Source organism: Erithacus rubecula (assembly GCF_903797595.1).
Source record: "Erithacus rubecula genome assembly, chromosome: 15".
Lineage (NCBI taxonomy): Eukaryota > Metazoa > Chordata > Aves > Passeriformes > Muscicapidae > Erithacus > Erithacus rubecula.
The window spans coordinates 6223885-6350948 of NC_136667.1; the positions used below are offsets into that span (position 1 = coordinate 6223885).

The 127064-nt window shown below is 45.8% G+C and overlaps 4 protein-coding genes across 24 annotated transcripts; 2 read left to right on the forward strand and 2 right to left on the reverse strand.

Annotated features, from left to right (window-relative positions):
- The first annotated feature begins 4000 nt into the window (after nt 1–4000).
- On the forward strand, nt 4001–48475 carry MAP7D3 (MAP7 domain containing 3). Of its 20 annotated transcripts, none has more exons than XM_079318874.1 (21): nt 4001–4156; nt 16705–16800; nt 17599–17679; nt 19050–19213; nt 21570–21684; nt 22574–22606; nt 26976–27077; nt 28769–28867; nt 29241–29339; nt 30370–30495; nt 32358–32479; nt 32877–33007; nt 33809–34053; nt 38340–38475; nt 39554–39734; nt 40835–40939; nt 41170–41223; nt 41994–42087; nt 42482–42680; nt 43780–44075; nt 45383–48475. In XM_079318874.1, the coding sequence occupies exons 1-21, from the start codon at nt 4078–4080 to the stop codon at nt 45388–45390; spliced, it is 2565 nt and encodes an 854-aa protein (XP_079175000.1). In that variant the 5' UTR covers nt 4001–4077; the 3' UTR covers nt 45391–48475. The 20 variants fall into 20 exon arrangements, with proteins under 20 accessions (XP_079175000.1, XP_079174995.1, XP_079174997.1 ...); XM_079318869.1 differs by having other exon boundaries at nt 32334–32479; nt 45383–46785; XM_079318871.1 differs by having other exon boundaries at nt 32334–32479; nt 46306–46785.
- FHL1 (four and a half LIM domains 1) lies at nt 47538–58439 on the reverse strand. Of its 2 annotated transcripts, none has more exons than XM_079318928.1 (6): nt 58289–58439; nt 51686–51867; nt 50641–50818; nt 49975–50144; nt 49237–49423; nt 47538–48517 (listed from the first exon to the last, which is right to left on the reverse strand). In XM_079318928.1, the coding sequence occupies exons 1-6, from the start codon at nt 58308–58310 to the stop codon at nt 48360–48362; spliced, it is 897 nt and encodes a 298-aa protein (XP_079175054.1). In that variant the 5' UTR covers nt 58311–58439; the 3' UTR covers nt 47538–48359. The 2 variants fall into 2 exon arrangements, with proteins under 2 accessions (XP_079175054.1, XP_079175055.1); XM_079318929.1 differs by having other exon boundaries at nt 47538–48514; nt 58289–58438.
- Nucleotides 58440–90674: 32235 nt separating this feature from the next.
- On the reverse strand, nt 90675–114424 carry SLC9A6 (solute carrier family 9 member A6). Its single transcript, XM_079318834.1, has 16 exons — nt 114096–114424; nt 108663–108862; nt 108222–108299; nt 107503–107579; nt 106472–106584; nt 104823–104928; nt 101929–102070; nt 101587–101692; nt 101286–101374; nt 100948–101061; nt 99289–99400; nt 97855–98008; nt 97699–97729; nt 96436–96515; nt 95744–95849; nt 90675–94906 (listed from the first exon to the last, which is right to left on the reverse strand). Exons 1-16 carry the CDS (start codon nt 114355–114357, stop codon nt 94634–94636), a joined length of 2043 nt encoding a protein of 680 aa, XP_079174960.1. The 5' UTR covers nt 114358–114424; the 3' UTR covers nt 90675–94633.
- An 878-nt stretch (nt 114425–115302) lies between these two features.
- On the forward strand, nt 115303–120014 carry MMGT1 (membrane magnesium transporter 1). The gene is made up of 4 exons (XM_079318840.1): nt 115303–115442; nt 115869–115921; nt 116711–116814; nt 117833–120014. The coding sequence occupies exons 1-4, from the start codon at nt 115361–115363 to the stop codon at nt 117993–117995; spliced, it is 402 nt and encodes a 133-aa protein (XP_079174966.1). The 5' UTR covers nt 115303–115360; the 3' UTR covers nt 117996–120014.
- The last annotated feature ends 7050 nt before the right edge of the window (nt 120015–127064 follow it).

Genomic DNA, 127064 nt, shown 5'->3' on the forward strand with positions numbered 1-127064 from the left:
AGCAGAGGGGGCCTGTGTGTCCCAGAGCCCACACTCAGTCCCTGCTCTCGGGCGCTTCCCTTTTCACAGCACCAGGCCACTGTTGACTCATGCTCAGCTTGTGACATCCCAGATTATTTTCTGCTCTATCTGCTATTTAGCAGACTGTCCTCTGTCATGCTTTTCCACAATGAATTGTTCTTGTCTAAATGTTTTCTCTTGCATCAGTCCCTATTTACCCTCATCTTCTCCTGGACTGTATCTCTAACTTTCAGGATCATTCTAATTCTACAATTGTACTCTACCATATCAGCAGTGCATACAAATGATAAAGGAATGCTTCCCATTCTATCATCCAGGTAACTAATAAACATACTGGGCCAAGGACAAAGTAACAGCTGGATTCTGTATCTATTCTGTTAGGCAATATTGTCTGATAACTTCACATCTAAAGAGTTATTCACCCAGATAAATACAAGTGAACTTGAGTTAGAGCTGAGAAATGAGGTCCTAAGTGTACAGATGTATTAGTAACACCAAGGTTTGGAGGTATTTGTCCCAGTAGGAGAGGAATAAACAAGAATGTGCAGTTAAAGCCCATTTGGAAAGAATATTGGGCAGCTGCAGCAATTTTCATGCCATCAATTTTCTTTCCATCAGCCATGACAATTACATTCACCACAGGAAACCCACTATAATCTGTCACAATACAGGCCTTACACTTTTGGACTTAAAACACTTTTAAATACTTGTTCATAATTTTTCAAAATCCTACACATGGATAGAAATATAAAAATACATTGAATTTCCCTGGTTTCTTTGTCTTACTCAGCAAGACTCTGACACTAATAAAGTTGAATACACACAAACATTTTACTGTTAGATGACATTTACTGTTTCAATGACCGAAGGAATTAGGTTCCGTAGTCTCACAGAAAAATCTGGGGGCTGTTTTCTTTAAGTAGAATATAAAAACCATTATACCAGATTTCAGACTGCATCCAGACAAGCACAACATTTAATACTGTGTAACAATGGATACTTTGGAAAACAGGCTAAGGAATAAATTAATAGGTGGGTGCTTCTTCCTCTGACATCCTCCCCAGACAGATTAGTGGCTTTTCTGAGCATTTCTTTTTGCATCTGGGTCATCACATGTGCAAGCTTCTACCTGACTAATTTCAGCCACTATTATTCCAACTACTTGCAGCATTCCTTAAACTGAAATGGATAGTGTGACCCCCTGGAATCTCACATTGCATGCAGTGCCAGAGCTCTATTGATTCTGAACTCACAATGACAATATGAAACCATCAGTGTTTGGGCCTGAAACAGCTTTGAAAGATTTGTCAGAATCCATCACATGGGAACTAAAAGGACAGAAGAAATGACTGTAAAATTAAATTATTCATTTTTCCACAGGGACGTGGAAAAAAGGACAGTCTTTCAAGGATTAGGATAAATCAGCTACTACAATCAAATCTGCAAATGCTGGAAAATTGAAAGGCAACTCCAAGTGCTGTCAAAGGACAAAATTTTAATGAAGTTCCACCAAAAATGCAAAAGCAGTAATTGCATGACTGAACTAAAAATCTGAGAAAGAAGATCTAAAAAGAAGTAAGATGGATGTTACATTTGCACTTGCTGCACAATTAGCTCAAACATTCCTAAACTGCTCATCAGAGAAAAAGATAACACATTTTCCACATCGGGGCAGATTTTCTCAGCTCAGTTCCTGTGTGCCTAAAGATAAAAGATATGCTTATCAAGCAGTATGTAGATACATGGAGAGCAGGGAGGGACAATGCCCCACTTCCACCTCAAGAGTCCTTTTATCTCTCATGAATTTCTGTGTGCTTGGCCTTTTTATTTTAACTTTACAGCCTCCACTGCACCACCACAAACATCCTGAGAGTGCAACACTCGGTTTATTTCCCTTCCTGTAATTCATGCCTTCTATTCTGCAGCTTTGCACGTGCAGAACATCAGGCATGTCAAATTGCAAGGAGTGAGGCCACTCATATATGTATCAGTTGAAATGGAAAGAAAAGAAAATGCCATCTCATTTGAAAGTGAATTTTAGTTGCCCATTCTGTTTGCAAGCATCCCCTTCAGTGTGATTGCTCCCACACCAGTTGTCTCATCTTTCTCAGAGGAAGAAAAATGTATAAATAGACTCTGACCCCTTTTATTGTAGAGTGTAGTAAAGAAATGGGAAAGTAAAGGAAAATAACTGTAACCTAATAAAAATTCAGAGGCACCTCAAAACATCAATGAACACTTCATTATTATAGACGCAGAAAGTACAGCCCCATAACTACACATTTCTTTTGGGGCTTGCAAAACAAAAAAATTACATTATATCAGTTGTTTGACCATTTCTTCATACTACACCTATTGTAATTTATGTTGTTGAGAATGAACACAAACCATTTTGGTGATATTTTCTGATAGTTGCTGGTTAAAGGAAGATGGAAAAATACATGGGTACAGAACAAGGAATCAAGAAACCTGGGCCAGGCTTTTTTGCTGTGCTGCTTTTTTCATAACCAGACTTTGATTTCAATGACTCAGTCTTCTCATCTGTAAAATGAGGATAACATCTGAATGTCTCTCAGCAAAATGGTGAAATTTGATTTCAGTTTGTGTATAAATGACATGGAGATTGCTAAGTGGCAAGGTGTTATTACCATATATTATAAGAACAAATCTAGGAAATTTGGCATTGAATGTGTAGGGGGTTTTTCCCCTTTAGCTGCCCTTTTGTTTTAAATATTACTACTAATAATTGACATTCTATTAACACTGAGAGGAAACAACAGACAAAGGATTTTCTGCACACACATGGAGCAAACATAACTAAAAAAAAGAAACAAAGAGCAGGGTAGGTCCGTGGTCTGAATATTCAAGCTCAAATGGAGCCCTGCTTGGAATATTTAAAACGTTCTTATTTTGTTCTCTTGAAATACTACCTGATCTTACTGCTACTTTTCCTGCATTCATCACATTTATGGGGTAATTTTTTGGCCCATTGGCAGGCAAGCTTTCTGTTCATGGTTGCAAATGGACTTTCCTGCACAAGGCCCAAAGAGCCTGTCCTTTAGTACGGCCATGGATGCTTCTTTACCATCACTCTTCTCAGAGTGTAAACTCAGAGGCAAAATGAGATTATTCTCAAATGTATTGATAACGAGCTAGAGCAGCATCTCTCCTTGAGAGCTCTCCAACAGAAGGCAATTCATCATGGTTAACAACACTTCAGTTTAGGCTGGAACAGACCTTAAAGCCCATCCAGTTCCAAGTCTCTCGCAGTGATGGGATGACATTTGCATTGTCAAATGTGTTGTGGGGACACAAACGAGCCCTGGCCCGTGAGGTACCAGGAGCAGTCCCGCGCCCTCCCAGCCCGGAGCGCCAGGCTCCCCTCAGCACCGTGGGGTGGCCAATTCTATCGGCCCCCTGTGCCAGATGCTCACACAATATTCAAAGTATTCAACTCCTAAACCACTAAACCGAAGGAGTATTTAAGAGGTTTCTGGATCTGGCACTGGGTGATGTGGTTTTGGGTTGCATGGCAGCGCTCAGTGGATGCTGGACTCGATGATCTTTACGGTCTCTTCCAGCCCTGACGGTTCTGTGATCCTAAACCACATCACCCAGACACCCCTTAAACACCTCCAGGGATGGCGATCCCACCTTCTCCCTGGGCAGCCTATTCCAATACCTGCCCACCCCAACAATGACTTTTTTTTTTTTCTTAATATCAAATCTGAATCTGTTGTGGCAGTTTACAGCCGTTTCCTCAGGTCCTCTCCCTGCAGACGAGACCGGCCCCACCGCACTGCGCCCTCCTGTGAGGGGGTGATGAGTCCCCCCGAGCTCCCCCATGGGGCTCGTTCCCCATCCCTGCAGGATCCTGCAGGATCCCGCCGCCTCTCCGCTGCTCCCGCAGCGCCGCCCGCGCGGCAGCGCAGCCGCGGCCGCCCCGGATGGACGCGGGAGCGCCGGCGGTGCCGGCAGGGCGGGAGCGGGCGGAGCCTGCGCACTGCGCCCCGCGCTCCGCGGCCCGCCCGCCACTCCCGCGGCCCGGCGCTGAAGATGGCGGAGGGCGGTGCGGCGCCCCCGTCCTGCGCTTCCTCCTCCTCCTCCTCCTTGAAGGGGCTGCGGGAGCAGATGGGTGAGAGCGGGCAGGGAGGGGGAGCACGGGGGGTGTGCGTGTGTGGGTGGGGGGGTCCGGCGGGCCAAGGGCGCGGCTGGCCCTGGCTGCTCCCCCCCGTCCCGCTGGACGTCCGGCCCCGTCCCGGGGCGGGGAAGGGGCGCCGCGAGCGGAGGCCGCCGGCGCTGCCCGGCCCGGCCCCGCTCCCGGCCGGTCCCTGCTTTTCCCGCAGCTCCGGGCGGGGGTTGCTGGCTCGGGACCTCCCGCAGCTCGTGGGCGGCGGCGGAGCGGCTGCGGGAGGATGCGTTACACCAACCGCCCGTTTTCCACCGGCTCGACAACTTGTCGGTGTCTGGGTTTGCTCCGGCGCTGTGTTGGGTGCCGAGTACAGAAGGCAGAGACAGTCCTTGGTACTGATTTCTAGTCCAAGGTTTAATAATGCCCTATTTTATTTTTTACTTTTTTAACTGGTGTTGTAAGAGGGCTAAAGAAGCTCTGCTTTGGTTTGGTCTTTGGCTGTGTTTATGAGCCTATTTATATTTAAGGTCCTTAGTAATATACTCTGCAGCGAGTATTGTGCATGCACGATAAGTGTTTGCAGCAGAATTTCATGGTACATCTCCACACGAAAGCTTTGTGGGTGAGCCGTTAGAAAAAATAAACATTTTCTTATCCAAGTCACAAAAAAAAAAAAAAAAGTCAAGAAACTTGTGGTTTGATCTAAGCTAGCTGACTAGGACTAGGTGCAGCAACTACTCTTGAGAGCCTCTTTCATGATTGTTTTCAGTGTATCTGTGTAATTACATAAAGAAGAATGCTGGCAAAGGGTCCTGAATGCACAACTCTCACCTGGCATTCTTCTTCAGTGTCTTGAGTGTTGGAAACACTATTTACCTCTTGTTTCTGTTTCAAAATTAAGACAGTTTAGTGCTTCAGAAGGATAAAGATCTGCCAAAAGATAGCACTTCTCACCTGCACAGGCTAAGTCTGTTTGAACCTTATTCTTCCTGCTAGAACTGCTGGATTTTATTTTGCATATTGGATGCACTTTCATGGTGGCTACTAAGTTTTTCTAAGGATGGGTGCCCATATTTGCTGACAGTTGTCATGACCTAGATTTAGTCCCAAAACCAGAGAGGAAATGCTCCTTGGGCCAGGCAGCTCCATCTCCCTTCAGATATGCACACGCTCTAATATGCACATCTGTGGCAAAAACAACCCCCTTCACTAGATCCTGGAAAGGCTAGACCTTGAATTTTTTTTTTTTTTTCCTGAGGGGGTAGAAGTCACTGAACCAGAATCTGAACTTCAGTGTACATAGAATGCATTTGTAGCAGTTATGTGCTCAAAGATAAACTCAGTGCTAATGTGCAGTGAATCAATGCTGTCTGTGAGCTCACAGGCCACTCTGCAGCTCTGCTCCTGACCCCTAGTCACTAGCACTCCCTGGAGAGAGCAAATGATGTTTAGAAATCATCCTTGCAATCCAGTGGTTGGCAGTGGAATTCGCAGGATAATTTGCCACATTGTTTGCTGCTCTTTGGAGAAGTTGTGAGCAGCAACCAAGTCTGATATCGCAGCTGTTTGGAGAAGATACAATAAAAAAAAACCAACTCGAAGGAACCTTGACGTTCAGTCCCACGCTGCCCTTCAGCATGTTTGGGGAGGGATATGACTTCCTGCTTCTCTGAGCTCGCTTGGCTGTGTGGGGGACTCCTCAGTTCCAAAATACCTGCTCATGACAAAGCTTGCACCCAGTCTCTGCTCCTCTCTGGGCAGTTGTGTGCTCTGCTGTCTTAATCAATCTGGAGAATGAACAGCTATGCAAGATAAATACAGTGTTGTGTGCCTTCTGTCGTTTGTCAGGGAACTTCTGTCTGGGAATCTCACATTTAAAGACAATAAATAAAGAGCATCTTGCTGAGAAAGCACAGGTTTTTCTGGCAGCCTGGCTAAGAGGTGTACATATATAACATTTGTATAGTCACCTTCTGCATAGGTACCTTTGTGGGTCCTTATTAAAAGACACCTCTGGGTTCTTGTTCTGTTCACTTTTCTCTGTGACCAGCCTCTTGATACTGCTTTTCTCTGTGATGTTTCTCTGTAATTGGTACTTGTTAATTTTTAGGCATTGCACATATGATTTCCATGGTGCTACTTGTAACTAACTTCCAATTTCATGTGTTTGACAAGAAAAATATTCTCTTAAATTCAGTCTAGGGTTGAGGTAAGGAAAAGGTGTTTCTCCTCCTTTGAGTATCAACTGTAATTAAGATTCTGCTGGCCAGCTCATGCCTGCAGTGCCAGTTCTACAGTTCCTTTGTAATAATTTTCTGCCCTGACACACTTGTCCAGCCTTATTTCCTTTATGTGGATGACAAAAAGCAGAATTTGTACTATAGCTAGAAGGCAGTTAAAGTACAACTAGAAGGCAGTTAAGGTTTCTGAATATCACTTAACATTAGAAATAAATTTCAGTTTTACACTAAACCAGCAGTGCATAGATGGCAGTTGCTTACCCCATTTTTGTTATCCATGCTTGCTGCTGTCATCCCTCAGGGATGAAGAGGAATTTTTGATCCTATTCTAATACCATAAGTACTGCTGAGCTTGTTAAGATGTGAGAAGAGGGGAATAGTCGGGTACTTGTGGTTTATCCAGTAAGTGAGGTTTTCCTTGAGTGGTGTGGGTAATCAGAGGAAAAATACCTGTAATTTAAACTGCTGTAGCCTACATTTAATGTCCTCATTTTCACTGGAATACTGAAAACTCCTATCTTTTGTAGTGTGGGTGGTAGAGAATGTTGTTTTTTTTTTTTTTTAACCAGAGCTTGGTAAACCTGTGCTGTTGCCAGTATTTCCACTTCTGTACTGAATTGCTGTTGCAAAGGTTGTTCAAAACAGTAGATTTTAGTGCTATACATAAATATTTTCCTTTCCAAGATTTGCATCATCTTTTGGGAAACCTCAGGTTTGGGGGAAAAAAATAAAGTGCCTTTTCTACAAATCTAGCTGCAGGCATAAATCCCATGACCTGCAGGCCCTGGTTTGGTTGGAAGTTTTCTGATAAAACACCAGCTTCATTCCATGGAATCAGTTTTTTCTCCTTATGTAAGTGACACTGCCTGACTGTCCATCTTTCCCAGACCACAGTTCTTAGCAACAGCTTTACCAAGTGCATGTACACAGAGCTGGCATGAAAAGAAAACTGCATGGATAACTAACAGTTCAACTTCAGTGCTCAAGCAGGTAGTCAGGGACATGCACAGATTTACCTGGTCTCTAGGTAACAGTTATAAAACATAACTTAAGGGTATAAGGTTGTACCAACACCTGTAGGAGTACTAGAGAACTCCTGATCCCACAGCAGCAGATAGTCAGAGCTGTCTAGAGGGAATTACTTGGGATCCAGGAGTATCTGCCAGTCAGACAGTTGTTAAATCGACCTGTGCATCAGAGCTGCTTGCTGCAAGAGAGAATTTACTTAAAAATGTGGATGCTTGAAAGCCTTTAGGATTTGCAATGTCAGTAGAGGTGGGCTCCAGATCTTGCCTGGGAAGCAGCAAGACAAGGAAACCATTTCTTTGCCAGATTTCTCACAGTGTGGGAGTGCTACATGAAAAGCATCTTGAGCATTCAGTTGTTATCCTGCATTGTGGTGATGTTTGAATGAGTGACTGGTACAGGTTCCATCTGCACAGCAAAGGCAGCCCATGACTGGGATATTCAGCTGATGCTCACTGGGGCTGGCCTCAATTTCTTGTTTTGTCAAACTCCTCAGAACTTTGGAGAAAGTTTTAAGGTTTGTTTTTTTTTTTTTTTGTGCTTCATCTTTTTTTCCCTGCATAAAATTAGTAAGACTGCTCTGCAGAGTGCCAAGGTGATAAATGCAAAGAACTGCACAGAAATTGGATTTCACATAGATCTCAGTGGTGAGAGAACATTCCCAAATCAGGCTGAGAACTTAATGTAATTGTGATGGCTGTGAGCCCTAATTTCATTTTCTTTTTATTCAGAGAAATACAATCACACGGGGTAGGGATAATTTCATGCTGATTCATAAAGATGAATGCTGTGTATTTAGATGCTTAGCATTCTGAAGATTACTTCCAGTTATAAGTGGTTTATAAAAGTTTTTATTCAAATTTAAAACTTTAAATTCTTGAGATTTCTCCCAATGCATTCAGGAGAAATATCCTCCTTGCTGTAATGGGAAAAAACAAACAAAAATCCCACCCAAACCATGTGCATTAACAGCATATTTTTTTCAGTTTCTTACGGAGAGTGAGTGTTCCATTCTCTGCATATTTCTTTATGTGTTGAAATTGCAAAATATAAATTTGGCTTCCATGTTTCAATTCAGATGAAACTATTTAGCAAATAATGACTTGCAAGGGTCATAACTCCAATGGTGAGAGCCCAGAGATGCTGTGGCTTCCACTGTCCCTAACTTTATAGTCTTAAAATGTGGCTGGAATGAAGGACTGCTGCTTCTTCATACACTTGTGTTTTTCAAAAAGGAAATGGGAATATTTAGACTATTAATATGCTATTATTAATTTTCAGTTCTTTAGAGTGATAAGAGAGTAAAGAAGGGTTACTGTGGGTTATTATAAGATAAATGGAAGAAATAATCTAGGTTAGTCATAATAATAGAGGTATCAAAAGCTGCTGGTGGTATTGAAATTTGATTAAATAATTGGAGATGCTTGCAGTCCTCTTTTGAAAGGACACCCTGACAAATAAAATTCTGAGCATGCAATTTTAATGAGTTCTGTGAATATGACTTATCAGATTACTTATGGTACTTTAAAATCCAACTGGGACTGCAAATTTCTTGTCTGCCACAAATAAATTAGTGCCATTTAGCTTCCAATTATGCAGCTTACAACCAGATTAATCTTAATTGATTATATGCTTTCAGTGTGTTTGCATATGCCTGTCTTATAATCAAAACCTTTCTAGATGCTGGTGTTTAAGTTTTTTGGAGTGTGGAATTCATGGAAAAAAAGAAGTTGCTCAGAATTGTTTTTGTTAGAAAGAGATAGAAGCTGTGTTGGGGGACACAAGCCCTTTTAAGAAAGGGTGACCTAGTTGCTTGACATTTGTTTTCATCTAAATTATTTTTTATATTCCAGTTTATTTGGAACTTCAGTTTTCTAGGTGAAGGATCTCCAGCTGATGTTGCTTTTGAAGAGAACAGTTACCAGTAGCCATGCTTAGAATACCTTTCTCTGTTCTCATAGTGGTTTTTGCCATCATAATTCACAGGGAACTTCTAAAATACTCTTTTATGAGTACTTAACTGACTCTTAATTTACAGACACTCTCTGTTGTTTAAATGCACTGACCTGAATCTTGGGAGGGAGCAGAGATATTGTAGTGGCTTGTTCTCTGGGCAAGTGTTTCAAAGCTTCCAAGTGTTAAAATTCTTCTCCGAAGCACAAGAAGGGTTGGCTGCAAGAATCTAGAAATGCTGCAGGGATCTTTTATACTTAAAGAATATAATTTAATATAATTCATTAATTTCAAACCTTATCTTCTGTTTAGTTTTGCCAAGAGAGCTTCTTAGAGGAACATTTTTGCAGACAGAGTTGATCAATAATATGTATGTTTTGTTCTGGACATTAAAACCAAGGACATTCATTTCCAGACCAGATCAGTGAGTGTCACCTTACTCACTTTCAAATTTCTTTAAAAGACTTTCTGCCACTGAGTAATGAATTTAGAAAAAAATATAGTCTTTTTATTTGTCTCTTTAGCTCTTTTTTCCTACTTGGTTTTTTTACACCATTTGCCACTTTTCACTTATCCTTCAAGCTCTTTGGGGCAGGATTGATTCATGGTTACTTCACTGGGGTCTTATATTGCATGTAGTGGAGTGTAATTTTTTAATCAGCTGGATGAACTCTACAGCTTTAAGAAATTTTGCAGTTTATTGCCTTTTACATTCTGCACCCCCCTGTTCTTCTTTAGATGGAGGTTTTGCTGGATTAAACACACTGTGGACCTGTCAGTGTCCTGCAGCACTTTTCTGTATTGAGTGATTTGATTTGAGACTGGCCTGTTGGGGGTAAATGCCAACACCAGTCTCTTCTTCTGAAACACACAGACAGTGTTTGAATGAGCTCTAAATTTTCCATGAGAAATTCACCGTGTGCAAAAAGCAAAAGCAGTAGTTTTCACTGCTGTCTTGTAAAGGACCTGCTATCCTTCCACCAAAAGAAAGCTCAAAATGCTGTTTTCTCAGGGTTTGTCTCGAGTTGTGACTCCAGTGCTAGGCTGTGGTCTGGGCTGGCATTGTTTGGGCTGGGTGAATTAAACAATAGCCCCAGCCTGCAAACAAGAAGACAAAAGCATTTTCAAGGCCATGCTTCTAGCAAGCAGAAAAGCTCAGACTGTTGAGGAAAGAGGGAAGTCGTGGAGAGAAGTGAGCTAAAGCCAGTGTTAGGGATAGTGCACTGTAAGAGAAAGAAACAACACAATGACAAAAACAGATGTGAAATAAGAGAAGAGAGCAAGAATTTGTCTTGAAGTTACTTTTTGCCATGGCTGTGCAGGAGTGTGAAGAGGAGTCAGCATTAGGCAGCCTCTGGAACTGCAGGAGTAAAGCAGAGATTTGTCTGTAGCTTTTGCCAGTGCTTGAGCTGGAATTCCACTGGGAGCAGAGCTGTGCAGAGGAGGTTAAAGTGAGGCTGCACTGGCATCTGTGAAACCAGTCCAGCATTGAGGGACAGCATCTGTACTCCTGAGACACTGGACAGTGCTATTGAATAGAGAAAATTATTTGTACAGCAGACTGGTTACTGATAATCTTCCATTCTGTTTAAAACTCCACCATTTTACCTTTTGAGTTTTTCTGCAGCTGTTAAACCTGTGTCTAATTCTGTTTGATTGGGAGTGTTAAATCTGTATACATCTATATATAAGCATTTATGTCACATAACTAGTAAAGTTCACAATGAACCCATTTGAAATTATGTAAGGGCATATTCATTGCATAGACTGCTTTCATTTTAGTCCTGTGTATTAGGATACTTTGGAATTTCCAGTTTGCAGAAACAGGTAAATATTTCTGCTAAACTTGAGAAGATTCACAAGGGTCTTTGTGAGAGTAGAGTTTCTGCTGTCATTCCACGCAATTTCTTTCAAGAGATTAATAATAATAATACACCTCACTAATAAAGAACCCCAAATTGTGGAAGCCTTTTCTAGATATGGGGATAGATTTAGCTTGTCAGTCCTGTGTGCACAGTACAGACAGTGCTTACTTACAATGGCTTCTGCAAGAGTTGGTGACATGTCTTTGTCTTTCTAAGCACTGTGCTGGCAGTTGCTTTTTCCATTAAGTAGCAAGAAGCATAACTCATGGCTGAGCAGTGTAAGTGAGGTTAAAATAACAGAATACAGTGACAGTGAAAGTCAGTGAGACTCCACAGGTGTGTTTTCAGTAGTGTTCAGACAGGTGAAGGTGGTAAGGATGGTACTTGTCTGATGTGGCTGTCAGGCAATGGTGTAGCATATCTACTAAAAGTTTCTGAAGATGGATGCCAGTTCTGTTAAGGATAAATTTCAGTGCCTTGGTCTGTGCTTGTATTACACTCAAGTTTGGTTTAGATTATGTGCTTCCCCTAGGGCACAGTGTACAGAGATCAGTCAATGCAAAAATTAACTAGCAACCTTCTTGGTGCCTTTCTGGTCATGCCTTAGGTGACCATAATATGTCTTTGAGGTTGCTTCAGCTGTATCTTCACAGATTTCCTTATAAGTAATATTGCTTATTATGTGAGTTTAAAAAAAAAAAAATTATATGTCTTAATCTGAATGTGGATCTTTAAAGATAAGTAAAAACTTAAGTTCTTGTAAATATGTCTCAAATACTTACTCGTGGAGCTGCTAATTCATGTACTGTAAAGGAATGCCTGTGTTGGATTTTCCAGTGAGATCAAAACATTGTGATGGACTGAAGAAATCACCCTGAACTGCCTTGAACTGTGGGAGCAAAACCAGATTGTTGTACAGAAATGGCTTTAAGTGGGGGAAAACACATACAGGTAGTAAAAGAGGTATCCCGTGTAGGGAATAAATACAGGACAAAGTTTGCAAATTCAGTCTGGGGTGGGGATAAGACAAGGGGAAGCTCTTGCAGCCTGCTGGAGCATGCTCTGCTTTCTGGAGATGTGTGTGTTTTCCATCTGGTGGCTGCCCAGACAAAACAGGAGAACCATCTGCCTTCCAGCTGGTCTGTCAGAAGGTGCCTACCAGGAGCTCACGTGTTTTTATGGAGCCTGTCAGTCCTTGCAGCCCAAAGATGGGATGTGAGCATCAACTGGGAGAGACAGAAAAGAGGAATGCACCCAGAGAGGGCTTTCTCTTCATCATTAGAAACTTTGTGTTGTCCATTTGTTTGTGTGAAGGTGCATCTGAACAAGGAGTAGTGGTGTTAAAACCAATACCTAATTTTCCTTAAAGCTTCAAACATATGATCTTGCATCCATTTGTCTTAAACTATGTTAATTAATTGAGTGGAAATCAGCTTAAAAGACAAGACGTGGAAATCTCAAACTTGAATACTGACTTTGTTCATCTTTCCTGAAAATATGTACAAAACTTATTAAAGGGATCTGTACACCTACTGGCAAACAGTAACTCCCTGTAGTGGAGCAAGACAAAAATGGTGTCTTGCAGAATTAGCACAGTTTGCTATAAAATCAGAGGTATTTTGCTGGAAAGTTCCTTTTTTATTCATGAATTGCTTATTGGCTTCTTGTTACCTGTTTTAAACTTTTATGGAAACACTTAAAATCATAACAATGGATAACATTCAGGAACTCTTCTAACACCCCTTATTTCAGAGGCTTAGTCTGGGATTTCTTTGTTTGTTTGCTTTGCATAACTAGTCATTAAATCATAAGAAGCAGAAGGATTGCTGGGAAAGTCAGCACATTCTGCTGGAAGGGAAGGGAAGGGGAAGGGGAAGGGGAAGGGAAGGGGAAGGGAAGGGGAAGGGAAGGGAAGGGAAGGGAAGGGAAGGGAAGGGAAGGGAAGGGAAGGGAAGGGAAGGGAAGGGAAGGGAAGGGAAGGGAAGGGAAGGGAAGGGAAGGGAAGGGAAGGGAGGGTGAATGGAGCTGGATCATGGGGAGATGATGGGGTGGGAGCCCTGAACCTCACTGGGGAAAGGGGCAGAGCCACTTCAGTCCCTAATGAGGTTTACTAAGAACAGCAGCAGGTTCTCTGCCAGTCCTGGCAGGGGCCAGGGGTATTAGCTGTGTGCTGGGGTTGAAATAGAAATCAGGGGTTATTTTTAGCAGCGGTCTCTTCAGGGCATATTGGAAACCTGATCAGGGAAGTGCTGTGGTGCTCAGAGTGAGGAGGCACCTCAGCACCTGCACTGCCAGTGGATCGTGAGCTGGAAGTGAATTTGGAGAGTTGGATTTATCTAGAATGTCACTTCCTGGTGCTTCTGTGGGTTTGGTTTATCTCCAGTTTGCTTGGCCAGACCTGGGGTGCTAAATGGTGATGAGGGCACAGGAGGAAAAACTGCTTCCCAAATTACCTAAGCATTTCATGCTTCAAACAGCTCTATTTTATTATGCACGAATGCAGACATTATTATTGGCCTCATGCATGGCTTACACTTTTATTAATTTTACCTGGAGCGTTTCAAGGTAGGATTCTGTAAAATAAACACACACATTATGCTGATCACAAAGTATTGTTGTGAAAGGCCACTGTGGGAGGGCAGGCTCAGAATAGAAATGAGATTTAATTTGACTCTAAGTGAATTTTTCTTCTCCAGGGAGTTTGCTGAGTATGTCCATGCAGGCACCCCCCCACCCAGTAATGCAGCATGTGACACAGATTCTAGTAAAATGGTTTTTAACTGGTTTCCTGTTCTGGGGTATTCTGGTTTATTACAGAAGTATTAGGCTTATTTTACAGAGATCTATTTTGTGGAAAATTCTTTTCCATGAAGCTTCACTCCATAGAAGACTGCTACATTCATTATGGAAAACTGGGCAAAGAAGTTATAGCTATCTGTGCCAAAATACCATTTCAATATATTAATTATTAAGGTTTCTTTCATCATAACAAAACAAAATAAGATAGGTATTTTTTGAGGATTTTGTAATACAATATGCAGTTCATTTTCTTTTACTATGGTAAAATGTGGACTTTGAAAATCACAGTTTGTATTGTAAATTTACCATGAAATTTTCAAGAGCCATAAAACCTGTCTATTGATCATGGACTTGGTGAAATTGAGCTCACATATCTCAGGGTTGTATCTAATGTGATGTATGTTCCCTTTTTATTAATCTTTTTTTCAAATCACCAGTTCACATTTGATTCTGGCTTTCTGTTGGTTAAATGGATCACATCCATGTGGCAAGAAGGTGCACACCTTGTACCTTAAATCTGATACTTTCAAGTGTTTCTATGCAAATAATGAAGCACTGAAGGAGTGAATGTGTAATATTTTATCTGACATTAAAAACCCCTTGATGTGCAAAGTCCTCTGGCTGGGTATTTCTAGCCTTTTTTCACCTCTGTGTCCTCTGCAAGCTGAACTGTTTCTATAACCCATTTTCCTGCCTTATAGAACCTCAAGTAATCTTTTGCAACCTTAATTAATTAAAATAAACTGACTAATTGCTTTGCAGATGTGACACATTTTTAAATCAGTGCCTTCTAATCACAAACATTATTCCAACTGTATGTTTATTTTTGATTGAGTAAATAAATACATAATCCCCCATATCCGTCATGACTGGTTTGTTCAGGAAGATTTCTAATAGTAAAATACTTCTGCAAGTAAAATACAATTAATATTGTACCTGTTTAATTTCTTCTTGCTATAACTTCATTATGGAAATTTGGATATTTAGACTTGGAGCTGAGGCAGAATTCCAGTGTTGGTCTTAACTGAAGCTGGTTTAGGTGCAGAGTGAATTTGTTCTTTGGGTATAATGTTCTACCTGGGTTGAGTTGGCTCAGGCTGCCTGAGCTTCTCTGTCTCTTCCCTTGAGGAAAGATGTACCTGGATTTCTGTATTTGCCTGAAAATCTAAGTGGTGTTTGAAGAATCTTCTGTTCCTTCAACCCTTGTGATGTGTGAAGGTGGAATTGTCTGTGAATGTCCTGGTTGTGCATTTCTGCTCTCAGAACACCTGCAGTGGGGCTGCTTTTCCTCTGGCTCTTTTCACTTTTATTTGTGTTAGAATAGATAATTCTGTTGTTCTCCATTTGGTGGTTTTTTGGGCTGGATTCCCATCCATGTGACATGCAACAGTGTACAAAAATCGGATTTTTGTCTGTCTTGTCTGATCTAGATAGTTGAAATGCAGTGAGCCCTTTTTAAACTGGTTTTTTGCCAATTGGTAATCTCATCCTGTTGTAGTATATCTGGTCTCTGACTTGTTTGAAAAAAGCCTCAGATGTATAGGATGGGGTTGAGGAAGACTTTTGTTTGCTGCTGCAGTGAAAAATTAATTCAAGGCATGGCAACAGCTGCGGGTGACAATTTAGAGTTGCTGAATGAGTATTGTAATCAGCATTTATCACTGGAATCACATGGGATTAAACACTTTGAGGTGATTGTTCTTGGGCACAGCCTTAGGGAGGGTTATTACCATGACACAACTAGTTGTCATGGCAATGCATGGAGAAGAGGGAGACTCTTCCTTCCTCTTTTGCATTCTGCACTACTCCTATTAAAGGGAACTCAGATCATTGGCAAAGTTGTAGTCTTCTTTTTTTAAAATATAACAGCAATTTGTACTATTGGTCCTTCATATTCTGGTACCAAAACAGAGAAAATCTGGGTAAATTGAGGCAGTGAATTAGTCTCCCTGACTTGTTAATGGGTTTTGTTATTTAGTGAAATTAATATTAGTAGCATTTCCTTTCTGTGTGATTATCTGTGAGTTGTGGCCCTGCATTTTGCTGAAGTTACCTTGGTGAAACTCAGATAAGGTGAATGGGTCTCTGCACAAATGCTCAAATTACTGTTTTGGAATCTAATTTATAATTAAAATTTATTTTTGAGGATCCAGTTTCAGAAGTATGTTGTAAGCATCCCTTAATGGTATATTTTATGCAGCTAATCCCCTTTCTCTTTTATGTCATGAAGTAATGACAGGTCTTCATAGACCTCTCCCTGCTTGGGTCTCATCAGAATATGATTGTAGCAGTGCTAATGGACTATTACATACCTGTGTCCAGCCCACAAATGTTCATGTGGTAGCAAAGAATTTTTATTATTAAGTGTAAGTCAGACATAACTGCAAAATAATGGGCTTTGTCATAGAAGAGTTATTAAATAAGTTTCATCTTTGAAACTCTATAGTCTTAAAACATAAGGTTTGGTAAATGTTTTTACAATGAAAAGCAATGCCAGGTCTCAAGTCTGATTTTACAAGTTTTTCCTTACAAGTTGAGCAGCCCTCACTAAGTTATTTAACAAAAGCATCAGCAACCTCAAATAGAATTTTATGTATTTATTTTAGATATTTATTTAATGATTTTCAGTTGTAGAGCTTTTCTTACTGTGGATTCATTCTTTTCACAGTTGCTGCAGCCCAAGCCATAGCAGAAGAAAGAAGAAGCCAAAGTGGCATTAGCCCTCTTACAGTCCAGACCTCAATAAAAACAGCAACTAAACCAGGTATAATTAAAGGTCCTTGCTCTTAATGAAGTGCTGGGCTCACAAGGGAGAGTTAGTAGGCATTTAAAAAGAACATATTTAGAGAGAAGTTTGCTGCTTTTTTTTTTTCAGGAGGCATCAGAGCACTTGGTAGATGGTTTGTAGGTCTGGTTTTGATGACAGATTTTTGCTTTTGACTGGCTTGGAGTTCTGTTGAAGTTGCCTGTCTTGTAAACAGGGCATGACAGCAGAGATAAATTATGGTAGTTGGGCAAGTTACCAGCTTACTTCCTGCTGAAATTCAAGTTTTCATACCTGCAAAGACTGCTTAAGTCTTAGCTCTGCTTAGTCTGCAAATGAGCTGTCCTACAGTGCTCTGAATTTGTCATGAGAGGTGAATTATCTGTTCCCAGATGACATTTTCTTAAATTCCTGTCATTCTTGTTCATGGGAGTTAATATGTACAAGAATGAGGATCAGAGCTGAGTTTGGAATAGGATATGTTCTCACACATCTGACTTCTTAGGCTTTCTTTTGATTATACCTGTTGAGCCTTTAATATGATGTCTGCTTTCTCTTGCATCTATTAAAAATAGTGTTGTGAGGGAATGGAATGGGGAAAAAGGAGGTTGTTCAGCTTTCTTTCAATTTTTCAGATGGTATCTTTAATCTCTGTGTAGAATGTGCAGTGGTTGGGTGGTGTGTGCATCTCTCAGGAAGTTTCATTCTCCTTTTGGCAGTAAAGACTTTCAACTTTTTATTTGATTCTGCATGCTCAAAGTCATTGATAATTACATGCCTTCAATTTTGTTTTGACAGTGATAGATGGTTCCATGCTAAGAACAGAAGAAAGGCAAAGACTGGCCAGGGAACGTAGAGAAGAGCGGGAAAAGCAACATGGTATTTTCATGTTTCACTTACAATATCATTTTCTAAAATATTTCTGTTAATGGAATTACCTTCTCCCTAACTCCATGTTCTGTCACTTTTTGTCAGCTTACTGGGGGCAAGAGACAAGTTCTGCTCTTGGTCTTGCATCAGTGAACCTGAATTAATTTTTGATTTGAGAGGAAAATACTGTGGAGTGTTTAGCTTGTTGAAGCTCTATGTCATTTCTGATCTTCCATTTCTTAGAGACCACCCAGCAAATTTAGTTAATTCCTTATTGAAAGCCTTAACAAAAACACTTTGGAAAATAAAACTTTAACTGAGAACTCCTTCCTATAGCCCTGAAGACTGACGTTTGGAGAATGCTGATTCAGAGAAAACCAAAAAAGATTTAGCTACTTGAATGGCCTGTTTGCCTTGAACACTGCTTCCCTTGTTTCCCAGCACACAGAAGTGACTCCTGTATTGAAGTGTCAGCAGTATACACTTTATCTTAGCAGGGAATCTGAGAGTAGACAACAGCAGAAAACTCTTGCCCAGCTTTGTGCTGTTTGTGATGTGAATCAGTGCATGTGTGTAGCAGGAGATGAAAGGGTCACAGTGTGCCCTGCAGTCCTGGGTCTTGGGCTCCCAGCTTGTGAGGAGAGATGTCTCTCTGAGCTGTAAGTTTGTTTCTCAACATAAAAGCAAAACCCACAAGTATAGGAATTACTGTGTTATCTTAATATGGGAATAGTGTGCATATAAAATTCAGAAATATTTTGGGGGCCCATGTGTAGGAGCTGCCTGTACATTGTTGGTGTGATTATCTGGTCTCTGGGTTCATTTCACCTGTCTGGCCATGGAAAATACCCTGTGCATTCTAGCTTTGTGTCCCAGGACATGAGGCTTCCTGTTGAACTGCACACAGCTGTTCCTTGGTGGAGGCTGCAGAGAATAGTGATACAACTATTTTGAATTCTGATGCAGGAACTGTAGGGTCTTCCCATCTTGTCAACTCAGTGCCTTAAAGAAAAAAAAAAAAAGAAAAATACAACAGAAAAATTCTACTTTTTGATTTTTAATATACTGCTTCCTTACAGAGACATCACTATTATGTTGATAAGAAAAGTGTATGCTTAATATAGGGAATATACATATCCTGATATTCCTGTCTAGACAGTAAAGCCTAGTGGCAGGCAGAGTTCTAATTCCACTTCCAGCCTGGGGACAGAATTAAAGATGAATCTGTTGTCATGTGTGATGCCATCCACCTCTGCAAGTTCATCTTCCTGTACATGTTCACTTCAAGAATTAAAAATTTTGCTTGGATAGTCTCTTGCTTGTAAGTTGCCTTGCAATGTCAATAAATGGCTAAGTTTGATTTTATTTTTTTCTTACAGCTGCCAAAGAGACACAAATCCTTGAAAAGGAGAGAAAAGCAAAACTCCAGTATGAAAAACAGTTGGAAGAAAGGCAAAGAAAGCTGAAAGAAATGAAGCAAAAAGAGGAGCAACGGAGGGCAGCAGTAGAAGAAAAGAGGAAACAAAAAATAGAGGAGGAAAAGGTAGCACACTTCCAAGTTCTATAGCTTAAAAAGAACTACATAGTTTTCCTACATTACCATGCTCTGAAGTGGTGTGAATAAGAAACTCAGGGAAATGATGAATGTGTTAGAACATAAAAGTGTTTTCCTCATCTTCAATAATCTATGTAGGCACATGTCCACCTTCCCCATAGAGTTTAGCCACAGCTGAGGCACTCAGCATTTCAGCAGTGTGGCTGCTTGAGCACTGGCTGTTTTTCACATGAGCAAGACCCCCACCCCATGTTCCTGGATTTCCAGATGCCTTCAGAGCACTTTAAAGGATCTGTTTGTAAATCAGCATGGGCGTCGAGTCTTGGATTACTTCTCTTATTTCTATCTTGCTTCCTTGGAGCCCTGCTGTAGCCTGACTCACATTCTCTTAATTCTCTAAATCAGAATTCATTTCTGTATGATGAAAGGTGGTGATGTTATCTGCATATTTGTCACTTGCTGCTTTGAGCTGTGTAGTGACTGTTCTCACTGGCTTTTGATCTGACTGCACATGGACAGGCAGAGCAGTGTTTGAGTTTGGGACTCACTGCAAATGGATAGAAATTGACAACAGAAACAAATACATGAAGTTTTGAACTTCATGGAATAGTTTAAATTGCTGGAGAGCAGAAATGTTTTGGTGGGCTGTGACTGCAGTCTGATGCAGTGTCATTTCTTTAGGCAACTGCTTTATGCAAGAAACATCCCTTATGCTTCAAAAAAGATGTTACATTTACATTTATTACATTTATTCCTGTAGCTTTGAGGGTGGTAGGTATGTTTAAGTGTATAATCAAGGATGACAAGGACTAGCAATGAGATGTTAACCTTGTCTTTTGCTCAGTCCCTGGACATAACCTACATGGAGAGTTACACATGCAAAAGAATCTGGAAGGTGGGAGGACAATAAGGATTTGACCTGTGAAATTTTGCCTTCAATCAGAAAGTGAAAACTTGAGTGAAATCTTGAGTTTGGTACTCTGACATGAGGAAAAGATAGCAAAATACCATATACAGTTGTAAATTTGATAGGTAGAAGTACAACAAAATACATAATCCCCAACATTATTGCTAAGTTATTCAGCCAAGACTTGTTTAGTTAGTTATCTAATCAGGTAGAGGCAGCAGCACAGTAGCAAATACTGTGGGAAAGGAAGTGGTTCTAAGAATCTTGAAGACTAGTAGCCATGGTGAGGATTCAGATACTTGTCTCCCCACAGCTCCTCAGTTATTCTGCACATCTCTTCAACTCACTGTATTGAGACCTTGAGCTCATTTCTGTCATTTGTAAAGTGAAGCCTGTGTCTTTAACACTGACTGAGGAATTACTGCACTGCAGATACTTCCATGGAAATACAATCTACAGATTACATAATGTCTGGGTACTTTGGCACCTTAGGTAAACTCTAGTTCAGGTTTCTCTAACAGAGGGTAAACTAAGCTTTATATTTCAAACAAAAACTTTTATTTTTATCTTTTGTGAATGAGCAGAATCCTCCCTTCCTTCCAAGTTTACATAGTGTGTTTTTCACAGCAACTTCTTTAGTTTGTGTTGTGAAATGGTGTTGAAAGAAGGTGAAAGTCTTGTGTCCCTAAGCAGGAGAAATGGCTGTATAATGAGTTCCCTTGACATCTTACTGCAGTGTATCTGCAGCAAATACTGCTTCAAAAGATCACTTGGGATATAACTATTCCAGAAGAGAAATGTGTTGTTGACACGTGTGGAAACCTGGCTGGCAGGAAAGAGTCTAGCATGGTTACTGTTCATCTTTATGCACAAGAGCTAAAGCTCCCCTGCTGACAGTTACTAGTTCTGGAGACAGCAGCAAAAGCTTCTTTCAGCCCCCTTTGTCCTGTCAGCTGTGGTTGCTGAGGCCTAAAGTTGATTGGTCTTATGTCTTCTTGTTCCTGGTTTCATCACATCTCTCTTAATGTCAGTGTCTGTTAAGACCTGAGTCATTGTTTTTATAGTTCTTTGAAAATACAAATAATTTTATATTTAGTGTATTATGATGGAGAAATTTGATCACCTTTTAAAAAAACTTCATCATATAAATAGTTTCAAGAGTAACTGATTTCATTTGCTTAGTTTGGGGTTCATCCCTATTTAGAAAATAAGCAGTACTGTTTACTGAATAGGAAATCTGTTTGGTGGCTATTTTAAGTAAAGAGTAGAATAGATTATCTGTGCTTTAGCTCTTCTTAATCATGTTTGCAGTGTTTTGAAGCCATTAATTGCCTTCAGCATTCTTTGCATGATAATTTTTAGAAGAAAAGCCTGGTGAAGCAGATGATGAATGACACAGGGGGTGTGTATTTGTTTCCTGGTGTGCTGTTGTTTTAGGAGCGCTACGAGGCAGTTCTGCACCGCACCTTGGAGCGGAGTCAGCGGCTGGAAACACGACAGAAGAGATGGTCATGGGGGGGCTCTGGAACTCCAGACTCAGAAGGCAAAACAGGTAAGCAGCACTGTTCTTAGTAGGACCAAAAATCACACAATGTTCTGTGTGAGCATTGGTAGATGCAGCAGGGACCTGGGCATCCTTTCCTATCTTGGATCCTAAAGCAGGATCTGTGGGTAGCTGATGGGAAAGTGTCATATCTGTACTTGGCCTGAAATGCTGCTCAGAGCTATTTTTGACCTTGGGAAGAGCTGGAGAGAAGCTCCATGGGGAATACAACACATGACAGCACTGCCACCCCTCAGATCAGATAAGGGGAATTACAATTTGTAATACTAATAATTCAGCATCCTTCAAATGCAGTTCATGCAATGGGGTGCTAAGACTGTGATGAAACAAAAAATACCCAGTTGTACTCTAATATCACATCTGAAATGTTTTAAACACACCCTTGGAGCTACAGAATGCTGACTATGTGAATGCCCAGTAATGGGTGAGGAGATGTAGTGGACAGTCTTGGAACATGGATTCCATTGTGGGTTAGGTGATGCATTTTAAGGGTATTGAATTTGAGCTCAGATAATTTCATGTTTCACAATTAACTATTTTCTGCTTGTTAACATTCTGACATCAGACCAGCCAATAAAGATTGCAGTGGAAGGCATCTTTTCATGTACTTCCTAACCACCAGTAAATAACATAAGTTAATGGCCAGGAGTAAAACAAAACAAAAAATGCTTCCATCCAGCCTGTCTTCTGTATTGGTGGAATTATACAGAGTGTGGTACTGTCATTTTCTGTCAGCTTGAGTGTGTGTTTGCAACATGTTTGAAAGTGCTCTGATATTAGTTCTCATTATGATGTACAGCATCCCCATTTTTTGGTTAACTTGAATTTTTTGCTCTTTGACCTCATGACTTAGCTTACAAACCTTCTTCTTCTACAGAGCAACAGAGCACGGATGAAAGTGGTACTGGTGGTATTGATATCTAAAATTTTCTTTTTCTGTTATTTTACATTCACTACTAATGTTTTAAACTTGAGTTCTTCTCACACTAAGGAAAACCATCTTCTAGATCTTTTCCTGGATCTTGGCCAGCTGTGCAACAAATGTGATCCCTAAGTAGAAAGCAGCCCCCCTCATTTTGGCTTTCCCTCCCAGCTAATTCAACTACAGCTTAAGTCATGGCATCCTGAGGGAATTTTCAGGCAAAGGCTTATGTGCATTTGGGTTTTTAAAGAGATCTGGATACAGCACAGGGAGACAAGGAATTCCTGCTGGCAAGCATTTGAATAGAAATTAGTTCAGTGTCTAAGATTTGGAGGGCTTAAGGGCAATTTCAGACTGTTTCATTGCTTCCTAATTTGCAAAAAGTACATGATATGGCTTGGTTTGTTTCCTTCTTGCTTTAGTTTACCAGCAGTTGAAGTAACATTTGCAAAATCAAATTATATTTTGGTGAAACTTTGTGAAAGGCAATGAGTTTCTTGCACACTTTGATACTTTTTCCATGATCAGAGCTGTTTCCAATTATCTAAAGATAATTCTCGACATTAAATGTGTTTTTATTTGATTTCTGGGATTCTCCAATGCCACAGACTGAGCCATTCATAGAAATGCTTTGGATCACTGATAGATAAGTTTAATAAACAGAATTATTTCTTGTAGCTAGATGGAGATGAAAACTCTCAGCTGAGACCCAGCTGATTCTGAATGCTGACAGTCTGTGCATGCCCCCAGCGTTACTAATGCAGTGCAGCTGTCTGTGACACAGACAAGTGAGACTTGAAAATGCAGTGAAGGTCTCACCAAGTATGATTTAACCACTCTGGCAACACAGCAGAAGCATGTGTATTTTAGTTGTCTTTTCCCTTGCCCTGTACATCTTGAGCCCCTAATTTTCTCCAAAATCAGCCAATTTGGATGGGTTGGTTTATCTACTTTACATATGTTCCTTGGATACATATATAAATCCATTTATTGTATCTCACACTACCAAATACCACTTAACCTTGAAATTGGGAAATCACATTTGCCCTATATGTTTAAAAAGCACTGAGTTTTATTCTACTAACAAACACAAAATAATGCTTTTTGTTCTCTCCTGATTTATGTGAGGAAATGAGCCTTGTCTGTCCTTTCTTTTGTGGAGGAAGATCTCCAGTGCTGCTGAAGCACATTTAACATAAAATATCTTCCAACACAAATGCTCCTGCTATAATAATATATTCTTAAACTGTGATTTATGCACCATAAAGTAACTGTGCAGATAGTTCAGCAGTAGTAGATCAATTTGGATAACTTGGCACCAATCTGGAAAAAAAATTGCTGTGGAGATAAACAGGTAATGCAATGTCCTGGTCAAACCCTTGTGCACCCACATTATTTAAAAATTGTGTTTGATTTTGTGTTCATATTTCAAACATGAAGCTATGATGTGTGGGGTGGATAATGTGTAACCATGATTGGTTTTACATTTCTCGTATTTATTCCTGTTTCAGGGTAGTTCTTTTTAACTTTGAGAGCTCATGACTTAATTATTATTAAAAATCTGTCTAAGCCATGTGGGATACTTAAATCCAGCTGGCTTTCTAAAAAATTCTTATATGGTCCATTTTGCTTTATATTTGCATATTTTCTGGAAAGGCAGCAATTACCTTTTTTTTTTTTCCACTCTGAAAAGTGACACCATATGAACTCTACTCCATTACATCATTGTGGCTGAATAGTGCACCTTCTCTAACTGCATGTCTGGAGCAAATTTCAATGCAATATTATATTTCCACTATCAAATTCTGTGACAGATTTGGGATTAATGCCCCATTTCTTAAAATGAGAACCATTTGGGGAGCTGATTTCAAATATTCTCTAATTATTTTAGGACAAAAGGCATTTGTGTCTATTGTAGTGCTGTGAAAAAAAAAAAAAAAAAGCAAAAAAAAAAGCAGAATCAAATATGTCTTCCAAGAACTGGGTGTGTCCACAGTAATATTTAGGAACATGGAGTGGCAGAGCAGAGGTTTGGGTGATGGTGTGCTCTGGAAAGTGAAGCCTGTGTAATGGAACATTTCCCCAGCCATCAGTGGTTCTGTGGGATGTTGAGTGTGATTCATGAGACCACAGCAGGGATCCTGCTGATGGTGAAATGTGAAAATGGATGAAAGCCCCAGAGTCAAGTGTTACATTAATGGCATTGCTGTCAGGGCTGGGATGAAGCAGGCAGGGTGTGGGTCTGCCAGGAGAAATGGCCAGGCTGTGCAATAAAGCATCCTTGATGACAGTCCTGCTGAAGGGGGTGTTTCAGTTTCTGCTGAGCACAACTAGGGATTCAGGTGCATCAGGACTGGAGACATGCTATTAGAATAGAAATGGGGCTGCCAGAGCCTCTCCTTGCTAAATGAAGAGTTTCCTTGTCCTAGTAGAAATTTGGAAGGAAGTGAGAGAGAGCTAATCTTATTTCCTGTAGCCTCAGGCAAAGCTGCAGCACCCTCTCTCAGTGAAATCCTGTGAGGATTGAAAGCTCCTCACTCTGAGTGATTTTCTTAAGATCCCATGTTTCCAGCTCCTTGCCCAGTTCCAAGTCCTGCTGCATGGCAGAGATGCTTTCTTCAGCTCTGCTTCCATTCCATTAGAAAAATAGAGAAGATGGTGTCACATGGACTGTGTGCTTCTTGCACTTCAAATCATTTGATGGAGGTTTTCTAACTTTCCCTCAAAGAAGATATTACTTTTTCAAATGATGTTTCATAAATAGATGCATAACCAAATTGACTGGTTATACAGGAATATCCTGCCTTTCCTCTAAAGCTTTTTTTTCTAGAGAAAGGAGCTTTAAAGTTTGCAGAGGCTGTTCTGTGATGAGGTAGGGAATAAGTTGAGGCCATCTGATCAGGCAATTGTATTGATCAAAAAATCACTGACCTCTGCACCTGGATCCAGTAGGTGATAGACCAAATCTCAGATTTCATGCAGGTGCTGAAGTGCAAAATTGAACCAAAAAGAAATTTGTGTGAAGTGTCTCTGATGTTTGGAGGCATTGGACTCAGTTGAGTTCAGGCAGGAGCCAGGATTTCCTTTCAAGAGCAGACACTAGAGGGTAGCCTTCCCCTTCAAAAGCACCCAAATACATGAATTATGAACTTCCTGATTTTCGTATATAAAACCTCTTAAGGCTGTTTAGTTATCCCAGTTCTCAGATTCCATTCATAAAATGCCTCCTTTTTGCTATGCTGGGAAAGCATCCACTAAGCTCAGATCTTCATTTCTAAACTAGATTCAATAGCTCTCCCTCTTATCCCATGGAGACTTTGCTCTTGTTCACTGTCACAAGAGCTTCCCCTAGGGCTGTCCATAGGAATCCTCATGTCCTGGCTGTGCCCTGGAAGGGGCTGTTGTAACATGCTGGCAAAGGGAAAAGATGTTGCCTGTGGTGAGTAGTGCTGCTGTGTCCTTTGGTCCTTATGCACTAATGAGTTCAGATTAATCATCTTTGCTGTCCAGCATGTCAGTAAAATCAATTACTTGTGTTAGATGTAGAGAATTTTGTGTGTTTGTTGTGCTGGTCTGCACCACTCTGTGTACATTAATGTTTTCTGCTTATTGAGTTTCTATAGCAACAGGTACATGCTTTTCCAAGGCTTCCACACTCTGGAGTAGTGTTCATCCTGAAAGTACATTATTTGAGATTAAAAAGCAGGTCCTTGTAAGAAACTTGGAGTTCTGCCACGTGAGATGTGATTTTTGTGTATATGTGTGTATACATACAAAAAAAATTAATGCCTCTTGTGGCAGTTGGTTTCTGAAAAATTGCAGATTTGATAGGAAACATTAACTTAAGGGTAGCTTTTAGAGAAAAAATGGCAACCTTTGTGCTTTCTTGCCTTTCCTTAGGACTTGGTTTTATTCTTCAAAATTTTTTTTTTTTTTTTGTGTTTGGATTTCATTAACTGGTGGTTAAAAAACTTTTTTGACATACATATATGGCAGGAATGAAGAAAGAAATTTTCCAGATTCTGTTATCATTTTTTGTGTCTTGCCAGTCTGGTAACAACAGGCAACCTCAGTGGCTTTTTTGTGTTTGCATGTTTAGGGGCATGGGGTTTAAAAATCTCTTGTTTGCACACATATGCATAAATCCTGACATGACTCCACTAAACTCTGCCTTTTCTCTGCCTGTCCCAACTGATGCTTATGGTATCAAACCTGTTCGAAAGAAAACAAAATAATTTGTGTTTGTCATCAAACAAAAGTGGAAACAGCTTTCAGGATGTAACACTTGGAGAGTGAGCTCTCAGCAAGGCGTGCAAGGCTCAAATAAGAGTTCTAAAGTTCTCACTTCTCTCCACAGCCAGCAAACGCTCGCCCTCCACAGCCAGCCTCAAACAGGCTGAGGCTGCTGGGGGCAAATGCCTCTCATCCTCTGGAGCTCTTGAAAATGCCTCAGACCGAAGTAAGTGTGGGTGTGTGGCTGCTGGAGCAGGGCACTGCTCAGCTGTGGCTGGGGAGGAGACAGGAGGTGGGATGAAACTCCTTCCTCCTCCCCTGTTCTGTGACTCACTTCGTATTTTGATCTCAGATGTATTTCATGCAATTTGTTAATCCAGCTTGACTGCTCAGGGTTTTGACCCAGTTGATGTGATCTCTGTTAGAGGAGAAGAGCAATGGTAAAAACTGCTGGTTTTTTATTTTTTGTTTCTGTAATTCTGTTACTAAATTCAAATCTCGGTCAATGATTCACGGATAATTTGCCATCATCTCTGTGGATTTGCATGCTTTAATTCACACCCTAAAATTTTAGCAAAATAGAAATAGTTTGAAAATAAAGTTTACCTTGTTCTTTTAGACAGCTTCAGTCATTTGATTGTCAATGGGAAGGAAAAAATCAAATTTGACAAGGAATTGTCCTAATATACTTGCTAAGATAAATTAAAACTATTTGTAGGAGCACATATTTTGGCTTTGAGGTTTTGTTATTTGGAATCTTCCTAGAATTTCATAGGAGCCTGCCTGAGTCACAAAAATGGTGGTTTTTGCTTTTGGTTTTTGTTTGCCTAAAATGATGAATAAGCTAAAAGCTGTTTAATACAAAAGCAGATTCAGCTAGGTCTGTGCCTGCAGTGTTCTGCCAGTGTGCAGCCTCTGATCAAGCAAACTGTGCTGAAAGAATCCCTGACATAGACACAGCTAAAGGTGGTTTTGCTGGTTTGTGTTGGAAGGTGATGCAGCAGAAAAATTTGTGCTCACACACTGTGTGCCTGGTGGGTAAATCAGTGACTATATTTATACTGGCAGGGTCTCTGAGTCACTGAAGGCTGCTTGTGATTTTAAATTATATTTATATATTATGTGTCTGCAGGGTTCAGCTCTGGATATGAGTCAGAAGCAGGGCTGTAAAGTACAAATTAAACCTCTTACAAATTAAGTCACTAATTATCAACTAATTGGGATTGCTTTCAAACTTATTGTCATACCCTGAAATCCTTTGTGAATCCTTAATCACTTTGGAGGAAATATTCTCAGGTGATCTGAAATACAAGAAATTTGAGCAGAACTCCAAGTGATCTACATGGTCAGGATGTAGAGGTTGACTTAGAATGATCCTGTGCTCTCAATCTGACATTCAGGGAGAACTATCTGTTTGGTAAAATGATAGATGAATTCACAGGACATTAAATACAGTCACAGAATGAACCAGATTGCTTCTGTTGTGCATGTGTGCCTGGGAGGGTGAAGGAGCAGAATGTGGAAATGAGAAAATGATGCTTGCCCTGGATCAGTGAAGTATCCCCACTTAACCCTGTGTTTTGTGTGAATTCTAGGCTCACTGATACTCATAGAGAATGTGAGCAATTGTCTTTTTAAATTCTCATGTATTTTAAAAGGTGTACAAGGATGGCCTCAGTAGGTCTAGCAAAAATCAGTTCTGGCTGACATCCTGCTGCTGTGATCAGAAACATGTAGAAATAAAAGAAATAATGCTTTATCTAAAGCTGTTCTTCCCTGATCCAGTTTTTCTGCTTCTGAGCATTCCATATTATAAAGCAACTTAATCATTTCTCTCTCTCTTAGGGAAGTGGGGCAGGTGTTGGAGGGGACCTCTGAGCTTTTCAGCATAATTAATCCATGCACTTTCACTTCCAGGTACCACAAAGAGAAGTGCCTCATTAAACAGACTGAATAACAAAGTCCCTCCACATTCCCAGCAGTCAGCACCCAAAGGTTCGCAGGTGGAACAGAAAGGTGCTAGAAACCAGTTTGTTTTGAGAGCTGGGAGGCAGTAAATGGGATATTTGAAAATGACTCTAAACCATGTCCCAATTCCATTATGAATGTTTTCACTCAGGCATTCATGCAGTCTGTGCACTAAATATCATTATGCACGTTGCAGTGCCAAGTATTGGGTGACTGTCTCTAAACCAGCTTTATTCCTCTGAAAAGGGGAAGGGTGGGGGGAAGTGGACAAATGGTAGCCAAACCATTTAACTCATGAGAAAATAGTGCTTCATAATGATACATTGATAATTTTAGCTGATTAGTAAAAGCAAAGCATGGGATGGCAGTTCAGAAAATCATGTCTTGTTAAAAAATAATCTTCCTTGCGCTTGGTCTCTAGGAGGAACAGAAAAGAAGAGGAGCACATCTTTGAGTAGAATGAGTAGTAAACCCCAATCCTCTCCAGAGCTAGAAAAAGTGAAAAAGGAAGAAAAACCAGGTGGTTGTTTCATAAAACTGAATATTTTTTTAATGCCTTTAAAGTTTGGATGGGCTTGATTTCACTACTTTCCTAGGTTCTTAAATTTCTAGGACTTTTTAATGGCTTGTTAGTTACCCAGTGTTAAAGATAAAATAGGCAAAAAAAGAAATCCTCTAAGAGGGCCTTTGTTAAATGGCACTGCATGCAGATAGCAACATGTCTCTGCTTAAGAAAGCAATCTATATGAGAGCTGGTAGGTTTAAGGGTCAGAAAAGGTAAAAATGTCACTGATCTGTTCACTTCTTAGTTAAATCATACCTTTGCCTTTTAAGTTCCCTTTCATTATTCAGTTTAAAAGCAACTTCTCTGTTCCTGCTGCTGGTGTAAACCACATGCATGCAGAAAGAAGAAACCTGTTCTCACTTCAGTCTCTTTTGGTCTGTGTATTTACCACTAGGTTACAAATGACCTCTTTCCTAGGAACTCCTAAACCTGAAGAATAGGACCTTGTCTAACATGTTTTTCCCTCTGAGTTAACAATTCTGAAACTTTCCTTTTTAGCAGCTGTTGCCAACAGTTGAAATTATTTCTGCTTCAGAATCTTGTGTGAGAGAATGATGGGTGCTGTCCATGTCAACCTGTGTGCAGGCAATGCTTGACCATAACTGCTCGCTTTGACTTGCAAGTTTTCTGTTTATTATGTCAAAACAGCCTTTCCTGCAATCTAGAGAATCTAGAGTCAAAAACATCTCATACTTTGACTGGATTCAGCATTCACCTCTGTTGTACACGTGCCAGTCTCTGCACGTTAAAATTACTTGTTCTAAGCAATTCAAGAACAAGAAATGCAACATAAGAGATTGCAGTGTTTAACCCTTCTGTGCTTTACATTTGGAATTCCCCCTCCATGACTTCAAGTATTGTTCTTTTGTTCTTCCAAAACTGTTATAATTTGCAACAATTCTCAGTCTCCCTTTGCTTTGTACTGCTTGTCTTTTCCATGATATGATTTGATGTTGGATCCTTTTTGGTTTGTCCTGTCATCCAGCTCGTCGCTCCCAGCTCAGTCCCCTGGACAGTAGCGTAATCAGCCGCCTCCTGGCCCCCACACAGGCCTCCCTAGCTAGGAGTAAAAGTGCTGCCACCTTGTCTGCTGATGGACAGGACCCCTCAGGTAACAGGAGGGCAGAAAAGCCTCAAAGTCTTACACAGTTGCTCTTCAACAAGAGCTTAGATGGTAGCTGCTAACTGTGCTACACTTTTGTCTGAATCAGACAGTTAATACATGGTTATGTGTAATATTACTTACCCAGTATTTTCTGTGGTCATTAATACTCAATTCATGTGCTGTGTTGCATGTTTACTTTACAAAACCATAGGATAATACTGGCTTTTAAACTCCAGTGCTGGTTTACTTGCTCTGCAGAGAACCAGATGCTGGTGTTCATTCTGGGGCTTCTGTGTGTTGTTTTTTTAACTGACAGAGATCTGCATTTGTCAATTTGAGACATTTTGGTTAGAGCAGTACTAGATGATGAAAGGAAAAAAAAACAAACAGACCTATAATTTCAAAGTGCAAAAAAACCTATATTTCTTTAGGGGAAGAAATTCTTGCAGGAACATGACAATAGAGTTACCTTAAGATAAGTACAGGAAACCCTGAGCTGACTTTGTTCAGCTGATAGGAGAAGTCAAGGTACAATAGAAGAGAGAAACTCTGGCTGGCTCAAGCAGTTTTGTGTTGGTCCAGACTGACCTGATATGTCCACACCAAGGCTCAGTTTACTAGAGCAGGAATTTGCATCATGGGTAAGCCCCCCTAGCTGCCTCCCACATGTCCTGGAATTGTTCCTGGTTAATTAATAATGCCCCAGTAAATGCATCTCTGGAACCAATGTGGAATCCTTTCTCTTCATTTACCTTACAACTTGTGTTCCCAGTTTTGCTTGTTTCTTCTTAAGATGAAATCCCATCTTTATTTTTTCTTACACCATTTTACTTGGTCCTTGTCAGTACTGGGGAAATTTCCACACTGTTCCCCTTGTCTAACTTTTTATATTTTGGTTTGTATTCAGTAGTCATATTTTTACACACCTGTGTATGTGCTGCTCTTATTTTACCATGAATACTTCAGTTCATGTCATGTGGGGAAATGCCTTTTTTTTTTTCTTTACTGTTAGCATGTGACACTCACTATTGCTGAATTAGTTATGTTTTTATAAGTTTACTTAGAGGTACTTTTTTCATTTCTGTAGAAAAGTACTTGTGCACAAACAGAATGCAGGTCTTCTTGCACAAATGCTGCAAATACAAAAATAAAATGTATTTTTCCATAACATTGCAAAACTAAGTTCTGCATTTGTCACAATTTATTTGAATTATAGAATCCAATATCTAGTTTAGAATATTTTTGCATCTATATATGCTTATCTGTCTGTGATCGTGTTAGTAAAAAAGTAATAAGATAAAATTTCTTTCAATATCTTCTATGTGAAGAGACTGACACTTCATATAGTAAAGGTATCATAGTTAAATAGTTAACTTTTTTCCTTGATAGATTTCTTTTACACCACCTTTGAAAAGAAAGGAGGTTTCCTCCTTGTTGAGTGTGGAGGAAACAGGCTTAAAATCTGAACCTGTCATGAAAAAGTTGTCAAGAAAGATTCTAAGCCATTAAAACTGAAGCAGTTGTGATCAAATGCAACTTGACTAAAATCAAAGTAACACTGGTGTACTGCAAATTTGGTCCATTTTTGGAAAAGCATTTTATTTTTATCTGCTCCAGACTGCTGCTTTTGGAGTGTTTATTCTTGGTGCTGTTGCTTCCCAAGTACTAATTGTGTGGTGGTGTCTGTTCCTGCCCCTTGCACTGTGCACTGCCTGCGGTGTTTCCCTGTATGGTTTCTAACACACACAATCTCTCTTTCTCTTTTTCTCCCTTTTCCTTCTCTCCTGTTTTTATGCTGTGCACTTGGTTCTCGTTTTGTCTTGTCAAATTCCTAACTTTTATAGAATCTCACCTCTGTCCTCGTTCAGCTTCAGCCAATTCCATCAGTTCCCCAGTCCCAGCTCCCAAAGTGCCGGTGCGCAGCCGCAGCATCGACAGGTTGAAGTCCTCTGTGTCTTCATCTGATGCAAGTTCACCTGATTCAACCCAGGTTTGTTGAAAACCCACAGGAATTAAGTTTTTATTCATCTGGGGGGTTGGAACAGCTCAGGATGGGATCCTGTTTCACCTTTTGCTGTTGCTTTCAATAAGCATTAATGAAATTTACATTAAGCCTAAAAAATGCAGAGTATTAAAATCAAATTGGAATTTTATGGTACTTGATCTCTCTTGTATCTTGAAGGCATATTGTTTGCTGCTTATGGTTCCCAAAGTTTAATTTATGTAACAATTAAACACGGGCCAGGTCTGTGTTTTGAGACATAAAAGAAATTCAAAGTGCATTTTATTGAGTGCTTGCTTATTTGTTGGAATAACAGCTCCTCTGTCTGCAATGTATTCTAGAGAGTCAGCAATATTTTTTTTTTTTTTTTTTGTGTATCTTCTAGAAATCAGAGACAGAAAAACCATCCCCAGGTTCTGGTTTGAGGCGCCCTCCCTCACCAACTGTGTCTGCCCGTAGAAGATCCCCCTCTCCTGCTAATCTGGGGAAGCGTCCTCCATCCCCTTCTGCAGTCAGGTATGTGTCCAGATTAAACACCTGCAGTCAGGTATGTGTCCAGGTTAAACATCTGCAGTCAGGTATGTGTCCAGGTTAAACATCTGCAGTCAGGTATGTGTCCAGGTTAAACACCTGCAGTCAGGTATGTGTCCAGGTTAAACATCTGCAGTCAGGTATGTGTCCAGGTTAAACACCTGCAGTCAGGTATGTGTCCAGGTTAAACATCTGCAGTCATGTACATGTCCAGGTTAAACCCCTTCTGCAGTCAGGTGTATGTAAACCCTTTTATTCAGCACAAAATGTCTTAATACAGATGAGCTGTTAGAGGTTGGATGACCTATGCTATGCCTTGTTTGTACAGAAAAGACTTAATTTTGGGTCCAATTTCCCTTTCCCAAAGTAGGGATGCAGCTTTTACTTGTCTTTGTTGTGCAGGCAAAATACACCCTAATTTTCTGTGCAGTCTGTGCACTGAAACCAGCAAAAGCCTGCAAGCTTTTGAATAAACTGATCCATGTGTATTAGCATAGGAAGTTTCTTGGATTGGAATCATGAGGTTCATGCTAGATGTGGAGTAAATGGAGATCTGGATTAGCAGTTCTGTTTTGATGTTTGGCCCCAAGTAGCAAGGCTGGGTGCCCAAGGTGTCTTGGAATCCTGGTTTGAGTTTTGTGGGGAAGGCACCAGTAAACTGTGGGTGGATTTATTTTTAGAAGTAAGGTATGTGATATAAACTAAATAAAGGAGACTAAGGATCTCCTCAGGTGGGTGCTTGAGGTTTTCATTGTTAGCTCTGAAAAATTTTCTTTATTTCAACAGACAGAAGACTCGCCCACCTTCACCTGGTGTGTCAAAACAAAGGCCACCATCTCCTACTCCAGTCTCTAAATCAGCACCCATCCAGCGTCCATCTCTCACACCAGGTGTTATAAACATTACCAAAAAGAAAACTGAAGCAGAGAACAAACCAAAGGATAAGAGCACAGAAGGAATAGGACAAGAGCAAGGTGCTTCCCCAGCCTTGGAGAGGGATGCAGGAGCAGCTAGCACAAAGACCAAAGAAGGTGGGTGTTCCTCAGTGCCTGACTCACTCCTGCTCGAGGCCTCTCCAAAGGTGGGACTGGGGAAACAACTGGCTCATGAAGCAGAGCACTGGAGGGTAGGATGCTTTAAGGCAGAAGCTGTTCATTGCTGATTATATAATAATTTTACATGGTATGACTTTGAGATGTGAATTTTAATGCAGTAGTTGGTTTATTTGACTTGGAGATTTAGTCAGGAGCTTTTAATAATACTATTTGTACTGCAATTTTAAGAAAAGCAGAAATCGTCTTTGCCTTTTGGACTTCAGCTGCTCTAGCTGAGGGATCTACTGGCTTAGGTTTATAAAGTCTGTAGTTGAACTACACAAAGGTCTTTCAGTTCAGTTGGTAGTTCTGTAGAACTTCTTGCTTCTGTAGTGACCTTCTTGGAGGACAAAATCAGCTCCTGTTCATCACAGACTGAGAGAGTTTTCACAGTGCTTGAAAGCTGCCTTGGCCTAAGTTCCAGTGAATGTGTCATCATTGCTGCCTTGAGAAGAGTCATCAGTTCACAAGTCACACTGAAAAATTACCCTGGTAGGTTAAGGAGAGCCATATACCAGATAAGCAATTAGTGTTCTAGTCCTCTTCATTGTGCCATGTGAGCCCATCCTCTGGCCTTTGCTGGGAAAAATGACAGCTGCCATCTCCAGCAGAATCTGGGGGAGCCTTCTCATGAGGTCTGGCAGGCAATTCACTGTGCAGAAGGACTTAGGGGACCCTTGACAGGAGAAGGAGGGATGTTTAGGATGTAGGATACAGCCAGTGGGCTGATCTGGGGGTGAATCCCTCAGACACCAGGTAAGTGGGACCGTGTGCTTGCTGCACGTGACTGCATGTGCAGTTCCTGTGTGCTTTCCTGGGCTGCTCCTGTTCTCTGCCACTGCTGAGGCTCCTCCTGGTACTGCTTCTGTTGGATGTGAAGAAGTGTCATTCAGCTGAAGAACTCATGGTACAGCTCTCTGGGCATGTGTTGCTCTGGAAGGAAGCCTGGCTGGCAGAGGTGGATGTTTGTACAGTCTCACATCTGTCTTTGGTGTCACATCCTTTGTCTTTGCAGTCAGAATGTCCATCCCTTGATGTGCTGCCATGCTGTTGATAGATGTCTTGTGTGCCTCAGAGCATCATCACTTCTGATCAATGTCATCAGTTGGTTGAAGCCTCCATAACAATGTGTCCTAGTCCTGTATCTTCTAGTTGTTCTGGAACAAAAACATCTGGATGCCTGATCTGTCTCCTCTCTACACTGACTTCTGAAACTGTATTAACTCAATTTATCTGTTTCCCTTTTAGTTTATTTTTAATCTCAAAATAGTCATCTTTGTAGTGATTCCTACTGGAACTAAGCAAAGCTCATTTTCCTTGACACATAGAACAGAAAGAAATAGTGGGCATCTTCTTCGAAATAAGAGATTATTTAATTTCTCTCTGAATGTTTTGGTACACTGCAATATTGCTACATGAGGCAAAATCTTTTATTCTTAAGAAGTTGCTTTCAGTTTTCAAGGCAATTTTCATTTTACACATCTGTGTCTGCAGTTCACCCCAGGGGTAGGTGCAGTTCCCTGTTCCAGACAGCTTCTGAAGTCAGAGCACACCATGAATGGCATGTGGCAAACCAGTCTCTAGATCTTGTAGGTTTAGCCTAATTTCAGCTTTGTGCACTTGTATCTTCATCCCATCTCTTCTTCAAACTGAACTTGTTTGCCTGTTGCTGACAGCAATCAAGTTTTTGTCTTGTTTTTTGTGTCTTCCTACTGCAATATACTGTTCCGCAGTAAAACACTTTTTATTTTTCAGTGACTGGAGCAGTTGTCATTTCTGGCAGCAGCCTCTGCAGCTTCTCTGAGAATTAAAAGGCTTGTTCAACTTAAAGCATAAGAAGTGCTCCTTCATGAGCTCTCACCTTATGCATGATGATAGGTAATAAACTATCATGGAGCCTCACATTTTCTACCTGGGTATTGAAGGCTTTGAAATATGATTCCTAGATTAATTGTGAATTAATTGTTTACCTTGAAATCTGTTGGAATCTTCCCTCCATCCAGTTAGTATTACATTTTGCACGTGTTCAGAGATGGTTTCTCTTGCCTCTTTCTCTCTTTTCCCTTCCCTTACAAAAAGATCCTTTGATAAAAAGACTGTTCTTGCCAGTAATGACTAGGAGTACAAGGAAAAGGAAACTGAGTGCAAAAAGACTGTCAGAATTTTCTTAATGTGTGTTAGCAGTCATGTTGGGAAGTCTCATGTCCTGCCCTATGGAAACAGGCTTTACAGGGCTACATGGAGATGAAAACAGTATTGAAGTATCATATGGAAATCATCAATAAAACTACAGAAGTGTAAATGCAGTGGGAAGATCCCAAACCCTTTCTTTTCATTTTTTTCCCTATTCTTTCTGTATCTGCAGTGTTCTGAACTGTTGTGACTAATTTTCTTCTGTCAATACCACATACCATATTTGAGCTGTCATTATCATGTTGTAACCCTAGGACTTATGCCTAAAACCTTTAGGCTTCTTGCTGAGCATTAGGTTGTATTATTTAGGTTCAGTTTTGAGGAGGGGAAATAGGTTAAAACAGACATTAAATGTCAACCAGATTTGATACAACTGGGAGAGATTGGAAACAATCATAAAAAAAATTACCTCTGCTGTAAAAAGTTAGCAGTCTGAACAGAAAGTACACTCACATGGCAGAGGAAGAGAGAGACATTTTGATTTCTTCATGGCTGTACACTGGCAACAGTAAATGAAACCTAGGAAGTTACAGAACATAGGAAGAAAAGCATCTGCCTGTCTTGAATAGGCAGATCTGCTAATGGTTTATATAAATGCAAAATGATCTTTTTTGCATAGGAGGAGGAGGAGGACCCTTTTGGCTGAGTTCAAATTTGGAACAGTCATGGCTGATTTTTGTTAGTACCAACATGACTGCAACTTTTTCCTGCATCAGAAGCAATGTGTTGTCTGGGGAGCTGGTGTTTTCTCAGCTTTGGATAAATCTAAATGTTAGAACACTCTCTGCACTACATCAGTGCTGAAATGTTTTTCCTAGGACTGCAAGAACAGTTTTTATGCACAAGAGACAGCCATGATTCAGCTGCTGAGAGTTTGCTGTGTGTAATTGTACCCTGCAGCTGCAGGTTGTGATTACGTGTCCATAGGGCCTAAGCAGCTTTTCAGGTATTAAATGATGCCATTGTGTTTTGAATTATTTGTCTTCAGGTCAGAAGTAAAACAAGTGGTCAAACCCTGGTGTTATAGTTCATTAAAATGACCTTGACTTCAAGGTTTTATATATGTTAAGCAAACATGAATGTGCTGATTTGTGAAATGTTCAGGAGAAAAGTAGATCCTCAACACATTCAATGCTGCTGCTCTACTGACATCAAGAGCTGATTCTCTGAATATTCAGATGAGTTCTTAAATTGCATTCAAACAGAAATATTTCTAGAGATTGGGAATAACTGATAGAAATCAGAGTTCTTTCTATATATATATATATATTGAGAGCAGCTCGGTGGCAGGACAGTTCTGAGTTTTTTCCTGATCTTAATTTGTAATAGTGCCTCTGATGTTCAGACACAGAACACCAGGCAGGGCCTGAAGAAACATAAACAGCAAGACCTGCAAAGATCTACTCACCTGGTAGTTGAAGCTGTTTTGATCTCCATGTAAATTGGAAATTGATTTCTTGCTAATATACAGAAATATGGTATTAATGAAGTCATTAGTATGTGCCTTCAGGGCCAGATAAAATGATGATTATTTTCACTCCAGCATACTCTATCAATATAAAGGCTTGAATGTTAATGTTATGAAACAAGAAAAATAAAAGAATGATAATTTCTTCTTTAGAGCCCTGTATGTTCAGTTTTATTAGAAGGAAGTGAAAGATATTTCCTAAAGCCATTTTCCCAGTTTTCTTCTCAGTGTTCAAGCATTACAGAAATAGGGTGTCTTGTCAGAGACATGTTTTTAAATGCTGTAGTAATTGGAGAGTATCTTTAAGTGTATCACCTGGAATATGGCTGGATCAATATTGAAATAAGCTGTTACTATTTCAGTGTCAGATATTGTGGCTCTGCATCTTCAGGGCTCCCCTTTGGCTCTTGCAGGGCTTCAGATAAGGGTGCAATCAGTGATGAGCACTGATTGAAAAGATAGTGAATCACTTGGCCATGAGATCTCATCTCACAGAGATAACATCTTTCCTAATTTGAAGTTCCTGGAGCTCTCTAACAGCAGATTCTTTTACCCTTTGCAGAATCAGGTAGCAAAGCAGTAGCAGGGACCACCACAGCTGAAGAAGCTGCTAAAATCTTGACTGAGAAACGACGTCTGGCACGGGAGCAAAGGGAGCGTGAAGACCAAGAAAGGATTCAGAGACAAGAAGAAGAAAGGTAACAGCTGAGGGGAAGGAAGGAATGCTTTCAGTGGTGGGGTGTGGTTGGAAGGGACACTCCAGCTCTATATGTTTTCTAAGTTTTAATTTAAGTTCCTGCAAATGTTAATACAGTTCCTGAAGCTGAGAGGCACTGGCACTAACCTAGGACAGGTTGCTGTGCCTATATCTCATTGTATATGTATAGCACACTCCCTGTGAAATCACTGCCTCTTTTCCCCACACCAGTGGGACTTCTGTTTCAAAACTAGAATGTGCTTTTTGCATCATGTGTATTTGGTTTGTTTGTATTTGGTTTGAAAGAGTCAACCTCTCTGTATTAAACTTTCCTTTGATCAGCTTAGGCAGTGGTTTGATGGTGCATTAAATCCCACTTTAGTGATATGAAATATGGATCAGGAATGTTCCAGGCAAGTAATTCAAAGTGTTAAATCAGTGTGCATTTGGTTCACTTCATAGAAGTTGTTAAAAATAAATGGCTATGTTAGTGCTGACTAACTTTATTCCAGAGCAGAGGTCACCTATCTGCTTCTGTGAACACAGTGGAGTGTCAGATTTTGTCTGTTTCCCAATTGTGGATATGAAACTGTCAGAAATTTGCATATAATCTGCTCTAGATATTTTATCAGAAATATGTAATCAGATCTGCTCTGTATGTCTGCAAGAGCTGGCAATGTGCACCGCAGTGTATCTCTGAATTCAGGCTATATAGGAAACAGTCTTTTAGGAAATCACACTGCATTTACATTTGACAGTGATTATAAGCTTCATTCATGTCATGGTTGCAAATGGTTTTTACTAAATGGTCATTGTTTAATCCAGTTCTCAATCAAACATTCCATTATTGGAACAACCTTGACTTAATCAGCAAAGAGCATTTTCTCACAGACAATTTGTTCCAAGTTATTCTGATTTTCCCTTTGACAAGTCTGGATGGTGACATTTGTAAACAGTCTCCATGCAGTTATTTTTTGACTGGACTGCCTAGAACTTTCTTACTTTCATACTCTGTCTCTTGTGATGCACACTTTTAAAGAAATAAAATACCCAGTAATCTGTACCTTTGGAAACTCTAGAATCAGAGAAGAAGAAATGGCCAGGAGAGCAAGTGAGGAAAAAGCACGACGGGAGGAGGAGCTCCGGAAGCAGGAGGAGGAGAAGAGACTGACTTACGAAGAGCAGCAGAGACAAGCTGAGGAGGAGAGGATCCGCCGGGAGCAGGAGGAGCAGGAAAAGCTGGCAGAGCTTCAACAGCAGGTCTGTGGCTCCAGCTGGCTTCCTGCAAGAAGCTGCTGCTGTGCTTTCAAGAGGGTTGTCTTTGATTTTTCTTTCCCAGAATGGTTTTGACAAATCTCTGTCAGGCAGGCTGTAAAGCAGAATTCATCCTGTTTGAGATGGAGTTGAGACTGTCTGTAGGTCCTTTCCTTGCCCTGGTCTCTGTGATTTATTTTTTGTTTCCTAGCATTTAATACATTAAAGTGTGGGCAGAAGCAGCTATTTTAGCCATCAGGGATGCTCTTTTGCATATGTAAAATGTTTGTATTTAGCCTACTTTACCAATGGACTGCTGTGAGTTACAAGGAGATGGTCTGTCTGGTTTACTCTGATTCCTCTCAAAGAAAGATTGGTCATGTTTCCAAGTCTGCTTTTCCTGTTCCTGAATAGTCTTCCACAGCAAGTATCCATGTACCTTTACAAAGGCATCCTTTGAACTGAAGGGAGCAGTTCTGCAAAAAGCAGGCTTTGTTTAAATTAGATTAATTCTGGAAACTAAAGCAGTTTTACATTGGAATATTTGTGTTCAGGGGGCTGGAACTTATGAGTGGCTTTGCCATGTGTCTGGATATTTCTTTAAGTGTTTGTTAACAGCAGTTGCTCAGAGTGTTAACTGTGCTTCTATCTGCTTTCCAGTTATACTGGAAAAGATTTCCCAATGTAGAAGGAGTAGAAGATATTCAACACTAAGTTTCTTGGTAGCAGTACCTGACTGCCAAGATTTTTAAGTTAACCTTGACACATTTAGAATGTAGTTGCTGTCTTGTTACTTTATAGATTGTCCTCGTTAGCCAAATGTTCATCCCAAAGGACAGTCTGAACAACAACATTCAGTAGCTCAGCAACATTCAGAACATTTGCATTACCTCAGTATAGTTGGTTTCACTTTCTGAATGTCATAGTAATCTACATTTCATACCAGTAACTGAGTAATTGACATTTAACATGACCACACATTTTAACTAAATAGTGATTATCTGATGTTCCTTTCTGTGTTGAACCAAATTCTGTAACTGCTTTGCTTTTTACTATTGGGAATGAGTTATGCATTGGGTGCTCTCTTCTTTTGGTTTTATTTTCAGAGAGAAGAAGCTGAAGCCAAAGCTCAAGAGGAGGCTGAAAGACAGCGACTGGAAAGAGAGAGGATTATGCAGCAAAATATGCAGGAAAGGCTTGAAAGAAAAAAGGTAACCCTGTTTTGAATTCTCAGCCTAAAATGAGCAGGGCAATGGTCTAAGATGCAATTAGAAGTGTATTTTTTTAAAGACTGCCAACTCTGGTTTGTGAAATTTAAAAACAGTGATAAAAATAGTACACTCATGAAATATGAAAATACATTGTGATTGATGAATTTTAACCAGAATGCTGAAATACAAAGCTCTGTATGTCATTGTAAATGTTCTCCATGTTTTAACAGAGAATTGAAGAAATAATGAAAAGAACACGAAAATCGGATCAGAACGAATCCAAGGTACTTTTTTGTTTGGATCTCTATAATGACAGAACTGGACTTTTTGCCTTTTGTCCTGTCTTCCTCTGTTACCCTTACACAAAATGTCTTCCACTGGAAGTGCAAAGTTCTCATGCACCAGAGTAATTTCCAGTCATTTTCCATTGCACACATTATTCTGCTTTTCTTGCTGTGTGAAGAGGTTTTGTTACATTTTTGTTCAAGGCCCATAGACACAAAGTTATCTGGTGTTACCACTTCCAGATTGGTTTTTAAACTACTGTTTTAACCAAACACCAATTAGTAATGGATCTTTTTTTTAGCTGAATGCACTCTGTCAGGACTGTTTTTTCCCAGAAAACTTAGATTTCTGGCATCATGTGTTTGCTTAAAGCAAGTCTTGGATTCTCTTTGGATTGCTATTACTGCAGTAAATTGGATGTATTTTTGTTAATGCAGTGACCTAAGTTTTGTGAAAAATTCTGTACATTGAGGAATAGTTGTTCTTTGAGCATTCAAACATTCAAGTCTTCCAATAGCTGAAAATCAATAAAAATTTAGCACACACCTTAGAGAAATGAGGGGGAAAGGAGCTCAGGACTAATAGGTAGGAGGTGGAATTGGGTCCCACAGAATCTGGCTCAGCAGATGCTGGGTGACCTGGTTGTCTGTGAGTCTGAACTCATGTGGCCTCACTTCTGGGCACAGAATGGGCTTGTGTGGGAGCTGTGACTGAATTTGTGGAACTGGAGAGGACAGGGAGTTGTTCAAGTAACTCTGTGGCAATTCAGTTGCAGAATGAAGGGAAGTCTGCCTCGGAGGTGATGGAGGGAGAGGATATTGAAGAGGAGGAAGAGCTGGGTCTTGAGAAGACTCATCAGCCAGGTAAGGAGGCTGAGTGAGTCAGCCCTGGGTGGCAGTGAGTCTCAGTGATGTTTAAGCTCTGTTGAAAAGGTCTGTTCTAACAGCACTGGTTTGAGACACCAATCCCAGAGATGCCAAGGGAACTCCTTTCTTGAGCAGAGAATCAGTCAGAATTATTTGAGAGTGAAATTCAGGCAGCATGATTTTATTTTACAAGTGGATTTTTTTAAAATGAAAAATAAATTTCATGTTGGTATAGGCAGCTTGTCTATAGATAAATCTATTGAAGCTAAGTGCCTCAGGTTTTGGCTAGGAAAAGTTATTTTGGCACTTTTATTCATTTACAGCAGCAGTTCTGCTATTCAAGTTGTTTTTTTCCCTTGTATTTCATTTTTTCTCCCCCCACAACGTTCAGGAAAGCTAAATGGTGTTGACTTGCTCCAGGAAGTCAAGGGGGAAGCAGAGGATTGTTTAGAGACTGCACAAAGCATGATCTCTGCAGAACCTGAAGCACAGGATGAGCCAGAGTTGAAGGCCAGTGAAGTGTTTATGAATGGAAGTGACTTGAAAAGTGATGAAGGATCTCTGTCTGTGACTGAACTGAAGGATTCCAGGTGAGTCTGCTGCACTGTGGGAGCACCTAGCTGTCACACAAGAAAGCTCTTGTGTGTTAAAATTCATTTCAGTGCTGTCTGCAGCACCTTGCTGGCTTTGTGGTGTCTGTATGCCTTTCTCCAGCCCTGTGCTGTGTGCTGTCAGCTCACAGCCTCACACAGAGCAGGCAGCTCAGGATAATTGTGTGGATGGCACCATGTTAACAGTGCTGCCTTTGCTGAGAAGTGAGCCAGCAACATGGCAGTGTTGATTATAAAAATTGACATGGGCTTGAAACCTTTTCCATTGAAATGCCTTGCAGTTCTTCTCATTAACAAAACATTAAGCAAGAGGGAGGAGGATAACACTGGAAAGGAAAAACAACCTACAGAAAGCTCTAGAATGCTTTTGGTTGTGCTGAATCATTAGATACAATGCAGAAGCCTCTCTTACTGAGGAATTCGGTTCTTCTACTATTTTAATTTTTTTTTTTTTTTACTGTAAAGCATTTTCATCTACTACTGGAAAATTTGTCCTCTGATCCTTGTTTCATTTGCTCATCTAAATGCTAATGATTTAGAAATGGCATTGTGAACACTTTTTTAAAGTGATGATAAATTAATGTCATTCCTCCAGTGATAGAGTATAAAGACATTTCCATGATTGTCCTAAAAATGAATGAAATTGATCTTAATTTGGGTTTAGCTTTTGAATCTGTTTTAAATATTGCCTGTCTTCTGAGACTTAGTTTTGGGTTCAAAAAATCTTAGCTGGAGAAAGAAAAAGGGGGAAAAATGCATCCTACAAAAATCAAGACTTAATGATCAAGGCTTTGAACTTGTGACTTTCTTATATCAAATTTCTAGAGCCAGAAACCTTACCTGAGAGCTGTTAGTGTAGTAAAAAGTGGGTATATATTGCTGAGTTGTTCTTGGCTCTTGGAGGAGAGATCCTGTGTGGCAGCTGGAGCTTGTCTGGGAATGCCTGTGGGCTATTCAGTGCTTTGCAGAGTATGCAGACTGTTAATTGTCTGTCCTGGAATCAATGTAAAGGTTAAACATGTGGAAACTGCAATACAAGTATCCATTCTCCTTTTTTTTTATTATTTTTTTTTTTTAGCCATCCTGCAAAAGAAATGGTTATGGATGACTTGGGGAAGTTGGGTGTTCATGAAGCTGATCATACAATTGGACTCATTCAGAACCTCAATGGAAAATCTGGTTCATGGACTTTTGAGGAGTTCATTGATGTTGGAGTACATTCCAAGTCAACCAAACTGAGCTCAGACAGCATCTCTGCTGGTAACTGTAATCAAAACTTGAATGATGCTGCTACAATACCTTCTAGTCCCAAATTGGCTTTTGAGGAAGATGGTGCAGTGAATTCATTGACCAAACCTATAGATGCTTCATCAGGTAATCCAAGCTGACTTCCCTGTCTCTCTTCCCCTGGCTAGGCAATTCACTTCCTTGCATTTTGCTCTCCTTGCCTTAACTACAGCTTCTTATTTTCAAGGCACTTTTTCCAATGTGTAGACTGGAGGGAAGGCTCTTTAGTGCTTTTAACTTGAATCCTGTCAAAAGGAGTCACCAACTGATGCCTCTTTAGGGACTTGATAAGGCCCAACATTAAGGCTCTTCCAAAGACACAGCTGAGCCCTTGTGAAGTTCCAAAAAGCATTGAAACTCCTGTGTTGTACTTTAAGGTTTTTCTAAGATATGTTAAATGGCACATGTTACTTTTGAAGATACAAAATAGTTTGAAAGGTGTCTGATGTAACTCTACCCCAAGGCATGTTCTGTTTTTGATGCTGACCTGCATGGTCTTACAAGGTCTCTTCAGACTCTTAGCAGTGTGTTAGCTGTCCTCTCTATTTACTGTACAACAGTCTTTCACTTCACTGAGGCAAATAACACCAAGCTGAAATTCCACAGATGGTTGTGTTGCATTTTGGGAGGAGTAATAAAGCTGTACACATACAAAATATTCTGAATTTTCTGAAAGAGGCAGGGCTGCATCTCAAGGCACAGGTCCTTGAGCAGCCAAGCCCTGCTGCAGTGCAGTGCACAGTGTGTCAGAGCAGCTTCAGGGAGCCAGTTCATGTCAGACTGGACTTCTCTGGTGCTGGAGCCAAACCTCAAAGGGCTGTTTTCACAGGAGATCTCTTTCCATGGGATAAATGACTGTGTGATCAGTTGAAGTGAATGCTAGTGGAAGAACAAGCCTTGCTATCCACATTTCCTTCCAGTGATGTGTAGCACTTTCTTTGATTAAAGTGTAGCACTTTTCTAGAGTGAACTGTTTCCCGAGTCTCCTCTGTCACTCTGCGTCTTGTGAATTTTAATTCCATGGGCACACCCTGATGGAGGCTTCCCTTGAGGCCACAACAGGCTGGGCCATGGGAATAGACAAATTTCTTGTGGTTCTGCTGATCACTTTTTGTTGTGATCAGACTCATTAACTTTTTAGTGAAGGAAGTGTGGCCTTTTAATTTTGAACTTGAAAATTTTTAGACGTAATACAATTTAAGAATTCTGTACATAACTTGGAAAATGAATATTCCTGTACAATTAAAGAAAATCTACTGTGCAGGTTTTGGACTGTGAGTGACCAAGTGGTTCTGTGCTCACTCCTGGATGTAGACTGACAGTGATGATGGATGCATGTGGCATACACACAGTTATGATGGTTAAATGTTTTCTTCTCTTTGCTCTTTGGACAGAACTGTGAACACTAGAGACCTGGAAATAATCTGATTGCACTTCAGTAATCCAGTGTTTTCTCAAGTACCGAAGGCCTTGTTTTGAAAAGCTGCTTGTTTACTTTTATCCATCTTCAAGTTTGCAAAAAACACCAGGGGAGGGATGACAAACTTAATTTGCACCTTGAAACATTTCAGGGAAACTGTTGTGCTAATGTTCTTTTTTTTTGTTCGTTTTGCTAATTGTTAGATGAGGTTTCCTAGTTCAAATATTCCTTGTTTCCCCTTTGCAGTAACCTGATTGAGTCTTTTTTTTCTTTTTTCATATCAGTATCATGTAGAACATGCCACTGGAGGCTCCTCAGTTAGCTGCAGACTTTGCATATTTCTAAAATGATCTTGATGAAATAAAAGACTCAGTTCATGTTAAAGCTGAACTCCCTTTTTAATGTCTAGAAAAATGTTTCTGCTTGTTGGTTCATGTGCTATTTAAAAATGCAAAATTGAGTATTTCAGTTTTGAATGGAGAAGAAAAACTCATTATTATCTAATGTGAAAATATTGGCAGTTTCAAAATGCAAGTGTTGTACCATCACTAATATGTTTTGAACTATTGGCAAACATCAAAACATTTTTTCAGCATGTGCTCTAATATATTACAAAAATGTTAAGTCCCTAGATTTGTCTGTTGGTGTAGTTTAAGGTGTCAGGTTTTTAAAAATGTTTTCCTTTTGAATTACTTATTTATCTACACTTATGGAAGTATTATTTTATTGTGTACATAACAGTATTAGACCATTGAAGTCATGTTTTGTTCTTGTTAATTATTCTAAGTGTTCCAGTTCCACCTCTATAACAGTGGCTGCAAGCTGCATATATATTTCCCTTCCCCTGAAGCCTGCATTAAATAATCTATTTAACCTGAACTTGCCTGCTTTTTTCAGCATGAAGAGATTAACGAAGCATCTTCTGAAAATTGCTACTAAAAGTAATAATGCAGCCTTTTCTGATGTCTCCTGTACCAGACAGACTGGATAGGTGATGACTTTAAAGAGCAGCTGTCTCCAAACCTGCTGCAGCCCACTGGCTGCCCCCCAGTTGCAGGGATGCATGGAGCAGCAGCTGTTTGCAGTGGGTTTGCTGGAACCACCCCTGTTCTCTCCTCGACACCTCAGCTGCAACAGGAGCCCTCAGCCTTCTCCCTCTTGCTGTTCAGAAATACTCTAGAACTGTTTTAGACTTTAGAGCAGTGCCTTAGGTAAAAGGAAGACTGTATTTTTGTATGATAGCTGTTTGTTCTGGCAGAGACAATCATTCTAACAAAGATGCTGATATTTTTTCTGTGCTGAGATTTGTTGGATGATCTGATCCAGCCCTGTGTAAATACGTGCTCACAGTTAAATAAACTTTGCAGTTGAACAATGCTTTATTTCTGGAATGTTGAATGTGACCTTACTAGGCCTCTCCAGCCCTTGCCATGCTGACCTGCCTTGGGATGCACTCTGGTGCTGCTCTAACTGCTCCAGCTGCAGATTCCCTAACCAGCAGCCTCTGGCAGTTGCATCTGTGTGGTTGAGAGGGTTTGCACTAACATCTCCAGCTCTTGCTGTGTTTGTCCATGTTGATGGCATGATCTGAGCTGAGGAATTCTTTAACCTGCTTTTCCCTGCCAGCCTTTGCCTTTCCCCTGCAGCAGCAGCATCTCTGTGTTGTGAGGGTGAGTCCAACAGTGGAACAGTGACCAGCAAGATGCTGCCTTTTCATTTTTGGTAAGGGTTCTCTGTCAGTAGTTGAAAGGGAATGGCTGGAGAAGATCCAGTTGATAAAGTTTTACTGTTGTGGAAAAAACCCTTTCCTTAAACCAGCTTTCAGGTTGCTGAAGCATGGTAGATCTGTGCATGAGCAGTGGCTGTACATATGCTCTCCAAAGGGCTTTTTCACACAGGCTGTTTCTGGCAGATGGTCCAGTGTCAGTTATATATTAAAAAAATTAATTAGTTTATGGAAATAGTTCCTTTAGTCCTCAGATATTTAAGGGTGCAATGACAGCACAGCTGACTCTTATTTTGCCAGTATCAATGTAGTAGACTTGGTTTCAGTAATTCACCCCTAAGGCACATCAATCATGTAAGATGGCAAAATGATAAAAAAAAAAAAAAAATGTCCAGACTATTGATTCCAAGCAGGCACTATTCTCACTTTTATTCAGTCACTAAACATACACTGACATGATAGGAGAGCTAGCCTTGTCTGAGCTATTTTTAAGGCACTGTAAATGCATGTGCATGTTGTAGGTGAAAGATTTACTACTTGTTAATGGATTAATAATTGTACATAGACAGCCTTGTTTAAACAATGATATAAAAAAAGCTGATGAGGAAAACTTGCAGGCAAACCATGCGGAAATCAAGACTAAAACAAGTTTATGGAAACTTAACTAAGCTAAATGTCACTGCCAAAACATTGTTATCTGTAAGATGAAGCCATTCCGTACATGTGCTGCAATGTGGTGTTGTAGAATAAGCTAAGGTATTTATTACTTATTAATGATGTGGTGTTTGTTGTGTATCTGTACTTGTAGAAGCATAACAATGGATCCCTCTGATCCCAGGTGCAATCTTTGCATCTCTGTGTTGGAGTTGCATGCCTTGTCAAACCCACTTCAGTTAAGTGCCAAGCTTAATCATATACCAGATAAGTTTAAAACTAGATTTGTTTTAGTTTAAGCCACACACAGATGATGCAGTGTGTGGATCTCTCAATCTAACAGCATTTCAAGCCTTCATAATAGGAGTTACTTGGAACCAAGGTTAGATTTTTGCAAGGCTACATGCTTTTGTACTGCAGGAGCTTCAAAAGTCAAACCCAGTATATTGAGGCTAATTTAGTGCTTACACTAAAAAGGAAAAAGTTAAAATTGTCAACATGCAAAAACCTGCTCTTTTACCAGGACTGTTTGGGAAAGCAGGGCTTTAAACTCCATCTTACATCTGCTCATTTACAGTCGTTTGGGACACTCAGCACAATAAATTTTTCCATTATGGCAAACAAAGCGCTTGTTGGCCAGACCACGGGCACACTTTGTGCATTTGAAACAGTAATCGTGCCAGGATTCATCTTCGTAGTTAACCACACTGGTTCCTCTTCCAAATCCTGCTAGGAGAGAACACAATTATAGGACGGCGATAGTAGCTTTGCCTTGGCTGGGTTATCCCACAAGCAGCACAGCCTGCTCCTGCTGCCCCAGAGCTGCCCCAGGCATGGCTTTGCTGCGTTGTGTTTCTTGGAGAAACAAGTATCTTAGTTAGCATAAGGCTTGTCTCTGCACTGAACTTTTCTCCTTGGCTCCTTTCTCCAGTAAACAGTCAAGGAGAGATGTGGAGCAATAAGAGGTTGGGATATAAACACTTGTGGGCTCAGATCCATGCTCTGAAATGCAGGATGGAAGGTGAGCCTCATGGGACTGGCAGGACAGTGCTCACATTTCAGGGCTGAGCTCTGTAATCCAGTGAGTTTTAAGTGTAAAGTACATCTTTTATTGAGGGGTACAAATGTCCCTTTGGGGCCACAAAACACCACTCGTTCTAGACTTAAGGGTCCCAAACTAAGATATGGGTGGGAGCAGTTCTGGCAGGGGGAGTTTTGAAGCAGGTAAATTTGAGACATGCAGAGGCTGAAGGGCTCAGTTACTAGCTCAGCCTCCATCCAGCACAAGCACGTGGCTCAGAGTCAGATCACATGTAAAATGCTGGGATTGGGCTTGGGTTACCAGACCTGCTTCTGATGTTACCCATCCCTGGGCTCCCTGTCTTTGGGGCATCACTGTCCTGACCTTCAGCACCCACTGCCCCCAAGCTGCAATTAACCCAACATACCTGTAATAGGATTCTTGCATCCAGCACACTTCTTGGCAACACACTCCTTGTAGCATTCGACGCAGTAAAACTGATCCTCCACAGCTGTGAAACGCTTCCCACCCAGCTGCTTCTTGCAGTTGGAGCAAATGAAACACTCGGAATGCCAAGGCTGTTCCTGGTAAGTGAGGCCTCCAGAAGTGATGGGCTGGGAGGGGAAGGGCAGAGGTGTGGTTGAGAATCAGCAGGGGAGAAGAGAGCTGACACAGGCACAGGGTGCAGGGTAGGAAAGCTTTGTCATGGAGATCTTTCCAAAGTTTGCATCAAAATTTAACTGCACAGTGCACTTGAGTCCCTCTAACCTGAAATCCCACATACCTGGCACTTTGATAATACTTTCTTTTACCTGCAGTAACTGAAATTCCACACTAATCAGTTGCAGGAGTTGTAAAACAGCTACTGTTTCACTTCTTGACTATTCAGTACCACTATAGAGCTTAAACAATCCCCAAGGCAAGTGCAAGACTGGTATCACTTGGTTTCTGCAGTGTTGCCATCAGCTAACCCAACCACCCCTGCCCAGATCTTGTAATGCACAGGAACCATCAGCTCTCCCATCATTCTGGCACCAATTTCTCGGGAAGAACATCAGCATTGGTACAGCTTCAGCATGGTCTGCCTGCAGGTTCACCCTCCCAGCTCCCAAAAGCAAAGGAGGGCTGGTTCTGGCAGCTGCCTCTGCAGATGGGAAGGACTTACATTCTTGCACTTAGCACAGGTCTTGGCAAACTTGTGCTCATGGCAGGAGACACAGTAGAATTCATCACCCTTGGGGAAGAAGCTCCCAGATCCAATCACTTGCTTGCACTGGCTGCAGGTGAAGCAGTCCTTGTGCCAGACCATCTTCTTGTACTCAACATTTTGGTCTCCTGCAACAGGTAAAAAATCAGTTGTCCTGTGAGATTTGAGGCCCGTGGCAAACCCTTCCCCCTGTGCAGTGTAAAGTCTCCAGGCAAGACCTGTCCATAGCTATGCCCAGGATTCCTCTGGAATGCAGGCAAGGGATGAGCTGGTAGTTTCTGTATCTGGTTTTAGCCAGGGCCTGCTAGATTTTCTTAAAATAGTTATCAGATCACCTGCCTGAGCCTTTTAGGAGCTTGATTAACAAGCAAAGCTTTTGGTAGAAGTGGTTTAAGAGTAACATAAGGGCAAGTTACCCACATGAGGGTTAACTGTAAAGCAGCCTTTCAACACCTGAATAAAATAGACAGGTGAGAGCAACAGTCCAAATTTACTACTCTGAGGTGCCCCAGCTTCCCACTGTGATGCCCAAACCCCTAACTACACCCTCCACAGCCTGATAAACCACCCTGGTTCTGCCCTAGAGCACAACATGACCCTCAGCCCCCTGCCACTGCACAGTACCTGCAATAATGGGCTTGAAGCAGCCCTTACACCTGGGTGCATCCTCAGCAGCAGTGCAGTTGCTGCACCAAACCTTGTTGTTCTCCCTCAGCATGAAGGGCTCGTTGACCAGGGACGTGTAGCACTTGAAGCAGCGGAAGCAATTGTCGTGCCAGTAGCGGTTCTTGAAATGCAGCTCCTGGAGTGAACACGAAAAAAGGGACAAAGGGATGAGAAGCTTTTCTCTCCCCCTGAGCAGCTCTAAATCTAAGCTCATGTCTCAGCAGGCTGGGCAGTAAAGGATGGAATTGTTGTTCCTAGGTTTGTCTAATTCAGTGGGTAGGGCTACAGCTGCTCTTCCAGCACTTAAGGGAAGGACATTTAACCAAACTGACACAATCACATTCACTTTGGACTTTCAGGGGGGCAGAAGATGCTTCAAACCAACAGCTTGGAGATTTGAAGTTCTGCCAGTGTGTGCTTCTCAGGTTCTTACTTTCCCTCTTGTTCAGGTGTAATTATTATTGCCATAAATGTTTATCTGGCCCTGAAGGTACACACTAATGACTTCCATCATATCATATTTCTATACATAAGCAACAGACCAATTTCCAGTTTTCATGGAGGTCAAAACAGTTTCAACCACTATGCTTGCAGATATTTGCAGGTCCTGCATTTGTGTTTCTTCATGTGCTGCCTGCTGTTCTGGTGTCTGAACATCAGAGATACTATTATAAATTAACATAAGGGAAAAAACCCAGCAGAACCATCCATCTTGCCATCCAGCTGCTCTCTCTATGTATAAAGAACTCTTGATTTCTATCAGGAAGCAATAAGCATCTGACAAACTGACAAAAATCAGATGAGTTTTGCAGGCCCTATGCAGGCTGTGCAATTCAGCATTTGCAGCAGAATCCAGACCCTGAAAGGAGCTCCTGTGCCAAAGCAGCCACCATGAGCACCCCTGTGCACGCCCCAGCCCGCTGAACCCACAGCTGGATTCCCAAAGAGCAGGCAGGAGGGGATCAGCACTTCCCTCTCCCCACCCTGAGGTGCTCTCACTGACCTTGGAGTCGGCCCCGATGGGTTTCTTGCACTCGGTGCAGGTGTTGGCGCAGAACTTCTCGAAGCACTTGACGCAGCAGTGCCTCCCCTCCTTCTGCACGTACCGCTTGCCCTGCAGCGGGTCCCGGCAGTAGTGGCAGTCGAAGCGCTCCGACATGGTGCCCACGGTGTAGCTGCCAGGACCTGCGGGAGCACAGCAGCTGAGGGGACAGCACTGAGCCCCGACAGCTCAGCAGGCTCAGGGGTGAGCTAGAGGTGCTGGTGCCACACTCCTCAAGGGCTCCTTGATAGAGCAAGCAGCTCCAGCTGAGCACAGCAATCTCAAAGCAGACTTTTCCCCATCCCCTTGTAAGTGCAAGGATGCTAGATTGGTTTATTTACCAAGGGTAATGGCACCTAAGCTCTCCCTGGGAGCCTCTTAGTTCATTACCACAGGCCTCAGTGAGGTCCTGGCTGAGGCACCACATCCCTTGTGTGCAGAAATCACCAACAAACATGAGCAGAGTGGAATTGTTTCCATGTTTCCAGCCTGAACCCACAGCCAGCTGCAGCCCTCCAAGGCCTTTTGTGCTGGATAGCTGTGCAGCTTCCAGCTGCCTCTTTTCACCAGGCTTTCACATATCAAATCATAAGGAAAAAAAATCTGCCTCCATGGAGAGATATTTTTCAGTTCACACCATTAAGGCTCTGCCAAGGTCTGATGTTCCACCATGGCCAGGGAGCTGTCAGTGGGTGTGGGGAATCTTTGCTGGAGGATTTTCCACTTTGGCTCACACTTTCTCCCCAGACACCCATCCCTTCCTGCACTCCCATTCTCCTCCATTCCATCCCTTCCTCAGCAGAAGCCACCCACACTCTTGTGAGAGGGCTACAAGGGCTCAGGGAATCCTGGACTGGTTTGGGTTTGAAGGAACCTTAAAGATCATCTTGTTCCAACCCCCTGCTATGGACAGGGGTGCCAGCCACTACATCAGGTTGCTTAAAGCCCCATCCAGCCTGGCCTGGAGCACTTCCAGGGAGAGAACATATAAGTTACAGAAGTACACAGAGACATCTCTCCATTTCTGCCTCTGCTACTCATGTCCCCAGCACTGCAGAGCCCATTTCCCAACACAGGGGACACAGCCTTGAGCTTTCTGCATCATCACCAGCTGTGTGGGAAATGTGGCTGTGGTCTGGAACAGAGACTGCCAAGAGGAAATGTCCTCTCTTCCTGATAGAGCAGCAGCATCAGCACAGAGCAAGGAAGGGAGAGAACAGAGTCAGGCCATACAAATTGCTGCTGCCTCCATCACCTTGGACCACCCACCAGCCCTGGGGCTACCTTGGAGCCTGTTCCTCACAGAGCTCAGGGGTACAACAGTGCTTATTCCAGCCGTGCTGCTCCAAGCCAGCACAATGTGCCTTTATAAAGCAAACCAGTCTGGGTTTTGGGGTGCAGGCAGGGTGTGCCACTCCTGGCTGTGCCCTCACAACAAGGCAGGGTCAGTGTGGGCTCACCCTTGGCTGCAGGATGCTCTTGGTCTGCCCTGTTATGGCCTAAGGGCTGTTCACAGGATTGGCATGGACACTTCCCCACCCCAGCAATTCCAGATGTACCATCAGCTACAGGGCCCAGCCTCAACAGACCACACCAGGAAGAGCCCCACACTGCTGGGTACACACCAGAGGGCTTTGCCATCATAGCAGAGCCTCTGCCTCCTCTGGGCCAGGAGGAGTGGGACTCACACTGTCACCTGGCAGGCTTTGAAATCCAGGAGTCACACACTGCCTCCTCTCAACAGCATAGGGCCAGAACAAGTTGAAGGATTTAGATTTCAGAAAGTAGGACAAAGAGCCCTAAAGAAAAGTTTCACATAGGGAGGCTGCAGCAGGGGTGGAGGCTCTGCTCACACCCTATTCCTTCCCCTAAAACTGACAGAGGCAGGCTGGAGGCTGAGCTGGTAGGAATTGTACTGTGGGGGGGACAAGATCTGGAAATATTCCCTTGGCAAGGCCAGGGAATGCCATGTCCTGCTGACAACCACACCAAGGGCTTTGAGGTACCTGCTCAAGCAAATGAAACAGATAAACAGCTGAGAAACATGGAAACTATGTGAGCCACCACCAGCTCTGCAGAGCTCTAGCAAGCAGGTGGGTTTTATTTGGAAGAAATGCAATTGCAGAGTCCAGGGCAAAGGGTATTGAAATGTCCCTGATCTCAGCTTTAGGGTTGCTCTCAACCTGAGCACATAATCTTGAAAGTATGGCTCAGGGAGCAACACAAGCCTGTGTTCCCATGTAACTCATCTTGTGCTAATGTGAGACACATTTATCACAGCAGCTCTGGAGCTCCACAGGCAAATTAACACTGGGGTGGCAGCCCCCAGTCTGGCTGTGCACACAGCTCCTGCCTGCCTCCTGCATCTCACACACCAGAAACTCCCCCATACTCAGGCAGGGGCATGAATTTGCTCCCAGCTTTTCCAAAGACTTTCTATCATTCCTGAATTCCTGATCTAGAGCCAGGAAAGGCACCTCTGCCCCCTTGCCTGCAGTGAAGATGCAGTGGTGGCACTGCCCCTGTAAATGTGCTGGCTGCTCGTGGCTCTGTTCACCTGTGCCAGGTCTGGAGCTCACATCAGCCAGACCCACAGCACCCAGGCTATGGTGCACAAGAGCCCTGACAGCCACCAGAGTGGAGCCCCAGGCCAGCAGCAGCTGTGCTGGGGCCACCAGATTATTTTCCCCAAATGGAGTAAACATCTGTGGACACTTCAGAGCTCAGCTTCATTTAGTATCCTTTAGCTGGTTCCCTCAGCAGTCCTGTCCCCTCTCATGGAAGGTAAACAGCAGATATTTCTTGTGCTCTGTATAAAAATAAATGTATTTCTAAAGGCTGCTTGGCAGCAGGTCATGGGTTTGGAGTTGTTTATCTCTTTAATAACCTGTTCACCCTCCAGCTGCACCAGGTCCCCACAGCATAACTTTCCAGAGCTTCCAGGTATATTAACCCTGGCCTGTCTTCACTGTCTGAAAAGTAGACAAGTTATAAAACTAAGGGTACACTGGGTATATGGGGAAATCATTACATCCTCAGGGTCTTTATTTAGTGCCCTCATCATCCCTTCCTGTATGAGCAGTGCAGCAGCTGCTGTGCACAGAGTAGGGATTCACACCAGGGTACAACAGTGCTACAGCAACCCAAAACCAGGGAAAACATTCACCAACTACCACTAAAACCCAGTGCACTGAACCTCTGTGCTTCTTTTCACACTGCTGTGCTTAAAATGACAGTGATACAGATGTTTTAGCTTGGAAGTCACTTGAACAGGAGTTTCTGTGGCTGCATCCTTACACCAGACTGTGGCATCTCTGGAGAGCCTGGTCAAGACTCTCTTGTTTAGCCCCAGGAGAATCACATCTCCTGAGGACATGCATTGATCCAAACCCCATGTTAGCTTGGCACTGAGGCCACAGAATGGGATTTATAAACCAGAGGAGAAGTATGGACAGGCTGGAACTATTCCCCTGCCAGGCATGTGCAGAGGATTGTTCTGCTGGAGAGAAGCAGGTGGAAACAGATAGCAGAGGCAGCTGGGGAGAGGGGTAAATGCAGAATGTGCCATCCTTAAATAGCCTAGAAGACCTCAATAGGAGATGAAGAAAAATACAACCATAATTCCAGAAACTAATCTCTCTCTAAGCAAGGGATCCCTGTCCCACCAGCCCTGGCAGGCTGCTCTCTAAATGTAGCTCTCTGATGGATTTGGCTACAGCTGGAGGGCAGAAGGCCAGGCCAGTGGCCTTCTCAGATATCAGGGTGTTTGGCACAAAGATCCACTGGAATACAACCCTAACATTTACCTGACCACAGGGGTGCCAGTTTGCCACTTGTCCCCTGAAAGCATCTTCTACTTGACAAAGCCAGCCCTTGGACAGCCACACCTCCCATCCTGCAGACATCTCCAACACTCAGCCCCAGGGGCTTCCCTGCACCTCAAGGGGTACCAGCACCAAGCAGTCACAGAGGTCACTGGGGCCACATCTGCACCCTGCAGCATGGCCAGCTTTGGGATGGAAAGGGTGCACACCTGAGAAGTGCCACCCCACACAACCCCTGCCTCCCCCTGGGCTCCTGCCATCACCCTGGCTCATCCCACTTCAGCCAAAAACCCAAAGCACCATCACAGTGGTTTGCACAATAAATAGAACCAAAGCTTTCAGGGAAGGGAGCTGGAGCACAGCTGATAAGCAAAACACTTAGCACAGGCTCTGTGTTAATGTCTCTGGGGAATATGTTTAAATGTGATAAACCTCTAAGGAAGAACTTGAAGTGTAGTCTCTAAACACAACCAGAGAAACTGTACTTACACTTTACAGATTATTCTGCCACTTAAAAAAGAAGATGAGCTTGGAGTTGCTAACCCTCTGCCCTACACAGAGTTGCATATGGAAGAAAAAGTGCTTTTTGACTCTCCATTAGTTTTCTTTTTCCTCAGCAGACTGAGTGCACAGCCCCACACTGCCAGGCCCTGGCTGCACCTGCCTGTTTCAGATGAGTTCTGGCAGCCCTGCTCTGTCACCTGAGTTACTATTCTCAGCATTCCTCTATGCAATGTCTCATGGTTTGCTATAAATACCTGGGAAACCCTTAAAAGAAGAGTCCTGTTAATCCCAAATGCAAAGTGACACTCAGGACTGAATTGGCACAAACATTTGCAAAGCCCAAGGAAAGACAGAAATCTCCTGTAGGTCATTTTTGCTGGGAGGGCTGAAAATACCAGAGCTGTTCTCTCCCATTGCCAGGCTGGGGCACGTGCAGTCTCATACTCTATAATTCAAAAATTAATCTGTTGATAAAAGGAAAGCTTCTTTATTTAGAGCAAGAACAGCTCCAAGTTCCTCAGGCAGTTGCCAAAAACATTCCCTATGGTCCTATTGCCACCATGTCTGAGCTCATCCCAGTCATTACTAAATCTTCACAGTTCCCTAGGGAAGTAGGGACATGCTGTTTATTAAAAATCACTGGCCCAGCCCCACAAACACTTCCCCAGGGATTGCTTTGGCACTCAGTGCAGAGCCCTGGGAAGGCTAACAAGGCACCACTGCCTTAAGTAAGGCTGAGCACTTTAGGCAGAGTTTAAGCAACAAAGTCCAAACCTTTCAAAACTGAACAAATCCTGTTCAGTAACTAACTCTGTGGCTGCATTAATTTTGTTCTTTGAGATTCCCCAATTATATTCCCAGCCAATGCCCCACCTCAGCAGCTGGATGCCCTCCTCACACCCAGGTGCTCCCAGGTGCCAAAATGAGATTTCCTCCTGCTCTGGAGGGTTCAGCCCCACCCTGAGCAGGCACTGTGATACCCCCACAGCTGCCCTGGGGTTCCTGTGGTCTGCAGGATCAGGCACCATGCTCTGACTGTTTGGCTGCAGCTCTCCAACCTCAGCATCTGCTCTGAACACCCTGCAGCATTTTCTATTACAGCACAGCATCAAGTCTGGGAGTTCTTGTCCCAGGGGACATCCCCTGTGGAAGATGAGAAAGAAAAAATTATATAGCTGGGAGTATAATGGAAGGATGCTACAGCATTGGTGAGTCTTTTGGGCTGAAGTTAAACACCTTACATCAAATGACACCTCAGAAGTCAGATTTTACTCACAGGGGTGCCCTGCATAACATGTATGTGCATCCACACAAATCCTGAGCAGTTTTGTGCTCTGCAAGCAGCCTCAGTTGTGTGCCCTGTCCTGGGAAGCTGAGAGCAAACTGTGCCTTTTCTCCCCAGTTTTGAGGAGGCTCTCTGTCCCCAGGTCTCATGAGCAGCCCTGGCTCCTGGTGTGCAGCAGCTCAGCTGGAGGAGCTGTGCCCCAGATTGACACCTTCTCCCCAGGGACACCCACCTCAGTGTCCCACCAAGGGATGAGTGGCACTGCCACTGTACTGTGAATACACCCTGGATGTGCACAAAAACACCTTCTAAGGGTGAGACAGGCTTTCAAAAATCCCAAAGAGCTTCTGATTGCCTTCAGCTGCAGGGCTGGAGGGACAAGTCAGGATGGGACAGCACAGCTGCATGCCATGGAGACAATGTAAAATATGATCTCAAGATTCCTGTCAGTGTTAATGGAAAAATTAACATTTTCTTATCACTGGTAAGGGTCAGACCATCTGAACTAAAAGACACACAGAGAAGAGGGAATAACCACAAATTTCCCACCAGAGCAAAGCAAACCTTCAAGATTTACACACTGGCCTCCCCTCTGCTCAGGGTTTTTCTGCTCACTGCAGTAAACTTGAAGCAAGGAGGAGCATTATCCCCCCTTTTAACCAAGTCTTGTTCAAATAACAGCTGAGCCCAGCCTTCCCACAGCAGCACATACAAAAACATTTACCATCCAATGCATTTTACAAAATAACCAAAGCCACCACCACCACTCTGCTCCAGTACCAGTCTCTCCCACTGGCTATCAGCCCATTTGCCATCAGGAGTTACAGCTGCAGATTTCTAGGTTTGAGTCTGCATTCAAAGTTTTTTTCTGACATAGAAGCCTCTTAGCAAAACCCTCCTCCCCATTTACCAGGAGTACTCCCTCAACACCTGGCAGCACATCCCCTCTACCTGTGTGCCTGTGGAAAGCCATGGTCAGCAGCCCAAAGTCACCAGCAGCCCCTCAGGTAATGGAGTTCAGAGTCTCCAGGCTGATAAGGAGCTGCCCCATTTGATAACATACATTTAAAGGGAGGCTATTAATATGGACAGGACTCCTACCAGATGTCCACTCCCCTCCCCAGAGATCACAACCTTAATCCCCCTTGGAAATTCTTACCATTTTAGGTGATCTGAGGGAGAAGAATAGGATCCTGAGACCTCTAGGTCTCTGCAGGCAACAGTCAAATACCTGCCCAGCTACTCAGCACCCAAATTAGTCCCAAAGGCAGAATGAACTCATGAACTTGACCCCATGCTGGTAGTATTTGGCCTTGGCTTTAGAGTGAGATTGTGTCTTGTAACAGTCCTGAGCTAAATTACAGACCCAGCATTGCTGCTGCTCTGTCATGCTGAAGGGAAGAGGAGGATCACAGCCCTGTGGGGGCCTGCAGCCCCAGGAGCCAGCAAAGGGATGTCTTCTGGCCCAGAAAGGTTGTGGCTGTACCCCAGGGGCCTCAGCTGGCAGCCCACAGAAGTACCAGCACCTCCCTTCATGGTGGGTTGGATTTGCTCTCTACATGGAGGCTGTGCTGACCTTTCACTGCCATTCTTGCTCCTTCACCAGCTTCTTCCTTAAGGAAGATCACAGTATTAACTGCTCAAAGGGAACAAATCCACGAGAGCAGCACTTAGAAAGATGGGTGTCATGATATGGAGCACTCCAGCATCTGGCTGTGCCTCTGTCCCCTTGACTCAGGGAGCTCTCAGGAAGATCCAGCTCCATGGCTCCAGCTGAGCTGTTTCCACCCAAGCCACAGCAGGCAGGGAGGGAGCTCTGGCTCGGGGTCACTGCTGTGGGGACCCCCAGGCTGAGCAGCTCTGCTGTCCCTCTGCATGATGCAAGTGCTGCTGGCAGTGCTCAGGGCTGGGCCAGGGACGCCCAGCTGCTGATCCTGCCTCCCCACTGACGCACTGCACGGCCGTGGGAAAGTCACTGACCCTCCCTGACAGCCACTGGGAAGAGCCAATGTTTATCATTCCTTCCAGGGAGCCCATCCTGGGGGTGTCTGGCCTCTGAAGAGCAGCCCTGCTACAGGCAGGAACATCTCTGCAGCCACACACGTGCACAGTGCCCATCCTGAGCTGGGCTTGGTGACCCTGAGCCTTCACACCCATCTTAGCACCCCAGCTCAGCATCCCACCAGCATCCTCACACCTCCAAGTTCCCAACACAGCCTGGAAAAGGCCACTCTTGACAGGATGCCATTCCAAAAGAGCACAGCATGGATCCACTGCTGCAGCAGATTGAGGCTGGGAAGCATGCTGAAATACTAATGCACTGAAACACTCTGGCAAGGAAAAACCCAATGTTATTCTGCCCCAGCTCATCTATAAACTCCAGCAAATTGTTTGCATAATTCAGATGGCAACAGGAACCCTAACAACTGGTATTTTCCTGTTCTAATCTTGCTGTGCACAGTGTAATATTTACAGACATGAGTTCATTTTTGGCAATGCACATAGAGTTTGCACCATTAGCCATCCTCATTCCTTTCTAGCTCCCTGCACAAAGCCCTGGCACCCTCCCACCCAGCTGCCATTTCCTTCTTTCCCCAGAATGCCCAGGTATTTCCATCAGAAGCCTCTGCTCCCATCCTGGTGATGGAGCAGTGCCAGCAGTGCCATGCCCTGGCTGGAGGTGGCTGCAACCAGCAGAGCTTTGGCAGCTGCAGAGGGGTGTGCAGAGCAGGGATGGACACTTGGGCATCACAACATTTCATGTGCACAAACACACGTGTGTCCACAGCCCCACAATGGGATTGGGCTGGAGGAGAGAGCAGAGGGAGGAAGTTTGGCCAAAAAACCAGGAGGAACATCCAGACCTGTGGAAGCCTGTGGAGCTCCCTGGCACAGCTCACTCTGCAAAGCCCCTGCTGATCCCCCAGAGCAAACCTGAATTCAAAGGCCATTTTGGTTACATCTTTGACCTCCTGGTCCAGCAGCAGGAATGGAACAACTCTACTGCTGCTCTTGGTTTTTTGCCTGGTTTTAAGCAGATAACTTTGGGCAATTTCCCTTTCCTTCCCAAGTCCCTCCTCACCCACACAAGCCCAGGTGATCAAACACAGCAGTGGTGCAGGTGTAGCCAAGTGCCAAGGAGAGACATCAATGCCCCATGAAATGTGTCAAGGAGCAGACACCTCCTGGAAGGAGAGAGTGCCCCAGACTGGAGCTGTGCCAGCCCTGCCTCAGCCCTTCTCTGAGTCCCAGAGGGAAGAGTGCTACAAATACACCAGTGAGTGCACAGCAGGGCATAGCAGGCTTGGGATGACATGTTTTTAACATTAAACCTGTCCTGTAGGTTTTCCAGGGAGCTGTCCTGGACACACTGATCCCACCCAGCTGCAGAGCAGCATGGCTGGGGCATAGTGTCATCCACTCTGATAAACAAATGATTCATGTTGTGATTTCCAGAGTATTTTCTTGCCCTAAGAATTCTGCCAGAAAAGGTCTGGGTCTCTCAGCTTGCTCACACATCCTGCTGTCATTCAACAGGCAGAAACTCCTAAAGAGAGCTGTTCTAAGCCAGGCATTGATGAACTATTAGTCACCAATATCAAAGAAAGCAGCAGTAAATACCAGCAGCAGAGCACCTGTGCTCCTCCTAAAGTAATGCTGTGCCTCCTGCTCCCATACATGCTGCTGGCAGTGCACAGTGCACCTGCACAGAAGAGCACACTGCCATTCACCAGGCTTCCCATAAAATGAGTTCCACACTGCTCCCTACCCTTCCTGTCCTGAGGCCAGATCAATTTTTAGTTTAATTTTATATATCTCAGGTTGCATGCATGTGTCTTCCCACAACAGAGCACTCCTGCCCATCAGATCTCAGCTATAAACTTCCTTGCCTCTTCTGAGGCAGAAATAAAACCATTTTTAAAAAGCATTTCTTTGTTTGTTTTAGTATAGAGACAAAATTTACAGGAAAATCACTGTTTAGAGAGCTGTGTTTGAGAGGAGATAGGAAACAGATACAGCTTTCTTTTCTGCAAGGAAAAGATCTTTGCAGTTGTAGCTGATCCATCAGAGAGGCATAAGAGGCAGCAGTCCCCAGTGGCACAGAAATTCTGGGCAGGTTTGGCACAAGGACTGACCCTGGGGGCTGATCCAGCTCTCCCAGAGCTCAGCATCCAACATGCTCCCTGCTCCCAGCACTGGCAGCAGGCACTGCAGAGCCGTGTTTGTGGCTCAAATCCAGTGTCTGTGGCTCAAATCTAGTGTTTGTGGATCAAATTCAGTGTCTGTGGATCAAATCCAGTGTTTGTGGATCATCTGGAGAGGACTCCCAGGGGATGATGGCCCCTGGTCCTTCCAGCCAGAGACCCTGCATGACACAATCACATCTGAACCAGAACGGGAATTTTCCACCTCATCCTTTCAAAACTGGACATTTTCTCTTTGAAATATCCCCAAAATGCTCCAGAAATCTCAAATCCAGCTCTGTGTACAAGGATGTGCCTCGGCAGCCCTGAATCCCTGAACTCACAGGAACACAAGGCAGAGAACAGCCAGGATGTGCCACATCCAGAGCAAACCAGCAAGGACATCACTGCAGTGACAGGGCAATGAGCACCCCAGGCACCTGGGGAGCCCCTGGTGCTCTCAGGGAACCACCTCACAGGGATAAGTAGAGAAGGAAAATGGCAAGACATGGCAAAGGCAGGATTCTTCCATGCTGAGCTCCAGCTCACAGCAATGAGCTGAGCCTTTCAGTGCCAAGGGAAGATTTTTGGATCAGCTGTGAAGGTTGGGGTAGAGGAGCTGGGAATAGATTTATAAGGAAGCAGACACAGGGTGGGCAACACTCAGGAGCTCAGATACAGTGTGAGTAGAAACAAAAGGTGGAAAAGAACACAGGATAAGAAGAGTGGGGGGGGAAATGGGATAAGGGTGTAGTAATAGGAAGGAATGGTCAAGAGATAACAGAGCTGGAAATAAAGGCACCTGAAAAAAAGCAAAACCAGGAAGAGATATAAACCAAATCTTTCCCATCTGCCTCCATCCACAGGCTGGACTGTTTCCAGGACTATTCCCATGGCAGCTCCAAATTTATTTCCCTGCTGCCATCTGCTCTGTGGCTCCCCTCCACACACGCTCCCCACTGGCACTTCTTCCATCACCTGTTGCTGACATGGCAGACCTCTCCCTGCTGCTGGGAGCCGAGTGACACTGAGCCCTGGGGGAGTGGCTGTGCATAAATCAGGAGCTGCTTTGTAGTCCCAAAGCTTTGTTCAGCCCTGTTCCCACCCTGGCTGTGGCAGGGTGGTGGGATGAGGCACCAAACAGCCCCATGGCAGCCCCAGGCTCCAGAGAAGCCTGGGGAGAGGAGAGGCTGCAGCAGGTGCTGGGCAGAGCTGGTTTTGAATCAACTTCAGAATAAAGGTAATTTCCTCCTATCCCTGCTCCTCTTTCTTGCATTACAGGTAAGATGCCAAGGCTGTATCTCCCAGCACCAAGGATGCTCAGTGCTTGCTGCAGTCCCACAGTTAGAATTAGACCTTCAGTGCAAACTCAAAAAGGAACAGCCCCAAAAGGATGAAGATTTTTAAAGACAGATGTCTCAGTCTTCAAATGCTCTTGCTGAAATGTAAACTGTGCTTCTCTTCCCCGCTCTGTCTCCCATGTTCTGCTGCTGTGAGCGTGCAGGCACTGCTGCCCACAGCCCCCTCCATGGACTGCAGATGAGCACCACAGGTGTGACCATGGCCATGAGGGTCATACAACCCTGAAAGGAAACAAAAACTTCCTCTACTCCTCTTGGGACACAGGCCCACATGTAGTGCGAAGACTGGTCTGATGATTCAGAAGCCTCATTAGAGCACCAGGCCCATAACTGGGCTAAAAATCTTCAAATACTGCATTGACCTCTTCCTCCCCAGCAGCCCTACAAGAGGGTCATGCACAGACCCACCCAGCAGGGCTGTGGTGACTCTCAGTCCTTTCTGCCAGGTGATGTGTCCTGGCAGGGGCCATGGGGCCAACCAGCTGCATCATAATTCAGTTATTTCCCAGTTTATTACCCCAAAGCTTCACCCTTAGGGCAGTGGAGCTCCTTAGGGCCATCTTGGCCAACTTTAGGTCTTTCTTTGTTCGAGTTTAGTTGCACTCATGTGAGAGCCAAACATGAGGCAAATATTTGCCAGTCACAGCTTTGCCCTCATGGCTTAGCCCTGGCTTCAGAGCTGAGAAAAATAACTCAAGTCCCTGTCAAATAAATACCACAGTGATCCAGCAGGCAGCACAGCAGTCTTTCCCAGGACAGATGAGGTGTGAGGAGCAGGCACAGCAATATAATCCTGCCATACCCACACAATAAATGCTCATGTCAGGGCTTCACCAAGCAATGAGTGAGCCATCACTGAAATAGTATTTCACAGGCTCTCTGCACTTGTAACAGCTCCCAGTTCCTTCTCTGGGCACAGCAGCTGGGTGGGCAATGCTCTGCCTCAGTGAGGTTAAACAGCTCACTGTGGAACTCATGGAAGGAAGCTCAGCTACCAGTTTGTTTCACTGCTTGAAAGATGGGCCATTCCTTGGAAACCTACCTACTAGGAGTCCAAAATTAGCAGCTACCAGACATCAGCTGCAACACACACACTCTCCAGCATCCCCTGACACCCTCCTGTTCTCATTCAACAGGGCCTGGCACAAGGAAAACTCACAAGGTGGGTGCTGCAGGCTGTGCCCAAGCTCTTCCTCCAAAGTCTGGGAATGCTTTCCTTGGGATGTTTTCTAGCAAAATTCCAACTTCCCAGGAAGCTGCTGGGCAGGTGTCTCTGCAGACCTCCATCCTCTGCCCACACAGGACAGTGGCCAAGCCAAATCCCCCCCCCAGCAGAGCTCTGTGGCACCAAAGAGCTTTGGTATTTCCCCTTTGAGATCTTGATGTTCAGGGGAGGAGAAGAAAGGACTGTTTGTGGATGGATTGTGACTGTGGCAAAACATCCTCCAGAAATTCAGCATGTGAGAAACACTGAGGATAGAAAACTTCAGCTCAGCTGGTCAGAGAAGGGCAAAGCAAAGCCCCCAGAAAAGGGCTGGCTGGTCAAGGGTGAAGACAGGCCACCTCTTTGATGAGGACATGCCCTTCCAAGCATTGGCATGCCAGCTGGGAAGACTCCCTGGCATCCAGCACACCATCAAAGCACTGCCTGAACTTGGCACAGGCCCTCAGCACTGATTTAGAGCTGGCAGAGCCAGCATTGGCACATGCTTTTAGCAGGAGAAGCAGCCCAATACCCTGGGCAGGACAGTTGCCTCGAGCAAGATTAACATTTGGCTGTGTGCACCCTCAGCTGATAGCCAGAGCTGGTGGCTGAAAGGACCAAATCACCCTTGTTATGTGGGCATTTTAAAAATAACCTTTCCCAAAGCCCCCCAGTGCATAGCCCTGTGTCTGTCTCAGCTCCAGGAGCTGGAGGGGATCAGCTTGCAGGGCTGAGGGGTATTTTTGGGCACTCTGACTAATTGTCAGGACATATGCTGAGCATTCTTTACAAGGAAAAACAAAGCTGCAAAGTCTCCTCCAGCAAGGCCTAAGGGATTGGGTTAGTCTCAAGAGTTATTTTCATAAACCTCTGCTTTAGGAAGGTTTGATTTAACCTCCAGCTTCAGATAAGTGCAGTTTAAAATGGAAGAAGAGGTCAACTCCCTTGCACCCCAACACTCACCACAGAGGCTGGGCCACATGGCAGCAACAAGGGCAGGAGAGGTGGAAACTCTTCACCTTGGAGAGGTTTCAAATTCAGGAGTGCTTCTTTGGCAGCACACTGAGCATCCTGCCACTTGTGTCCCTCTGCCTCCTCCACTGTCAGGAGGAGAGTGCCAGCCCTGCCAGCTCAGAGGCTCCTGACTTGTCCTGCAGCCCAGGGTGAAGGTGATGCTCAAAGGCCACATCCCTGAGAGGAGCAGAGATCAGCCAGTTCTTGCAAGCTTTTTCACCATTAAGGAGCCTTTGTTCTAAAAGCAACCTGTTTTGAGTGGGTTTCTTGGTGCTTCTTTCACCTGGTCACCTCTCATGCCAGCTTAGGGAACTCATCCAGTTCACTTTCTCTACACTTACTAACACAGAAAATAAAGCACACAAATAAAGCCTGGGACACCCAAACCAGAGCAGCCCATGTTTCCCCACCACTTTGCTCTCTTTTTCTAGCCCAGAGGAGCTTTGGGGTGTTTTAAACCCCACTCTGTCTCAGCCCATGGATTTGTGCTTTCCCCTTTCTCTGGCTTACATCAAATCCTGCTCTTCTCATTCAGCAGACACACTGCACCAGAAGCACACACATCTCAACATGACAAGAGCTCTCTGAAGTCTCCACCAGTGCTCTCTGCACATTTTCCCCTGAGCTGCAGGGCAATTTCCACTGAGGATAAGTGTTGTCAATTCAATTTCTAATAACAGCATTAAAATGTATGAGCCATTTCTCTGGAGTCAGGGATAATATTTTTAAAGTGCCTGTGTGATACAGGAATGTAAATCTCATTTTTCATAAAGTGATAAGGATCCTGAGTCTCTCTGGAAATATGTCAGATCAGAGCTGGGCAAGGACTACACAGGAAAGCTTTACCTGTGGGGTCAGTTAGAAAATACAGATCCAAATGTTTTGAAAAAGGAACAAATATCTTTAAATCTTTCATCAGGGTTAATTTTCAATTTCAGCCAAAACCACAGAGCCCTGCCCTGGTTTGTGGTATCCCAGCTGAGTGTCATTATCTGCAGGATAGAGGCTGTTTTGGAGAGCAAAGCAGGGAATTCTCCCCAGTATACTCCCACTCTAGTTTTTTGGTAACCTAGCAAAATTTGAGTTCCTTTCGTGTCTTGGAAATGTTTAGATCAGTTCACTAACCCTTGGTAAGAGACAGCTCAGGGCAGAGGAGGGTGGGGAGGGGAGGTTACTGAAACTGCTAAATTTAATTGCTTTATCCTCCCCCCTCCACCAGGCCAGGGCATTCAGAGCCAAGGGAAGATCTCTCCTCTGCTGTGTCCCTCCAAGAAGCATTTCTACCAGTGCTTGGAGCAAAGTCTGTGTGGGTACATTCATTAAACACAAACTTTGGAATAAGAAAAGTGAGATACTTAGATGAGTGTTTGATTTTAAACAGAAATAAACCAGCTGGAGCTGGTAAAAGAGCTTGTGTGTTTGATTAAGCCATCCCCAACTCTGGGACTGGATTCAGGCCCAAAAAATTATTTTGTTTTCTTTTTCAAGTAGCAGGGCCATAATAAATAATAAATAAATTCAGGGACAATGAGCAACACAGTCTGCAAAGAGAAACAGCTCTTCCCAATGCAATCAGTGCAAGCTACTGCCCACATCCAGCTATCAGAGGAGGGGCTCCATGGGACAGAAAATCGGTGCCAATTGCACACAAATGCCAGAGAAAACTGTCAAAAAGCTAAACCACATGTGAAACAGTGGTTGGCTTTCTTTTAAAACCAGCTTGTGCAACCACAATTCATGAGATCCCACAAACACCACGTCCTTCTGGGAATGCTGCAGGACAATGGGGAGAGGATGAGGTTTCCAAACCATCAGCAGTGGGTTTAGTCACCCAGAGACAGCCAAAAGCCAAACACACCTTGATACCAAGAGGGTGGAACACTGGGGGAGTTCACAGGTGAGAGAAATGTCACATTTGTCTTTACAAACCAGCTGTGGATTTGCTGGTAGATCAGGCTAGCACTGAGAGAGAAAAGAAACAATGGGATGGATTCCACTGATTGATGAATGGAAAATGATATTTGCCTTTACAAACAAACTGTAGGTTCGCTGATAAATGAAATTGGTTATTGGAAGATGAAAGAAGCAACAGGGAAAAAATAAGAATTCTATAAGAATATAAGGGAGGGTTATACATTAGAGGGGAATCTCAAGGTATTCCAGGTAGTCTGTGCCTCTCAAGTGCCTCAGACAATGGGGAAAGAAAAAGGGAAAAGGGCCAAGTAAGTGGGATAAAGGGAGGCTGCAGTCTTCCAAAAAATTGAGAGATCCCAGGGGAATCTCCACAGAGATGCTGATAACAGATAAAATGCTCCACGTGGGATTTGTTAAGTTTTTCAGCATGCTGCCCAGCTCAGCTGTGGCAGTTTGGGGTCCCAGTGGCTGGGCAGGGCTGTGCTGGGCTGCAGGGTCACAGGACTCAGCCAGGGGGGCAGCCCAGGCACACAGAGCACTGCCCACCCTGCAGCTGGAAAAGGTGAACTCATACCTGTCTCACCCACATCTCAGCTGTAAGCCTTCCAAATGCCAGGCTGCTCCAAGAACCAGGCTTTCCTGGAGCCTCCTGAAGCTGATGGCTGAATGCGCTGGTGGCACTGAGAGCTGCCTGTGATGCTGAGGGGCTTGGTCATGCCACCAAAGCATTTCCCACATGGGTCCAGAAAGGAGCTGGAAAAAATCCATCCACAGCCCTGGAAGGGACTTGCAAGAATACATAATTTACAGATCTCTCATGATTGAAAAATTATAATAAAATACTTCCAAAATGCAAAATACCCCTGTTGAAACCAATCTTTTTATAGATGCAAGCTCCATCCCTTGTTTCAGAAAGCTGAGAAGTTAATCCAAAGAAAGGAGAATGTTTTTTCATCATGTGAGGAGATGCACAGATCACTTTTCAGGGGCTCAGCTTTTGTTGCATTTGTGCTGTTCATAATTGTTTTCATTCATTAGTAATTATGTCTTTAAAGATTTGTTGAAATCCGTCAGTGGGCCTCTGGTAAGGGGCTCATGCATTACTTCATCAAGACAGCTTCCAGGTGATGTTCTCGAGTATTTCTACACAACTTCATGTATTAGATAATTCAGCAAAGGGGAGCAAAACCCAAGCAGAGTCCACTGCCACAGCTTTGTCAGCCTCCCCTGCAGCAGCAGAGGGACAGGCAGTACTCCCTGCTACAGACAGAGCTTTAGAGTTAAAAATTGTACTTCTTCAGAAAATGCAACTCCATTGGATGAAGTGCACGTGGAAACAGATGGAAACAGCAGGGAAAGGTGCAGGAGGATACAAGAGCCCTTCCTGGGCTGCCAGGAGACTGAGTGCAGCTCAGCTGGCACTCCACGAGAGCCCCAGCCTGCACCCCTCAGAAATGACACCTCTGCTCCACAGAGCCCTGGCAGCAGGGGACTCCAAAACTCCAGTCCTGACCTGCTTCAACTGGGGACACTTCAGGGCAAAATAATGCCAGAGTCCAAATTTTCAGCCTCCTGCCCCAGGTATATTTCAGAAGAAGGTGAGGTTTTTCCAAGCCTTTTCTCCAGCCCCTGAGCAGCAGCAGGGAGAGGCTTGGCTTGTCAGTTCTCCTGTCTAACCAGCTCCTCAGAACCAAGCCTTACATACAAGTCAAGCATCTCAGTGTCCCCACAATCCTGTCACAGGGAGAAGTTTCCAGGATGGAGGGATGGCCACCCTTGCAACACCTGAACAACCCCCAAGGCTCCCCAGCCCACGGTCCCAGGAGGAATATCACTGCCATTCTTCCAGGAACTGTAAACCCCTGTCTCAGCAGGCAGCTTCACACACCATCCCCTGCAGGATCTCATTTACAAGGCAAAAGCAGTTTGGCAGAGCAGCTGCCAGGGCATGCAGGGCTGGTGGAGCATTCACATTCCTGCCTCTGGCTCCCTTTCCATCCGGCTGCTCCGCTGCTCCAGGCATGAGCTCATCCCTACTGCAGGTTGAATCTGCACTTGGCAACCTCCCTGGTAACCAAAACAAGTTTATAAGAGAGGTATTGGTTGTTTGGTTCAGTGTCTAGTGGAGCACACGGAGACTTCCCTGCACTAGAGCAGCGGGACAGGCTGGGAGGGCAGGAGGTGCTCACAGCAGAGCTCTGGAGATGCAGAGGGAAAGGGGAAAGCTGCTTGGACATGGAACTGAGCAGAGGAGGTGTGAGGCACTGCTTTCACTCACACACACCACAGATGAGCCTTTATGGCAGCCCCCTGCCACCCCAAACAAGTGTTACAGCCTCTCCAGCACAGCAGTGACCACAGGGATGCTGTTTGCAATCCTTTCCAGACAAAAATCAGCCAATCTTTCCCCAAACAGGAATGGTGTGTCCCTCACCCACTGTAAGAAACCCACACTACCCCAGGGACAGATCCAGAGTGGAAGTTTCCACCTTTGGCTATAAATCATTAAGGTGATAATGGCATAAGAGAGAAGGTAATATTATGGCAAGGGGTGGATGACATGTTTTAACATCCACCAAAGCAAATCCAGACAGAATTTGACAGATTTGCCTCCCCACTGGGTGTCCTTGTGCTGCTGTGAGGTGAACATGGGCTGCTCTCCAATCCTGATCCCACTCTGGCACCCAGGCCATTTCCAGAGGCAGCACTGAAATAAATTAGACATCAAGTGGCATTCACCTGGCAGGCTGCTTCCTGGGGAAGCATGACTGGCTTTCAGTGGGCAGAGCAAGAGTAGACAGGAAAATGTATTTGCATCTGTGGAGTGAAATATATAGCTCTGTGTATTTTTAAAATTAGATGAGACCAGACAGAGAGATGGAAATCCTTGCACATTGGGCTGCTCATTAGTGCCTCTCCAGTACTGTCAGAAGCAAGATCACATCAGGACAATGTTTAGAGATCACCAGGGAATTTCTAAATGGAAGCAAAGCCACTCAAGCTCCAGATTACCATCTCAAATTACTCAATCAGGACCACACACCTGTGTTCTGGAGGTCTGTGTTTGCATTCCCTCAGACCACTGACTGCCCTGTGGTTAATGCTGTACCAAAGAGCAGGACACGGTGCCAGGCCCCTGGAATGCTCTCAGGATCCTGACACTGCATCTGTGGGATCTTCAACTGAACAGGCACCAGTCAGAAACTCATCAAAGTCATCCACTGGATGGGGTGAGTCAAGCTAGAAAAATGTCTGTAGCACACAGCAAGAGCCTTGTGAGTGCACACAGCTGTCCCAGGGCAGCAGTTTCCTGGGATGTGCAGCCCTGGGATGACACACCTACCAGGAATTTTAAAGAGCTCTTTGCTATCAGTGCAAGGAGAAGAGGGGAAAACCAAGAGGCACAGAATGAAGTGGAAAAGGCTCAAAGGTCCAAAAATGAGACAATAAGACAGAAGCTGGGAAGGGAGGCAGGCAGTGCCTCAGAAGTGACTAATTCCAAACCTTTGCTCCAGTGTTTATTATAGAAAAGAACAGATAAGAAAGGCTGATGGCAACAACTGCCAGGGGCAGCCAGTCCCAAGGTAAACAAACAGAAATGCCTTGGGAGCAGCCTGCCAAGTCCAGATGGTTCCCACATCTTGGGGCATTTCTTTAAAAGAAAGGACATCATCTTCTCCCACCCCAGCATCCTCCAGCAGTGTGGGGGCTGTATTTAGGGTAGTGGCATGGTTAAAGGGATCTTTGGTCAGAAACCACTGGAAGCACATGGAAACTGAATATTCCCATATGAAGGCTTTGAGGGAGAGCTGGGAGCCAACTCCCTGCAGGAAAGTCAACTAGCAACCACTGTGGGCTGGACCAGTCATAGCTTAGTGTGATGAACCATTTCTATTTTTCTTAGCACAAGAAGAAAGGCATGTCCAGCACTCTGGTTCATATGAGAGAGCTTTGGAGGATTGAGTGGATTTTTTGCTCAGTCCAAGCAAAACAGCAAGAGCAATTCTTGCTCTGCCAGAAGCTCTGAACTCCTCTGCAGCTGAGAGCTGGTGTAACACAAGAATCCTCACACTCTGGGACAGCTGCTGCCATGCTCAAGGGACCTTGAAGCAAAATGGTTGGATTATAAATCCCTGTACCAACTGTGCCTACCTGAAGGAGTCCCTTGTACAATTTCTTGTGAACAGGGGTCTTTTAAAACCCATCATTTCAGCAGACAGACACCACTGGAGCCAGCCAGTATTTGATTTGAAGTTCCTCCATGTGTCAAAGCATCATAAAGTATGAAGGTCTTGAAGACCCTCTTGATGTCTTGAAGACAACTGGGAGGATTTCTAGCAGACAGTTTTCTATTCCATTCAGCCATTTTAGCTATTTTTCCTGTTATTTACCTCCCCACCCACATCACTATAGAAGCAGAACAGATTCATTTCACCATAGCTCTGCAGTTCTCCAAGTAAATTGGCTCTGAAACATTTTGATTAATACCATTAAATCTCAAGCTATACCTGTTAGACAGCTTCTTGTGAGGCAGATTTTATCCTCCTCTTTTCCATTCTACTCATTCTCCCTTTCAAGGGGTGGAAAAGGATTAGAAACAAGGAAGCCAAAAAGCTGCCCTGCAGTGCTTCTTCCCAGCAGAAATAGTTTTCCCCTGCTCTTCCCTAGATGTGACAAGTGGCATTTTGTATTTGACCCCAACAGGTCACAGATGCAGCCCTGTCCCACCACTTTCAGTCCCTCAGTTCATGGCCTTTGGCTGCCAGCTCACACCCCAGACAGCTCTGCATCCCAAACAGCCCCAATCACTGGGGTCAGCTCAAGGAACAGAAAAGTGATGAGGCACATCTGTGGAACGAGTGGGTCTTCTAAAAACATCCATCCAAAGTCAAGAGGGTTTGAACTTCTTATTTACAAAAATAATGCAACTCTGTAACAGCATCCAAACCAAAATTGTAACTCAGCCTGAAAGTTTCCAGGCACGCAGCAGAATAGCTGCCCTTCCACCCTGGATTGCAGCTCCAGGAGCTGCCAGGAACCCTGCCCTAGCACTCCAGCTTCTTCAGGGAACTCTGGCTCAGCCTTTTTTGAAAAAGTGCTTCCAATCCAGTCTGTACTGTTTCAGCATGGCTATAAAGCAATCCTTGCCCTACTTTGATTTTCTCCAAAGCCTTGAATGCAGTTTTAGCCCTGGCTTGCCATAGGACACAAAACCCCATTTCCCATCTATTCTGATGGAGATGGAAAAGCTGGAGAAGCAGAAGAGAAGCATCCATTCATCCATCCATCCATCCATCCATCCATCCATCCATCCATCCATCCATCCATCCATCCATCCATCCATCCATCCATCCATCCCTTTGCCCCACAGAAAATGCCACAATCTCCTGCTCTGAGAGGAAGTATTTCCTTTGGGAGCACTATTGGCCCTACACAACCCTGAATCACTCTGGAATTACCAAGGGCCAACTCCTGCCTCAATGTGTGCTGCAAGCACAGCCCCATCAAGGTTTTCTCTGTGGCTCTCCACCAGCAGCTTGGAGCAGAGCAAAGCCCTTGCAGGAAGCACTCAGAGCAGTCAAATGAACCATTTCTGGTAGGAGAGCTTTGCCTACAGGCCTGGGGAGGTTTTGCAGAGAGAAATGCCCATCACACACCAGCCTCAGCCTCTTGGCTTCAATTCATTCCTCCAGAAACCAGCTGGGCTGATATTCCCAGAGCTGGCTCTGGGCTGCTCAGCTGCAGAAAGTCCCAGTTAAAGCACACTGGGAGAGGAACAAGCTGGGCTGTGTCCTGTCTCTGAACACCAGGGTAGCCCAAATCTCTTGGTCCTACACCCAGGCAAGTGGCTGCAAACAGAGTTTTTACTGGACCTAAGGAGAAAAGAACTGAAGCGAGTTCTTTAGATGGCACAGTCTTTCCAAAACCTCACTGCAGAAGTGGAAAAATGCATTTATCTAAATAGCATTTAATTCTTTAGTCCCAGTGTCACAGGAGCCATCTGCTTGAAACTTCTCTCCAAACAGAGTATCTAAGTGAAATATGAGGTCTCTTTCTTCCTCCAACACTCCCTCTGCCAAAATCAGACATGCAATGACTGATCTCAGACATTTCTGCTTTGTTACTTTCCCTATCTGCATTTCTGTAACAGAGAAATGAAATAAAAAGAGATCCCAATGAATCAAGCTGTAGTATTTTGACTTACAATGTTTTTTTAATGAAATCACAGGTCAGTTCTGGGAAGGTTCATTGTATAGACATGATTTCCATTACCATTACCAAAGTGAGTCCACCCTGCTCAAAGTATAGAATTGAATCTGAAATCTCAGCTTTGCTCTCCTGCCAGCAGGGCAGAAGGTGACAGTGGCTGGGGACAGGCAGGCAGTGGCTGCTTGGCTCAGCTCTCCACACATCAGCATCTCTGTGTGACCCTGGTGGGGTCACAGCACCAGAGCCTGCCCATGGCTCTCCAGGGAGCTGCTCTGATTTAGGAGCAATCAAAGCAAAACCAATCCAAAGCCTGAGCAAAGTTTGCACCTTGCTGGTGGTGAGGCTTTTGTTGCTGCTTTTAATGTCACTGGGACTTCAGGACTAAGCAGCACCACAAAAAGGGAAATGATGACACTGGCTGGGGTGATCCTTGTCTCATCAGCAAAGATCAGAGGAATTTTCCACCTAAATCCCCCAGTGATGGTGAATAAACTTCAAAGAACATGATTCATACAGGCTGCTGCTGAGGGGACAGTATTGTTCCTGGCTGACATCTGTCTCTGCCCCGTTTTGTGAGACCTGCAGAGCTGCAGGCAGCCCTGGGTCCCAGCACAGGGAGGACAGGGAGCTGCTGGAGCACATCCAGAGGATGATGTGCCCTGGGGGATGGAGCATCTCTCCTTTGGAAAGGGCTGGGATTGCTCAGCTTGAAGAGGAGAAGGCTCTGGGAAAGTCTTATTGCCATGTGGGATTTCAGTACTTCAAGGGGGCTCACAAGACAGATGGGAACAAACCTTTTATCCTGCTGCAGCAGGACAAGGGCAAAGGTTTTGAACTGAAACAGGTTAGATGTAGATTAGCTACAAGGAAAGATATTTTTACACTGGGAAAAGCAGTAAAACACTGGCACAGATGCCCAGGGAGGTGGTAGATACCCCATCCCTGGAAGTGTTCATGGCCAGGCTGCTCAGAGCCCTAGATGAAGATATCCCTGTGGACTAAATGACCTTTAAAGGTCCCTTCCAACCAAACTATTCTGTGTCACAAAAGGAAGTTGCTTCTTGGGGGCAAGGAGGTCAGCTCCTTAAAGCTTTTGTTCCATCCTAGTGCAGTGGGTGTGGACTGCAAGCCATATTCATGTGAAAGGATTTAGATTACAGATTAAATGCATCCCACAGCATCACCCCTTATCCATGGACATGAACAGGGACCTGACCAGGCTCCCCCAGCTGCTTCCTACCATATATCTGGATTTTCCATCCAGGGTACAGTCTGATGGAAAAGCTGCTTCCGAAATAAAGGCCAGCCAAGAGAGGCAGGAGAGTGTTTATTTTCAAGTGTTGGAGTACCCTAAACATTGTCTCCCTTTGAACAGCTGCCACTGTTTACATCCAAGCAGAGAATTATACCAGCATACAGGGAGACAAGCCATAGCTCACAAGGGGAAAAACTTCTGTTAGAAACAATTGAAGGGCCCAATCCTAAAAACCTTCCCCAGCCAAAATTCCTGAAGAGCAGTGAATGTCAGAAACCAGCTGTAAAATCCCAGCCCTGAACTCATTCCTCAGAGCCACAGTCCAAATTCTGAGCAACTGGCTTTCTGCTGCACTGAGATCTGGAGGGGTTTGGGGTTTTTTTGCACTTGTGCCAGCTCTGAAGCACCTACCCACATTTTTCTTTCAGGTATTAGTCAAGAAGGAGTTTTTATATACTGAACTCCTTCAGGAAAAATTAGGAACTGGTTTGTATTCAAGAATGCTGTGTTTGGGAGAAAGGAAAGGGTGTTGTCACTAAAGTATGTGGGTGCTTTTATCATTACAAAAGAAAGTTGAAGTTTCAAAGCCATATTTGGTTCCCTGATCAGCTATTTGTTTTATACATCATGACTTAAGCATTTAATCAGTTTCCTTTTGGAAGTTTTTTTGTTGTTTTTAGAAATCACTCTTCCTCTCAAAACAGGGTAATAGGCTATTTGGTAAGTGGATTGTTTTTATAATTTTCCCCATTCCACGTGCTAGATTTCAGTAGTTTAAAGAATAATCACATCCCATTCTCAGCCACAGACAGGCTCCTGCTTGCACAACACTAACTGGACTCAAATCCCATTCATTAACTTATCTTTTGACCAATTACTAAAGAAAAGATTAATGACAGAAACACCCATCTTACAAACACATGGGCAAATAAAACTTCACAGATGCAAGTGACTTCCCAAATCTATATTGATACAGGGGTGCAGCATTTGTACAAAGCTAAAGGTGTTTGCATTCATATGGGTGCAGCTGCAGGAACTCTGCAAATGCCTGGTATTCCATAATGCAGATAATGAAGAAAGAGGAAAGCATGATAATTGTTAGGTAAGAGTTTGTATTTCCATGTTCCCCAATTCTCTTACTACCAGCCTTGTCCCAGGATTGCTCCTCACATCACCTGAGCCCACAAAACAGCCTCTGCTTTAGTTATTTCCTCCCCAGCTCTCATTAAAAGCCTCAAAGAGACACATCTGATCACCTGCCCAGGAAAGCACAGAGCTGACAGCTCTTACACAGCTCAGTACCACTGCAAATGCTCCCTAAGCACCAGTTCAACTTGAAAGTTAAGAAAAAAATTGTATTTATACCCCAGTGTTTCAAAGCAACCACTTTCCAGGGGGGACATGCATATCAGAGAAAGAGGATGCAAGAGAAATGTAGATAAATCCCACTTCCAAAACAAGCAGTTCCTGAGGTTAACTCTGTGAACCACGCAGGAATTGCTTGCTGGAGATTGTTTCAGAAGAACATTCCACATCCACAGGCTTCCCACTCCCCATCCCTGCTCTCACAAACCCTTCGGAGCAACTGCAAGGCAGAGAAAAGACCGACAGCAGCCCTGAAATCCAAATATCCAAATGTACGGGAAGGGTGGGATGGTGAAAGGGTGGGAGGCTAAAACTCTCCGTGCCCTGCTGGGCGAGAGGATGCTCGGGAGGCAGAGAGGGAAAAGAGGAGGGATGGGGAGAGAGGGGAAAGAGGGGGAAAGAAGGGGAAAAGAGGGGGGAAAAGGGGGGGAAAGAGAGGGGAAAAGAGGAGAAAAAGGGGGGGAAGAGGGGGAAAGAGGAAGAAAAAGGGGGAGAAAAAGGTGGGGAAAGAGGGAGAAAAGGCGGAAAGTAGGGGGAAAGGGGGGGGGAAAGGGGGGGGGAAAGGGGGCAAAGAGGGGGAAGGAGGGAGGAAGAGGAGGGACACGGGGGCTGTGCTCACTGTCAGCCGGAGAGCCCGGGAGCTGCAGGCGAGGGCAGGGATGGAGGGAGCGCTGCGGGCCGGGATGTCCAGCGGGACAGACGCGGCGCCCACGCTTATAGCAGGGAGGTGCATGGCAAAAAAAAAAAAAAAAAAAAAAAAAAAAATGTTAGTCCAGCCCAGCCCAGCGATCCTGCCCAGCAGCTGGAGGTGGGGAGCTCCTCCCAGGGTCACTGCAGCATCCATGGGGGGAAAAGGGGGGAAAAGGGGGGAAAAGCCCAACCTGTGAGTGCACTTTGTTCCGAGGGTCCCCCCACCACAGCGCTGTCGCCATGGGGTGCAGCAGGCTGGAAAAGCCTCCCTGCCCCAAAACGTGCCTGCAGCTGCACTCCCAGACAAGGAAAATGAGGCACAAAGTCTGTGCAGGAGGATGCCTCACCTGGGTCCTGTCCTGTCCTAAAGACCCTCTCCCAGTACTAAAGCCTCTCCTGGAAGCTCAGTTATACATCAGGTTCAGAACAGGGTTTGCAGGACACAAAATGAACTGCAGGGATTATTTCAAGTGAGAAGTCTCAGGGAGGGGGGGGACCCAGCTGAATAGAGCACAGAAAAAATTATGCCAAAAGAGGAGCATTTTCTTCAAAGCAGACATGAAAAAAGTACTGGCAGGCAGCAATTCATTCCTATTTTAAATAAATCTGCTTACCTGTGCTGCACCACACCAGAAAAATCTCACAATATTCACACTTGTTTTCTTTTCTCCCTTTCTCCATCCCTTATTCTTTTTATATTCTTCTGACCTTATCCCACTTTCTTCCATTCTTCTGCTGTTGGATACATGGCCCAGCAAGTAACTAAGTTTGTTTTGTAACAAGAGGTGATTGTGTAGGAGCTCTTGCTCTACAAACAGGCTTTTGTGGTGCCTTGGACAGTCACCACAGAGCTCCTGACTAATGGCAGGAGAGGCTGGTAGGTGTCCTGGACACAGCATCTGTATCCCTGGAAAGCAGACCATTACACTTGGGCCAAGGAATTTCTCTTTGTTAGTAAAACACAAACATTGTGTAAGAGCAAATACACTCTCTTTATAAAAACATTCATATTTTTCTGTGCCTCTGTTCATTCAACAGGTGAGTCTCACAGATTCCTCCAACACTGCATCATCCATATTCACAACATCCCTAGCAGGGACAAGAACACTGGGCTGTCTGAGCTTCAAGGCTCAGACCAACACCACTTGCCAAGAACAACTTCAGGCATGCATAAAACACAGATGTGAAACACCAACATCATTTATCACCATGGACTGAAGTTTACACTTGATTTTCAAAGGAATCCAAATACCCATTTCCAGCTAATTTTTCCAACAGCTCTCCCAGCAAGCATAAAGCTTACTCACTATTAGCTGGAATTTTCTGTAATAGCTGTAACGAGCCACCAGACTTACAAGAACATTAGCAGAACGCCCTGCCCCTGAGGTGTGATGTTTGTTATATATTTGCAGCTGCAGAGCTCTAGGATTCATGAGAAACAGCAGAGATGAGACCCATCAAGGATGGGACATTCAGGCAGAGCATTCCCAGTTAGATAAATCAAGCCAAGAGCTCCAGGAGAAACCAGAGTTCAGAGTGTGAGGATACAAAGATAAGCCAGGTGTTGCACAACTGTAGGAGAGCATCAACAGGAAAAACTACCCTGCAGCAGCTCCTGTGGGGCTTTTTCTTTCAAAAGGAGTTCTCCTGCCTCTGGCCATAAATAGAAATAGAAGACAGGAGAGGGAAGGGCCCTTCTCCAGGGGTGTCTGTGCTGATGGAGTCTCTTCACCAGGGACCCCACAGGAGTATTTGGGGATTAATCCTGCACCTCTGCAGCTGCATCTTGGAACATCCCAACCAGATGATGCACCCTGGAGAAGCACAAGTGCTCTGATAAATGCCTGACAACAAGCACCTGCAGACCAGAAAGGATCCCATAATGCAAGGAATGTCATCAGGCTGCTACCAGGATCCTCTGCCTCTTTCTTAAAATATTAGATGCCACCCACATACAACACAAACTGGAGATTTCATGGCCAAATCCTAAACACCTTCAAAAGCAACTCCTAGGCAGCAGGTCTGTTAGCTTCACAGAGTAACAGCTAAATACTAAATTAATTTATTTCATGTGGCTCTCACTGGTTACAGCAGAGCAGGCTGTTATTTGTGTAATTCATTGCTCTCATTGGGTTGCAGCTCAAGGCTTCATCCTGCAACTGCTGCATCCTTTAGATCCCTGCTGGATTCACCACCCATCCCCATGTGCACAGTGCCACATCCAGAAAAAAAAAAAAAAAGCAGAATAAAGGTCTGCAAAGGCACATGGCACAAAGCAAGTGCTTCATCCCATCTTCAGTGTGGGTGCTCCTGCTAGAAAGTGAGTGTGTGCAGGAACAGACCTTAAATCAGACTTTAAAATGACCAGTATACCTGACAGAGAAGAATTTAAGCACTCCAAAGCTTGCACTTATCACAGCAGCAACTTTATTCTGTTTGGAAAAGGGCACTGGATGATTTAGAGAGCAAGGACAGCACATAGCAAGAGTCAAGGAAGAGGCACTGGGGCACTGCCACATTACAGATATGGTAGAGCACTATAAAAATCTCTGCCAAAGCCTGGATTAAACAAGAATAAAGTGCAAGAATGACACAACTCATTGCAAAGGACTGAGTCAACTCTGAGTCAATCCCCTGCTACCACCAGTGCTTGCTAAGGAAGATAATCAATTACCCTGCAAATTGATTTTTGGCAAACACAGTAAATAAATCTAAAAAAGAAGGACTCCAATGATCCAATACATCCCTGACTAGTTATCCAAACAAAATGAGCTATAAGCAGAAGCACTTAAAATGAGTTGGTTGAATTACTCACTCAAATCTAACTGCTAGGAAACTTTATTTGGAGATGGTAGAGCTTGCAGAGGGTTTTGGGAGGCTGCCCTAAAGCCAAGTGCTGTCCAAGAAACCCCGAGGGCAGGACACCCCTAAAACCAAGGGCTCACCCCAGAGCAGGAATCCTCTGCAGCAATAGAGAAAAAGATGTGTTTTGATTAATCCTTTGGATCTCTGTGCTGATTCCATTAAATCCTTCTGCAGCCACAGAGGGGGAGCCCTCCCACCCTGTGGGGTTTGTTTTTGGCAGTGGGAGGAATCCAGTGCATCGTGGGGTGAATCCATTCAGAATGTCCTTCCTGTGCCCCAGGGGTGGGTTTGGCTGTCCTGCTTCCCACTCTCCAAACTGGGGCTGGATGTGACACATCCTACCCATGGTGTCCCCTAGTCATGGCTGGCAGTGGTGACAATCACCCTGTGTGATTGAGCTGCCCCACTCACCTGCCCTAGTGGGACCCCATGGCACACAGAGCCACAGCAGCAGAGATAATCACACACAGACCCTGCAGAGCCCTCCTCCCCCAGTGAAACACCCAGCCCTTCCCTCAGCTGCCTCAGCTCCAGGTGAAAATCATCACCAATCCCCTCATTAAAGTAATTACCAGTCATTATCCCCTCTCTGCCCTTCGTGCAAAACAGCTGGAAAGGCTTTTTCCCCTTCCAACAGTCCAAAACAGCTGGAAAAGTTCTTTCCCCCTCCCAACAGCCCAAACAGCTGGAAAGGCTCTTTCCCCTTCCAAGCTGCAGTCTGAGTGATGCAGCTATTTTGGGCTTAAGGTACCATCACCAACTCTCTTGACTCCCTACCCACACTGACTCCCGGGGTCACTGCCCTGCAATTCCCTAATTGACAGGCTCCATCCTCCTTTCACCACACAGGCACCTGCTTCCAGCAGCCTCTGAGAGCAGGAAGCCTTCCCAGCAGAGGCTGGCTGCTCCTGTGACATCCATCCTGCTGTGCAGGAGTCACTCCTGCCCTGTTTTGGATGGGCTCCTTTCCCACTGGAATATAAAACATCCATGGCTCTCACAGAGCCTCCCAGCTGAAAGGAGAGCTATCATGTTGGAAAGCTGAGCCCTTTTCTGTTTTCAGCCCCAAGTGCACACCTTGCCCCACAGTGAGTCATTTCAAGAGATCTGAGAGGAAAAAGAAGAAAAGAAGGAAAGAGATCCATCAGACTCCACACCCTCAACCATCCCACCATTCTGCTGCCCTGGGGGACAACTGGTGGCCAGATGGAGCCTCAGCCCTGCAGGCAGCTGGAACTCACCTGACATCAGCTAATTTCCTCACAGCCATCAGCACAAAGTCTCCAGGCAGGCAAAGTAATGGAAAAGCTGAAACACTTTAGAGTCATTCCTCTCTGGGAGTAAGGGAGGGGCTATGGAAGGTTGGAATGGTGTGGTTAAAGCATTAGTGGTGCAAAACCTTTTCCATGGAGTTAAAACACATAACACACTGCTTTCCAAACTGATGCAGAGGAGAGCATCACAACCTGTCAGCCACACACCATGGGCTGAGATCCCCAGTGGGAGCAGCCAGGCTGCCAAAAACCAGACACCTCTGTGCTTCTGCTGCAGCTCTTCCTATCAGTGTGGTTTGGAAATCACACACATGCAAGGGACTGAGGGGGAAGTTATTGTGTGTGGCAGTGGATTCCTCTTCATCCCTGGTTGAGCAAACCAGAAAAGGACCAAGATGTCCTGGACTCAAGTTGCACCATGGGAGGTTTAGATTGGATATTAGGAAATATTTCTTCACTCAAAGGGTGGTCAAACATTGGAACCACTGTCCCTGGGAGAGCTCAAAAACCACATAGATGTGGTGCTAGGATACATGGTTTAGAGCTGGGATTGGCAATGCTGGGTTAATGATGGGACTCAATACAAGTTTTTTTGCAGCCTTTATGATTCTTGATTCTTTTAATTTAGTGAGCAAAACAGCAAGGCACAAAAAAAGGGATTATGATTGTATTAGGTGACATGCACAAGACTACTCAGCTTTCCCCAATTTAGTGTCAAAATATTTCTGCAGCAAAGCCCTAAGATAGCATCAGCAAACCTTGATCAACAGATCAAAGGAGGTTTCCAAAAGATGGACAATCACCTGCTGAGAGCCTGCAGTGAATAAGCCCATGAGTAATTACAGTGGCTGTGTTATTTGTGACATCACTGCTACTCAGATTTTCCTGAGTGACACCAGAACCTGCTCATGGAGAAGGGATCTAGCTAAAGATTGTTCCCACCTTTAAAAAGCAGCTGCAGGGATGGCTCAGCTATCAGATTAAGAGGAGCAGCCGTGTCAGCCCTCTTGGTGTCCTTTGGCAGAGTCCAAAATGCTTCTCTCAGAACAAGTTGCTCCTTCTGTGCATGGAAAATTACAAAGGTGACTCCCATTTATAAAAGATGATGCAGCAGAGCCCCACAGGAATGGACCCATCTGTTGACTGTAGCAAGGCTACATTTGGAAAAGGAAAGAGAAATTAAGGTTTCTAACTTTTTCCAGCAACAATTTAAGTTTTCAAGGCATGCTGGCAGCAGTCACAGCTATTTATCTGCAGCCTGCTAGGGGCTATTCAAACATGCCAGGTTTTCTGCCAAGGGCAGGGATTGAGGTTTTCTGCTCTATGGTCATTTGAACTTCAGCATTTCCACCCACACTCATGTGCTGGCTGCTGGTGTTTTTCCTGCTGGAGCCCAGCAGGGATGTGGGAGCAGCAGGCAGCTGGGGCACAGCCCCACATCCCTGGCACAGGGCAGCCCTGAGAGTGCCCAGCTGTGCCCTGCATCCCACACACCCACTCATGGTCTGTGCCAGCCCTGCCCAGCCCTGAGCAGAGCCAGACTGGCTGTGGGGACAGCCTGGCCAAAAACCAGCTTTGCTCCTGCACAGCTACTGCCACCTCCAGAACCTTGCAGCCATCCTCTGCTGAAGTCAAGTAAATTTCCATTGACTTCTACAGCTCTGGGGCACAGTTTGCTGAAGTGTTTCCAGACTTTGGCCCTTCCAGAAAACACCTTGGCCAGACATAAAACAATGGCAGGAATCCATCAAATATTTGAGTATTTGCATAAGCCAAACAGATAAAATTTGAGAAGGGGTTTGGTTCTTGGTCCTTATCAGTTATCAATTCCTGGGTGGACAGGATTGAGAGAGAGATTTAACAAGGGTTTCTAATAGCAATGAGGTAAAGAAATAGCAATATAATATATTCAAAGAGTGAAAAGGGATATGTGAGGATACATATTATAGACACATGTGTATCTATATCTTACCATACATAATTACCCTAACCTTGGTCTTTTTCCTTGGTGTGAGACTCATCAGAAGTTTCATGTTTCAGATTTGAAAAGATGACTTCCAGGCACCAGACCAAAATTAAGCTTCTTTATTAATTTTAGCTTCAGATTTTAATCTAGGAAAAAATAATTCAAGGTACCCACAGACTAACATAAGTGAAGTACACTTTTTAACAGCATAGGAAATTTTCAAAGTATAACAAATTTAATTTTGCTTGAGTCTGCAGCTAAAAATCAAATCAATTAGAAAGCTGAGGACCATGAAGAAACACATACAACTGGATTAGATCATTCCATGAACATGAGAGACAGCAGGCACAGAATGGGCTGGGGCTCACAGTGTTTGCTACAGCTCAGAATTAAATTCCTCATCGTGGTACAAACTGCTTGCTTGACTTGGGCTGATTCACATCATCCCCTGAGGCAATACCTGAAAAAATTCCCAGGGCTGCAGGGAATGCTGTGGACACACTCAGGAAGGAGCAGGGGTGCTCTGTGCCTGCAGTCCCTTGTTTGTCCTGCTGTCAGCATGACCACGATGGAGAGATTTGCTCAGGGTGCCTCTGGTTCCTGTGGCTACACAGACACTTAAAAGCATTTTTTGCTCCCTTCCTAGGGATATATGAAGGTTTTAAATGCAGGTTTTAAATGCAGGTTTTAAATGCAGGCTTTGAAGCAACAGACAGGTAGGAAGAGGACAAGCTTTCAGACTCAAAAGGGCCCCTTGGAGAAGATTCTGGTTCCAGGGCAGAGCTGGAGACTGGAGAGCCCTGAAATGGACTCACACAAACCTCCTGTGCAGCCACAGCTCCTGCCTGTCCTTGGGATGGGCTGCAGGTCACCCCAGCCCCTCCAGCTCCTGCCTGTCCTTGGGATGGGCTGCAGGTCACACCCCAGCCCCTCCAGCTCCTGCCTTTCCTTGTCTCTCTGGATGCAAAGCCTCGAGCTGGGGAGTTTAATTATTGCTCTGCTGGCTCCTACAAATGATTTTCTGTGACTCACAATTAATGCCAGTGAAAATCACATTTAATGTCATAGTTAATGGCATCTGAATTTGTGCAGAGGGTTAAATTTGGTGTGCTCCAAGGTACCAACCTAAACAACCCATGTGGTGCCCAGGGTGACACCAGGAGCAAAGTGCAGAAATGACTTTGTGATGTTGAACTGTATCCCCATTCTCCTGTTTAGCCAAGAAATGAATTTTGTAAACCAGGACAAGAAAGCAGCCACTTGTCCAAGGCTGTGGATGAACTCTGTCCCAGGGCTGGAACTGACACCAGCCCAGCTCACCACACCCAAGTGCTTCTGCATAAATCAAACTCTTTTTTATTTTACACAAAGGCACTGGAAATCATACTTACTGTTCAGACCTGCACTGATGATGATGTGGAAAAGCCAGGTCACACCTTTACACCTTTTCTTCTTTTTTCTTCTTCCCAATAGCACTGGCTAGATGAGCATTTTGAATATCTATATCAGATCAATTTTCCTTTGTTAAAAAAAGAGACTGTATAAAAATTATAACACTATTGATGGAAAACTTAGTCACAAACGAGGTTGGGGTTTTTATTCTTTGTGCCAAACAAATCAAGGGAATGGTATCCCGTTAAATTGTATGCTTCATGTTAGCTTCATACTTAGGCAAAAAGTAAATTTGTGCAAGATTTCCAGAGGCTTTGTTTCACAAACAAAAAAAAAAAAAGAAATAGCCATGGGAAAATTACAAACCATTTGGCACTAAGGAAATTATGAATGCAATTTCCTGAGCTCAGTGTGCTGAAGGAGCTGCAGTAAATAGCTGTCAGGCAGCTTTCTCAAACAAAAGATTTTAGATTTGATACCCAGCTGTGAAGGAGATTTGTCTGTGCTGGACTTTTGTTCTCCTTCCAGTCAGATGGGATTTCAACTGGCTCAGTTCTGCTGGCATGAAGGGAGCATGGGTGTGTTGCGTTTGGTTTAAACCAAATTTTCTGGGAATCATCTCTTAAGTAGAAATGATAGAAGTCACTTTGCTGAGTTCTGCTGAAGAAAAGTGATTTAACCATGATTTGAAGTCAAACTGAGAGACCCAAGAGAAAGAACTCAGACACAAGCATGGCTGCAGAGAAACTATATTCCTGTGACTTCCAAACTGAAATAAATCTCTTCAGTAAAAGCAGATTGGGATTTTTTTTCCCCCCTTCAATAGCTCAAGTGAGAGTTGGGAACAAAAGAAACTGAACCAAATGCAGGGGAAAATATTTGGCATTAGATATTCTGGATCTGAAGAACAGGAAAATTGTGCACAGACTGCTTAGATTTTGATGAAACAGCATCAAAACAGCATTTTTTGAGAGCAGCTCTCTGCCATGAGAGGTGACAGAGGCATGTCCCAAGAAAAAAGGTTTCTGGATGCTGCTTTCTTCCACCCCCCTCACACAAATCTGAGCTGGGCAGTGAAAAATGATGACAAATTTGGGAGCTGTGAGTGCCTTGTGTCCCCCCTCCCAAAGATCCTGCTGGGTGCAGTGGGTGCTGCTGTGATGTGGCAGCACGTTGGAACCCTGGAAACTGGGAGATTTAAACATTAAACACTAATTCCCCCCCCCCAAAAAAACACTTAAAGCCATGGAGAAGACTTCAAAAATTAAATAATAAAACTAAAATCACAAGTGTGTAATTTAAATAAAAGTGTGTACTATCACCTAATTTTAAAAAAATCATAATGTAGTCTTAAATTATAACAACATATAAAAAGCAAAATAAAAGTCTTAAAAGAAAAGTTTTGCCTTTCTTCTTTGTAAATTTAAATAAAATTTTGTAATTAAATTAAAAATGCACGTTACAAGTCACAGATAATTAGTTATTAAAAGTAAAAATAATGTAGACGTCCGTTTTTAATCGAACCATTTAGCCTTAAAAAGCCTTGTAAAAAAAAATACATCTTCATTTTTAACTTATTAGCTAAAAGTACTTCAGTCTTAAAAGGGCTTGTAAAAAATACATCTAGAAGTAATTAACTAGAAGTACTACAAAACTCGCTATAATATAAATAAAAATTAATAAACATCTAAGTCCAAACAAAAAAGTCTTACACATTCAATCCCCACCCTAACAAAAAAATTAAAAATTTAAAAAATAATAATAATAATAATAATAATAATAATAATAAAAAATAAAACCAAGCCACAACAGCAGCAGCTCTGGCTGCAGAGGGGTCAGTGCCACTGCTCTCCCTGGCTCCCTGCAGAGAGGATCCTGCCCCTGCCAGTGTCCTTGGCAACTCACAGCCACAAACATCAAGTGGCAGCAGCCAGGAGGGACAGAGGGCTTGGCCAAATGTGAAACCTGGTAACTGGCTATAAATATTTACACACTGAGCCTCAGCTTTGCTCCTTCTGCTGCATCAGAGGCAGGGCAGCCACGGAGCCCAGGTATTCACTGTGCTGCTTGTGGTGCTCCAGGGCTTCCAGCAGCTCCAGGATCTCCAGCCAGTGTCCTGGGGATGCTCCTTCTCCAGAGCATCCTCTGTGGAATTGCAAACATCCTCTTGCAGAATTGCAAACAGAGCTGCTCCAGTGCATCCTGCAGCACTGCCTCCAGCTGGGTTCCTCTCCCCAGAGCACTGCAACTCAGCCTTGCCAGCACTGCTGAGGCCAAGTGCCAGCCATGGAATCTCAAATTAAAGATCTGTAAAGCCAGGATGATCCATTTTTTCCAGGGAGTTCTTTCACTCAGCCCTGACACCATCAGTGTGTTCCCAGCTCTGCCACAGGAGCACAGATTGCAGCTGAAGCAACAAGCCTCTGATGGAGCTGAGTTTAGGAATGGCACAGCACCACTGGCCTGGCTCCTCTCTAGCAGGACAATAGCCCTGAGCCCTCTCAGGCATCTGAGCAGAGCTGGGGGATTTTATCCACAGCAAATATCTCAGCAACAAAGCTGCAGCCTGTTCAGAGCAGAAAGCAATCACAAGGGAAATTTGTTTGCCTTTTGTAATAATTTGGGCATTTTTGTGTGAGCAGCAGACACAGGTTTGGGGTTGCAGAGTAGAAAACATATCCCAGACATACCTTGTGCAGCTGCAGAACTGTGTCACTTGAGCTGCCCTGTCAGAGGAATCCTTGATTCTGGACTTTGAGAAATGGACACCAATGCAAATAGTGACCTCAGACCACACAGATATCACCTAGCTAAAGAGCTTTAGGATGCTCAAGGCTATTTCAAAGCCAAAAATTAATGGCAGAGTACATGGAGAAAGAGAAGAAATTTGTATTAAACCTGGCCCATCTGTCTCTGAGATACAGACATTTCCAATTCTCTCTTATTGCAGATGTCAAAAGCTTCAGAACCTGGGAGAATTCACACAACATATCCAAAGCACCAGTGATTAATATTAACTACCTGAAAATAGGGAAAAGCAAACGATGCTGCACCTCTTGTTCTCTTTCCTCTTGTACCTGTGGGAATTCTAAGAGTGAGCTGTATCACAGAAGAGCAGATTCAGCCATCCATCATCAAAGGGAGCAGAGGAGATGCTTCAAGGCTCTGCAGAGAATGAGGATGCTGTGAGGATGTGGAGACCTGCTGTCCTTAGCTGCTTTTAAGGTCATACCCCTAGAGTTACTACCCAGAAAAGGTGAATTTTGGTTCAGACCAGTGCTGAGAGGAAGAAGGGCAAGCGAGAAATCTTTGCTGCTCCCAACCCAGGCACATTTACATTTTGAAGTGTTTCCATGCTCAGCCAGTTGGTGTTTTCCTATTCTCAAAGCATCCTTTGCCCTGCAGTGCCTGCCCTGCCCAGCACAGCACCCATGTGGGTAGGCTGGCATAACAACCCTGGCTGCTGCAGATGGAAGGGCTGACATGCTGTACAGAGCTGACAGCTTTAATTCATGCACATTTTTAATATTTTCCCTCATTCCTGGAAGCTTATGCACACTGGGAAGGGAGCAATGTTCACACATATCCTTAAAAGTAGCCATGACCACACTAGTGTGGAGCAGGCAGGGTTAGGAGATTGCATCCATATAAGGGCTCCTTGGGGCTGGAGCATCCCTGGCACCCCTGGGAGGAGGAGAGCTGGTGGAATTTCCTACAAAAGGACAATTAATAAAGTCCAAATCCTTTTGTATATACACGTCTAAATATTGGACAACAGATTCAAGGCTTTGCCACCCCAGAATCCTGAACCTTACAGGACTCCTGCACTCATTAAGAGATTTGTAGCTCTGACCCAGGTTCTAAGTGCAGGGACTGTAAGGACTGGAGAAAGGAAAAGCACCAAGAGGGGCTTGTAACAGGGGGTGGTTTTGCACCACTTAATTCTGGTTTCTGGGATCCAACAGGGCTGTTTAAGGACTGGAACGTGCTCCAGAGCCCCTGGTCCCCACACACTGCTCTGAGAGCAGACCTCCAGCAGCCCTGAGCAGTGACAGGTGGGAATTCTGCTTTCCCTGGTTTGGCTCTGCAGTCACAGCCTCACCTCTGCAGCACCCTGAGACTCTGCTTTTCTTCTTCTCTGTGGTCCAGGAGCTTTCAGGGACATCACTGTGGTGCTGTGCCACTCCCTGCTCAGCCCTGGCAGGGAGCAGGGCACCAGGAGCCAGACTGACCCAGCAAGGTGCAAAGCAGCTCTGATGTTCATGGGGCTGAAGGCACCAGGTGTGCTGCAAATGCCTTTGGGATAAATGAGACACACATCACTGCCAGCTGCATGGGGGAGGTGGAGAGCAGGGGGCACACACAGTGCTTGTGCTGCTGCTCCTGCTCTGGACACACAAACACCTCCAGTCCCTGGGTTCCCTCACTGGCCTGGCAGATTTTGTGAGGGTTGTCAGCAAGGACACAATTTCTCCATTTTCACATTACTTGCCTTGTCTTCCAATTATTCTCCAGTCACAGACACATGTAGCCAGAAGAGTTTTATGCAATTTATTGTGAGATTATATTTGGGTATTCTGGCATCTGAGAGGCACTTCCACCTCCATCTCCTCTCTTCACCTCACCAAGAAGTTTCCTCCAAAAAACTCCCCACATCTGGTGACAAACACTCTTTTGGAGTTGTGACAAGAGAAAGTGCCATGATGACCACAAATTGGCTGCAGATGTCAGCAAAGCCCAGTGCTAGGAATGGCCTGGTACCAGGTGATGTGACACACCTGTGGGACACAGGGAGCTGGGGGAGAGCTTGAATCAGCTCTGAGACCCATCAGCAGCTCCAGCAAGGGCTGCAGCTAATCTCTGACCAAACTCATCCTGCTTGTGGCCACTGGCCTTAAACTCCCTCTGAAAGGGGGAAAACCAAGCAGCTTTAGGGGAAAACCAGACACAGAGGAGATGTCTGTGAGCACTCCACACTCCAGGTGTTTGAGGAGCTGGCTCAGGGTGTCAGAGCAGTCAGTGCTGGAACAGGGTCTCCTCCCCTTTGTGCTGGGTGGGGATGAGGTGTGGGGACCCCAGGAGAGGCTCTGGAGCTGGCTGGGCTCTGCATGGGACACACTGGGGATGGACAATTGCTGTCCTTTCCAATATTGCCATCTAGAGGACCCAGCAAGGACCAGAGCTCCTTGCAGGCCATGATGAGGTAAGGAAGAATCAAAGCCTTGTTTTTTTCTGATTTTACTTTATACAAATGCTACCCCAGCATGATGTGGAGATGCTGAGCCAAGGGTGCAGAACTGTCTGTGACTTTGGGCATGGCAATACAGAATTGCTCTAAAATCAGCCCTGTGATTTTTTTTTTTGAGGCTGTAGATACCCAGTGTTGGCCCATTTCCCAGCAATTTACTGATCCCCACATGAAGGTGGACAGATGGTACTGACTGAAAGCTGCCCCTCATCAGCTGAAACTGAACAGAACTAATAAAACAGGGACTAATCAGCAAATGACAGCTCTGACCATGCAGAGAAGTGCCTTGTCCCTGCTTGCTGTGCCTCTGAACAGCACCTATCCAAAATATCTTTGGTGTGAGATGCCAGCTCCTGGCACAGAGAGCCCATCCCAGTGGGTGCCCACTGCAGCAGCCTGTGCTGGGCAGGGTGGGTACAGAGCAGAGCATCCCAGCTGCATTTTGGGTGCTGGGGATGCCACCCACCAAAGGTGAGGAGCCTGAATCATACCTTGTGTCAAGCAAACAATACATTTGAAGGGGTCTGCTGCACTTCTCCTGAGGGTTTGGGAAGGTGAAGGGCTGCCAAAAGGCATTTGCTCAATTGCTAAATGATGTCTTTGTTTGTTTTAGTTATGTGCCCTGGTCCAACCCAAGCTGGGCTGGATCCAGTGGGATTAGTGGTGTTTATTCTGACTGTCAGGATGCTGAGGTGGGAGTGTAGAGTGGAATTAGCATCATTTCATAGCAAGAAAATGATGTAACACCTTGGTCTGCTGTCCCACTGCTGTGACTTCCAGTAGCACAGGCCACCCACGAGCAGCATGACACCAGGCAAGCCCCTCTCACTCAGGGCTTGTGTGAGCTGCAGCCTCAGCTCTGGGACAGCCCAGCAGGACAGCTCAGGATTCACCACCCCAAAGGCCACAGTCCCTTGGGAAAGCAGCACAGACACCCCCTTGGCTGCTTTGGGTGGGAGGTAAGTGTGTAAACAGGGCTACCCTGAAACAAGACAGAGCTGGGAAAATGTGGTTTTACCATCCAAGGGATTCCTGAAGACATTCCTGAAGATTCTCAGGTATTCTGTACTGAAGGATTGTAGATGGGAGTCAGAGGGCAGAATCACCAGCCAGAAACTCAAATTCAAACCTTGGGGGATATAAAAGCCTGGGAAAGCTCAGGAACATTGATTTTGCAACAGCCCATGGTGATGCCTCCATGCAGATCTACTCAGTGCCCCAGGGCTGGGAGTGAGCAGCACTGTCCCAGCTGGATTTGCTGCTCCTGGAGGAGTTTTGGGCAACTAGAGCTGCTCCTGCAAGGCAGGTGTGCCCCAGGAACCCTCCAGTGCTGGGGTGCAGCAGCCCTGGCTGCTGCCCAAGGCCATGAACAAACTGCTCTCAGGAGGTCAAGTGGAACGTGGTCACTTTGCTACAGATTTATTTCCGTGTGAATTAATGAAACGGTACACACAATTCCAAAAAAAAAAATAATCGTCTTTTATAGGCCCATAATCCTTCTTTCACAGTACAACGCAACAGTAGAGGATTTAGTCAGTGTAAACAGAAGGTCCAATAGTGATCATCAGCTATCACAGATCAGCTGCACAAACACCATAGCTACGGGGTTAATGCCATTACCACACAAATTGACAGTACCAGTACAAATCATAACTTTACCTACAATGCTTTTTCATGTGCAAAAACCATGAAAATTCAATTTACAGAAGAAGGGCACCTTCTCTAAATCTTCGTGGGGGGTGTAAAGTGCCTCCTCAGGGCTGTCTTATCCATTTGGCAAAGGTCTCAGGCCCTGATTCTCCAAGGTACTCAGCTCCATCTGCAGCACAGAGCATCAGGGCTCTGCCTCTGCACACCAGGCATTCCTGGCTGCTCTGCTGCAGCTCAGCACAGAAAATAATCAGCTGAGGGTAAGTCCCATTCATTTCTGAAATCACTCCTGAGTTTAAGCTCAGATTCATTCATTCAAAACAGTCCTGGTTATATTATATCTGGATCATAAGGTCATATATATGGATCACAGAATCATTATTGGTGTCTTGGGGTGACTTTATGATGCTTGGATCCCCCATTGTCTGCTCTGTTGGTGTTGAATATTGAGTTCTGCAGTTTTAATACTGGTTCCAGGAGTGAAGGGGAGAGAAGAGGTGCAGAGTTTGTTATCAGAGACTGCACTTGCTCCTCCTCATCCCTCACACAGACTGTGCTGTCTGTCTGCAGTGGAAGCAGGAGAGAGTTCTCCTTTGCTCTTGGTTAGTTTCTGGCTAGCTGAGGCAGAGAAGCTCCCTGGACTGTGGTTTTTTTCTCTTTTTCTTGGAATTGTTCAAATCTGCTCTGGACTAAAAATCCCAGAGGAGCACCAGGAGCTCACACCTGTGGCCCACCTGGGCTGTGACATTTCCCAGCACTGGAGGGACTAAGAACAGCCTGAGTGAGCTGGGCTGTGACCCACAGAGGGGACTCCTCTGAATTTGCCATCTCTTTAGAGCAGTGAGAGGTTTTGTTGTGTAGTATTGTTCATTTTTGTGCTGGGAAGTGCTTTGCCTGTTAAATAAACAGGTTTTTTTCCATTTCTCTCCAATGAAATATTTCCCTGAACCAGCTGGGGGAGGGACTGCTTGAATCTGCTTCCTAGAGGGATCCCATTCAGAAGTTTTCTCCCAAATTTGCCCTGAACCAGGACATACTCTTAGCTTCTTCTGCAGCACAAAGCATCAGGGCTCTGCCTTTGCACACCAGGCATTCCTGGCTGCTCTGCTGCAGCTCAGCACAGAAAATAATCAGCTGAGAATGGGTCCCATTCATTTGTGAAATCACTCCTGAATTTAAGCTCAGATTCATTCATTGACTTAAGGCTATTCAAAACAGTCTTGTTAGATTATATATGGATCGAAATGTAACCCATAAAATCATCATTGGTTAACTTCTCCTTTCATGTACTACCTAAACTGTTACTGATGTCAAAAGTTAGGGCTTATGGGTAATGTGTTGGCAAGATTACAGTGAGTGGATAAATTACTGAAGTCAAGGGGTCAGAGAAAGAGAGGAATGCTGCCACAGCCATGGGGAAACATCAGCTTGAGGCCACCTTGCAGCAAGTTTTCACCTCAGCTGGGAATGCCTGGGAGGGAGCCCTGGGGCAGCAGAACTGTCCTGCACCTCCAGCTGCACCAACTCTGTAAATTGAATTCATAGTCAGGTTATACAGGAAAAAACAAGAGGTAGTTATTTATCATACCTCTTCAAAAAGGCAGAACGAACAAAAAACAGGATGTAGAAGTGATGCAGTAAACCTAAAATCAACAGGTTCCTACTTTTTTTTTTTTCGTCCTTTTTTTTGTTTTTTTTTAAACACATGAAGTTAAGTTACAGACATCATATAAAATGCACACTCACTTTATGGAATTCCTGCATAGTAGGAAACAAAGGCCAGTGCTAATCCAACAGCTTTGTTAACAGCGGGATGCCATTTACAGGTGCAAGGAAGATGCCCCAAATATATCCAAATATAAACAGAGTATTACCCCCCTTCTAGGGAAGTCCTATGGCAACACTTACACATTTTGTTCAGAAGGAAAAAGAAAGCATTTTCTTGGGGATAAACTGCCAAAATAATTATTGTTTCACATCCATAAATTTAAGGCAATGTTACTTAGACCTGAGAAAATGAAAAAAAAAAAAACCCAAACCATATAGATTTATTTTCTCAACTATACATATATACTTGAAACTTCAGGATTTTCTGTCTCCTCCAACTCTCAGGTGGTGCTGGGGAAAACAGCTGTGGGGACACTGCTCTGAGGTCTCAGGGTCAGATCCTGAGAGATGCAGAGTTTGTTCCAAAGACAGCTAATGGGAGCTGTGAGTGCCCAGACTCACCTGGCTCTATTCCATGTATTTTCATTTTAAATACTTCTGTTTAAGCCCTCTGGAGAGGGTTAACTCCCTCTCCAGAGAATGGGCCTGTAGTGCACCAGTAACCCTGAAAGGTTTGTATAGCAAAACTGTAGATAAAATAGACAATAAAATTACATACAGTAAATTTCCATGATTCCCCCTTTCCCGGAGAAAAAAGATGTCAGGGTTAACAGTTTCACTGCACCTTCAGCCATTCCCATCACTACAGAATAAATCCTTTAACACTAGTGTGAATCTCAAATTGTTCTGTGCTCTTCCTCGAAAAACAAAAAGGTAAATTAAAAAAACCAAAAATCAACTCGCAAACATTTCTCCTTAAATGATAAGAGACACGAGAAGGGTTGGGTGGGGGCTGCAGACACACAGCATGCTAAGGAGTTACCAAACAAAGTGCAATGGATTCTGACTCTGCGGGAGGACGGACGGACGGACGGACGGACGGCTCCCCTTCAGTACCAGCTGGATGCCCCTGCAGAGCTCTGGTACCACGTGGATCTGCAGCCCTAAAGCTCGAGTTTGAGGTGGGCTGGGCTCCACAGCCCCAGGTGGGGTGTGCCCCCTCTGCACACCTTGGCTACATCTGTGACTGCAGGACAGGGATTCGCCCGCGCTGAGACACGGCCGCTTCCCAAACGTGAAATTCAGTTGCCAAAAGAGGATTTGATGGCTGGTTCTAGAAAGCTGCTTGAGCCACAGCTGAAAGGTGGACTCAGACCTAAAATCTGTGCACGCCTGGTGTAGTTTCTGTGGGATTGCCTCCTTCTCCTGAACACAACTACAGACACCAACCATCCCTCTCTCCTGCTCCCATCCGAGCAGCCGGACACCGCAGCCCTCGCTGTCAGCTCTGGCCGGGTCTGCCATCAGCCCACTAAAGCAGGGCTTGGGCAGAGGGTCACTAAAAAGCAGAAAGTCTCCAGGTTCCCACAGTGAAACAAGTTTATCACCATCCACTGCCTGGCGAGAGGGTGTGTGGGCAGATTTTTTTGCTGATATTTCAAACGTGACTATCCAAAGATCAGAGACCAAAAGAAACTCAACAATCCTCATCGGACTAGAAAGCAATTTCCACTGCTCACCAGCAACTCCCTACCCTCCTCTCCCAGGTTCAAAGGATGAACAGGGAGTCACAGCTCCTTTACTCACCCGCTGGGAACTAAACCCTTCATCAAATCACACGCTAACGAAGCTCACTGTGTGCAAAAGACTCTGACGCTAAAACAGTTCCACCCTACATAGTGCAGTCAACACAGTTTTTTAACTTAAATTCGCAGCTTGTTCTTTACAAGTGCTTGGCAGAGAATATTTATATTCTTTTGACACCATATAAATAATATTTATACAGCTTAGACATTTTGAGACATGCATTAGACTTTAGGTAGTACATACTTCTTGATCATATATGCACATGTTACCGTCAACCCAGGCGAGCAGCCTTACGCTGGCCCGTGTCTGGCGCTATCCAGGACGTTGGAGGGCGGCTCCGAGTCGTCCATGGGCAGCACCAGGCGCGTGCCCCGGATGACGAGCTCGTGGTCCCCAAAGGCCAGCTCCCTGTCCAGGGCATCCTCCGAGCTGTTCCCCGCCAGGCGCCGGGCGCCGCCGGGAGCCGCCGGCTCGCTGCTCACCGTGGAGTCCCCGTAGGTCAGGCTGATGTCCCCGTCGTTCAGAATGAGGTCGGAGTCGTCGTCCTTCAGCTGCTCTTGGTTCTGGGGAGCAAAGTGCTGTTAAACCCGTCCTTCAGCTGCTCTTGGTTCTGGGGAGCAAAGTGCTGTTAAACCCGCCCAGGATGGTATTGACAATCGCGTGGGGATGGTGGCTGGGCAGAGTCGCAGGCTCTCCTGCACTGTGACCAGAACCAGACGTGGCACGCACACATCTCAGAGCCCAGGTGACTCACAGCATGCAGAATTTCTCTGCAGACTGCCTAAAAGGGCTCTCTCAGCTCTCTTCTTTCTGGTGCCATAGTCAGGTGCACAGGGAATACAGCACTGGGTGGACCAAATACCCATGAGCACAGGAACTGCACTCCTGACCCATCAGAGCCACTTCTGGTTTGTCAGGGAACCTGGTGCTGAGACAGGGCAAGAAGACTCCTGGCATGCACAGCTGTCACTGCAAGAGACCCCTGGGCACAGCAATCCTGGCTACCTTTCTGATTGTGAGTGATGCAGGAAAAGGCTGCTGGAAAGGCTGCAGGAATGGCTCAGCTGTGAGGCTGGAAGACAGGGGATATCCAGCTGGGGATAGAGAATTGTGTGTCCTCCCAGCTGGGAATAGGGAATTGTGTGTCCTCCCAGCTGGGCCTGAGTAGGACAGCTGTGACAACTTCACTGAGGAACCACCATGAATACACCACAAACCCCTTCATGATATTAACAGCAGGCTGGAAAAGCAAAATGCTCATAAGAATTAGCTCATCCCTCAGCCCCAATATCTGATTTCCCTCATGCTTCCAGCTTGATGCTGTACAGCAGCATCCAGAAGAGAAACATAAACACATGAAACCCACAGCACTGTGACACAAAGGACATTAAAGGACTCACCTCGTACGCCTGTGGGCTCGTCAGGCACCGGGCAACAGGCCCACAGCACCCTGGGAGTGTGGTGGTCAGTGGGGGACCACTGTGTGTCAGGAGAGGCTTGAGATAGCTACAGAGAGGGTTAAGGAAAAAGGAGGAACGGGGCCATGTCGGTGAGGGTAGCACTGAAGGACTTGGCATTGTGAGGAAATCACAGAAAGAAAAGAAACACCAATGTGTGGAAGCACAGAAGTTGTAATGGTGTGCAAGGAGAATGCAACCAAACAGAGCAGGACACAGTCCTGGTAAGGTGCTCAACAGCATCACTTGTCCCATCACCTGTGCCCCTCAGCCTAATATTGCTCCTCCACTAGCTCACAGTATAGCATCTGCAAGGGAGGAGAGGCACAGATCGACCAAGAGGGACTGCTAGTAAGAAAACCCCCATCCCCTCCTGCCCACCTGCCCCTGGGATTAAGGACCCCCAGGATTCCAACCCTGGAGAGCCCAGCTCTGAACAGAACTGCTGCTGCATTCTCACTGACAGAGGGTGGGAACTGTCGCTTCTCACAGCCACAGACACGAGCAGGTGCAAACCAAAACTGCAATGTCATGGGAAAGCAAACACTGGCTCCTCTGCTAAGCAGGGAACAAGTCAATGTGCCAGTGAGGGGAGTCTGGGCAGTGGGATCTGACACTGCACACACCAAGGATACTTGTGGTCGAAGTTGTACCACATGCGGAACAGCCAAGCGCTTTCAGCCTTCGTGCTCCTCCTCTCGCTCTCTGGGACACCCTGTGGGAGAGCAAAACAGTAAAGGGGGACAGGACAACATGCCATGGATTGGAGCAGGGCCAGGAGACCCCACGGACACGGGATTATCCCCAGGGGACACAGAGACAGACTTTCCCACTGCTCTTCAGAAGAAGCCTTTGGGTTGCTGTGTGTATAAGGATGTTCACACCACAACAGGCTGCATTTAGCAGCATTCAATGGCCTCAGGGAGGGGGTATCAAAGCACAGAGTGACCATTTTGCTGTTAGAGCCTTCCAGTGTCTGGGCCCAAGGTTTAAAGTGTCTCAGAGCCAGGAGTTGCACCCAGACATCACATTTAATAGTGACTGACAGATCCAACCTCCATCAGATCTTGCCTGACACTGCTGCATGCAAATAATTGTGTGTTATGGGAACTTCAGGCTTCCTTTCAGTCAGAGAAAAAAAATATAAAACTGTTTGGAGTGGACTATGAATACAACTAGATATTCCACAGAAATCTGGCTTACAGATTTATGGCCCTGGGCTGCCTATCACATTTGATGCTTTCTCTCCAGGAGGTGAAAAGCCCAATAAATGGCTTTCATCAAATGAATCAAATGAATCTCCAAGGTGCAGAATCCACACAGAAACCAAGGAGAGCCACAGCCACAGCACAACCAGGCTGCAGACACATGAATGAAACAGCTGGAACTACCAGGCAGGAAAACTCCCAGGGCTGTGGGGCTCAGACCTCAGGGCTGTGATCTGGGTGGTCAGTGGTTCCAGGGCTGTCCATAATCACCCACAGGAAAAGGGGATAAGCAGGGGCTGAGGGTACCATGGGTAAAAGTGGGGCAGAAGATGCTACATAAAATGAGTCAGTAAATGGTGTTTCTGTACTGCCCTGGACTCTGGGATGAGGCACAGCCTCCATGCCATGCTCACTTTGGGACTTATCTCAAACCCAGCAAGGGAGAGACTGAATCTATTGCAGCAGCAACGTGGACTGACTAAACAGTCCAGCATTGCTTCTGTGCCCTCCTTTCCAGCTGAGTCAAAACAAGGCTCGTGAAAACCAGAGAGCACAGAGAAGCTGTGACTCCCACTGACTGCAAACTCTTTCAAAAAAAAACTAAAAGCTGCTGCAGCTGGAAGGAAGCAGAGCACAGCCAGGCATTGACAGGGTCAGGATGCAAGCCCTGCAGGCTGTAACCACACTCACCACGTTCTCCTGATCCGCATCCACCCCGACCCTGTGAGGAGAGAAACAGCAGAGTCACACACACAGCGCAGGGCTGGGATGGGGGAGGATGGGATCTGAGCCTGCTCCCTGAATCCCCAGCTGAGAGCAGCCCAGGGGAGGGAGCCCTGCACTGACCTGATGTTGAGGCAGGACAGCATGGCCGTGGTGCCCCCGCCGAACACCCACACAGTGAAGAAGACGATGAGCAGGGTGGTGCTGAACATCATCTGCCGCGCGTACGTGGCCGTGTCGCGGATGGCCAGGGCGAAGGCCATGGCTCCACGCAGCCCTGAGGGTGGGACAGCACAGCAACCCTGTCAGCCCCCCCACGGCCAGCTTCCCTCCTGGGTCACACCCTGCTGCCCCTCTGCTGCCACATCCACCCCCAGGGGACAGCAGTGATGATTTGCTCACCCCTCCTTCCAAGCCCCAAAAGGAAAACGCTCCTCCTGCCCCGTGCCATGCCCTTGAGGCAGGACAGGAGGAGCCCATTGCTACACCTTAAACCAGAGTCCTACCCAGCTGTGTTGGGTTGATGTGGCCAGCAGTGTGTATTCTGTCCCCATCTGTTGCAGCTGGGTGGGGCAGTGACCCTGATCTCCTGGCTCATATCATCTGCTAATGGGCCATCTTTAAACCAGCTGGGCAATCATCTTTATCTTTCCCATGACCCACCCTTCATCCAGGAGGTATCACCTGTTAATGGGCCATTGTTAAAAACTGGGTGTGGCAGCGATTCTTATCCCTGTGGGACATATCTCCTGTTAATGGGCCATTGTTAAAAACTGGGTGGGGCAGTGACCCTGATCTCCTGGCACATATTATCTGCTAATGGGCCATCTTTAAACCAGCTGGGCAATCATCTTTATCTTTCCACAGCCCATCCTCCCTCCAGGAAGATATCATCTGCTGCTGGCCCATTCAGTCCTACTGTGTGACTGATAAAATTCCATCATCCCACTGGGAGATGCTCCAGCCAGGGGAGGAGCCAAGCCTTTCCTACCCAGATGAAAAATGAGATTTTGGACAGCAAGGTACCTTCTTTCCACTGGATTCCAGAGGAAAGCCAGACCTTTCCACATCATCCCTGCACCTTCAGAGGAAACTGCACCTTCTCCAGGAGCACTGCTCCAGCTGAACCACATCTGCCACTGCAGGAGGATGCAGCCACCATTGAATGGGACTGCTGCCACCACCCTGACTGACTGACAGGGTGTCAGCTTGGATTCTGACTCTGTCAGTGTTTTGGGATTGCTCTTTGTGATACTGTATTTCTATTTTAATTTTCCTAGTAAAGAACTGTTATTCCTAATTCCCATATCTTTGCCTGAGAGCCCCTTAATTTCAAAATTATAATAATAATTTGAAGGGAGAGGGTTTACATTCTCCATTTCAAAGAGAAGCTTCTGCCTTTATTGGCAGACACCTGTCCTTCAAACCAGGATACCAGCCTCCCCTCCAGACCCTGCCCATAAGAGATTTAGAGTTGAATAAGGAGTATTTCCAGGCTCTCAGGGGCAAGGATGTGCCAATGGGCCACATGGTCAGAGGAAGGATGAAGTAACATACCAGCAAACATCATCATGTGCTGCAAATTTGTTCCAATCTTATTTCTTCTCCCCAAATTCAGTAAAAATGACAATGGGTAAATATTGGCAGCTCTTCCTAGGAAGATAGCAAGCTGTATTTGCACATGTTAAGGAAATTGCTCTTCCTGTTTCTCCCATTACATCCCACCTGCACACAGAAACAGTTTCCATTGCCCAGAGGAAACTGGGAGCTGCAGAAATGCCAGTGCTCGGGCTGCAAAGAAAATAACCCAGCTCTGAGTGCTACAGCACTGTGAGAAGAGCTGGCCACTGCCTCACTGAAACACAGCACACACTGCAACTGAGGGCACAAACAAAGAAGGGTAATGATGACAGGACATGTTAGACAAGTGAGAGGAGAGAAAAGCAGCCTCTCTGCTGCCAGGTCCATTTTGCACCCCAAGAATTATTTGTCTTCTGTGAAGCTCAAGTTATTACAGCTATGACAACCCCTCTGATATTCCCCAGTATTCCACACTTCACAGCTGGGTTTGAAGCCTTAAGCCAAGTCCCATTCCCAAAGATTATTCAGCAAAATGAAAGCAGCAGCCGTTGAGAAGGAAAAAAAAAAAATCCAATATTCTTTCTGTTTCCATAGCCTGTGAGATACAAGAATCACCAGCCCCTTCATATTGCTCTTTATCTTTGAAGCTGTGTCTTTTAATACCAGCACACAGATGGCAAAAATAATCTTGGAGCCAGTACTCAGCACAGCCTTGAATAATACAGAAAATGCTTCTAGCTTTTATGTTCTTTCCTGAACATCACAATTTGCATAAGAGATGTATTTCATGATCTCTCTCATGAATGAGCTATTTCATCAGTGAGTTAGCCAGTTGCCACTGAAGAGGCACAGCACAAAATTCCAATATAACAGCCCAAATGACATTTCTCTGCTCTCTACCCCTCCTGCCCCACTGCCACCCCACAAAAGCTGATGAGGGAAATTCAGCTGAGCCTGCTGCAAACCCACAGATCAGCACTGGCAAAAATGCTTTGTTCACCAGTATAAACTGGCATCAGTGCTAGCAAAGGGTGAAAATAATTCTGCACGTTTAAGTGGCTTCCCTGTGATGTGAAAAAAACTCCTTCAAAATTCTTGTTTTTCTGAGACATACCAGGACTCTTGTTCCCCTTAGCATCAGCCTGCAGAACAGGAAATCCTTTCTCATGACATCATTCAGAGGCATCTACTGTAGCTCTGTTTGTGCTGTTTGACCAAAAAAAGGCTTTTTTTCAGGGTTAACCAAGTGCACTAGCAGAGAAAAGAGGAAATAAACAGCTAGACCAGGCAGCCCCCCTTTGCAAAGCCCCTCCTGGTGCCACATGACAACTCCTGGCATTGGCATCACAGTCACACTGAATGATGAGTCCCTGCAGCAGCTGATTCAGATGCCCACAAGAGGAGAGAAGACAGGAGAGGAGAAAAAAAAAAAAAAAGCCAAAAAGAATCTCCATCTTCTTAAAATAACCAGCAAAAACACCACTACATGGCAGAAATTTCCTTTTAAAAATAAAGCTAGACTGATTGAAAAAAAAAAAAAAAAAACAAACCCACTCATTTGAATGAAAAACACAAATTGGGAATGAGGCACCTCTCCCTCTCTTTCTGTCTTTGAAATTGGGCTCCAAAGGATACAAAGGCCCCCACCACAAAGGTAGGGTTAAAGACATGGTTCTGGAAGGTGAACAGTGCAAGTCCCATGTAGGAGAAGATGAAGTTTTCTGCCAAGAAATTCAGAAGCTCAAACAACTGAAAGAGAAAAACAAATTAAAAGTGAGTTAGATATAATATAGATTTAACAAGAAAAGCATGTTAGCCCATCCATCATGCAATAAATACTTCTGCAGAAGCAACTCTAGTGAAATGCAGCTGTAAGAAGACAGATGCACCTAATTCTGGAGAGAAGGAAAATATTGAATTTAAATATTGAATTTAAAATTCAAAGAGGCTGAAGGGGTCTGAGGAGTTCTCACCTGCTTAGTTCTGTGTTGGGACTCTGTAGATAAGTTGTTATAGGTATAATGGGCCTGTGTGATCCCACAGAAGAGCACAGCCACCACACCTGGGGAGCAGAGCATCACATTAGACTCCTGGTCAGGAGAGGGGAGCTGAGCTGCATCCCAGGCCTGCAGGGACCTTAATGCAGTAACCCCAGAACTCAAAATCATTAAACTTCTGCAAGCAGAGGGAGAGCCCTGGCTGCAATGGATACTGAGAGAAGCAAAACTCTGTGGCCCCTGCAGGTCCCCATCCCAGGGGCAGGGCTGTGCTTGCCTGTAAAGCCACATGCTTCAGCCAGCAGGAAGGTGCTCCAGGACATCAAGAAGAACAAGCCAGTCTCCAGCAGAGGGAACTCCCGGAGCTTGGTGAACTTGGTGACGTTGCAGATGGTCAAGGACAATCTGGAGAGACACTGCAGGCCAACAGCCTATCACATGCAATTGTGTATCACAGCTACACAATCCACCCCTAAAAAGACTATGGAACTGTCCTTCCTTAATTTAGGGGGGAAAAATTAAACATCTGGGTGAAATGCAGTGCAGCAAAATATAAATAAGCTGGGGGAATATAAATATAAAACACCTGGGGGAAAAACCCAAACAGTGAAAAGGATATTAAAGCTGTCACAACTCCAGTAGCTGCTCCCATTGCAAAAGATCCACTGAATATCCCCAGGAAGATCCCAATGGACTTGAACATTGCTGTGACATCAAACGTGTGGCTGTTGTCACCCGCTGGCTGATATGCAACTATTGAGCTGGAAGAGGAGGGAAAGCACAAGAACAAAACTGCTTAGTCTGGAGGGAGAGGAACCTCATGGTGCTCCATGAGCCCTGCAAAGTGCTACACACACTGAGCCTGAGGAGCCAGGGACACTGCAACCCCCTGGGATCCCACAGCCTCCCTGCCCTGGGGAGTTTGGGATCAGCCACCCCCCCCAGGCCTGGATGTGCAGCTACCCCTGGACATTAGAGAGCAGGGAAAGCCTGTGCCTCATGTGACATGTGGGATTTATGGAGGTATTTGGTATTTATGGTGGTATTTGGGGGGTTTGGCACCAGCTCTCTGTCATGCCAGGTGCTGTGGGACCACAAAGCACTCAAGCAGGAAACCTCCATTTCTCCACCCAGGCAGCTGATGTGAACATCCCCTGGAGAGCTGTAACTGCTCCTGTTCTGCCACATTAAACATGCACTACATTTAGTTTGCACTGCTCTGAGCTCCAAAGTGCAATACCACAGGTTAGCCAAGGCAGACAGTGCCATGCACAGCAGCACCACCATTCTCTGCATCCACCAGACCTTTGTGATGGGATGGCAAACAGGTCTGCAGAGCTGATCCCATCTCTCAGTCTGCTCCCTCCTAACTCCTGATGAGCTGAGCCTTGCATTAGTCACTCCACTGTTCTACCTGGAAAGGCTGAGATACAGGGGGGCCCTTACCACCTCCTAAATCCCATTTATCAACTCCTTACATCACTTTCCTTGATGTAAACTTACTGAAAACATTAACTTCCTAGTTAGCAATCCCTTGGCTGACTCTGCTACAGCTCCTGGATGTGAACTTTAAACGTTTGCTGTTCAATCTGCTGAGAACAAACACTTGCTGCCTTGCACACACATCCTGCAGCTTTCTCTCCTAACTATACACCAACATTTTTCTGTGAAACAAATTACAAACCTCCCCTTTCCAACACATCACAGGTAACTTCCCATACTAAACTTCCCTGCTTTTAATACAGGTCATTTTTCTGCATTGCCTTTTACACTGCAAGCTGCAGATTTCTCTGTGATTTAATTCCATTCATCAATTCCATCTTATATTTCTCATTCACCAACATGCTCTTATTCTGGGTTTTCAGGTTTCATATTTTTTAAAATCCAGACAGTTTTCACTTCCCCTCCATAACTAACTCTTTGAATGTTGGTTTAGCATTTTAACTCTTACAGTACTCCTGGTTTTGTTTTCTGCATTGCCAATAAGACTTTATTGCCAGCTGCCCTTTATTTCCCCTGTTGCTGCCCATGGGGCTTCCTGTGGTGTTTAATCCCTGTGAATCCTCCCTTTGGAAGCAGCAGGTAGAGACCCTGCAGCAGCATTTACCCTTCTGCTCCCAAACTGCAGCTCTGCACCTCACTGCCCACCAGCTTTCAGTTCTGGGTTCAATTCCTCCTCATCCTGTAACAAGTTCCTGCTGCCAAGCCACACCAGGCCAAGACAGGAACAGAAAGGCACAGATCCTGCTCCTGAAGCACAGGAGGAAATTTGCCCAGGGCTGAAAGCAGCAGGAGAGGAGCCTTGGGTACCCAGACTGAGCAAAAGCCACTCAGGAGCCCAGCTCTGCATCCTCCCCTGCCCACAGTGCTGGGCAAAATAAAACAACTGCTGAGTGAACTCAGAGCTGCTGCCTTGGTGCAAATTATTCTGTTTTGGGGAGGGGGTGGGCTGAGCTCAGCTTGTGGAGAGAGGAAAGCAGGAAATCAGAGCAGGACTGAAGCAGAGCAAGAGGCAAACCACTGTGGGTGGTGGAATCACCCACACGTGCAGGGATCCACCACAAATTCCATTACTCTGAAACTGAATCCACACACTCCCACCAGAACCCACCAGCCCAGGCTGCAAGACCCCCTCCCCTCCTCACTCATGATCACTTCTGAAACACAATCTGGCTGTGCAGCATTTGCTCTCACACCAGCAGTGACACATCCAGCAAAAAGCCAGAGTTAGCAATACAAAGAGCTCCAGAAACCTCAACAGAAACACTCAGTTCAGTAAATACAACATACAGCTCACAGTGTGCTACTTGCTGCCTCCAGTGAAACCCACACAACCAGCATGCTGGAGTGACAAGTATTCCAGAAATATTTTCTCCATTAGCCTGAGCTATATGTTAAGCTGTCACCATTGCAGGTATTATATATTACTGAACAAATTCCCATGATGGCAACACAGTGAAAATGCAGATAAAATATGTCCTGCATGCAAAGGACATAAAATATTAAAGAATATAAAACACTCTTTAGAAAGGCAGCAAGTTTCCCAAGTGTTCAGTCAAGGGCATTAACACCAGCTGTAAGAATATTAACTCCTTCAAGTGGGGAGAGAAAGGAAACAGCTGCTTCACCAGATATTTCCACCTAAACAAAGCAGGGATTTGTGGGTGGGAAGCAATGCAGGTAGGAGCAAAGCCATCAGCAAGGGCTTTCAATGGGATCTTGTGGCTGAAAAGCAGATGTGGTGATTTTCCAGTTTCAGAGGGACATAAAAAACTTTCCTGTGGGTGGGAAAACCACCCATCATGCAGGGGGAAGCTGGAAGGGCAATCCATAATCCCAAGCAGTGGTAAGCAATGAGGACATGCACCAGAATGCACTGCAGCTTTTTGGGACACTTCAGAAGCTCCTGCAAACACCCATGTTCCTATTTTACAGGGGCAAGGCAGAGTGGCTCCCCCCTGCTCCTGACATGTAAGACACACAACAATTGCCAATAAAGCAGAGGACACTTACGAGGACAGCACTATGGCAACAGCATCGTTGAGGACACTCTCACCAAAGAGGAGGGCATACAGCTCAACATCCACCTGGAGTTCATGGAATATGGCAAGGACAGTCACTGACAAATAGAAAAACAGAGAGACATTCAAAAAGGTGCTGTTATTTCGATGTAAGCAAAGACTAAAGGTCTTTTTTAGAAAGCTGCCTTTCCTGCACATCTGTGCCACTGCTGCCATGCTGCCAGCTGCCCCCCCGTGCTCTCTTTGATAGTCTTCCTTCTGCTCTTTCAGATTTGGATTTGATTCATCATTTCCCTCCTTCTTTTTATTAAAACACATCTTGGCCTATTGAATCTTTTGCAGGCAGACATAAGCAAACTCTGCTCTGAGCTTCCCAGGGTCTGAGCTCATGGGCTGAGCCACAGTAGCAGGCTGGCATGAGCCACCCAGCTGCAGGGATGCTGCTAGCTGGGAGCATCAGGAGAGCCTTCCTCCACCTGCAGAAGGCCAGAAGGATCAGGCTTGTCCAGGATGATGACTGCCTTTTCTTTCCATTCCTGATACTCTGACAGAAATCCTTGGATTCAACACATTCTAAGTGCCAGCACAGACACAATGCTTCAGACCTGACTGGAAACAGCCAGGCATCAGCTCAAACCCCAGGTGGGTGTTTCTGTGATTTACATCCACATGGCAGAGATCAGAGCTCCCTCAAGCTCTTCAGTGATCCAGCAGCTCCAAGAAGACAATGGAAAGGAGCAGGTTTTGCACATTTGCCTTGCAGAAACATCACAACATCCAAAGCAAGCAAGATGGAACACATGGGACACAGTTCAGGCTGAGGGCTGAGACAATCCCAACCACCTTCTGTGAGTCTTTTCAAACAGCACTCAGGGCACACTGAGGGGGTTTTCACCCATTTATGCACAGGGAAATGCTCCATTTCTACCTGTGAAATCTTCTTGTTTCTATTTCAAGCCCAAAGAAGGGACATGACACTGACAGCTCACCTGCAGCATTTCTAAGCATTAGAAGATTTCCAGCCCTGCTCAGCAAAGGGCAGGAGCAAAGAGAGGCCTTTCTGTGGCCCTGTGTTTTTACATGAAATGAGAGCATGCAAGTAAACAGCTACCACATACAAGCCATCATGAACTAACTTAAATTTAGTTGAACAAGCCACATTTTTCATAGTTTTGATTTATAAAGTGCATCAGTAAACCAAGACGTCACTACTGTCCTCAAAGTGTCTCATTAATCTAATTTCAATTAGATTAGCCTCTGCCAAAATCCAACCAAACTGGAAGCAGGAAAAAATAGCTAAACTAACTAAAACTAGCAACTGAACCCTCCTACATTACAGATCTTGTTCTGCAACAGCTGCTGGCAGAGGGTGGCAGAGACACAATGCCAAACCCCAGCAAAGTCAAGAGGGAGGCTGCCTAGGACCTCACTGCAAACAAGGATTCAGGAAAGCAGAGGTTTGGAAGCTGTACTGCACGTAACTGAAGAAAATTAAAAGACACAGAGACAAATCTGGCCTCTAAGAATGTCACAAACAAATGCAAAATTCAGAAGGAGGGAACTCACAGGGGTTTTAGACTTTCTTCCCCTCTGCCCCACAAGTCAAACCAGGCCAAAATGCAGGGAAAGCAGGTAACATACCTGGGTCAGTGGCTGACACAATGGCCCCAAACAGGAGGCAGTCAGTGAAGTAGAAATCTCCCCCGAGCTGCCCAGTGACTTTCATCAGCGCCACGCAGCCGTACACGACAGAGCTGGGGATCAGAACAGGCAGTCACATCTCTGCAGTGCATCAGAACTACATCCATGGGGGCTTGGTTTCCCTGAATCTACCAGATTAAAGCTATCCAAATGCCAGAACACCAAAGAACTGCATGGGATGCACTAAGCCTGGTGAAACCTCAAGGCCATGGTCTTGGAGGTGAATGCTGGACCACACAGACCAAAGCACCCTCTGAACTGGAGCACAAACATGGTGCCAGCAGGGCTGGGACCAGAACTCCTCCAGGAGCTCAACATGGCTAAAGAAAAGCAGCAGCCAGGCTTACAGGGTCACACAATCACTGTGCAGTGATTGCTGCAGATTAACACAGCTCACTGAAGTCACCTTGGACTGACTCTGAAATGGCCAAAACTTTCAGTGAGGAGCAGATAAGCAGATGCTGAGTTTTCTTGAATCCATTAGACTCCATGGAAAACACCCTATGTCAGGCTGTGTGCTACTATCCAGAGTGGGAACCATCCAGCAGCCTCTGTTCTGATGGATAAACAATTTGAAACACTTCTGTGCTCACTAAACACTCACCTTTTATGGTCCTGCCCTCTACTCTTGTGCCTCAAGTTTATGAGGGCTTATGCTTTCAATAATTTGAAGTTGCTGATTTATCAAGACAATTTTCTCTGAAGTGTGAAACTTCCCTTGCCATGAATAACTATTCTCACGGGATGCCCAGATGCTGAGAGAGCACTTGGTAATTAGACAGCAGCCACCCTGTCCAAGCAGCAGAAGTTTGCAGAGTAAATAGTATTATTTGCTGCTGCTGAGCAGCAGTAGCAGAGCCTGTGTGACCTTTCAGGGCTGGGATTAGCAGCTTCAGCTCCAGGCTCAGAACACTTCTCCCAAGCACAGCTCAAACCCCTGAGGAAGAACCAGCCCAGCTCCATCTACTCACCCAATCATCAGGCAGGAAATGGCAGTGCCAAGGAAAGCATATGCTAGGATGGATCCCAAGTTTCTGAAGAAGTGCCTCTAGCAGGAGAAAAAAACCAAAAACTGAATTATATTTTGCTAACAATTGATTTCAAGCCTGCACAGGCACCCACAGTGTCCACAGCAGCTTGGACCCAGCTCAGACACCACGAGCTGGACAGGCACAGGGTGCCCAGCACAGCCCAGTGCCAGAGCAGCAGTTAATGCAGCATTAATAAACATGAATGTGCTGTTTTCTCATACCTGGGTGTTTAAGAAGGTGTTATTCCAAGTCCTGGGAACTGATTTCCTAACCCAGCAGCATTCCTCCTTCCTTTTCCCACAAGCTAAACTGCATCATTCTCCTCTCCTTCCAAGTCAGCATTTCAGAGAGCTGCTGCTTTCTAAAACCTTCCCACACTCCCATGTGCTTGGAAAGCTGGGATGGCTGAAATGGCCTGGCTGACCCCAAAAACCCCAGCTGGAAACAACTGAAGAGGCTGACCCTACCCAGGGCAGAGGGGCAGATGAGAATGACAGGGGCACTGTCAGCTCTGCTTCCCACAATCCCACATTTGCTGGGTAAAACCATACCCACCCCCACAGCCTCAGCCTGCTGAGCAAGCATTAAAGCCCTCACAAGTATTAAAAATTCTCTGGAGGCAGAGGAAACTAAAACATAGGCACTGTAAAGACACGTACCCTCTTCAAGCTGTAGCCTGCATAAAATATAATGGGAGGAAGCAAAATGTTGAAGAATACTTCAGGATCAAAAGTCACCTGTTAAGAAAGAAAAAAAAAAAAAAAAAAAACAGTAAAATGATTTGCTAAAATTTTGCAAGACAAAACACAAATAAGAAAGTAATATATGGAGGAAGCCCTGTACCCCCAACATGTGAATCCTGTTGGGTCAACGCTGAGGATGTGTCTGGGATCTTCTGGAGACAAATCCCAGAGTCTGAACAGCTTAAACTGAGCTAAAACTAGAGTTTCATTACATTGTGTTCAACATATAAACTACTGCTCATCACAATCACAAGTTAAAAAAACAAAATAAAAACACTTAATCCAGGAGATCCAGAACCTATCTCCACGGAGAGAGTGGGAAGAACCACTCACCTCTCCAGTCACTGCCTCCCTTACCTTTCTCAGCATCTCATTATCCTGGACATTGTTGAGCTCCTGGGCACTGATCTCCCCCTTGAGGGTGTACTCATAGAACTTCCCACTGACATTGACCAGCAGCGTGGCTGGGCTGGTCTGCACCTGGCAGCTCAGGGTGACATTGTTGACATCGCTGGGGACGTGGATGCCGTAGCGCAGGACCACACCGACCAGGACACCTGGGGAGGGACACAGGTCTGTGACAAACCACTGCAGAGCCCAGAATGATCCCCCTCAGCATGATGGAGCACCAGGATCCTGACCCCTGCTCAGCTGCTGAGCATAACCACAACTCAACAATTGCCTGTGTGAATTGAACCATCCTCGTCCCCCGAGAGCCAGGTGAATGCTCTGTGCTCGTGGGGAGTTTCTAACACAGCCATGCACAAGTCCTGCAGGATTTGAACCACCCAGCAATCAGTCAGACCCTCACTCCAGGGCAGCCAACATCCAGGGCACACTGGGTTTCTGAAGCTGGGCCAGGTGCTGCTCACACGTGCCCAAACTGTGACCCTTGCACCTCAAAACCTGACATCAAACTCTTAATTTTGGCAGGGATTAAAGATGATAGCCAGCAACCACCCTGAACACTGTGAGGCTGGCAAGCATCCTTCCTAAGGTGCTGCAGCACCCTACAGCCTCCTCCCAGCCCTCCCTGTTTTTATAAAACCACATTTTGAAATAGAAACATAGAAACACATAAAACTGTTTCCCAGTCCAGGCTGACCACCCAGATCTACTCCTTGCCTCTGCAAACTTCAGCTCTGCACCACCAGCAGCAGCCCCAGGGCAACCTCATGAGGCAACTCTGCCTCCAGCTCAGCTGCTAACTAGGGGTATTTTAGGGTTAATTTGCAAGTCAGCAATTTATAAGGCATTTTTCTTTTGTTGTCTGAGGTCTCAAATCCAGATTCAAGTGTGTTGAGCGCTCTCCTGGCAGAGTGTTTTGACATCTGCAGGCTGGGGAAGAGGGGTGTCCCACAAGACACCTTTCCATGTAGCCTTCAGCACAAAAGGGTTTGGAAACTCCTCGATTAAGGCAGACCTGAGCTGCCACAGAAATCCTGGATCTTAACCCCATCTCTGAACCACACATTTATGAGAAGCTTTCAGACACGTGGGAACTAAACACAGACCACAAGGCTCTGGAGGCTTCTCCATTTGCCTCCCAGGACACTCCTGTTCCTTACTGCTGCCTTAATTAAAGCCTTGCTCTGTGCTTTCCTACAGGCAGGGCACAAGCCTGACTGATGGGAACACCCAGCCCTTCCCTGCCACCTCCTCTCAGGCAGGACACCGTGGGGACACAGCTCATTCAGCACCTCCTGCTGATGAACCTGCTGAACTCAAGTTCCTGATCTGTTTGAAAACAAAAGTGAGAGACTCCAAATCAGAAATACAACCTAATAGGAAAAAAAAAAAGAGAAAAATAAAATACTAACAATACTACAAAAGAAAAACCACTGACAAAGTCAGAATATAACCTGACACCTCACTAGTTAGGGTGGTGGTAGCAGTGCAGATGAAATAGTGATCCTGTAGAAAGGTCTGGTAGTTCTTGTCCTCTGGAAACCAGTAGGTAAGGGCTGCTTTGCTGTTCCAAATCTCAGTTTTTATCTAGGTAGGAAAGGCTTGGCTGCTCCCCCTGGATGGAGCATCTCCCAAAGGGATGATGTAATTTTATCAGTCATGCAGTGGGACTGAATTGCCATTAACAGGAGATACCTCCTGGAGGGAGGATGGCTTGTGGAAAAGATAAAGATGATTGCCCCTCCTGGATTTTTACAGATGGCCCATTAGCAGAGGATATCTCCCATGGAGATAAGGATCACCACCACACCCAGTTTCAGTAGATGGTGACAGAATACAAACTTTTGGGCACATCTTTACATTGTAACCTAGGACAATCTACCACCCACTTTTTGACTTCTGCTTTGGACACAATTTTTCCAGGACAAGATTTGCTATTTTTCCCAGTGGTGAAATGAAAAGCCCCCACCTCCTGTCTCAGGGGTGCCACACACAGCAGAGCCACCAGAGCACACGAGCACAGAAGAGGAGGTGGCTGCACACAAAGTCACCACTTTGTCACCACTGCTGACTAGAAGAGCTCAGCTCAGGGACTGGACAGATCCAAAACCCTGGTCTAGGACAGCACTTTGCAGCACAGGTGAGCTAAAAGATGCTTTAAGAATACAGATGCTTACAGATGCTTTTAAGCCATGTACCATCAACCAGGGACTCACCACTCTGGGCTTTATCTGCCCTGAATCACCCCAACAACCACAGAACAGTTCCCTCTGGGCACAGCCAGGCACTGTCAGCTCCAGCAAGGAGAGTTCAGGGCAGTCACACTGAGCAGAGCAGCTGAGGGCTGCTTTTACACCAGCTCAGGCTCCCTGGACCAAGCCCAGGGGACCCTGCAGGTGCTCCTGGTTCTGAGAGGCTCTTAGGAAATGGTTCAGACTCTCCTGGCAATGACAGGGCTGCCCCAGCAGCAACCTGTGAGCCAGTATCGACATGCTTTTGCTGCCAGAAGTTTTACAAAACTGAGCCCAGGGAGGGAGCTGAGCAGAGGGAATCCAACACTGAGGAAGCTGCCAGCTGAAAGCTGCAAGGAGCTGAGAAGCTGAAGGCAAAGCCGGCAAATTAATTGAGTTCTTTTATGCAAAGTGCAAGAGATTATTTTCATTGCATTTCTCCTGACTTCATTAAAAAGAACAGAAGCCCATGGGCTTTTTTTTAAGGTGCTGTTGAACATTTCCGAGGTAATGTTTTAAATGGAGACTAATATATTACCAAACCCAGCACTTAACAACAATGGAAGCAGACAGGAACCCCAGGCGAGCATTAATCTGGACACCAAAAGGAAAGAAAAATGTAACAGCTGAAGACATCCTGACAACAAGCAGTTTAGACACACACAGTCCAGGGGCCAAGTGGGAACAAGGACAAGGAAACTAAACTTCTGCAGAAGGTGCTACACATTCACCATTAGACTCTGAAAAAAACTGAAACAAAACTGTTCAATAAATCATCCTAAATGCTGAGCACCTCAGATGTGGGAACCTCATTTTAAACACTAAAATGAAGCTTAAAGGCTACTGAGCACCCATTGTCTGTCACTGTGAAATTACTGCAGCTGGTGTCCAGCTCCTGAACATCAGCTCTGAGCTGACAGTGTGATTTCCACGATAGAAATCCACCTGGAGCAAGAGCTTATAACTTCCAACAAAAACAAAAGCAACAAGGAAACTGAAGTGTTTTGACAAAAGAGATACATGCAAAAGTTTTTACCTAATTATTGTTGGGCTTTTTAAACATAAAGAGACAAGTTTTTGCAAATTGCTTCTCTTTACATGTTTTCAGTGAACTTCCTTGGAGCTAAGAGCATCCCAGGGAACCAGGAACAGTGATACCTCCTTCTTTCCCTGCAGATTTTAAGTTGTCACTGTAAATATCTCACCACTCCTTGGGAACTTCACATCCCTTTTCCTATGGCACCTGCCATTACCTCAGAAGCAAATGCCAAAAGCCTTGATACCAAGGAAAACTTGGGATTTTCTGCATGATCAGACAGGTGACATTACCGATTTCACCAGCAATTCTCTAAGCACAGTCTGCAGAAGAGCAGACAGAAAAGGAGCATTTGATGGATCAGCAGGAGACTGAAACAACCCAGGTTGTGATCTGAGAAAAAAGTAAGCACTCAGGTAGGTCAGGGAGAGAGGATAATCCAGAGGAAGAAATGTCCAGGAGAATAACAAGGTTAAGGGCAAGTGTGAAAGCATGAAAGGAGCTCTGGGGCAGCAGGAGAGAGAAGTCCTTCCATGCTGTCCTCCCACAGCAAAGTTCCTGTCCCAGGAGGTGACCATCCCCACCCTGGGCAGGAGCCAGAAACATCTGAACCCCTGAGCAGTGGCTGGAAGGAATCAGAAAATGCAGAGCAATTTGTTGTGCCCCTGGAAAAGCAGCCCAGGATTTTGTGCCTGTGGGCTGACACAAGTGTCTCCACCCTTCATATGGAAGGACACTTCCAATTAACTCAAACTTGGGATCACAAAAGCCAGTGGCCCAAACAGGTCAAGCCACAGCCTTCAGATCAAAGCTTTCTGCTGGGTGGGAGATTCAGCCACATCTGACCCTGTGTGGTCACACATCACCCCCAGCCAGCAAGGACCACACACAGAGGACAGACATTAACTACAGCACGCAGCAGGAGCTGCCTCCTCAATCCTAAATTCAACTAATCTTCCCTAGACACAGATCCATGGCCACATTAACCATTTCCCCAGCACAGCTCCAAGACCTACTTTGGCTGAACACAAAGTCATGTCAGATAACCCAGGGAGAGCCATACATGGCCCCTCCATATCCTGGTCCAGGCCACTTCACGAGGCCATGTCACCCCAGTAAATCACAGGCCACCATTAAAACCCAAATGTCTAAGCTCCATTCCACTGACCCACAGCCTTGCTGCACTTGCTGTAGGAATGCACATGGGGCTCCTCTCCAAGAGGTGCTGTCACAGCAGGAGGAGGAACTCTAAAGGTTCTGTATGTGCTTGTGCACACAGGTCCCCAGGCAGCAGGATAGAAGGCTGCTGGCTCTGCAGGTCCCTGAGCACAGCAAAGGGTGAGAGAATCCCCCTAACAGCCCCTCCACTCTTCTTAGGCAGCTTCTGGAAATCTAGATTCTCTAAACACAAGTTGGAAGCACAGCCTCTGCCTCAGCATGTGGGACTGCAGAATCACAGAATGGTTTGGGTCAGAAGGGGACCTTGATGATCACCCAGTTCCAACCCCCCTGCCATGGGCAGGGACACCTTCCACCAGACCAGGCTGTTCAGAGCCCCATCCAAGCAGGGATGAAAAGCTCCTGGGCAGTGCAACAACTGGTCTGTGCTTCCCCAAGTCCCCACTCTCAGCCCTGGAACAGGTAAGAGGGACCTGCCAGTGCCTGGTGACGTGCTAGCCCATGACCCTGCCAGCTTCACCCTTTGAGGCCGTCTGGAAAAACCCAACCAGCTCCTCACTGCCAGAGATTTGGGAGTAACTCTGCGCTGGAGAGCCCTCCATATCTAGGGCTTGGAAAACAAGCAACCCTCCCTCCAGCAACACCCAGATAAGGCTCGGCACGGGACACAGCAGGGCAGCGCTGCCCCGGTGACAGCGGGAGGATGTACCGTGTCCCCGTGTCCCCTGCACACACCGAAGCAGCGCCGTCGCAGCCCCTCGGCCACGGCTGCGGGCACTGACCCGCAGCACGGTGCGCTGCTGGCCCCGCTCCGGCTGCCGTGCGAGCGGGAGGGCGGGCAAGCACCCAGCCCGCAGCTGGCCCACAGAGCCGGCACCGGCCGGGATGCGGCTCCCGGAGCTCCCGCTCGGGATTCCCGGGAAGGGCGCCGCTCACCGTAGATCATGGCCAGCCCGGTCTCGTGGAGGAAGCGAGCGCGGCGGTGCTTGAAGAGCCAGATGGTGAGGATGGTGAGGGTGAGCAGCAGGATGAAAACCAGCAGGTTGGCGCTGTCCTGACGGTGACTCTCCTCCGCCGCCTTCTCGGACACGATCTCCTCGTCCAGCGCCCCGGGACGCGCCGCCGCCACCTCGGCGCCCGCCGCGCCCCGCGCCCACAGCGCCGCGGCCGCCGCCAGCACCGGCCCCGGCCCCGCCATCGCCCCGGCACCGGCCCGGCCCCGCCAACACCAGGAAGCGGCTCTGGCGCAGGCGCCGGGGGCGGGAGCAGCGCGGGGAGCCCGGATAGGGCCGGGCCGGCGGCGAGCGGGGCCGGGCCGCGGCGGAGCGGGGACGGGGACGGGGACGGGGCGAGCTTGGGACGCAAAGGGGAAGGGGCGGCCTGAGCCTGCGATCCTAGGGAACGGGGTGCGAGCCAGCAGAAGGGTGCGGGGCAGAGTCCAAAGAGGCAAAAGAAGTGCCCGGACAGAGTTGGTGCGAGGTGCACTGGCGGGTGGGGTTCGTGCGCTTCGGAGGGGTGTCCTGCAGGACACACCGCCGCTCGTGGGTCCAGGGGTCCCCGGAGCCTTCACACCGTGCCAAGGCTGTGATGGTGCCAAGAGCCGAAGTGGGATCAGGGTCAACTTCCCACCTGTTTTACCAAGAAATAGAGGGGTTATGCGTGGAGCCGGTGGGTCAAGAGTTGCAATAAATGCCAATGACCAACTTAAAGGTTCCCAAAGAATTGCCTTTGTGCCTTGGGGACGTAGAAGACCCAGGATGCTTGGCTGTGTGGGACTTTGGTGTTTCCTTGCTTTGCCCCAAGCCTGGCTCGGCCAGGGACGTCCCTCCTGCACTTGTTGTGTGCCTCCCTTTGCCCAGTTTTTTCATGCACCAGTTTCTCATTCTTTGAAGTTAAAAACGTGGAAAGCGGGAATTAACTCGGGCACCACTAGCCCTACGCTGTGTTTGCACTGTAAGGGATCCAGCCTGGCACAGTGGAGGGGACGGGTCTGTTCGAGGGCTCGATGGGTCGCCCAGAACCGCTCCCGGGGTCCGCTCACCCCCGGGCATTTTATCAATGGCCGCGCGTGGGAAAGCGGTGCCGTGGCCCCGCCCCCTGCCGCTGAAGCCACGCCCCGTCACACCGCGCGGCTCGGGCGCGGCCTGGCCCCGCCCCCCGCGTGACGCCATCATCGCGCGCCCCGGCGGCGGCGGGCGGCGATGGCGGCGGGGTCGGTGTGGAAGGGGCTGGTGGGGCTCGGCCTGTTCGCCCTGGCACACGCGGCCTTCTCGGCGGCGCAGCGTGAGTCACCGCCGGGAGGGCGGCCCGGGGCACCGGCACCTCCGCACGGCCGGCGGCGAGCTGCCGGGGCGGGGGCCGGCATCATCATCGTCCTCAGCCGCGAGCCGGCGGCGGGGGCGGCCCTGCCCTTGGGGCCGGGCTGCGGGCAGAGCGGAGGTTCCGGGTGGAGCGCAGCAGCAGCCGGGAAGGGAGGCAAAACCAAGGGTGGGGAGGGGGAGCTGCCGCCCGCCGGGCCGCGGTCTCAGCCCGGGCTTTGCCGTCCCTGTTCCTCCCGCCCGCCCGGGGCAGCGGAGCCTCACGGCGGCACCAGGGAGAGTCGGGGCTGACTCGCGTCTCTGCAGCACGAGCACGTTTCTCTGGGGGTTTTTTGTTGTTTTATTTGCATGCTCAGAGTGTTTGATGCGTGCGTGTGTTTCTGTTTCGTAGATCGTTCTTACATGAGGTTGACAGAAAAGGAAGATGAAACGTTGCCCATAGATGTAAGTTTTTGCAATGTGTGTAAGGTGTAACTGTGGGGTGATTTAGTCTCTCAATTGCTTCCTTTTAATGTGCTAGGCAAGCATAAAGGGTAAAGTAGTTTTTAAGCTGCACTTTCATTGGAACTCCCACTGCTGAAAAGAGCCACACATTTCATCCCAATTTCCTGAGTGTGTCATTGTCAGTAAAACCAAACCCCAGATCCAGACCTCCCTCTCCTTTTGAACTACCCTGGAGCATCTTGTCCAGATTCCCTGAATGTAGCTCAGAGAGCTTTTACATCCATCACCTCCTTTGCAGCATAAACATCCTGCACCCTCTGGCTCTGGTTGGTTGACACATGTTTATTCAGTGTGACTGATCCCAGCACAACCTGCTTCAGGAAGGAGGCTTTTATTTACTTTATTTGCTTGCTTTTCAAATTTCCACTTTAGTTATCTGTTCCCCCTTTCCTTCATCAGAAGGGCAGCAGATCAGGTGCCTGGCCCAGGGTTCCACAGTGTGTTCCTGGCTGGGGTTTGGATCCTGGAGTGCACAGAACAGTGTTTGGTCTCAGGTTCCTGCTGAGGAGCTGTGAGAGTCGATTCAGTTGGTGCAACCCAAACCTGTGCTGGGGCAGCTGGAGCTCTGCCAGAGGGAATTTTAATTCTCCTGTGCCTCAGTTTCCCACTGGATTGCCCACCTGTGTTTGCTGTCACTGGAGGAGAAGCACGAGGTGCACTGTGTGAAAGTTGAGGTTTTTGCAGAACACCTGGTAATGTGTGTGTTGCACTGTGCTCCCTCTGTTGCAGATAGTCCTGCAGACTCTGCTGGCCTTTGCAGTCACCTGCTATGGGATTGCACATATTGCAGGAGAGTTTAAAGACATGGATGCCACTTCAGAACTCAAAAATAAGTATGTTTTATTTCTTGTACACATTGGTATCTGCTGCTCTGTACAAGCTGAAATCACTTGTCTTTAGCTCAGTCCTCCAGTGCATGCTGTAGGCAGTGACCCAAGGGGAACAGCCACACTTGCAAAAACCAACAGTGTCTTGAGTTTTAGGGAGAGTTAGATAACAGGCAGAAATCAAATAAACTTCTTGCTTTTCCTCATCTAAAATCCTGCTGTGTAGAGTTGGTGGAGGAGTGAAATGTGCAGGTGGGAAGTAGAGCTCAGGAATCACCACCTGCTGTTGTGACATGGTCTCAGACTGAGGGTCTGGCTCATATCCTGTTTGTGTTTGCTTCCTCATGACAGCCTGAGTCACTTGAATCTCACACAGTATAGTCAAGGCAGGACATCTTAAAGACTTTAAGACAATAGCGGGATTTTGGATCAAGATTTTGAAGAGGATAGCTGGTTAGAGCATGCCAAGGTCGTAGGTTCAACTGCTTTATGAGCTGTTCACTTCAGAGTTGGACTCCATGATCCTTGTGGGTCCCTTCCAACTCAGAACACTCTGTGATTCTGACAGAAAATTGGATGGGCACACCTTGCCTCTCTGGCCATTTCCACAACCACAGGGTAATATGGGAAGTGAAAAAGTTGACATAATTGTAGCTCAGAGTTCACCTAAAGCCTTCAGCGTGAGGCACGCAGGGGGGTGGAAAGCTGAGCATCATCAGGGTGTTAACACAAGTGACAAAAGCTGAACAAAGGCTGGCATGTGGGGTGTCTGCAGGCAGCATCCACTGGCTGCCCCTGAGCTCCAGAAAGGAAGGGGAAGTTTGTGATGTGGACATCTCGTGTTCTTTTTCACAACTGGCTGTGTATTTCCTCAGTGTTTGAGTTTAGGAAACTTAAAGCAAGCAAGGGTTTTGGATTGAAAACTTGTATTTCTGTGTCTAAAGTTAATACACCCCAGACTGACTATTCTAAACTCCCTGCTCTGAGAGACTATTAACACTGGCTTTTTACATTTATTTTGAAGGACATTTGACACATTAAGGAACCATCCATCTTTTTATGTATTTAATCATCGTGGTAGAGTATTGTTCCAGTCCCCAGACACAGTGAATTCTTCTTCAAACCAAGATGCTTTGTCATCCAGCTCGGCACTGAAATTCCGAAAACTTGAACCTCTGCGCCGCTAAGACTTTTACAGATGACACCAATAACCCAGGACACTGAGATGTAATATTCAAGTCGGGGATGTAAACACTTTTTTAATTTCTGGAGCAGTATTTATATTGATCTTCCAGACTTTATAAAATATATATATATATATAAATATATATATATAAAAACTAATGACCTTCTTTGTACACTGTTAATGAGAATGACCGAATTGTGGATTGGCAATGCAGTGTAAATTCTACAGTTATGCTGTGAAACACATCTTCAAAGTTTCAGATATTAAAACGAGTTGCAGCTAACTTAACTTCAGTTAAAACAAAAAGCAAGCTAGTTTTTTCCTGCAGTTAATGTTCTTTGACAGGAGGGAATGTTTGAGTGTATTTATTTTCTCAGTTTGCTTGCACTACAGTCTATGGACCCCCTCAGAAATGCTGTGTGCACTGCATCACTGAACAGCAGGAAAAGGGGCAGCATCTGACCCTAGAATGCCTGTGGGACACCAGCACGGTGTGGCAGGGGAAGTCAAAGAGATTGCTTTCATTTTTATTTTTTTACCATGCTGAAAAACAGTTGTGTGAAGGGTTATTATTTTTTTTTCCTGGTTTTTCACTACCACGTTATTTCCCTGTTGCCCTCCTTCGTTTCATGTAAGTTGCCCCAGGTTGCCTGGGCTGTGGCTGTGCATTGGTGCTTGTGTGGGGGAGGCAGCTCATGCAGAGAATCTGCCACACTCTGTTCTCCAGCTGTGAACTGGGGAATGTTGAATGTCCTGTAGGTGCTGAACATGGTGTTGGCACCAGGTACAACCTCCAAGTCATCTTCATATTTAAGTATCAGTAAGAACTGTCCCTTCTGTGAGTGATCCAGGAGTAGGGTCCAGCAGCTTGCTCTGTTTTCTGGCACTAATCCAGGACAGCTACTCCTTTTCTGCCTACAGAGCCTTCCACCTTGATTTTTCCAGCTAAACCCTTCGTTGATTTAAGATTACTGTCTTGATTTCATGTATTAGAACTGATCATACTGTCCTTAACTCTTACTTATGTCTAAATTCTTATCTCCCCTCAGGGGCTGAATCAATGCTAGAGTCTCTCTTGGTCTGATTTCAGCTCCCTGGTGCAGCAGAGGGAGGGTAGGTCGAGATACTGGTGGGGCCAGCGAGAATTTGGCCTGGTTGGAGGATGTTTCACTGGCACAGTGGAAACTCAGCCTTTTGTCTTGGCATCTGTTGAGTTCTGTTTGGTTTTTTTTTTTTTCAACTGTTGAACTGTCAAAGGCAAAAAGCTTGGCAAAAATACTGTGTAAACTGAAGCCTCTTTTTCTAGCTCTGCCCGTCCTATGGAGTGGGTGCCCCAGTGCTCGAGCAATATCCATGGCTGCTGCTCTACAATCACTCTTAAGCATCTGGGTTTGATTAGAAAGGGTTCCTCTGCCAGCTGAAAGCATCTGAGCTGCAGGATTTGTTCCTAAAGTGTCCTGGTTCCCCTCTTGCTGGTGTCACAAATCAGCTCCTGCCAGCACCAAAGGCCTCGGAAATAGCATTGGGTCATCTCCATTGCAGACAGAGCTGTTCCCTTGGGGAGCAGGGCTGCTGTGCTGCAGCTGCTGCACAGAGGGGAGGCTGAACATGGGCCAGGTCACCTTGTGGGGCAGAGGAGAGACAGAATTAACAGAGGGAGGGAGAAGCACAGCAGGAGCTCAGTAACCACTGTAGTAGATGGGTTCTGCAGCCATGGTTGCACTGAGCCCTTTGCAGAGGGTCTCAGAGCAGAGTTGCTCACACAGAATGTCTGAGAAGCCCTGTTTGTGCTGCTGGAAGGCTCCAGGGACCTGCCCAAGGTGGGAGGTGCTGGGACAGGGAGGTGGAGAACATCACCTGCTGCTGGAGCAGGTCCTGCTGGGAGCACCCTGTGGCTGTGTCAGGGCCCTTCTCGTGAGGAGCAGCCTCACTCTGCAGCAGCAACGGTTCACAAAGCTGTACAAATTATTTTTTCTTATTGATCTCACAATGTCAAATAAAAATTGATATCCTTAAAGTGTTTGTTTGTTTATTTCTGACCATCTTGGAGCCTGCTGCAGCAAATCCCTGGTGAGTGACTATTTAAAAGTGACTGCCCAGCACTGACATTAAGTGATTGCCTTAATTATGGCAGCTCTGTGTGAAAGTGCTGTCTGGCCTGGTGTTCATTACTGGGAGATAAGATCAGAAGGGGGGATCAAAATAGCTGCAAGTAGCTGAGTAAAACACTTAGGAGGAAAATATTACCAGCCTGGGGATCTGCTTGCCTTTGAGGCTCCTCGTCATCCACTCTGGCAGAGCTGACATATTTTCTGTCTTCAACTTAACCACAGTAAAGGCTTTTCTGCCATGTGCTAATCCCCTGCCAGCCCACGGGACAGGCTCCTGCAAGGTCTGGTGTTGCAACAGTCACTGGGGGAACGCTCAGGCTGCTCCCAGGGCTGGTGATAGTTAAATTCCTGGACTTGAGCAAGATCACTTTTCACTCCTTGCTCTGCTTTTCCACTGGGGGAGGTTGAAAAGTTAGCAAAGCACTGGAGGAGTTTGCTCAACTACAGCATCCATCAGGATTGCAGCAGACTCACCCCTCATCTGCTTTCTGTGCTGCTGCAGTTCTGCATCCAGCACAGAGTACAAGGGGGAAACACAAAGTCGGTGTTTTGGGAAGGGGCATCTTATCCAGCTCCCACAGCCACCTCGTGCTTACCTTGCAGCATGGGCTTCTTCACAGATGAGCTTCTCTTCTTCAAAAGCAAAGCAAGAGTTGAGCCAAGAGTTGCTTGAATTAGACTGGAGAGTTTCCAGCCTCGCCCAATGCACATTTGCAGCCGTCACATCTTGAATTGCTTTGGCTACAAGCCGTGATATTTCTACTACATTAAATAGTAAAATAAAAAATATGTGCTGGTAATTTCCATTCATTGCTGAAGTAGCAGGTTTAATCTGCATTAATTTTGCTGGGTTTTTGAACGATTCCAGTGAGAGCTCAGTGGGGAATTGCTAAGGAGAGCAGGAATCATTTACACCTTGCAGGTGAGGGGATGGGGACCATGGTTTGTGTTGGAGATTGGTCACTCGTGCAGCCCTTCTGTGTGAGGCCAGAATGGGAGTGTGATGGCAGAAGCACTTATTCTAGAGGTCAGTGAGGGCAGCACCACGTGTGGAAATCCCTCCTGGACACACATCTGATGTGTCCCCTCTGCGTGTCCCCAACAGAGTCGTTGCTGCAGTCTGGTGCCAGGACCCAAGTGCTCCAAGCCCCACTGCTGTCCAAAGCTGGAGCAGCTTTCTTGGGAAAGCTGGTGGCTAATGGCCCCTTCCAGGTGCTCTGGAGCACCCACACAGACCCCCTCACTGAAGAAGGCAGGGAATGACAATTGCTGTTGAACCCTAAAATGATTTTTGGCTTCCTTATCACTTCTTCCCATTTGGGTTCTCTCACACTTCACCACACTGCAGCAGATCTGCCCTTCTCCATCTCTGACACCTTCAGCAAGGACATCACTGTGGGGCCATCCTCCAGCTGGATACAGCCCCCCCAACAAGAGTGGCACCATTTCTGCTCCCTTTTGCCACCTGCACCAAACAGCAGCAATTTTCCACCAGACAATTTGGGAAGGCTGAGGCTCACCCTGCAGCATCCAAGGCCATGGTGCTGCCCCCAGGCTCCCTGTGGGAAGCCCCCAGCCAGGCAGGGAAGCTGCAGCTCTGCAGTTCCCTGCTGCCCTGGCCATGCTGTGCCAGACTGGCAGGCTGCCTGCAGAGGGGAAGGGCAAAGCAAGGCTATTTCAAATGTTAAACAAGCAGAAAAGACTTTGGTACCAGCTTTCCCCAGCCAGCACTAACAGAGAAGGCAAAACACTCCTTGGATTTGGCCTTGAGGTTCACCTTGAAGCCATAATCACCAGGGGCAGAACCCTGGCAGAAATAAATCTGATACTGTGGCAGGTAAAAGCCTTTTAATCAACCTCGGGTTGGACTCAGTGACACAATGCCATTTCAAAACACTTTGGACTGCGACGAAAGCTACATCCTTAAAATGGCAGCTAATTAATTTTCCTGTCCTGCTAACTTAATCCTTTTTCCAGCCAAGAAAGGCAAGTGGGAGTTCACAGAGCAGCGAGGCAGCCGGGAGCCTGGCAGTGTGAGCAGGAACACAAGCCCCAGGGCTCCTTGGCAGGGGCCCAGGCTGTGGTGTCACAGCTTCCCAGGCCATTTTAGTAGGAAGGGAGATGGAAAAAAAAATAAATAAAAGGTGGCATTTGGATTATCAATGGCTCACCCTGTGCCAGTGGTCCCAGGGAACCCACAGCCCCCCACACACAGAGATGTGGCTGTTTATTCCCAGTTCCTATCCCAGTGCTGCCAGGCAGAGCACCCAGCTCAGGCAGTGCCCACCCTGCCCAGACTGGTGCTGGCTGAACCAGTTTCCCCTGGACCTACCAGAGGCAGGCTGTGCTGCAGGGGCACTTCACTTTTTTATTTCAGAAAAAAAAAACCAAAAAAAAACGAAGGAAAGAAAATATAAATATTCCCCTCCTCCCCCAAGGAATTTCTGCTGTGTATTTTAGAGCAGTTCAGGGCCAGTGCTGATGTTCCTGGAGCCCCAGGCTGCTCCAGGATCCCTTGTCCCTGCCCCAGGAGGTCTCTGCTCCAGTGCAGGATGCAGGAGGAGCATCCTGCATGCACAGCAAAGGCTGAAGCACAGATTTATTCCCCATCCCGGACATAGAAGTGCACAAAACAGGAGGCAGCCCAAAGCAGTTTTGGAGTTTGGCAGGCAGTCAAAAAGGGCCTCCTCTCCCCCACACCCACATCAGTCCCTCCCTGGGCCATTTCCAAAGCCTCCAAGCACCCAGAGGCCTGGGGGAGCCCCGGGGAGAGCAGTCCCTGTGAGGCACCACCTCCCCAGCACAATGCAAAGCACATGGAGAGAAGGGGCCAAATAATGTCCCCTCCCTGCCCAAGGCCACCATGCTGCTCCACTGCCTTCTGTCACACACAGATCTCTGCCAAGGGAGCTTGGGGACAGTGGCAACATCTCAAGGTCACCACCACCATTCTGAAGCTGGAGCTGGCTGCTCCTTCCATGTCTGTTTAGAAGAAGCCACAGCAGAGCAAAGCCCATGTTCCTGTCCCATGGCAGGGACCCACAGATCCTGCAGGATGTACCAGGGTTGTTAAAACCCAGGTCTGCTGGTGGTCCAGCACAGGCACGGCCATGCTGCTGCCTTGGCAGGGAGGACAACCTTGGGAACAGCCTGAGCTGTCTCCCAGCATGGGATCAGTGGGCAGGGGAGCTCTGCAAGGCAATTCCCTCTCTGCCTTTGCTTCTTGTGCTGCAGAGCTTGAAAGGGGCAGACCTGAGGCTCAACCCCACCACATTTGGGGAGCAGAGCTATGGGATGCTGCACAGAGATGAAGTGCAAGTTAAAACAGGAGCAAGGCAATAAGGAGTGAGTCACGACAGAGGAGCTCGACAGAACAGAGCATTCCATGAGCACAAAACCCCTTGGCAGAGCCCCACGCCAGCCTCACACTGAGCACAGCACCAACCTCCCAAATTCACCACGCCCAATCCCTCAGAGGAGCTCCCACCTCGTGCCTGAGCATGAAAAGGGAAAGGTTTTCAATCTCTGATTTCCTATCATAGCTGTCCCTTTCATCCCCTCACCTTCCCAACCCCTCTCCCTTCAATAAGTGGTACACCAAGCCCAGGGGTGCAAGGCTGTATCTACATCTGCAGGAATTCAGCTTTGGCCACCCGGAACCCGTAGAGAAAACAGCTTTTGGCTGCCCCACGAGGTCAGTGCCTCCTCAGGGTCCCGATGTGTGAAGAAAAGCCGCCACCACCGCTGAACCATTATCCAGCAACCATTTCCCATCACAGCCTGGGCCGTGACTCACCAGTGCGCGCCTTTCCTGCGGGGATTCAGGGCCGGTTCCCAGGAGTCGCTCTGACCCCGTTTCACCTGCGGGACGCCGCAGGGGCTCGGTGAGCGCCTCCCCCGCCCGCCCAGCCCCGGCACGTCCTGCGCACATCCCGCTCCCAGCGAGCCAGCGCTGCTGCGGGACACACACTGCCCGTGCGGGACACACACACTGCCCGTGCGGGACACACACTGCCCGTGCGGGACACACACTGCCCCACACACACTGCCCCTGCGGGACACACACTGCCCCACACACACTGCCCGTGCGGGACACACACTGCCCGTGCGGGACACACACTGCCCCACACACACCCCTGCGGGACACACACTGCCCGTGCGGGACACACACTGCCCCTGCGGGACACACACTGCCCCTGCGGGACACACACTGCCCGTGCGGGACACACACTGCCCCTGCGGGACACACACTGTCCCTGCGGGACACACACTGCCCCTGCGGGACACACACTGCCCCTGCGGGACACACACTGCCCGTGCGGGACACACACTGCCCCTGCGGGACACACACTGCCCGTGCGGGACACACACACCCCTGCGGGACACACACACCCCTGCGGGACACACACAGCCCGTGCGGGACACACACACCCCTGCGGGACACACACTGCCCCTGCGGGACACACACTGCCCGTGCGGGACACACACACCCCTGCGGGACACACACTGCCCGTGCGGGACACACACACCCCTGCGGGACACACACAGCCCGTGCGGGACACACACAGCCCCTGCGGGACACACACACCCCTGCGGGACACACACAGCCCTGCGGGACACACACAGCCCGTGCGGGACACACACTGCCCCTGCGGGACACACACTGCCCCACACACACTGCCCCTGCGGGACACACACAGCCCTTGCGGGACACACACACCCCTGCGGGACACACACAGCCCGTGCGGGACACACACTGCCCGTGCGGGACACACACTGCCCGTGCGGGACACACACTGCCCCTGCGGGACACACACACCCCTGCGGGACACACACACCCCTGCGGGACACACACAGCCCGTGCGGGACACACACGGCCCCTGCGGGACACACACTGCCCCTGCGGGACACACACTGCCCCTGCGGGACACACACACCCCTGCGGGACACACACAGCCCGTGCGGGACACACACGGCCCCTGCGGGACACACACTGCCCGTGCGGGACACACACTGCCCCTGCGGGACACACACACCCCTGCGGGACACACACACCCCTGCGGGACACACACTGCCCCACACACACTGCCCCTGCGGGACACACACTGCCCCTGCGGGACACACACTGCCCGTGCGGGACACACACTGCCCCTGCGGGACACACACTGCCCCTGCGGGACACACACTGCCCCTGCGGGACACACACTGCCCGTGCGGGACACACACAGCCCCTGCGGGACACACACTGCCCCTGCGGGACACACACTGCCCCTGCGGGACACACACTGCCCCCGCGGGACACACACTGCCCCCGCGGGACACACACTGTCCCTGCGGGAGGGCTCCGTGGACGCGACACAATGACAACAGCTCCTCCAGAGTTCCCCAGCCCCGCACCGGCTCCTTTCCAGCTAATGATCATTTTGGATAGTGTGAGTGCATCCCTGAACACGCGGATGGCAGCGCAATTTCAAAATGTGCTTTCACTGAGCTGGGAAGGGAAAGGTGCTGGAGCAGCCCGGTCAGAAGCCAAACTCCAGCGAAGAGGGAGGAGCACCACAAGTGCCTACAGGCTTGAGCAGCTTCTCTGCAGCCTTCCTACCTTCCCTTCCAAACTCCTTTTTTCCAGCCCCAGAAGCTCTTCCAGCCGAAAGGCGCCCACTGCAGCCACCTCTGCGTGGCTCCTGTCTCCACATCACCCTGCTCCCATGGCAGACCCAGCCGGCAGGTGGGACAGCACGGGAAAAGGGACCCACTGACAATGGTACAAGAGCCCAGCAGCCAGTGTGTTGGTTTGTGGTGGGATTGTCCACACCGGGGAAACAATTCAAGTGTGCAAGACCAAATTAGGACACAGATTTTATAATCATCTTTGGTAGTGACACGCTGTATGACCTTGGGTAAGTCCCTCCATCCATCTTTAAAGACTCTCTCAGAGGAGAGCCACAAGACTTTAATTAGCAGCCCTAAAAGTGCTCGAGATAGTTTGTCTCTCTTCCAAAATAACCAACTGCAGATGAATTGGAACAATCTTATTTTCAAATTCTGCAAGCAACTGGGATCCAGGCTGCTCTCAGATCAGTCACTTCAACAACATAATCAAAGTTAAATGTGCCAGCTGTGCATGAAGGGTTTTAATATGCTGTGCAGACTGGAAAACAGCTCAAAGAATCAATGTTATTTTTCCATGGCTGGGATGTCAGTGTCGAGCAGCTGCATTATAATCATCTGCAATCAGCAAAATGCCTTTTTTTTTTAATCACTTTCTAGTTTTGGGGAACAGGGCTCATTTTTATTTCTGTCCTACTTAGGAAAGCACCCTTGATCCCTGAGACACTGCCAAGGGACCAGACAGCCACTACAGCAGCATGCCCTGACCAGACTGTGGCTGCTCAAACCCCAAATACCCCAACAGCCTCCTGAGCTCTGAAAGCTGTGCCCAGACAGGAACTGCTCACACTGCTACCAACACCTCAAGAACAGTAAGTGCATTTCCACAAACCCAGCAAAAATCAGCTCCCGTTGCCTATTGTCACTGGTGCAAGACCTGGGATGGTTCCAGAGCAGTCCCTCCCTGTGGAAAGCCTGAGCACAGCCCCCTTCTCTGCAAGGGCCACCTCTGCACCAGCACCTGGGTCACACCTGCAAGGTGAAGCAAGGGGGGAAAAGTCCTCCAACTCCATCCTTTACAACAGACTGAACTCCTCTTTGATATATTCTACATATTAAATGTTTATAAATACAGTTTAACATTAAAATGTACATCTGCTCTGGAGTAAATGACAAGAAACAGGCTGACCACACAAAAAGAGCTTTGCCCTAGTAACTACCAAAATGCTTTATAAACCTTCAGCATCCTGCAGGGCTCTAAGTACTTTGTAAATGAGCACACACCATGGGGATCGTTCCCAAAAAACTCTGTCCCTCCTACCAGCTGCTCAGCAGTGGAGAGTGGAGCT

Excerpts from the sequence above, each read along its gene's own strand:
- MAP7D3 (XM_079318858.1), top strand. The coding sequence starts at position 4,078 with ATGGCGGAGGGCGGTGCGGCGCCCCCGTCCTGCGCTTCCTCCTCCTCC. Across the intron at positions 16,801-17,598 it reads AAAAACAGCAACTAAACCAG|TGATAGATGGTTCCATGCTA; the intron begins GTATAATTAAAG and ends TTGTTTTGACAG. Across the intron at positions 33,008-33,808 it reads CCATCCCCTTCTGCAGTCAG|ACAGAAGACTCGCCCACCTT; the intron begins GTATGTGTCCAG and ends TTATTTCAACAG.
- FHL1 (XM_079318928.1), bottom strand. The coding sequence starts at position 58,310 with ATGGCTTTCCACAGGCACACAG. Across the intron at positions 50,145-50,640 it reads CTTCAAGCCCATTATTGCAG|GAGACCAAAATGTTGAGTAC; the intron begins GTACTGTGCAGT and ends TACCTGTTGCAG. Across the intron at positions 48,518-49,236 it reads ATGCAAGAATCCTATTACAG|CAGGATTTGGAAGAGGAACC; the intron begins GTATGTTGGGTT and ends GTTCTCTCCTAG.
- SLC9A6 (XM_079318834.1), bottom strand. The coding sequence starts at position 114,357 with ATGGCGGGGCCGGGGCCGGTGCTGGCGGCGGCCGCGGCGCTGTGGGCG. Across the intron at positions 106,585-107,502 it reads ATTTCCTGCCTGATGATTGG|CTCTGTCGTGTACGGCTGCG; the intron begins GTGAGTAGATGG and ends TCTGATCCCCAG. Across the intron at positions 104,929-106,471 it reads TGTGTCAGCCACTGACCCAG|TGACTGTCCTTGCCATATTC; the intron begins GTATGTTACCTG and ends TCTATTTGTCAG.
- MMGT1 (XM_079318840.1), top strand. The coding sequence starts at position 115,361 with ATGGCGGCGGGGTCGGTGTGGAAGGGGCTGGTGGGGCTCGGCCTGTTC. Across the intron at positions 115,922-116,710 it reads ATGAAACGTTGCCCATAGAT|ATAGTCCTGCAGACTCTGCT; the intron begins GTAAGTTTTTGC and ends CCTCTGTTGCAG. Across the intron at positions 116,815-117,832 it reads ACTTCAGAACTCAAAAATAA|GACATTTGACACATTAAGGA; the intron begins GTATGTTTTATT and ends TTTATTTTGAAG.